Raw genomic sequence first — 144,179 nt, forward strand, 5'->3', positions numbered from 1 at the left:
CGCCAAATCATCTACATTGGTTACTCATTTGCCTGTTGCTCTTGACAACCACGGCTTTGGTCGGAGCAAGCGCAGTTACCTTGGCCCTGATGCCAGTGTCGCAGCCGCGTAAAAAGCCCCACAAAATTTGCAAAATGGAAACAGAAATTAACTGCAAACTAATAGGATCTGCTATTACTTCGTAACTGATCGACAGGTGTCTGACATTTTAGATTTTTTGTTTGTTTTGAAGTTGGGCCTTTTGCTTATAAAATTTCAATAAAAGTAAGACAAGTCGTTGCACATACCATATGCCAGTCTGGACAAAATTCGCATTTATTGTGTTTTATCCTCGTTTCAACTTCGCAGAAAATCAGGCACTTTTATTTGCATTTCACCTCCTGATGCCAAAACAGCTCATATTGTCACTTCCTTTTCGGTGGTTCGACGCCAAGCTTCTTGGCAACGTCGTCCTGGAAGAAGGTGGAAAATTTTTACTGTCCATGCCTGACGCATTGAAAATTCTCGCTTCACAGCTAATCAGTACGTCAGCTAAGCCACAGTAGCTTTCTCTGTAGCTATATCAAGCAACGTTGCTGCTTAGTGAACCTAGCCCACCTGCGCACTCTTGGCAGACTTTGAACTATTATGGGCATCAAATTTTCGATTGAAAATTATATTCTTTGTCATGACACATAAGAAGTAAGCACAGATGTATCACGAAGTGGTATTCAACTAGGACGGCTGCATAATTTAAAATCCAGTTTCATCTCTTAAATTTACTGCCTTTGTTTTGGTGTCAACAGCCAAGAAACGGCTGTGACTCAGAAGAGCCAGACAGATCCCGTGAGGAACGAAAAAAACTGTTATAACCGCTGCTGCGTCGTTTAAACTCACTTCAACGTTAACACCATCTTGCCTCAAGCGCCGAATGGCCAACAAAGGAAAAAGGAGCAGTTATACTGGATATTCATTCACCCCATGACCTTAGCTTACGTTTCTTTACAAAGTAGCAAATATTCAACAGAAATTACTTGCCGATACTTTTTTGAGTATGTATAGAGACGAAATATCCTTGCTATGTCTTCCCGCTGCCGACTTGCTGCTCCGAAGGACCTGGTAGGGTGCCCACCTGCCGGTGCACTTTAGGGCTAGCTGTGCGCGCCCGCGCAGCAAGCGCGCAGTTCACCAGATCCAAGCTAGCACGTCTGCGCTGTCATATAGCCTAAAACACTCTTATGCCTACCCATTTCCCCGGAGCATGAACCGCCGTTTCGTTGCGTCAGCAACTGTTACTCATGGCAGCCTGTCTCCCGCCACTGTCATCAGGGCTCTCGCTTACTACTCCCATCTCTGTTTCCCCACTATGCGGCCGCCTTATGATGATGGCGATGGTATACGAGCCGTAAAGAGCGAATGCCTTTCGTCTAGCATTTGTGAACGCTATGAGAGTGTAAAATTTGGCTGAGACCAGGGCGCCAGAAATGCAGCCTGGTGAACGCGGCAGAGGCACAGCCTAGAGAGATCAAACTGACATTCAGGGCGTGTTCACTGAGGCCCTACAATACTCTCTGGAGCGAGCATCGTACTGCCCCAACAGAAGCCATGAAATTGAGCACATAAAGACAGAAAAAGGGCAACAACGTTTGGCACACAAAAGCAGAATGGATTCAATACATTTTAGAAGACTGACACACAATGAAGAAAGTTTCCCCATGCTGAACTTAAGCAGGCTTCCAGTGCAAATCTCGCTCTCCAAATTACGCAACTGTGCATACCATAATTGCGCCAGGTACGCTTCTTTCTCTCCGCTTTAATTCGTGTTCACGCAAACAGATGACACCGTCTTCATGGTTACAAGTACAATGTGGGCTTCGTCAAAATGTTTTTTCATCACCTTCATAACACAGTAGGGACGCTAAACAGCACCGCGCTGTATGTAATTTCTTCCGGGGGGAGGGGGGACGTGTATGGGAGGATTCGTGTGATTTGACGGGCACCAGCTATGGGTCCCGTGCCAATATTCTATGATATGTAATATCTGGAAGTTGCAAATTACAGTACATGGTGAGACCACCATGTTCGCATATTGCGTTCTCAAGCCAATTAAAACGGCGAAAACCTCAAGATGAGTTAGTTAATATGAAAAGGTTCTGTTACTATTTTAGGGTTCGAGGAAACACAGCCTTAAACTAAGATTACTAAAGGAAACCTCATCTGCAATTCGCCCCATGGGGCCACCACTAGAATGCTGCTCATTTGAATTGTCTCGCATACCGCAAACTGTATCTGGTTGACGTGATAGCGGATGCCCCCTTCGGCATCACATTTGGCCATGTGCCGCCTCTCTGGATCACCGGGCACCTGGACTGGAACTCCTGGATTTGCCTGCGAGCAGGGATACAGAGCGCGAGTTCATACAGGGTTTTCTCAATACAATGTCTGACTTCTTCGTAATACAGGTGTAGATTCAAAGTCACAAAGCGGATTGAATACTGTACGTGCAACCGGTTAAAGTCCAACACGATACTGCATAATATTGTTCACTTTCCTCTGATTATAGCACTGCAATAAAAAAAACAGTTGGAGTAACGGAGCTTCTTTCCAAGCAACAGAGATTACGCGTTTTCGGTTTCTGCGACGACGGACATAACACAGCTAATCGGTGTGGGCCTGAAAGAAAATTCATATTAATAAGGCATTGGAAAGTTTGGATGGTACGACGACCGGTGTGAACCTGTCGCAATAGAACAAGTCTGGCAGAGCATTTTGTTTTGAGACGTCTCCTCATCAAGACTTATCCGGGATGAGAATTGAGGTGTAGACCTGCAGGTGAGTGTAGCAATATGTAATTAGGCACCCCATCATAGCGAAGGTTTAGCTGACTGTTCGAAAGGGTGCTTCCTATGTAAGACTTGAGTACGCCCGTTACGCCTGGAACTTACACACAATATAAGTAAAAGATGAACTGAAATCAGTTGAAAATGCACATCTGTATACCATAATCGTTTAATCTCTGAAGACAAGTTCCTGTCTTGAAATTCTTGCAGCTCCCCGCCGAATCACCAGCCTCTGTTGTCTCCGCAAGATTTCTCATAGTTCTAATTCAGACATCTTGCATTGCTCATCTGACCCACATATCTCACCGCAGTGCACGTCTAATTCAGATTTCTTAGCCTATGTCTCGTGTTACAACTCTTTCCGGTTCCTTTTTTTCCCGTGCTGTCGTGGACTGGAATGCCCTACCCATCGACACTACCGCCATTATCTTCCCATCTGGATTTTTAGATTCTTCAATCGCTTAAAACTTAAGGCAATTACTTAGATTTGTTATTGATTAATATACAATATTTACCCACCCTTTTTTTGATACCCCTTGGAAGGGGCCATTGAGGCGAATAAAATGAAATTAAGTGAAGAGACCTGGGGCCGTTGGTGTGAGGCGCCAATGGCCTCACATGCTTTACGGCTAGCTTCGCAACAATACGTTGCTGTGCCGGGCAGCCTTAAAACATTTTAACCCCTCCTATGGAGGCAGCTGCCCGCACTGTACAGCAGTTTCTTCAGACACCTATCACATGGTGTGGGCCTGCCCCTCCAACCCGGCTATTCCCCCCTTCCCCAACCCAACTCGAGAGCACTGGGAGGCGATTCTGCTCGCCTGCCACGGCTTACAGGCCCAACAAGCGTTCAGGCGCTCTCGGGCGGCAGCGACCAACACGGGGGTCCCAAACTAGGGATCTCCACCTAGTGCTTGTAAGGATCGGTCCCTTACGGGCTGATCCAAGCTTACCTCCTGTACCTTTGCAGCCCCAGTAAATGTCTTCACCACCACCACCCGAAGGCGTTGCGGAAGTGTCGTACGTTCAATTTATGGTGACGTTAGCTTAATGTACTATCGGTAGTTACCCACGGTGCGAACCCCCCGAAAAAGCTAAACAGATATGAAACGCAATTGCTGCTTATCGACCTTTTGTTGAGATTATCGGGTGTCAAGTTTAGGGGGTTGGAAAAAACAGCGCTGAGACGAAGGACAAAGAAAAGAGGACTACAGGACCGGCGCTGACTATGAACTGAAAACTTTATTAGAAACAATACGCAATAAATAAAAGAAACGAAGAAAAACAAAAAAAGGTTGCCAGATTAAGCATGACCTGAGGTTTGTCCCTTGTGCTGAAGGGGTTGTGTATCAAGTGCCGTTCACGTGCAGGAAGATCTAGATAGGTCAAACAGGAAGGTGCTTGAACACCCGCTTAAGAGACCACAACACTTCTTTAAAAGGGGCTCCGTCGTCAAACTTGGCCTTGCATTACAGGAACTGTTCCCAGAATAACCAGCCTGATTCTTCTGAAAAATCATGTACCACCATTTTTAATGAAACTAGGATCCTGTACAAGCACAAAGATAAACTAACAAGGGAAATCAGTGAAGCCTTTCATATCCAAAAAAACAGTGACTCGTGCGTGAGCATCCCCTCTATAACAGTTCATGACTGTGAACTAAAATATCTTGATCCAGGTGATTGATGTATCTTTGTAGCTTTTGGTGTTGCCATGAGCTCTTGATTGTCGATGGAGTATTTATTGCGTGTTGTTTGTAATAAAGCTTTCAGTTGATAGCCAGCGCCGGTCCTGTAGTCCTCTTTTCTTTGTCCTTCGTCTTAGCGCTGTTTTTTCCAAGCAACATGTACCAACTAGCTCAACTCTCCATTTTATTGAAGTTTAGGGAAGCGGCTCTAACACAAATGCGGCCCTTACGCATTTGTAGACGGTGCGTGTGTGTGTGCACGTTGCTGTACAGGTGCGGCCAGAATAATACGGAGCACAAGAAGGGTCGCGGAGCAGCGGAAACGTGCTTATGCGCGCCGCCTATCAGTGGCGACAGAAACTACCTTAATTTGGACGCGGCGAGATGGCGCCGGTAGCACGGACCCACTTTTTCCGCAGGCCTGTCAACATCACAGCATACAGCATGCAATCCCTTGCTCTATGATCGACTGATACTCTGCTGACAGCGCCATGCGCTTCGTTGCCCCGTTTCTCGCATCGAGGAGCGGCGCGCGCGGTAAACGGGCGCAAGACGGCCGTTTTGGCATTACGTGTTATCTCGGGCCTTCAGTCCGCGCGGCCACCGCAAAGGCCGATTCACACGACGGACCGTTCGCCCGCGGCCCGCGCACTACGTGTGCATACGTCAGCACTTTGAGGGGCGCGCTGTCGGCCGCCATCCATCCATGCATCTAGCGCGCCGCGCGCAAAGTGCTGACGTATGCACACGTACTGCGCGGGCCGCGGACGAACGGTCCGTCGTGTGAATCGGCCTTTTGCAGTTTACTCGACGGCGCGCGACACCGACGCTGAAGTGAGCACGCCTGGATGAAGGTAGCACCTGGCGGTGTTGCCCGAACCAGCTCAGCATCTTTCGAACAGTGATAACGGCAGGGTTGCAGCAAAAGGGGGGGGGGGGGGGGGGGTTCGGCGGCAGGCACTCTCGCTGCGCGAGGATAGCCAGGGGTGTCTTTGTTGTGCTGATAGGTGGCGCTTAGATGCAGTTTCTGCTAGCTTGGCCGCCTTTCGCGTGCTCCGTATTATTCTGGCCGCACCTGTACGTCTATACCTGTGTACGAGGGCAGAGGCCTCATCAAGCAAACACGCCTTTTATCTCTACTACCCGAAGGGAGTTGTCGATTATTGCAAATAAAAGCTGTCAAACATACATAAACACATGCATATACAGTTACCCTGAAGGATTTCTTGTATAGAATTCGTCTCCGAGAGCCAAAGGTAGTTGGGCTTGCAGCTACTATCAAATTGATCATTACAGATTAATTGATTGATCAGTTTTTATTTCAACATTTTAATGCATACCGCGCGAGATGACAAGAAGAGTGTGAATATGGAAATGTGACAATATTTACTACCAGAACCAGTAAAGAAGCAAACTTTTTTGGTTGCTGCGATGGTGGCGCCATCCCTTATTACTCAATGAATGCACCGTTTCCCAGAGGTCATGGGGCATAGTTTTCCGTGTTTCATTTCATCGGAAACTTCACAGTTGAAAAGGGCAAATCAGGCTACTTTGTATGCACCGGGTAGACACCAGTTAAATGTTGCGAGTGTAGTACTTCGATAAAAAAACAAACAATTTCAAAATAATGCTGTCTAACGTCTACGACTAAGCAAAACACAGGGGTCTCCTTTTTCTGAGCACTTACTTATCTCGCCGACGCGAGCGAACCCGATGCAGTTTTATACCGGTTGAAAACAACACTTTGATAACTGTTAACACTGACTGCCCCGCAGACTGGCAAATATCGGTGTTCCATTGGTAGATCTCTCTGTAAGGAGGTGCTCCTTTTGCAAAGATTGTTTTATGTGAAAATGTGTAGCTAGAGATGCATTAGATTTGCCGTAAAATAAGCAGTGGCAACAACATTACAATTCTGCCTTAAACGAAGTTAGTTCAAGCTGAAAAGAAATTAAGAAAATTTAGTTAGTGACTATAATAGCCTGCTGTCATAACAAGAACACGTACTCTTTAAAGAACACTTGAGAAGTTCAGCGTAGTATTCTACGAGGCAGGCTGCCCCCGAGGAATACACAGAAGACTATCACAAGGTTCCCACCGCAAAACGCGAATCCCAAGTTCCTGTCGTCCTCCAAGGTGAATACGTAGCAGGACTATCCGAAACCATTACCGTGATGAAGTGCTAAAGACAACTATCTGGGCAGGAATACGCTGGGATAGTAATACTTATTGCCTCCGCAACGGAAACAAACAGCGCCAGCGCTAGACTATCGTAAACTTAAAGCGCGATGTAAACGTGCCAACCGCACTCCGGTACCAATAATAATCTGTTCATTTGGAGTCTTTTTACATGTAGTTACGAAGTGTAGTAATGGGTGATATCATGCATGTCCTAATTCTTTGAGCACTGCACGTCTTAAAGCAGCAGGCGACCTTCATTTCAGAATCGGCAAAACACCGAACTCGCTTCGGGACAAGCTCCAACTGCTACCGGATATTACAATAAACATAACCAATTACCAAACGTCATTGCATATAGCTCAGAACCACTCAATATTCCGCATTTTCGAGAGGAATAATTTGCAAGCGTTGTTTTTAACAAGCCGATTTGCTTGTACTATCATTTTTTTTTCTTATTTGCCTCAGTGGATCTCAGTAGCTTTGGCTTCCTAAAGTAACTGCATGTCGCGTCACTTACCGGTTCCTGGGATCGCGCCATGTTCATGAGGCCCTGCATTCTGTCTTCAAAGCCAGGAGCAAATGCAGCTGGGTTGATTGCAACAAAGCATTGTCCCTGTAAAGGTAAAAGAGTTGAGCACTTTTTATTCTTTTAATCGTCTATCCTGCATAGTTCTGAACATCTGCAATAAGGGATGCCAATGGGGATGCAAATGCAGTAGAGGATGAAAATGTAATGTGCTTCAATCTAAGACACAAGGGAGCTTGTATAAATTACAATAAATGCTTTAAATGAAAACACATCAAACCAGGGCCCCTTAGATAAAGTAGTAGCGTGCAGAGTGAAGAACTATGCGACAAGCGTGCAGTTCATGCAATCATTCAGAGATGTGTGCCAAAACGACGACACATTTAACACGTCTTCTGGTAATATAGACTAAAAAATACAGTCCTAATGCAAAGCTGAGGAATTATGGCAAGGATTCTCAGAATTTTTTGCCTCGGAGAGCCCGAACAGCTTTCAAAAGGTGACAAGAAACGTCATAAGATTCAGATTGCCTCGCTTCGTGCTCGGCACGCATGGCAAAAAAAAAAAGATCATGCAGACACAGCACACCAAGAAATGTCCTCATTCAATTACAAGCCCAGATCTCTTGGACATTATTTTAAATTTTTTAGGCCACTGTGGAATATTGTAAGACACTCTGATGGAAGTGGTCCAACCTTGCGATGTGGGGCGGTCCTGCGCTCGCATCGATTCGTCAACACTGCCATAGAAAACTAATAGGGCGTGCTTTTGACAATAAATAGCAGAAGACAAAAAGCGTCCCAAGGAGTGATCTGCTGATATATTGGTTTTTATGGTGGAGTCTTGCAATATGTGAAAAAATTGTGTTCATAAAGAAACTTCCATTGAAAAAAAGAACTTATCCAGAATTTTTGCAAGACCGTACAGTGAAACATTCTTCATAGAAGAATTACTTTACAATTAGCCCCACAATCAAGTCAGTAAAGGAGAGGTTGAGTTGAGACATTGATAGACTAAGATGACTAGGGAACCCCTAAAAGCACTTCAAGGGGCCCCAGGTTTCAACCGAACACTGTTTTAGAACTCTTGGCTCACGGTATACTTCATGGCTCCAGCTGTGTGTACGCGAGCTCTCGCTTCTAGAAAACAAGAAAAATGATAAAAAATTGAATGCCTAAACGTTCAGAATAGTTCTTCAGAAAAGAAGGGGGTGTTCGAACAACTGAGCGTCGCCACTTCTCTGTTCTATGGGCACAGCGTAACCATCCCGAGCGCGACCTCTGCCCAACCACAAACTTATTTTCTATTTAGATATTCCCAAATTCAGAGGTACGCTACCTCAATGACTGTGCATTAAGTAATAACGCTGCGTAAAGTCGAGCACTGGCGGTGAATTTAAAGGGATACAGACGCGATGTTTTTGAGCGTCCGCTTTTTTTTTTCCTGAAAGCGGGTTGCGGGCCTAGTAATCATGAAAATTTGTTCAAACAGCCAATGTGGAGCCTATACAATTATGTACGAACGATTTTATGAAGCAGCATTGGTCTCGATTTAGCGCCAGCGCTGCAGCGCTTGCTTCAAGATGCCATAGTCAACGGGCTATAGCGTTCGTGACGATGTAGCTCAGAAAATTGACATGTGAAGTCTGTTAAGCATGAAATGCTTTTAGCTCCCGTTGTCGGCAGTGTGGTGACGTCACGCCGAGACCATCCGGGCTCTGAAACGAGAACATCCGGGCACCGTACGAGACTTAACGAGATTTGTTGTTGTTGTGACTGAGAGAAGGATGAAAAGGAAATTGCACGGGCCTGCTACTGGCTCGAGCCAAGCCACCACCGCTGCCTCGTGCAGATAGAGGAGAGTCAAAAGATCAGAGGAAAGAGAAAAGGAAAGAAAAGACGCGCGTCGCAGCAACAAACGAGATTTGTTGTTGTTGTTGTGACTGAGAGAAGGATGAAGAGGAAATTGCACGGGCCTGCTACTGGCTCGAGCCAAGCCACCACCGCTGCCGCGTGCAGATAGAGGAGAGTTAAAAGATCAGAGGAAAGAGAAAAAGGAAAGAAAAGACGCGCGTCCAGCAACAACTGCGTCCGCCGGAGCGGACGCTACTCAAAAAGAAGCGGCCGAAGCCGCGCTCGCCGAAGCGAGAGACTCTCTAAGCCCTCCTACGCGACCAGCATGCAAGCGCCGGTTGGTCTCCAAACGAGTCACAAAAAATAACTGCTGCCAGTGCCTTCTCAATGTTTATCAAGATATCAGTCGAGCTGTCGTTCGATAATGCACGGAATTATAATTTCCGATTTCTAATAACCGTGCAAAAAGCACATACATGCCACAATATTTAAGCATGAAATGCTTTACGGTGCGGTTCGGGTGTCCACCGCGATGACAGAGAATTACTGCTCCATTTCCTGTCCTCAAAAAACGTTGCGTTCAAAGGGCAAGGCATCGCGCCGGACGGGTGGTGGCGTTCCTACCTTCGTGTAAGGTGCGGCTCGGGTGTCCACCGAGATTGCAGAGAATTACTGCGTAATTTCCTTTCCTCAAAAAGCGTCGCGTTCAAAGGACGAGGCAACACAGATGGGCGCTGCCCGCACTGTGGAGAGATCTGCGATATCTTTCACAAGGTGTGGGCATGTACTCAGAATCCTCACCTTCCCCCCTCCCCTACCCCCACCCGAGAGGCATGGGAGACTGCCCTCCTCAACTGCTCCACACTGGAGTCCCAAAGGGCTCTGGTCAAGCAGGCGCGAGACGGGGCCTCGTCATGCGGTGTCCCGGACTAAGACCTTCGCAGCGCTAAATTTTCGACCCCCAACAAAGGCACACCTCAAGGGTCCGTCATCTCGCCACTACTTTTCAACGTGGCCATGATCGGCCTCGCGAGACAACTCGAGAAGATCGAAGGCATACAGCACGCAATATACGCTGACGACGTCACGGTCTGGGTTACCACTGGGTCGCTCGGCCAGAAAGAAGAACGACTGCAAGCAGCGGCTACCTGCGTGGAAGAATATGTCAGTGCACGAGGCCTCGCCTGCTCCAGCGAAAAATCAGAACTCCTGCGAGTCCACAAAGGGAAACACAAGGAAGGGTCCCTCAATGTCTCCCTCGAAGGACAGCTAATTCCCGAACGAGACAAGATACGAGTCTTGGGAATGTGGCTGCAGAGCGACCAGCGATGCGGCCATACGCTCGGCCTTCTCAAGCAATCGACCACTCAGGTCGCCAGAATGATCACGCGCGTGTCGCAGAAGCGGAGCGGCATGCGAGAGGGGGATACCCTGCGCCTGGTTCAGAGCCTGGTGGTCAGTCGCGTGGGTTACGCCCTCGCGTACTTCAGCCTCAACAAAGGAGAAGTGGATAGTGCAGATACCGTACTCCGCAAAGCTTACAAGACTGCCCTGCATCTACCAATGACCACCTCCAACGAAAAACTACTGGCTCTTCGAATTCACAACACCTTTGAAGAGATCAAAGAAGCCCAACTGGTCACGCAGTTAGCTAGGCTCCAGCAGACTCCTACGGGGCGCTCGCTCCTTAGGCGACTGGGGCTAGGCCGAACTGCGGAATTCGAGAATCGTACTGCGAGCATACCGGACGCAATTCGCCAGACGCTAAAGGTTCGCTCCCTTCCCCGGAACATGGACCCCAACTTGCATGCGGCCCGTAGGGCAGCCCGGGCGAGGTATGTACAACAAAATCTAGCTACAAAATCCACAACGGTATACACGGACGCGGCTCCGTATACAGGAAGCTCACATAACAGCACAGTGGCGGTAGTTATTGATTCGAACTTAAAGGAATTAGCTAGCGCCTCAGTGAGGGATTGCACGGTAACCGAAGGGGAGGAGCTGGCCGTAGCTCTAGCGGCGGTAGCCGGTTATCGAAGCAACATGTCCCTTACCATCCTTACAGATTCGAGAGAAGCGTGCCGTAACTACATGAACGGCCGCATAGGTCGCGCCGCGCTCCGGCTCCTCCAGAGCGCGACCCCACCAAAAGTCACACACAGCATTTACTGGGTGCCAGGACACACCGACATAGCCGGGAACGAACGCGCCGACGAGGTAGCTCGAGGGTATACGAGCCGAGCTTTCTCCCAATCGGACGATCTACCCGACCGAGTCAGCCCTACGTACGCAGACATTCTCAACTACTATAAGGGGGTACGGATCCGCTATCCGCCGCCTCATCCTGATCTAAATCAACTAGAGGCAGTGTATTGGCGAAGATTGCAGACAGGAACATTCCCAAACCTGCATATCCTTAGCAAGATTTACCCGACGCAATATCGGGACACTTGCCCGTGGTGTGGTAGCAAACCATCGTTGTACCACATCACGTGGGAATGCAGTAAAAACGACAACTTTCGCAAAGACCCGAGTGCAGAACAGTGGGAGAGCCGGCTCTCCAGCGGCGATCTGGGTGGCCAACAAGGTCTTATCCAGCACGCCCAACGAGCAGCGAAGCTCAGCGGAGCCCTGGAATAGGGGCACCGACCCTGTGAGAAGAAGGAAGATGGACCTCTTCTTTCTCGTCTGCTACTAGCACCTTTCTAGAGCAATTAAAGTCTTTCCTACCTACCTACCTACCGACCATGCAGCAGGGTTATTTTTTGTTTTAACCCTCAAGCTCTCTTTGATTAAAGTTTTTCACCACCACCACCACGCCGAACGGGTGGTGGCGTTCCGCGGACTGCCTGGCAGCGCTACAACACGCTGTCGCGTTCCACTCCTAAAGGCGAAGCTTAAGCGTTATTAATTACCAGTTTATTATTATTTAGTCATTAATCAGTTATTACACACTAATCAGTAATTTGTCATTACTTCGTCATGAATTATGTGTGACGTAATCCAGTGGTAACATCACCAGTGTCACATACGCAAAGTGGTGCTGAAAACGTTTTCGCCTCTACGCACTTCGGACAGTTTCGAACGCGCTGCATACACATTCTTGTCAGACCTGCGTCTCGTCGTGTCCGCGCGCGCTTCGCATTATGCCCGTAAACATTTCATTCTTACTCTACTCTCGGTTACGGGAGAGGTAGAGTTTTTTTCTACTCAGCGCTTCTGTTGTCTTTGTAAATAGTGGTGCCGGGTCAAGTAATCACCATCCTCTACGCAAACTTCAGACAGACAATAAATTTTGGCCTCGAGCTCCTATTTCGTCGGCAGGATCACATAATTACCTCGTTTGAAGCCATAAAGCGATGCCGTTGCTACCGTTCCTTTGCTTGCATAGACCTATTTCTCTTGTTGACGTATTTATCGTAGTGCCCAAAAATTCCTGTTAGCTGCCTAGGGGACGCGTCCACTGTTCTTAAATGCAGTTTCCGTTTCTTCCCATGCTAGCAACGGTCGTCGCCGTTTAACGCCATCCACTGCTCCCGCCTCTAATAGACCTGTGCGGTCGATCGCGATACACAGTGTGTAATATTCAATATCGGCTGCTCCTTTTTCTAGTGCTTCCTTAGCAAACAACTCCTTGAAAAATTGCTTGAAGATAATACTACATTATTAAGCGTTTCCCGCTCGAGAAGGAGGTTCCTCCCAGGAATGTGCCTATGAAAACAACTGCACTTTTCCGCTACTATTGTTTACGTAGTTATGTGCGCAGACAGTGTACTTGTTGCTCTGACATGAAATTCAAGGTAATCTTTGTTTGATTCGGCTAATAATTTTAATCGGCTCGTCAACAAATGTGTGCGTAGCAAATGCTCGCATCAGTTTAGATTTTCTAAGCTGTCCATAAGCGACGCGAATTGCTGCGGCCCGCTCCACTTGCACTGCTCGCCGACCACATCACTTATCGTTGCATCGGCGCGCATCTAGTATGTACATATGCATCCTCTCTGTAAAGCACTGTCGATTCCACATTACTGCTCCCAAAACTGCATTCAAAGACCCGTTTCATTGGCTATACTTTCTAAATTCCCTCTCTACAATCGCCGAAATCGCAAACACACCTTATGGAGTCGCTAGGTCTAGCCGTCGCGGAAGGGAGCGAGCCTCGACTGAAACTTAACAATCTGGTAAATGTTTATTGCTGACTGGGATACACCGGTTTTTTTTCTTATTTGTTGTACGGATAAACTACAGAGGAGAGCTGCTTTTCGGGTTTTTGTCTCATCAGCGGAAAGCCGGTCGCCAGCAGATCAGGCGACGTCTCCTCGGGAGACAGCCGATCGGTTTCGTCGGCGGCGTTAGCTGAAAGCCTTTCACACTTTGGAGATACGGTGCCGTCAGTCGTGCTGTCGTTATTGTAGGTTTAGTAGGACCACCTCTAGTAGTAGTAGTCTGACAGACCGGTGCATCGGGGACGGGTTGTGCCGACCAGCCGACCGATCGCCAACTTGGGCATCGCCGGCATGCAACGAAGTTTACAGGCGGATTAAGTGACGTGCCCACCCGGTCGGAGCCAGGAAGCGCGTGAGCAGTGGCGGTGCGTGGTAGAAGGTATAGTGGCGGTACATGTTGTGCTAAAAGTCTCCAATAGCAGGCGGAGGCTTAATTCCTGATTATCACCTGCCGGGGTGGCACAGTGGTTCTGGTGCTTTGCTGCTGACATGAAAGGGGGACGTTCGATTGCGGCGGACACATTTCGATGTAGACAAAATGCTAGAGGCCCACGTACTCTGCGATGTCAGGGCACAGTAAAAAACTGCAGATAATTGAAATTATACGGAGCCCCCCACTATGAAGCCCCACGTAGCCTTAGTGACTTTGGAACGTTAAACCAAATAAAACCATTTAACCATATCAATTCGATTTTAGAGGAGCCTTTCCTTGCTACGTTTTGTGCGCCCAGCAAAGCCTAGTCTCGTGTCGTGAGGCATTCTTAAAGGCAGACCACACAAGATGGAAGGTGAGGAAGCACACTGGTTGTGGAATGCAGAAAGGCACCAAAAAATAGGCCTCAGCACAGGCACCGCTCAGGTTGTTGAGAAAACTGGGAAAATGTCTCCTGCTTCCCTGGCCCCATAGAAGTAGCTAAACACGTTCCATGACCGAGAATCAGTGAAGTTTCAAAGCAGTTGATCTAAGATGTAGTTAGGACTAAAAGCTCACATCCACCACAGCTCCGCAAAACCAAGCACGGCTCACTCACTGCGAGCTTCAGTCCAGAGTGCATGGTGACGAGCCCATGCAAGGTAGAAAAAAGAATTGAACTTACTTTTGTGCACACATCGACGAATTTTTCTCCTAATTGATAACTGTCCCTCCGATTCTATGACTATTTGTCGCTATAAAACAACCTTCAGGATAAAACAGTGGGTTTTATTTAACACTACTCTTAGTATAAATGGCTCAATTCACAGTTAAACTCCAATGTTAACTTCATTGCGAAATCTCGCCAGTTCAAAAATTTTGAAGCACCAGTAAAAGCGGCATAAGGCCATTAGCTGAACCATTTAAGAAATTGAGCTTTAATACAAACCAGGTCTGCTGGGTCTGTCACATTCAACCAAGACCGAATGTTGTTGCCATACTGGGCACCACTCAGCACTCCACAAAATAGATCAACCATCATGGCCAAGCCGTAGCCCTTGTATCCACCTGTAATGTGGCAAGATAAACACAGTGACGATGGCTAATGACACAATATGAAGTCATCACTGCAAGAATAGAAATTATTAGCAGGGAAAATGCAGGTCAAATGGCACACGCTTTCTCTGCAGCCATAGAAAATGATCACTCATTGATAAGTCACCCCGCACGGCGGGTCGGCTGCTATCGTTTTCGACTGCTTATTCCAACGGCGCGGCTTTGATCCTGGCCGTGTCTCCTTGTTTTGATGGAGGCGAAATACAATAACGTCCTCATGCTGCACATTGTCAGCGCACAATAAACAACACTAGGTGCCCCAAATTATTCCCGAGCACTTAACTACGGAATACATCGAAGCCTATGTGTAGTTTTAGAACATAAAGCCACACATTAAACAACTCACATTTGTCATTAGTCCGTTTAAGCTCAATTAAGGGCAAAGAACACTCTCACCACCTCCAAATAACCTTGTCCTCTGCCGCTGTGGCTGCTCTATACCTCAAATATTCTTATTATATACCTCTGCCCTTGACTGCCTGTCGCGGCTATTACATGTGACATCACTTGGAATACCCACCGTTGCCCTTAGGCAACCTGCCTTACCTAATCTACACATCACATGCCCTGCCCATTCCTTCCTGATCTACCCGCCGCGGTGGCTCAGTGGATTGGGCGGTCGGCTGCTCACCCAAAAGACGCGGGTTCGAACCCGGTCGCGGAGGCCGAATTTCAATGGATGCGGAATTCCAGACACCCGGATACTGTGCGATGTCGGTGCAGGTTAAAGAAACGCAGTTGTTTCATATTTCCGGAGCCCCTCACTACGGCGTCTACCATAGCCTTTGTCACTTTGGCACGTTAAATCCCAACAAACCAGGCCAAACCTTCCTGATATGAAGCAGAACATCACTATCAAACAATATCTTCACACTGCAATCCTTTCCAAGGTCCATTTTTTCTTGGCCTCAGCCAGAAAACATTAAGCAACAATATATTTCACTTTGAAGATCGCCCTGCCCCGATGATTAAGCTTCGACGTTTGGCTGCTGACTCCAAATTTGCTTGATCTAGTAGAAGCCAACGCGTCCATGTATCGATGGAGACGAAATGCGAAAACGCCCGTGTGCAGTGCGGTGCCCGCGCAGGTTAAAGAGCCCCAGGTGTTTTAAATTACTTCCGAGTCTTATACTATGGTGTACTTCATAAGCCCTTGTCAATCGATTCGTAATTTGGCTGCAAATATTAGCACATCAAAAATCTCAGTTAACCCTTAAATAAAAGTTTTCTTTTTGCAAACCAGCTCACAGCGTCACAATACTTCCTCTGTGCAAATGCTACCAATATCGGGTGTTCACATCTGGCAGAAAACACAATTGTTCCAAGTAACTGGGCGACCTATTTGTATTCTGGCCCACTTTGCTCAACTGATGATGGCAACTAATGCTGTACCATTTCAACCAGGCCAAAAAGGCAACATAGGCAACCAGCCCAAAAATATTTTTAAGCATGTAGGAATTGGTTCCAGGTCCAGTTCAAAGGCCAACTCCGGCTTAATTTCTACATACTCGGACTTCTATGAAGTCCACGTGGTACGTTCCTCGCTATTTTCTGGGCTTGTTCGCTGAATTTCAAATCGGAGCTGTGTTTTGTTGCTGCGCAAAAGAATAAAAAAAACTTCTGATTTCGCGGCCTAAATCTGGAAGATTTCTATGGGCAGCCTTGCGTGCGTGATGGCACTGCACGCTGGGTCGCTGATACTTTCTCTGGGTTTGCTGAAGGACAAAGTTTCGAGCTGGCTTTTGGTCATTTCAGAGCAGTACTGGCCCTAGGACGCGCACACCATCAGTTTTATGACAGTATTCCTGATTCTATAGGACGGCCGGTGGTAACGTCATGTTTTGGTCGAGATGTAGTGTCGGTCTCTGATTCCTGTTTTTTTCTTTTTTTTTAACACTTCTACATGTAAAATGATCTCTTGGGCCGGAGCGACTGACCCTAAGAAATGACTATCAAATAAAAACGTTCAAGAAAACCCCGAGCTGGCCTTTAACTGTTAGCCTACGCTAAAGTGAGGTCCTCAAAACTTAATGATGTTTGCAAATCCGCTGACAGCGCCTGCCCTGAGGAACTGTTGAACAAATAGTTTATATCGCAATGATATTCCTTTTTTCTTGCCACCTGCACGCGGTGGTATTTGTATACGTTTTCTCTTAAAACCCCTTCCCCCCACCCCCAGTAATGTACAAAGATTGCGAGGGGGGGGGGGTATTTTTATAACTAAATAAATAAAACTATTCTGAAATTTGTACTCCATTTAAGTGGCATTATTCAAAATAGAATCAAACGATAGCACATGCGTTCACAAGGTTGGAAGAACCGATGAAAGATACAAGGGTTTTTCTTTGATACGATAAATATTAACACGTTTTGTATCACATAGATGCAAACAAACATCCTCTTCTCATTCAGTATGCACTAAAAGGTCCAAATTGCCATTCTTTGCACTCCATAACATTCATTGCCGCATAGGAAGCAAGCCTGCCTGGCCTTGATGAATTATTTACGATCAATTTTCGTGCACAGATTAATTCTATATGAACTTGCGATTAGAATGTTGTTCGAAATTTCTTGGAAAAAACGATTCACAATAAATAAAAAAACAGCCATGAGGCTAAAGTTTTGCTGCATTTCTAGAGTTTAGTGGCCAGAGGTTTTTAGACCTCCGTGGAGTTTAGTGGAGATTAGTGGAAATTAGTGGCGTGGCAGAATCGGTGACGATGCGGTGCTTGGCTACCGGCGTACGTCCGACCTTGGAGCTCATGTTTAAAATCCTAGTTGCAGCGATGACAGAAGGTGCTTCTGATGAGGTGACAACCCCACGTTAATTTTAACCTTCTGAAGGGCGTTACGTGGTGCGGCATCGTCGCGATGATTCATCTCTACGGGGCACAGATTCGGCAACCCATTCACGTCGTGGAGGAAGGCGGCGGCAGGTCTTTGGCGAGGTGCTTAATTTCATTGGTGGGGTTTGTCAGTAAAACTGTCGCACAGCCGTCATAAGTTCGACAAGGCCGCGCGCGATAGCCGCTCCCTTCTCAAGCAACACCGAAGGGTGACTGTCCGCAATACCTTCGTTTTCGTGAAATGAGTCGTTCCTGACTAACACCAGCACACTGGACCGTGGTGGCAGCATTACGGCGTCTTCGACAATACGCAGAGCGTTGACTCCTTGGTCTTCTGTGTCACTGTGCGCCACGGCTTGCTTCGTCGAAAATGTGACTCGCGCCTCGTGTTAGTCGGCACAATATTATACACTGCTATCTAGCAATGTTTAAGCTGACATATATCCTACCATGCATCATTTCAATATATTTCTAAAAAGCAGGAAATGCGATATTTAATTTTATACAGTGCAGTGATTTCTGCAAGATTTTCATATGACAGTCCATAAATCTACTGTGTACTCATAGAATCTATGGGTGAAACGAAATAATTGATTGAACCTACTCTTTTAACATTGGAACCATATTGCCAATGAATGATACATTTGCATTAGAGTGGTAAGTTAAGGCCAGTGAGACCAGCCTTTGTACTGCAATGAAATCAACTCCGATGATATTGATAACGGTTTTACAACTGTGCTACTCCAGGCAATGACAGCGGTTGTGCCGCTAAAAGGAGATTAAAGCTGCGGAATGTAGTGCACCGCTCTTTGCCTTGTGTTAATCGTTCTGATGCCAACTTAACAGTAACTTACTCGTCTCAATTGTTCCACCCAGTGGTAGTAAGGCGCCATCACTGAGGACTTCTTCAGGCTTGTTGGTCACCTGCAAGAACCGGAGCCACACAATGAACCCTGCCATGAATTTCTCAACCAGCTTCAAGTTTTCTTTTCATGGCCAAGAAGAAAAAAGCACGTTTGGAACCAGGTGCGAACATGAGAGCTTCAACTCGCGTGTATGTGACTGCAATTGCACTTTCGAACTGTTTCACAATTCTTTTTAACAGGTATATTTTTATTTGGTTAACAAGTTTCTTTCACCTGGAACGGTATGTGCAGAATGCGTTTTCGCATCTTAAATGATTGAGGATGAAAACACAAAAAAACATTAGAGATCACTGCGGCGATCCGCATTGGAGGAATGCGAGAACACTGACGTCTCTTCTATATTTTACGCCTCCCACACAGCGAGATATAAGCATCATTCGACTCATAGGCAAGGAACGCACGCACTCGACGACAGCAAGCTAACGACTGACGCAAACCGGAAGCGCCCGAAGCGGAACGACGCTCACGAACTTCCTGGAAGGTTCTTCCATCGCGCCATCGCTCACCCCGTACCGCCGCCGCCCTCTTCTCTGACCTCACAGTGACCCCATTTCAACTAGTCTGCATGACGTGACGTGTTTGTATTGAAATCACGTTGGTTCGCCGCCACCGCATTTGTAGCCGCTACCTCTCTAATTACTCCACATCAGGCAAAGCTTTTTTGATTAATTAATGTTAATTAATCCCTTTATAATCTATTTCATACCTTCATCCTGCTTGGTTGCCTATTTTCCCACAATTTCGACCTCCAAGGCTGTTTTGACGTTCACCCACTATATCCACGTCCGGGACCATTTCTTCGTCTAATCGGCTTTTTCGACTTTAATTTGATATCTAATTACTCAAAATCAACCGAATTTGACGCGCAGCAACCTTTTGTGATCCTCTATTACGTACAATTATTTTTTTTCAACTCCTAACTATTTCTCGAACGACGCAAGGGCAGCGGACATGCTTTGTGTGCACTTTCTGTGGACACGAAACCGTGAACATAGCCATTCGCATTAATAAATGGTGAGCTCCAGAACTACGTGCAGCCGGTTTTATAGATCGTTACCAGAGCTTCCTTGTTCACCTAGCATCCAACAAGGCAGAATCGCTCTGCGCGTGAGCAGAAAAAAATACAGGATAGCTCAAGCGCCTAGCTGCGTTTGCCACAACCGTAGATGTTTCATGTTTCATATGAAGGGACTGAAAAAATAGCGAACAATCAAACACATGCGGCCGGTAACTGGATATTGTAGTAGACAATTCAATAAATTTTTCGAAGCAAGAAGATATTCGAATCTCGGTTTCTGTAAAATCAATCAGTGACTTTAATTTCGCTATGTACCTTGAAATTCTATCAGAAGAATGAACAAATCTTCACAAGCTACAATTTCAGCGTCTCTACATCACGCAAGAAAGACATCAACTCACCTCTCCACTGCCGTTGATTGCCCAGCCAGACGGAATCTGTTCTCCTTTCCGGTGCTGAAGCTCAACCTGCAGAGAGAAGCGTGAGCAGTTAAAGTGCCTTATCATGAAGTAGAAACATGAGGCATGAAAAATGCACGACGTAAATATAAATTTAACCGCATACATCATTCGTGCACCTTAGCCTCGAAACAGTCTTTTATTCTACTTTTACAGACCATGAGAGCAGCTAATGTACAACAGCTTAACAACAATAGGCCGTGCTCAATAGTCTGCTAAGGTTTGCTGCGCTAGTAGAGCCTGATTCAGTGCACCTCCTGGACGATGACACCGCAAAGAATTTCATCGGCCTACTTTTATGGCATCATGGTCGAATGCCTCACACCTGCCACAGCTAACAAGAAGCTTAACGTGGCAAACCGCAACGTGGTTACAATAGGTTGATATCAATAGTTGGAGTCATAATCTGCGGGGCCTCTTTCGGAAGCTTCGTTCTTGAGCTGTATCAGACTAACTTTTAGCTGGTAAGAAAAATTCAGTGAAAGTTTACAGAACTTGCCACAGTGAGAGGCAGCGTGCTGCCTTGACGAAACTGCAGCAAACCCTATTGCTCTCAGCATATGCCTAGGATAGCAGTAAGGGCAGCATAGTGTAGCTTTACGAAACAAAAACTAAAAAAGATGTAAGAATGGCTGTGGCCATCATGATAGCACGCTTTAGTTTGTGTGCTACACGTAACATGCAATGGTTATCACGTACTACCACAAGTCTTAAAATTTAGTTTCACTCAGCTGAAAACCATTTTCAACATTTAACAATGTGTCTTGCAAAGCACATTATGACTGTAGGAAAGACACAGAATGTAGGCCCTTATCAGGACTCATTGATGAGTGCTAAAGCATATGAAGTTGTGTGGTAAACAATCTGCGCAAGCGTTTTGCTATAAAATATTTTTGTATATATTTTCCGAAATCCGCATCACAGTGGTGGTTTCCAGAAATGCAACTTATAGTACGAAGCTGCACACATGCAATCAAAATTCCCTAATGTGAATTCCTAATAATGCTAAATATATGAAACTCACAACTGCATTTCTTTTGTTGTAAAGGTAATTATTTTGTGGATAACAAGAAATCTCACCACATATATTAATCTGGCACACCAATCTGTAGATTATTTCTGAGTGCAGAGAAACGTTTTGAATTAATACACTCCACAGACGCCGCACACTGCGCTTGAATAATAAATCCAAGCGAGCATTTTACTTACCTTGCCAAGTGCCACAGCAGAGGTTGCCATGTCAAGGACGAATGAATCACCGTCCTTTCCAGGAGCAGCCACACTGATTGGGTTTGTCCCCAGAAATTTCTGAAAACCGAAGTGAACAGTTCCATAACTTCATGTTGAACACCTTCCAGCAATTCGTAGAGAAGATGAAAATTGCTTTGGCGTAGCCATAGGACTACCTTCTGCAATTTAGGACTAATTATTTCAGTTTTGATCCACTTCATAGATAGTAGATTTTTAGAATTTTAATTTTTTTTCATTTACTTACCCTAGAGACCCAAGCGCATATTACAGGGGGGGGGGGGGCAGGGGCATCACGCAAGAAAAGCAATGACCAATATGCAGCAGTAGTGTTTGTTGGGGTTCAACGTCCCGAAGCAACTTAGGCTATGAGGGACGCCGTACTGAAGGGCTTCGGAAATTTCGACCACCTGGGGTTCTTTAATGTGCACTGACATCGCACAGCACACGGGCCTCTAGAATTTCGCCTTCAAGAAATGCAGCCGCCGCGGCTGGGATCGAACCCGCGTCTTTCGGGTCAGCAGCCGAGCGCCGTAACCACTGAGCCACCGCGGCGGGGCACAGCAGTACTGTAATGGCACTTGAAGAGCATGCTCGTATACATCAAAACGAGATGTTTAAGAAGTTAACAATAAGAACATTATGAATACAATTTACGAATACAATTATGATGGTTTATTGGGGTTTAACGTCCCAAAGCAACTTAGGCTATGAGGAACGCGAATAAAGTTATGTATGTAAATTGTATTTATGAATAAAATTTACAATGGCACGTCTAAGTAGCGATGTGGAGTAGGTTGTAGGGTTTAAGCACAATTTATGAATAGAGGTTAGACAGGTTGTCTTATGCCTACTTTCCAACGGTGGGAGGTTAAAACTCTTCTTTATTACAGTGATGCTTGAGTAACGCGAGTACTGAAGTGAGGTCTACTTGCGCTATTTTGCAGACTCTCTAATTTGTTACTAAGGTACAGTTGGTAAAGACACTAAATGAATGACGCATATTCATGCTCAGGCCCAAACAGCGTGGTATATAAGCAATTAGTCGTGCATTTCAGCTTTGCAAAGTGAGCGGCGAATAAAACCTAGTTTTATGTGTGTTAGAAGGTGACTGATGTGAGTACTACACGAAAGATTCGAGGTCAGATACACTCTTAACTATTTGAAAGATTGCGCAGACTATTTCAGTGTTGGTGATGGTGTAGGTGTTCGACAAAACGCAACGGCAGGTGTTTCAATGCATTTATTTAGTTTGTGTTAGTACTGGTTTGCCGTTCACATTTTCCTGAAGAACAGCGTGAACTTGGACTAGGACTGAAGGTAGACACACAGACGGGCGCTTCAGTCCTCGTCCAAATTCGCGCTGTTCTTCAGGAAAATGTCATACCAACTCTGCCAAGCATCCGTTTTAATGCCATTCAGAGCACCACCTGTCTAATTTATACAAATAATTCTGTAACATAACACGGCCAGTAACATGAGATTTTCCACTGTAAACGACACAGCCATCGGTGAATAATCTGATTGATGATGTGATGCTGCAAGTAATATCTATTATGTACTATAAAAATAAAGTTGGTTCAAGGAGGAATTTTCACGAACATCATACTTTACAGACTGAAAAGAAGATTTAACGCCCTTAGTACTGGCTGATTAAAATCTGCTGTGAAGGTGCTCTTCTACCAATCTAATAACTTTATTATTTATGCTATTGCTGTTCATTTTATATAAAGGGAGATTATAGGGCACGCGATCAAAGGCCTTGGCACAATCAATAAAAACGGCATCAGTTTGGATTAACTGTTCTATAGTTCGGTGAAGGTCTGTAAGTTAAAACAGCTTCGGTTCACAAAAATGCCGTCGCTGGAATCTATGCTGGGTCGGAAAGAACATAAGATTTTCAGCGATATGTGTCATTATGTGAGATGAAATGGCATGTTCTAATAATTAACGAACAATTGTTGTCAAAAATATGCGCCTATAGTTACGTCATGGGAGAGAGACAGTAGGGAGATATTTTCTTGACACTTACAAAGTGAACGAGGGGAGAGGAAAGCCTCGGGATGCTTGCCAAAATCTATACAAGGGGGCGAAGTCAAGCCCCCTTGTCAAAACATTGGCGAGCACCCTGAGGCCTTCCCCTCCCTTGTTCCATTTGTGAGTGTATAGTTAGTCATGCTATGTACATTCCCTCCTTTGAATATGGGTAAAACATGAGCAAGGCTCCAATCAAAAGGAATGTAAATAAATATATAAATGTCAGCCGTGTGAAACGATTTCTGAAAGATGTGTGCCTGGATGCGTGATATGTAGGCTTTTCTGGTTTTTAGGAGTTTTTATTAATGATTTCTTCTGGTCCTTAGCTCGAAAAAGTAGGCAAATATTCAATAGTCCTCTCTATACTGTCGTAATGTGCTTTTATATAGGGCGTTGCGCAATCAGTGCTAGATACAGGTCCAGCAATAGACACAGGCTTTTCTCCTTCAAAAATGCTGCAGAACAATTGGAATTATCGCGCATATCAACTGGGTCTGTTCGGTACCATTTGCAGAAACCAACTGCGGGAGCTTTTGGTGCTGGAGAAATTACTTACGAATAATTTCAGGGTTCTTTTTAAGAATTTCAGCATGACAAAATAAAAAAAATGATTTGTCTTTAAATTTTTGCTTGCATGACTTCACAATGTTCGGGTACGCGGTTCAGTCTACGTGCTCTTCAGTGCGCTTCAGCGCGCATGGCTTTTGCATAAAACCGTTTCTTTTTGTTTAGCAACCATTTAATATCCCTTCTGAACAATTTGTTCCCTAACGTTGAAAGCCATCTTTTAGGTGCGCATTTCTCCTGCATTTTTTCAAGAGATTACAGAGAGTACCAAGTTGCGGAAACACTGCGATCAGAATACGCTGAGTTGAGTTGAATTGAGTTTAATGGCGCATAAGCAACTAAGGCTATCATGCGCCAGCTCAGGGTATAAAAAATTGTTTTATATAGATGTTATACAAAAGTCTAAATGAACGGCGGTGTAAAGGGCCTAAAAAGTTAATTCATGCAACCTAGTAAAAACGCAACACAAAATTTTAGAAGTGACTTATGGTAAAAGCTTTAAAGAGGGTCGGTAACCTCAGCAGCCATCCTTGGCTGGGCAAGGATCTAGAGATCCCCACCCGATGGAATAGGGACCTCAGCCGTCTTCTCACGACGGAGAAGGCGGATGAGGTGTGTCAATAAATTGTAAAGCACGGGGTAGGAATTCAGAGTTTTTCAAGCACATTGGCATCTTTTAAAAAGTTAAAAACGCTTGACTTATCAATAAGAGCTTCTTCACCTAAAATCAATGACGGACGAAAAGGGATGTGTTGGTTGTAAAACGGGGTAAAAAAACTTGTTTCTCAATGTTTCAAGTTCTCTGCACGAGATTAAGATGTAAGTTACTGTGAGTTCATCTCCGCATTTTTCACAGGTAGGTTTGTCTTGTTTTGTTAGTAGAAAGTTGTGGGTAAGGTGTGTGTGTCCAATACGTAAACGACATAAAGTAACTTCAATAAAGCGTTCGTGATGTGTGCATGATTTCAATTCTCCTAATATTGGTTCTATTAAGTGTAGCTTGTTATTTATCTGCCTATTCCAGGTGCTCTGCCATTTGTTCCTCAGTCTGCTCTGAACTAGCTTCATACAATCATTATGTGGCATGCTTATTTTCTGTATTTCCTTGTTGCGGGCTTGAGCAGCGCATGCGTCCGCTCTCTCATTACCATCGATTCCAACATGGCTTGGAACCCAACATAATTTTATGTTATGCCCTTGTGTTACGATCCTTGTTATGTTATGTAAGACCTTACCTATTGATGGCATGACTGCATTTCTGGACTGTAGTGCTTTCAGTACACTGAGGGAGTCTGAGTAGATAATACTGTTTTCGGTGTTCTTGCTTATTATTTTCTCCGTAGCAAGAAACACAGCATAACACTCGGCTGTAAAAACTGATGCACACTGAGGAAGCCTTACTATTTTTTCCCAGTTCCCTTCCACTACTGCACTTCCAACATAACCTGTAGTTTTCGATCCGTCTGTGTAGAACTCGGTGTAGCGTATTCGATCGTCGTATTCGATCAGAATACGCAGACTCGTATGAATATCAGTAGCTCTCGAGGTCATTTTTAATTCTGTTTAGGTCTGGTTTAGCAAAATAATAAATTAACATTTTTGGATGCAAATAACTTTGGAGCACCTGACTGGAACATGTACTGAACGATAAGGTGGTCACTGATACTGTTACGGTGCATAGTCTCGAGGCGAAGACGGCGTTGTTTCGACCCTCGGCTGTTGACGACAACGAGGACGTTGCAGCTAGTGCTTGGGGTGATTGATTTGGTCTGCCTTCTGAGTGCGGCCTGTAGCGCCTGCTGCGGAGCTAACCTCCGTAATACTACAATGAGGCACATTTACAGCAGAACATTTGAGCTCGATTGTAAAAACTAAATCAAGATTGGCATAAGCCGTTGTAAGGGAAGAAACAAGGGTTGTCAGTTGAAATAAATCAATTTATTTATGTTTCTATTTTATAAATAATCTATTTTATTTGCTGAAAATAATCAGGAAATTAAACAGATGACCATTTGGTGCATGAAAGTTAGTCTCCAGCGAGGACAATTGGGGAGTTGACGTACTTGTTCTGACAGGCTTAAAACGTTGGTTAACTCGATAGTGAAGTCAGTGGAATAATCCGGCTGCCTGTAACATGCACCGATAACTACTGTAATGTTTAGCAAAAAGCAAGAAATGCACAAAATTTCAAGTGCGCTGTCCACAGCAATAAATCTTTTGTATATGTGTTTCGACACAGCAATCATGACACCATCATCCCTTTGATGTGCTCTGTCTTTAAGAAAAAAAATAAGCTCAAAATCTGAAGTTCTTAACTGTCAGTTTCTGGAGTCTCTGAAGTCGGTCACCTTCCGGAGTCGGGACGTTTCTGTCCCGACGATGGCGTCAGCACCGCAAGTACAGATTTGGGCAAGCTGGTGTTGCTTATTGATAATGCATGTTAAACTTGCTGATATAGAGAAAACGGAGTTGTTTTAGTAGCCTGTTGCTGAGCTGTAGTTGCCACAGTTCACAGCATTGGGGAGCCCATAAACCGACCATGCCACTCACCCCACCATATCGCCACTGTTCCTTCAAGAAATTGAGTTTGTCAAATGCCTTGCTTTTTCGGTTGGATCATGGTTTTTGTGGCCAAAATTTTGTAGTTTTTCTGGTCAGGTTTGATCGGACGTGAATCTTCTTCTTCAATAAAAATCCTAGGGTCCGTAACGTCTTTGAGCTTAGATGCATTATCAAGAATCGTGCGTTTTGTTTTGTAGTTCAGGAATTGAAAATATATAAAGCTCTGGTCCTCATCTCGAGCACCGATGCGATGTGCACACTCACTGTCACAAATCTGCACATCATAATACGCACTGAATATTCATGATTATGCTGTGCTCTCCTTTACATAGTAGCATAGTGCGAGCTTTCCACGCAGAGACATATATTTGCGGCAAACACATCGAGGTAATCATTCACAAATTATTATAACCACTTTGTTGGTTTCAGACAGCAAGGCAGTATTGCAGTCAATGCTGACAGATTCATTTTACATTCAATAACAGAAGGTCACCAAGAAATCTGAAAATCAACAGCAGCTTCAGAAAGTTTATCTATAGCGAAGCCAGAATAAATCCAACCCGCAAGGAATCAGAAAAAACTTCCCTATATTGATATTTCTCCATAAAAACAATGGCAGTAGATGACCATATCTGTAGCGTAGAAGAAATACATTGCACCTGCTTCTCGCAGATAGGTGCTGCCCGCTAGCGTGCTAACAGGGCAACGATCGCCAGGCGTTGGTAAACCTAACCTGCTTCACAACGCGGTCACAGCGGACGTTTCTTTAGAACTACCCACTGCCAATCATAAAATGTGTAGACCTATTACAAGTACATTTTAAATAGAATAATCTCACATTAAATTTGGTGTAGAGTTCGTTTCCGCGAAGCCTTCCGAAGCACGTCAGGCAGAGAACGATGCTAGACTTTGGTTGGTGAAGTTGGCTTACCGCATGACAATGACGAGGTGTACAAAATGAATACAAGAGACCTAAGCACACCCCACTTTCACTTCTGCGCACGATTTGAAGCGCTAGCGCTAACAGCAAGTGGACAAGGCAGCGTAGCTGACCTGTCTCCGAGCGTAAAATGTGATCAAAGAGTCTTTAGGGGAAGAATCACAAGCAGGTGCGCGGCGCGCAGTTAGGTATATGGAAGGACTAGAGAAATTGAAGTTAGATATACTGCACGACCGTCCTATACTTTTCCACATTATTTTCAACGGGATTTTCAGTCTTTGCTAAAAATCCAGTAACTGGAAATATCCCGCGTTTGATATTTTCGTGCTCGGCTGTGTATCGCATGCCTTTGTAGTTTCTGAGCTTGGCAGACGATAACAGAGGCAACAAAAGCAAAAAACGATGTTATCATCAATCGTTTGCACGATGCTGTTGTTAAATTCAGAACAAGTACATATAAAGCTACACACAAGTGCAGAGAAAGGTATTAAATGCAGCAGAATGCTTCCTGCCCAATTACACCTTTTAAGAAACAGCAGTGCCCTTGGTTACTAACTGCATGAATCGCACGAATAGCCAGGCAAGCAATTTATTCTTGAAAAGGTCACTTTCCATAAACACCTAGCTAAAGAAACTATGGGGCACAACATGAGTGGTCTGAAAGAGAGAAAACAAGTATGATGGTAAGGAAAGACCAAGGACCGCACCTTCTTTCCGCCAGATGGAGCCACCAATGGGGACGCATTTGTGTAAGACATGCCCTGAAAAAGAGACAATAGCAGTTGGAGCCATAGAACTCAGTTCTAATATTCAGACAGCTCTGTTGAACCAAAACTGCGATATGGAAAGTGACTGCAAGCATCAATGTACACTGACTGACTAGGAAACAAAAGGAATTGTTTATTACAACCAAAATCTAGAATGAAAGGTATTGGAAATCAGAAAAAGCAGAGATATGGGCATCTTCAAGAAAAAGGAAGAAGGGAAGATGAAAATGTTCCTCACAATCATGCCTCTTGAAGCAGCCATCATACTGTAGAAGCCAGCAATGCCATAGTGATTTGAACCTGCGGTGGTTAAAAAAAACTTTGTACAAAAATGTCTTCACAAGGAATAATATTGCCCTCTCCATGCCAGACACGGTCGAAAATAATATTAAAATACGCACAGCCAACTTCAATAGGTTGGTTGGTTGGTTTATGGGGTTTAACGTCCCAAAGCGACTAAGGCTATGAGAGACGCCGTAGTGAAGGGCTCCGGAAATTTCGACCACCTGGGGTTCTTTAACATGCACTGACATCGCACAGTACACGGGCCTCTAGAATTTCTCCTCCAAAGAAATTCTAGCCGCCGTGGCCGGGATCGAACCCCCGTCTTTTGGGTCAGCAGCCGAGCACCATAGCCACTTAGCCACCGCGGCGGCCCAACTTCAATAGAGAAAATTACTGAATCACTATGGGCCAAAGTAGCTCCCCGCATTTGCTATGAAGCACAGTGCAGTCAAGGGCTACATATTTATTTAATACATGTGGTGCTTTAGAAAATGCAGTCAAATCTGCACAAAGAGAGTTTTTCACTCTGCATTTATAACTCTCCAGCTTTCACGGTCAGTGTGTTTGCAGGTTACTTCGTATGCTGGAGCTATAGAGAGGAAAACCTTAACAAGATAGCAATAAATGCATATGTAACATTAAAGCTCAGAGCAATGACACATACAGCATAATTAAATCAGACGCATAGGGAGTGAATTTGTGAGGTTTGCTTCTCTTCTCTTGATGACTACAGTGCTGTATACACAGGAATTATGCAGTACCTGGAAAAGATTTACCAGGTGGTAGTTCCGACCATTCATTACAGCGCTGCTGTTTGCCTAGTGATTCAGCTTGCACGAGCTGTAGTATCAGACGTCATAGACTGGCACAGTGGAGAGCCACAAGTCACACACACTCGCAGAACACTGATGCATTCGCAGCTCCATGTCTGCTTTGATTCTAACAAATACCCCAAGTCACATCCGCTTGGAGAACACCACGGAGCGGCGAATGTGTCAATGATCTGCGACTGCGGGCGACTTGTGGGCGTTCTTGTGCACCGGCCTCTGACATATGATGCGACAGCTCTCTAAAACTTACTTGAAGAGAAAACACTGCTGCAATATATTAGCTCAAAGCACCACTGGGCACCTTTTTTTTCGGTATTATCATTCCTGGGGATCTGAGAACTGTTCGCAGCAGAAAAACGAGCAGAATCTGAAAAGGTATATCATTTACTGTTTCAGAAGAGTAATCATGAACGTATATCCTGGAACAGTGATTTAATCTGTCACCATTAAAAATGTACACTCTTTACGCAATTTTCATCCAATCCCCAATTTGATCTTTACCGTTTCTTCTACAAATACGTGTTTTGTGTTCAAAGAAGCAAACGCACTTAAACCAAGTTACTCTTTATCGCTCTTCTCTTTAAAAGCAAGTAAGAATCTCATAGCGACGGAGAAGAAACTTTGCCAAATTTTGTTCCCTTTAATCCAATAAACTCACCGTAAAATACAGTCATCAAGGCGCTACTAGTACATCGCCACTTGATACGTGTATATATAATTCAAGTCTTCTCATATTAATTAAAATTAGCACTTGGACCTAGTGGTTAAAGCATGCAAAAAATGCAATTCTTGGACGCCAAGGAATTACTGAGGACACTGAAGCACGCGGCAGAGGGGGCAACCGATCTGATTTCAACTTGAAAATTTAGGGTTTCTTAAACGTGAGCGCAGCCTCAGCACTGTTGTTTCTGCTTTCTGCTTCCATCAAAACATGCATCAACATGAGAATGTTCGTACTCCACCCCGTTTTTACGCCGCGTGCACGGCACACTCTGCAGTCGGTCAGCTATATTCAGCACACACGCCGACAGCTGCAAAGCATGCTTCTTATTAGGTCAAAAACGGTTTTCCGCTATAGTTCAAAGGCAGCTCTCAGCAGCCGAAAAGCGGATAAAAACAGTACCCCACATAGTTATAGGCCAGGGCATCTGAGGTTATGGTGGTCCAAAAGAGCAAATTACTTTTATAATAGTTTTCTTAATGCGCTAGCACTGCGAAGCCATAAATTTGAAACATGGTTTACAAAGTTTCCAGCTGGCTAAAAAGATAGCCTGTATGTGCACCGCCTGGTGAAAGCATCCGAAGAGCAGTCAGAAGCTACTGCACATGATCCTGGATCAACTAACGGCAGAGATTTGAGATATTTGACAGTGTCTTTCTGGCCATGCGTTTGTGTGTGCCGCCTGCCGAGTCGGTCCGCTTACAGTGTAGCTACCATGTTGGTAGCAGCGCCAAACTGTAATGTTTCTGCATTGTTGTCTAATTTCGACTGTAATGTTGAACTGACACATTTTTCCTAAATGTTTTTTCGTTTTCATTCACTGTTCGCGCTCATTCCACCGAAATGTGTACCTGCACCTTGGTTTTAGCCTGTCTTCCTTGTTACCACTACAAGATTTAGTGAAGATAATAGTAAGTAACACTTTCAAAGAGACGACCTCTAGAAAGGGTAAACAGCATATTCCCATTAGCACCATTCGATGTCACGGCAAGTATCAAGCATATAAACTCTTTGGCAGCTTCTTCAGTTAAGGCATGAAGTTATTAATGACTGGAAAGCAACCTTGCTGAAATTACCTCATGTAATACCTTCACCTTAAAACACACAGATTACATATCACATAAGAAACCCCGAGACAGATTCGGCAGTTACAGATTGCAATTAGCAAACACTAGAGAGCAACTTTGGAATAGATTGCACCATGAGACAGCCTTTACCCTATCACGCACAGATTACAAGAGCCTAGCTGTTAATGCAGTTGGACAATGTAGATACCATTGCATGCGTAGAAAATTCCATGCCTGATGAACCTGTCATGATATGTAACTAGCACCGACTGAAAGTGAAATTCCACATTGCTCTACCTGATAGCCCCAGTTCCCCCGCTAGGACATGCAGATATCACGAATATTTTGATAAGCTAGTGCACTCGTTAACTGTTGAAGCTGCGAAAGAATATGACTATCACACACTACATGGAATGCAAGAGTACAGCTTTTTACCTCGTGCAACAACCCATCCGATGCCAGCCTGCTGTGCCTTGCGCATGGCCAGTTCCATGCAGAACTTGCCGACGACGGGACCGAGAACATTCTTGCCGTCAACAAGGGCTGTGGCTGCCAGCTCATTGACAATCACGGGCGAACCAGAGGGCTCGCAGACACCCTTCTGAATATCTGTCACGTACATTTCTGTACAAAAGGAGAAAATTGAGAGAATAGATTGGACTGCGTTCTGTAAAATAAAACACATTAGTGCAAATGACATCACAATGGAAGCTGTTGACAGGAAAGGGAACATTTCGGCAAACGTATATTACATGTCTGCCGTGCACGCTGCATTCACTCGAAAATAGGTTTGGTTATGGGGTTTAACGTGCCAAAGCGACTCGGGCTATGAGAGACGCTGCATTGAAGGGCTCCGGAAATTTCTACCTCCTGGGGTTCTTTAACGTGCTCTGACATCGCACTGTGCACGGGCCTCTAGAATTTCTCCTCCAAAGAAATTCAACCGCCGCGGCCGGGATCGAACCCGCGTGTTTCGGGTCAGCAGCCGAGCACCATAACCACTGAGCCACCGCGGCGGCCACTCGAAAATACTACCGTTCAATTAGTGGCAAGGTTGACATAAAAGGCAGTCCTCAAACAGCAGAATCAATGTGCCGCGCAATTTAGGAGATGTCCTAACATCGTGATTGCTCACTCACGGTGTTAGGTGGCTCTGGCGGATGCCTGAGGCGGGCGGGGCGGGAGGGGGGGGGGGGGACGTCGTCAGCTGCAGTGTGGGGTTCTCTTGCACATGCCACTATGTTTGAGGGCTCCTTTTGCAGGGAATGCTGTCTCGGCCGTCTAGTCTGAACGATGGTACTAGTGTGGAAACCTAGCGCCAGCGCCAGCATGTCAGAATGCGCCAGACGCTTGCGAGATTCGGGGAAACGCCTAGGGGATACAGCGCCTTTTAGCGGGTGTGCCCGGCTTCACAACACACATTTACAGATAGCTTCGAAATAACGCAGCATACTTTCTCACATTCTTCTTCAAAGATCTAGCCAACTGTTAACGAGTTGCTGCCTCCATGAGTACTGTGCAAAAAAAATATTTCCGAAAGTTTTGCTTCCATGTTTCAATGAGCCGCACTCCCATTCCTTGCCCCCAGCCGCGATTCAGCCTCACGCGCACTTAATGCGCTGTTTTAAAAAATACATCGCCTTCGAAATGGCGTTTAATACAATAAGAATCTGTTCTAGAATGAACCTGGTTGCACTTCACAAGTGGACGACGCTAGAGGGACATCGTGAAATCAAAGAATTGCTTTGAAAACTTTTGCCGCCATATATTTCTCTGGGCGCTAAACGCATATTTCAGCCAAACTTTTACTGTAGTCGCCCTAGCTGACAACATCAGCGCCACCGCATCTTGGTTACGTCACAAATCTATCTTGGTCTATATCCACACGTCGTCAACAAAGCAACAATGGCTGGAGTGTTGTTCACTGAGTGTGAAAATGGTTCATCATCATCATCTGCCTCACTACACCCGCTGCAGGGCAAAGGCCTCTAACATGTCTCGCCAATTAACCGTGTCTTTCGACAGTTGCGGCCCCCTATCCCCTCAAACTTCGCAATCTCATCCGCAAACCTAACTTTCTGCCGCCGCCTGCTGCGCTTGCCTTCCATTGGAATCCACTCCATTGCCGTCAAGGACCAACAGTTATCTTGCCTTCGCATTACATGCCATGCCCAAGCATATTTGTTCCTCTTGATTTCGACTAGGATGTCATTAACCCGCGTTTGTTCCCTCACCCACTCCACCCTCTTCCGATTTCTTAAAGTTACACTCACTATTTTTCTTTCTATAGCTCGCTGCCTTGTCCTTAACTTAAGCTCAACCTGCCCTATTAGCCTTTATGTTTCTGCCCCGTAGGTGAGTACCGGTAAGATACAGCTGTTGTATACTTTTCTCTTGAGGGATATTGGTAAACTGCCATTCATGATCTGAGTGAACGTGCCATATGCACTCCACCCCATTCTTTTCCTTCTAGTTATTTAACATTCATGATCCGGATGAGCGGTCAGTACCTGCCCTAAGTAGATATATTCCCTTCGTACTTCCAGCCCCTCGCTACTAGTTGTGAAATGCTGTTCCCTTGCTAGGATGTTGAACATTAGTTTGGTTTTCTGCATGTTAATTTCTAGACCCACCGTCCGGCTCTACCTGTCTAAATGATTAATCATGCGGTTCATGACCTGAACGACTTAGAGTGGCAATGTGATCAGCGAATAGCAGATTACTTAAGTTTTCTCCAGTAACTCTTATCCCCAATTGTTCCCAAATCAGGCCTCAGAATGCCTCCAGTAAACAGGCGGTGAAGAGCACTGGCGAGATCATGTCTCCCTGCCTTACTCTCTTCGGTACTGGAATTTTATTCCTGACTTTATGGAGTTCATTTGCCAATTATCAACAGCAAAGAACCTTTGCTGCTGTTCGCTTCCAGACTATTGAAAAGTTCATTCATTTTCAGTGCAAAAATGCAGTTTGAGGGCGACACTTAAGGATTAAATTACTTTTAGCAAAATTTCTATTACGCTTATTCTAGGTACAGAAATCGATCGAGTTTTTCTCACCACATGCGCCACGTGTTTGACATAAGGTTGTACAAAGCTGTGCAAGAACCAAACCAAAGGAGTACTCTTGGCTGTGATCTGTTATAAATGCTCTTGACGTAATCGCCATTATTTTTTCAATTTATTAACTCAACATATGCACTACTGTAGGTATCTCACTATTTTTAACTAGAAAATGGGGCAGCACAAAAAGAAAATTTAGTTTAATTGTATGTCGCGGCTAAGTCCTATCCAGTCAGTGCTTGTCGAAGTCCGACCTATTTCACAATAATTCTTTGTAGGTTTGGTATCATGGATACGACGGTGTGTTTCTGTCTGCTATTGGTCGCAACAGGCTGAATTCCATTCGACGTGATTGCATGTATAGTGCGGGCTACTCTACGGCGTGGCTTTACCCACTGATTAAACCATATGAACAAAGTAATCGGACTGCGGCGATTCGCCTTCAATGCGCACAACTCGAGCGCGCCCCCAGAGAACATTTTTTTTCAGCTACGTCCACTACAACCACCGTTCTTATCGGTTGTCTGCTGGTTGGCACATGTCGCTGTGTTGCAGTGTGCGAACTGCAAAATTTCTCTGGGCTATTTTCATGCTAACATGAGGCTATGGGATTTGTTGCTGTGTGCCAGTCTGTTTCATGAACTCAGGAACTTTCCTTGCGGAGACGCGTTTGCTTTTGTCGAAATTGAGTGCGCACAGCTTCTCTCCTAGCGAGTACCGACGGCAGAGTGGATGCCGTTAGTCTCGCGTAAACAACGAAAATGTGAGGCTGATTAGGACATCTTTCGCGAGAAAAGAAATCGACCGGGCTGGGCGCTTGGCTAGTCTTCCCTATACAATGCCATTTTTCAGCCTGAAGTGAATCGCTACGCCATGCACTTGTGTGAAGCAGCTCCTCGCCTCGACACAATCGCTGGGCTGGTCATTGATGGTGTACCGGCGTAGGCCTCATATTGTGTAGGGATGCCTTTTAGTCTCCACTCATGGTCCAGCTACCTAGATCAGCTGTGACAGACTAAAATTGACAATGATGAACAATCCTTTAATCTATTTTGCAGTAAAGAAGAGCTAGCGCAACATTTCTTGCGGACTACCACACATTACGAATGTGAAAGAAGCCAACAGCCACAGAAACCAAGGGGCACAGGGGATTTTTTTTTTAATTAATTTATTTATATTGTGGAGTTGATCAATTTAGAATATTACTGAATATGTTATCGCTTAAAGCGAATTGATTAGAAAAGCAGAAGAAAAAACAACCACTGCCGCCGGTGGGATCTTGTGGGATCTTGGTGGGGGTTGTTTTTCTTCTGCTTTTCTAATCAATTCGCTTTAAGCGATAACATATTCAGTAATATTCTAAATTGATCAACTCCACAAAATAAATAAATTAATTTAAAAAAAAAAATCCCCTGTGCCCCTTGGTTTCTGTGGCTGTTGGCTTCTTTCATATTTATAACGAGCCCCTTAATTCCCCTTCCCTTGTTTGCTTAATTGCTTAGCGAGGGTCTCAGTTCTGGCAGCCTTGACGCCATAGGAAGCATAAGAGGGTTCTCACGCAGCTTCCACCCTCCCCGTTCGATGACGTTCTACGTCACACCTGCGGTAACTCAGGACTTTCTACGTCCGCCGCTTATGAACGTGGGCGGCGCTGATGAACACTCTCAAAGTTAGGTTACTTGTAAACATAAATACCCCCGAAAGCAGAAGATTTGACAGCCGTCGCCGTAGCTCAGAGGTAGAGCACCGGACGCGTAATTCGGAGGTCGTGGGTTCGGATCCCACCGGCGGCAGTGGTTGTTTTTTCTTCTGCTTTTCTAATCAATTCGCTTTAAGCGATAACATATTCAGTAATATTCTAAATTGATCAACTCCACAAAATAAATAAATTAATTAAAAAAAATCCCCTGTGCCCCTTGGTTTCTGTGGCTGTTGGCTTTTTTCATATTTATAACGAGCCCCTTAATTCCCCTTCCCTTGTTTGCTTAATTGCTTAGCGAGGGTCTCGGTTCTGGCAGCCTTGACGCCATAGGAAGCATAAGAGGGTTCTCACGCAGCTTCCACCCTCCCCGTTCGATGACGTTCTACGTCACACCTGCGGTAACTCAGGACGTTCTACGTCCGCCGCTTATGAACGTGGGCGGCGCTGATGAACACTCTCAAAGTTAGGTTACTTGTAAACATAAATACCCCCGAAAGCAGAAGATTTGACAGCCGTCGCCGTAGCTCACAGGTAGAGCACCGGACGCGTAATTCGGAGGTCGTGGGTTCGGATCCCACCGGCGGCAGTGGTTGTTTTTTCTTCTGCTTTTCTAATCAATTCGCTTTAAGCGATAACATATTCAGTAATATTCTAAATTGATCAACTCCACAAAATAAATAAATTAATTAAAAAAAAATAAAAAAAATAAAAAAATCCTCTGTGCCCCTTGGTTTCTGTGGCTGTTGGCTTCTTTCATATTTATAACGAGCCCCTTAATTCCCCTTCCCTTGTTTGCTTAATTGCTTAGCGAGGGTCTCGGTTCTGGCAGCCTTGACGCCATAGGAAGCATAAGAGGGTTCTCACGCAGCTTCCACCCTCCCCGTTCGATGACGTTCTACGTCACACCTGCGGTAACTCAGGACGTTCTACGTCCGCCGCTTATGAACGTGGGCGGCGCTGATGAACACTCTCAAAGTTAGGTTACTTGTAAACATAAATGCCCCCGAAAGCAGAAGATTTGACAGCCGTCGCCGTAGCTCAGAGGTAGAGCACCGGACGCGTAATTCGGAGGTCGTGGGTTCGGATCCCACCGGCGGCAGTGGTTGTTTTTTCTTCTGCTTTTCTAATCAATTCGCTTTAAGCGATAACATATTCAGTAATATTCTAAATTGATCAACTCCACAAAATAAATAAATTAATTAAAAAAAATCCCCTGTGCCCCTTGGTTTCTGCGGCTGTTGGCTTCTTTCATATTTATAACGAGCCCCTTAATTCCCCTTCCCTTGTTTGCTTAATTGCTTAGCGAGGGTCTCGGTTCTGGCAGCCTTGACGCCATAGGAAGCATAAGAGGGTTCTCACGCAGCTTCCGCCCTCCCCGTTCGATGACGTTCTACGTCACACCTGCGGTAACTCAGGACGTTCTACGTCCGCCGCTTATGAACGTGGGCGGCGCTGATGAACACTCTCAAAGTTAGGTTACTTGTAAACATAAATACCCCCGAAAGCAGAAGATTTGACAGCCGTCGCCGTAGCTCAGAGGTAGAGCACCGGACGCGGAATTCGGAGGTCGTGGGTTCGGATCCCACCGGCGGCAGTGGTTGTTTTTTCTTCTGCTTTTCTAATCAATTCGCTTTAAGCGATAACATATTCAGTAATATTCTAAATTGATCAACTCCACAAAATAAATAAATTAATTAAAAAAAAAAATCCCCTGTGCCCCTTGGTTTCTGTGGCTGTTGGCTTCTTTCATATTTATAACGAGCCCCTTAATTCCCCTTCCCGTGTTTGCTTAATTGCTTAGCGAGGGTCTCGGTTCTGGCAGCCTTGACGCCATAGGAAGCATAAGAGGGTTCTCACGCAGCTTCCACCCTCCCCGTTCGATGACGTTCTACGTCACACCTGCGGTAACTCAGGACTTTCAACGTCCGCCGCTTATGAACGTGGGCGGCGCTGATGAACACTCTCAAAGTTAGGTTACTTGTAAACATAAATACCCCCGAAAGCAGAAGATTTGACAGCCGTCGCCGTAGCTCAGAGGTAGAGCACCGGACGCGTAATTCGGAGGTCGTGGGTTCGGATCCCACCGGCGGCAGTGGTTGTTTTTTCTTCTGCTTTTCTGATCAATTCGCTTTAAGCGATAACATATTCAGTAATATTCTAAATTGATCAACTCCACAAAGTAAATAAATTAATTAAAAAAAAAATCCCCTGTGCCCCTTGGTTTCTGTGGCTGTTGGCTTTTTTCATATTTATAACGAGCCCCTTAATTCCCCTTCCCTTGTTTGCTTAATTGCTTAGCGAGGGTCTCGGTTCTGGCAGCCTTGACGCCATAGGAAGCATAAGAGGGTTCTCACGCAGCTTCCACCCTCCCCGTTCGATGACGTTCTACGTCACACCTGCGGTAACTCAGGACGTTCTACGTCCGCCGCTTATGAACGTGGGCGGCGCTGATGAACACTCTCAAAGTTAGGTTACTTGTAAACATAAATACCCCCGAAAGCAGAAGATTTGACAGCCGTCGCCGTAGCTCACAGGTAGAGCACCGGACGCGTAATTCGGAGGTCGTGGGTTCGGATCCCACCGGCGGCAGTGGTTGTTTTTTCTTCTGCTTTTCTGATCAATTCGCTTTAAGCGATAACATATTCAGTAATATTCTAAATTGATCAACTCCACAAAATAAATAAATTAATTTAAAAAAAAATCCCCTGTGCCCCTTGGTTTCTGTGGCTGTTGGCTTTTTTCATATTTATAACGAGCCCCTTAATTCCCCTTCCCTTGTTTGCTTAATTGCTTAGCGAGGGTCTCGGTTCTGGCAGCCTTGACGCCATAGGAAGCATAAGAGGGTTCTCACGCAGCTTCCACCCTCCCCGTTCGATGACGTTCTACGTCACACCTGCGGTAACTCAGGACGTTCTACGTCCGCCGCTTATGAACGTGGGCGGCGCTGATGAACACTCTCAAAGTTAGGTTACTTGTAAACATAAATACCCCCGAAAGCAGAAGATTTGACAGCCGTCGCCGTAGCTCAGAGGTAGAGCACCGGACGCGTAATTCGGAGGTCGTGGGTTCGGATCCCACCGGCGGCAGTGGTTTTTTTTTTTTCTTCTGCTTTTCTAATCAATTCGCTTTAAGCGATAACATATTCAGTAATATTTATAAATTGATCAACTCCACAAAATAAATAAATTAATTAAAAAAAAATCCCCTGTGCCCCTTGGTTTCTGTGGCTGTTGGCTTTTTTCATATTTATAACGAGCCCCTTAATTCCCCTTCCCTTGTTTGCTTAACACATTACGAATGGGTGTTTGCAGGTTGCAGGATGAGACGCGTGTTGTTCCGGGTACGGGAGCTCGATCCTCATATGTGTGCCATCTCTCAGAGGTTGGTGCAGAGTAGCAGGCAGTGCAAACGCTGGTGATAGCTTTTCTAAATCACGACTAGGCCGCGGTGAGAGATTCAGTCTCTTTTGCGAAGTGCGAACGGCAGGTGCCGGCGAATGCGCATCTCTGCTGGCATACGTCGCGTCGCCTCCCACCGACTTCGCATGCTGCGAGGTGCGTGTGACAGCGGGGCTCGCCACACACAGCAGAGCGTGAAGCCGCAGAACTTCGTCATTTTAAGGCGGAAGCCTTTAATGCCTCATCGTTGTAAGCAGGGGTTGTCGTCAGAAATGTCACGCTTTTCAATTGGTCGAAACGGTCGTGACGTCACAGTGTGCGAATTTCAAATGGGGCCAATTGTACTTTGCCTACTAACCATGCAATCAATTAAAGGCATCGTATAGTGCTGCTCCAAGTAAGTGGTACTGAGTCTAGTTAATTGCTTACCTAACCAATTAGCCTAATTAACATTTCTACTCAGAGCAGATAAATAAATAAAACTGAGTAGGAAATAGGTCGAGCTCGGGAATCGAACCCCGGTCTCCGGAGTGCGAGACAAGCACGCTACCACTCCGCCATGGCAGCTCGATGGTTTGGAATGAACAAAGGCGCGTCTAGTGAATACGGTGTCTTCGTTCACTCCTATCTTCCTCCCTTCCCGTTGGGGCGAGGTTTAGGTGTGTCCACCGAGATATGCGAGACAGATCATTTCCTTTCCTCAAAAAAAAATTTACCGACGAGCAAGGCGTAGAGCCGAACGGGCGATGGCGTCCTATGGACTCCCTCACATCAGTGACACATCAGTGACACAAGCAGCAACACCGCGCTTAAGGCTTTCGCCTCACCGCACTTTACATCAACAAAGTGCTCCCTGAATTTTTTGGAAGTGCGGAGATGTAAGAATGGGAAACACTTACTCTGAGCTCCTCGAAAATCTCAAATATAACGTTAATTGCACTCGGTTCGAGGGGATCTGCCAGTTGCAAGAATAATAACGCGCATGACAGGCATACCAGAACCGCGAGTTTAGGCATATGCGCCTACAGCGACGTACTCCGTATCTTTAATGAGAATCAATTGGGTAAGCCGTTCGTAAATTGATAAACCCCCACGATGTACATCACGTTTTTTCTAAGGTGTGTGCACAGCAGAGTTCTGAACACTTTCTTTGCACCTGAAAGGAAGGCCGTGAAAGTGCAGAAAGGAACGAGATTTGTCCGCCCCCTCGCGCGCGCCGTTAGCGATTGCGACTGACTAGACAAATCGCGTCTGCAACGGCATTGTTTGCAGAACCACGCGATGAAGCAGGGGCATTCATATTGCATATCACGGGCTGGAGCGAGCTGCGGGCATTTGTTTTAAAGCAATATTTTCGAAACGTGCAACAACTGCTTTCCGCAACCGGCCGAAATATAAGCTATACCCGCGTGAACCCTTCAACACATCATGCCTGGCCCTGTTTTATTATAAAAAACGAAAGAGACAAGCATGCCTTACGCAATCGATTCAACCCATGGCTGAAGTGGCCCCTGTAGTCGCCAGCGACGAGGACTTCAGCGAGTGATTGGGCGTGCTCCTGGTCCGTGCCGACCTTGCGCATACAGCGAATGATGAAGGCCTCCATCTCCTGCTTGGGCACCACGATCCCCGCGTCTTGCTGCGCCATTGAAGTAGCCGCCATTCTCAAAGAATAAGCTCTGAACGACGCTGGGAGCGACCGGTGCAGCACCACAAATCCACGTACTACAAGAGGCGGTCGCGACGCTCTCAACAGGCGCCCCAATAACCACACCGGCGGCGAGGCTGACGACATCTGCAGCCACCCCTCGGCGCGCACGAGTCTCGCAGCAAACGCGCACACACTCTCGCCTAATCGGCACACTCTCTTTTCTCTCCCGCGAAGCAGCTGTTCATGCACATACCAGAGCGAGCAGCAAAGCAACGACAGGAAAAGGTAACGTTACGCCTTCTTTGTTATTTTTTTCGCATTGTTCCCTTCCACGCCGGTTTGACGACGTTCTCTCCCAGCCGACGCTGGTTGCACTCTCCACTCAAAGAGCGTACTTTCTGCGATCTCTCCAGCAGCGCAGCACTCAAGGCTCATATCTTCCTGATAAGGGTTAACACGATGGGCGGAATGGGGTCGATCCGTCCGCTTATCATCCAGCCCCAGATTTCGACGCCTAAGTCAGCGATACATTTCGCGTCGGCGCTCGCAGCAAATGCGCTTGGAGCCAAAAAGTTAATGCAGTCTGTCTGCAGCGACATACAGCACGCGAGTCAGCAATAAAAGGCAGATAAAAAACGACTCCGCGTGGTAGTGTCCTCGGCTAAATGCATGCCGCGACTGCTCCAGCTCGCACAAAGATGTTGCAACACCTTGTTTTTTTTTTAAATTTTTCACTGCTCTTTCTATTTACATCTTAAATGTTTGTTTATACTGTTCTGCACGCTGCTTACATGAGACGGTACCTGCACAGAAGGTGGATTACCCACACGACACTGCCTGTGAAAATACAGGATGTTGTTGGGAAACTTAGCTCCGAAGTTAAAGTGGCCCTCTAGAATGGCAGCGTGAATCTGTTTCTTAGAAATGATCAATATACACACGGAAACTTGTAATTAGCCTTTCGAAGACACATGTAGTGTGGTTCATAGTTGTGTGGAGAAGTCATGTGAAAATTTTTACCGCGAGAGAACAATATCGCGTGCGATGCAAGCGGCCCAGGATAGAAGGAATGCTGCTTTGATACACGCGATGAGATAGGACGCCTAATACACAAAAATTCAAAAGCAAGATGGCCCTAAAGTGCAGAGTCAAATGCAAAAGGAAAGTGAGACATCCCGACAAGGCAAAACGAAATTCAGGCAAATACTGTGGCAGGGTTTTATGGATGCACACGCGCGCACACAAAAAAAAAATCTAAATTCCAGCGGGCCAATAATAGAAATAAATAGTATAGCTGAGTGCTACGTGTGTTCTTCGTGCATAAAATCAGGCATTTTGATGAAAAATATTGCTGACATTGAAAAGAAATATCACAAATCTGTGTTTTTCTTACTTTAACTTCGCTGGGCTGCTCGCAAGGCGAACATGAGGTAAAACACGGGAACATTTAAGGTCAGTCGACGCATGGGGTGGCTGCTAGAGGAGCAAATGATATTTCCTTGCATTTCAATAAGCGTGCGGGAAATCCTTGATTCCTGAAATGCTTTAAACACCCAGTAGTAGTATGTAAAGGTAAAGGGGAGATAACTAATCGCGCAGGTGGGGCAACTTTTTTATTCTTAGTAGAGCAGAAGTTGGTGTGACGACCCCACATAATGCGCAGGTCCACACGGGACGGAGAGGCAAGAAGACACCGTATGGCTCAGTTTAAACAAAATGATGTATCCAATAATTACACATTGTACATCAGAGGCTGGGGCGTCCGAGCTTACGTGGCGACGCCTTCATGGGGGCGATGGAGGGGCTCCGGAGTTGCGATCCGTCGGTGGCTGGCAGAAACCGCGCGCCGTCCGGCTTCGGCGCTCAAGGACCCTTTTTTGTGAACGATGTTGTCCTGAGCGTCTTTTCGTCCGCACTCGCCAGCTATATGTGCTCCGCCGGCCACGCCCGATCTCCTCTCTTCCAGGCTGGATTGTTTCCTTCTTCCTCCTTTCCACGGCGGCGCCTGCGGCACCCCCGACCTCCCTCGTTGGAATGTCGTTTGTCTCCCGCCGGCAGCTTTCTTCTCTTGTCGGGTTGTCAGCCTCCCCTGCCGACCTGCCTCGTTGGGATGTCGTTTGTCTACCGTCGGCAGCTTTCTTCTCTTGTCGGGTTGTCAGCCTCTCCTGTGTCCTTGTACGGCCAGGCAGATAATTGGGCTGGCTTTCCCTCCCGCCGGCGTCTTTGTACCATTGTACCCCTTCAGTGGCTTTGCCGCCGCTGGGGGCTCCGTCTAGTCTACGCGGCGCCGCCGAACGCGGACCGTTTAAGGGGAGACAAGGGAGTAGGACGGTTGAGCACAGAGAAGATTCCGCCGAAGATATGGGCCCTGGTAGCTCACGCACGGAACGTCACATTGGTCCAGTTGGTGTAGCGACATATTCAAGTAAACTTTGTGCAGAATAACAGAAGACAGAGAGAGAAACACGTGCACAAACACGAGCGCGAACTTGCAACTGTATTATCGGAAACGATATAGCGCCTTAAGAAGCAGAAAAGGCGCAATCGTACAATATCCAGTGCAACACGTGTGGGAGCACATTCGTCTTCGTACAAAAGCTAGCGCAAAACACGACACACACAAGAAAGGTAGACAGGACAACGCGCTACTGACAACTGATCCTTTATTGGAAAGAAACACGTAATATTACGTGTTTCTTTCCAATAAAGGATCAGTTGTCAGTAGCGCGTTGTCCTGTCTACCTTTCTTGTGTTTGTCTTGTTTTGCGCTAGCTTTTGTACGAAGAATAATGCACCAACTAGCCCAGCAACAAGTGTTAGTTGAGCACATTGGTACAGCCAATATAGCATCACTGATAGGCACAACACAATGCATGCTCAGCGGAAATCCCCAGAAAGCAGGAACAAGAAAGCGGGTTGTCGGTCGCGAAGAAAATCAAGTTCTTTTTTGAGAAGGGCTACGGATGCCTTACTGACGGAGCCTTCCGTATAGATATCTCGGGGGTCGCCACAATTTCCCGGGCCAGCCTAGCGAAAGCTCTCCCGATAACCACCGTAGAACGGTGGAGATGGCGGCAGTGCTGTTCCTTCTTCTTATTCATGTCTATGTAGTGTTGGCATATAAGGCAATGCAATGACAGGTTCGAGCCGTCATTTGAGCCCAGTGAATTGGCATGCTCTCTGAGCCTGTCATTTAGACAACGCCCTGTCTGGCCTATGTACAGAGACCCACAGCTGAGAGGAACCTTATACACCACACCAACAGTGCAGGGCACAAACTGAGTTTGGTGTTTCGTGACACATTTGTTCTTCTTTGCTCTTTTACCCTGCCACCTGCTGGTCATGGCGCACAGGCGGGACAATGTCGAAGGGGCTGGCTACATTCCGCGTTTTCGATCGTAGGCCTGTCGGGACGTTCACAATGTACGATGTGTTGTGCTAACCTGGTCGGTGGGAATTAACGAAAACCCCGAAAGACTGCGAGGTGAGTCAAGTACGCTATCGTAGGCAACAGTTACTGACAGTTACTGAGGTGGCAATGTAACCTAGAACTCCACCTTGCATTACGATTATATTGGGACCTGCGATACAGGCAGCTGACCTGACTTGTTTACCTTGCCTGTCAAGCGCCAGCAACGAAGTAACGCAAGCAGCGGAAACGCCGGACCTCCTTTACATACCGCCTTTGTGCACGTAAGCCTGGTGCGTGAAGCCCTTTATCCTTTCGGTCTGATGCACTGTTTTCCAGGCGCATTGTCCACATGACATGCATCAGCACGCGACGCAACATCACGACTTGAAAGGGGTACTTACTTGCGCGAAAGACGGGACAAAAACAAGGAAACACAAACGACTTGTACAAGGCGCATTTCAAGCTATGAACCAACTCGCCCAGATTAGAGGTTTAATTGAAGATCACGACGTCGTCGATCACCCTGCCGTGGCCGCTGGCTACGTTGCGGGTTGGGTCGATGGTCACGTGTTACTCTTTCCGTACAGGCGCGGACGGTTTCAACCTCGACAAAGAAAACAACGGGAAGTTTGCGCTACTGTTCTAAGTTAGAGCCACGTGCTCTTATCGTGGGGGTCATTCCTCGGTGTTGCTGTTTTCACTGTGAGGGCTTTCAGAGCTAGTTTGAGCACGTTTCCCTCCCCTATTCTACACCCTACTAGGAAGGCTCCACTTTCCTTTCATTCCTGTTCTGGCTCATCCCTCCACGACGTGCTAGTGGGACTCCTGAACATTACTGAACGGCTCTCATTGCCGTGCCTCGTGGTATTAGTGACCGTACGCCATGCGAATGCACTTCGCTCTTCTATGGTGCCGTGCCGTGAAGGCGAACCGCGCGATCATTCGGACTTCTCAAGGAGGATCACCAAGCTCACTTACTATGCTGTACGCTAGCAAGAAAAAAACGAAATATGACTCTTATTTCGCTCAGCAAAGAAAGCATGAATCTCCCACCGTTCACGCCGTGCCACCTCGAAGACAGCGAAAAGCATCTAGCCGACGACGCGACGTTAAGGGGAATGGCTTAGGTCGCTTTCTCTAGTCAGCGATTATAACAGTTGCTAGACCACCAAGCTGTTCGTCAGTAATCCAAAAAGAAATGTTTTAAAAGTGTCTGCTGTACCGATGGAGGTATGATTTTGAACTTTTGAAGCTTGGCACATGAGGAAAAAGATGGAATAAATACCTTACATGCGAAACTGGCTGTCATGACGCCTTTAAGTTTACTGCAAACACTTTACAGGACAACTGTATCTATGACGATGCAACGATATAGAGGAACCTCCCGTGAGGAATTTTGGAAAACGGCTGTGCGCTTATCGGACAAAGCCAGAGGGAGAACATACACGACTCAAAGGCGACAAAGCGCAAGAAAGCGCGAGCTAGTCGCATCATTGTCTTTTTGAAAGATCATGATGCAACTAGTTCGTCAAAAAGTGCTACCTGTGAGAAACTTCAGCGTGGACTGTCAGAAACCTCCTTGCAGGTGGCATGATGTCACACGCGGCCGCCAGCGCTGCAGGCGCCGTAGCTGCCAGGGTTTCTACCATGCTTGCACCAGAGCGTAACAAGTGGCAGCTTCGTCGCAGTACTGTGCATAGGCGTCGCAAATGTACAAACGCATTTGTTGGGCTGGGAACATTAGGCAGAGGCTGAGAGAGATAATGCGGTCCTTGAGGAAAACGAAAGTTGCTTTGCGCACGCAACTGTTCGTCGAGCTATGTGGTAATACCGCAACAGCGCCGCAGCGGGCGGTATATTCCTTAGAAATCTGATTGCGAGGAGAGAAGGATATGGTGCTTACCGCAGTACTATCATCGACAGATGCGGGCATAAGTAAATGGAATACACTTTGCCGTTCAAAATGCAATCCCGGTTTTGTTATTAGGAATGCAGAAACATTGTAGTCAGTGAGAAACCGCACTCGTGCGCACTAACAGCCTGCACATGCCACAGTTGCCAGTTTAAATTTGTCAACTCGTGAAAAATGTTCGACAGGCGATACTGCGCTCTCTTTACTTTTGTCCGCACCATTAAACTGCGGCCAGTGCCTACTGTTCCCAGAGAAACAATAACGTTGATGGAGTTTTCTTTTGGGTGTAGGAAAAAATGTCCCCGGAAAAAACGTCCACTGAAAATACGTCCCTGGAAAAGAAGACCCCAAAGAAAACGTCCCCCAGGAAGCGCCCTCTAGGAAAAAATGTCCCACGTGAAAAGTTGCAAGCGCCATTTGCACAAGAGTCGCTTTAGGCCAACTCCCTCACTTGATTCGAGTGAGTGATTGAAAAACATTTAATGCTCCAAAAATCAGGTTTTAGCGGTGGGCCGATGTCTTCATGTCTTCGGCCTCTTCACAAGGTCGGCGCCCCTATTCCAGGGCACCGCTGAGTCTTGCTGCTTCGCAGCACGAAACGCGCGCTCAATTGCGCGGGCCGATGGCGCGAGCGGAGCTGCGCAGAAAAGTAAACAAGAGCGCGCCCGTATAATGTGGCGCCGAGCTCGTTTCCAGCTTCAAAAAATGTCACGTGATGGCCTCTGCTCTAAATTTTCCTTCCTCCATGACCTTAGTTATCTGAACTCTAGGCCTAACAAAATATGTGCCGACTGGTTAATGTCACGTTCGATACTGCGACTGGACGTCGCCTAAGCGGCGCAGCAGAACTTGTGTCCGTAGAGCTAAAGGGAGTTATTGTACTCCCTATATATTGTGTCTCCGATGCCAGGGCTTTCCGACGCCGTAAGCAGTTGAGAGTGCAATGCTACCATGTAAAAAAAAAATTACTCGTAAAACTTTTTGTGCTGTATTTCTCCGAGCCACAGCTGGATATTCGTTTATTTTATTGAGGAGCTCTAAATTGATAAACAAAAAAATCGTGGGCAAAACTCAGTACACAGTCCTTTAAGTTTGCAGTTAATTACATGTGCATATTAAAAGGTGTGCTTTTTTGCTGTTCTATTTTCAGAATACGTGCTTGAAAATTGTTAGAGTAAGTAAAATGAAGTTTATGGAAGATTGTGAGTTTGGAGATGTCACTACATCGATGTAGTACATCATAATACTGGCGAACTGCACTGAATTTAAACATGTTTCCAGACCGGTGTATACTGCGTGGCTAAATTGCTAGGAGGTCTACTTCGTGTTGGCTTAAGAAGGTTCCTTCTTGCATAACTAAAAACCAGGGAGCCTCATATTGCTTTTTTGGTATTCTTTGTCAAGCACGGACATCCTGGCACATTTATGCTGTTTTACAGCGGATGCTGCATGAACTGTAGTGTCCTAGTAATGTCTTGAAAGCTGCTTGCAAGCAGAAGCAGCTTTTCCACCAGTCTTCTCTTTTTACTCAATGCTATGGCCTAGTAATCACGGCACACTGGAGATAACGATTGTTAGATAAATTACTACAACTGGCTCGTATGTACTGTGCCACAATTAGGTACCAAGATACATTTTGATCAGAATTCAACTGCACAGCCACTGGCTCACAGTTATCGGGAATCCTCCTAACTCATTTTGACAGTTTTACAGGAAAGTTTAAATTCTCAATAACATGAATACAGTCTACTTTGAAACCATTTTCGTGTTAGTTCTAGAGAAAGCTGTCTGAATTAATAATCAATTATTGTAAGGCTTTTTAATTCGAAACTGTTCAGGTGAGGCCAATGCAGAAACTTTTTTCAGTGCATTTTTAGTAACCTAAAAAGCGGCAAATTGTTTCTGACAGATTTAACAGATGCTTGTTAAGTTGCGTGACTGTGCTATCTCATGAAATTTACCTCTTTACGGCAGTGTTGCTAAAAGTTGTGCACAAAAATATAGGGTATGCGGTCGAAGGTTTGCATTCTAGTTTTACATAACCAAAGTTACAAGTGTTTATTTCTGCTGCTTCAGCATGAACATTGACACTACGAAAGTATAGTTGAAGAACGTCTACTCGTCAGTCATTTCGAGGGAAGTAGAGAAAGCTGGTGATGGTTCTACGACTGAAAGAGATTCTCTCGTCATGATTTCAAGGCAAGTAAAGTAAGCTTAAAAAGACCCTGTGTCTGAAGTACTTCGATTGCTATAAGTCTTCCTTCATTTGTTGCTCATTGCACTATCACCATATTATTTCAGAGCACTAGTTGCACCACATCTAAATTAAATTACATCACAAAGCAAATAAGAATTTTTTATAAACTCATTATATATACATCACAAATCAAACATACTTTGGAGAAGAGGGAAACACCATCTCTTAATAAGAATATGGGTGGCAAATAAAAAACAGCAGTGCATCACAAACTCATGTAAGAAGTCATCCCATATATATGATGAATGTGGTGTCAAAAGTCATGTATTTAAATGCGAAGCTCATCACACATTTTTGTAAGGGCGGCGCCGGCGGCAATGCAAAGAGGGTGGAGCCTCAACTGCCGTCTCGAATGAAGTTCCTGCTAGGGCGGCAGTGCAAGGGGGAGACAATAGATAGCCCGCACCGTTTGTTGCCCAAAGGGCCACAGCCGATCCGGGTATATCGAAATATAGCTTATACCTAACAATCAATACATCCCCTCAAAGCCATGCAAAAGCAGGGCAGTATTGTCCGCGTTTATCAAAATCGCGTTCATCGCCAGATTCGATATAACGAACGCCGCGCCGCCCCCCGGAATGTGGCCTTTCTAACGGCCCCTTCCCGCACTTTTCAGGCGCTGAGGCATGGTGGTAGCTCGGTCTAAGACACCTGCTGGCAGCGCTAGTGCTGCATAACCACGATACGCGGTGAACGTAGGGAGTGCTTTACGGTGGCCTTCGGTCTCTTGTGCTCATTTTCTGCATCAGACTGCTGTCAAGCGGTGAAGCCAACATAAATAAAGCCTAGCACCAGCTCTTACTTGGCGTGCTTCGCTCGCTTCGCTGCAAGCGGCGTTTGTGGAAACCAGGTGTACCCTAATTTTAAGGCGAGAGCCTTTAATGCCTCATCGTTGTCGCCAGACGGTTGTCAGCAGAAGGTTCTCAGAAGAGGTGTGACGCTTTTTCTTGTCAGACCAGAAGAAAAGTCTCTGTGCAAAATGGGATTCGAACCACCATCCTTCCATTCCGCAGTCGAGCCTGCTAATGTGCGCGCTACTTCCTGCCAACGCATATCTATTTCGCCTTGTCTAGGACGCTGGAGAGTGTTTTCAAAAAGGCGTCGAATCAAACGGATGCCTCCCAAACGCCCTCCAGTGCCTCCAGCATTTAAGATTCACAAACAATTGGCACAAAGGGCCCCCCTGAAGTTCTTTTATTAAGATATTTTATTGACAGCATACTGATAATACGGTTATGGTAGGAAACGGCTAGTTCCAAAGCACCATCCGCAGCGGTTTCGATGCAGAACGGCTGGGTTAGGGCGAGGAACGCTCCGCGAGCATTCCTCTGCCATCACCCCGGCTAGCGGCACGACGCAATACCTTAGTGCATTGTAATATTGATTGTAGGTTAGAAATTACCTTACTTATTTCCATTTTTATACCATATGCCGCAGCTAAAACCTAAACGTGGAGCGTCCTAGCTCAGTGTAACAAGCTCAGGGATTTTGAGCGTCACACGGCCTATTTTCAGTATTTTGCGTTCACGACAGGGAAATATTTAGAAAGGCTTTATCACCTAACATTTTATACATTGCCTTCAGGAATAAAGTGTAATCTGAGGCGTTGCAAATCGTCCCGAAAAAAAAATTGGTTGTGGTTTGACCAAGGGACATTCCGAGTAGAATTGCGGAAGCAAAGGCGCGGCAATCCCAGCGGCGGCGGCGGCATCTCAGGGGGCACTTTGAGTGTAAAGTGCGTACAGGCGAAAGCGCAACACTTTACCACAACACTTTGACTGCCTCTGTGGAACTGGAGACGTCATCACTGGATGAAGTCACACATAATTGAGTACTAATTGCTGAGTAATGTGAAATTACTAATTAATGACTAATTACTGATTAATGAGTGCATACTATTTAACGGCTAATCAGTGACGCTTAAGCTTCGCCTTTAGGAGTGGAACGCGACAGTGTGTTGTAGCGCTGCCAGGGAGCCCAGGGAGCGCCACCACCCGTTCGGCGCGATGCCTTGCCCTTTGAACGCGACGCTTTTTTAGGAAAGGAAACAGCGCACTAATTCTCTGTCATCTCGGTGGACACACGAACCGCACCGTACAGAAAAAGAGAAAGTGGGAGTGAAAGAAGAAAGTGAAAGAGGGGCCGTAATGAAGAAAATGAAAATTGCATTTGAGGAAAGGAAACGGGGTTTCCCATCATATGTGAGGGAGTAACTGCCTCACATATCTGGGTGGACACCCGTCATCCGTTTGTAGAGGAAGGGATGAAGTCGGAGTGAAAGAAGAAAAAGAAAGTGGCTCCGTGATAAAGAAAATGAAAATTGTATTTGAGGAAAAGAAATTATGCAGTAACTGTCTCACACTCGCTCCTCGCGCATGCGCAGTTGAGGCTCTCCGGGGCTCCGCGAAATCGCTCACACCTAGCGTAGCGTTGCTTCCGCAACAAAAGAGCTCACTGTAAATTTTCTCCCAGGGACCATGTACATACCTTTATTTTCCCCACTTAACGAAAAATACCACGCAGCAGCAGCATGTGAATATCTCTCCCAGTGCACACGCAAAACTTTGTTTGGTAGAGCTTGATGCAAACATTTCGGGTGGCTGTTCTTATAGGCGCGCTATAACTTCCGCACTCACGTTTTATTTCGTACACTGCGATTTTAAAGGTTTGAGAATTGCTCGTTAGGTTTTCAGGTGGAAAAATACTCCTTACTGGGCCATGTGAACCTCAGCAGCCTTCAGGTGTTTTCACTCACCTATTATACTCAATAAATTAAAATATTTTTCAGTTTTACCTGGCATGCCTGCTCTATTTTTTTATTGCTGTGTCGAACTATTTCATCGTTCTATTCGAGTTCGATATATCGGCGTTCGACTGCAGCAGGCACCATCCCAGCGGAGCAGCCCTGGATCAATGATCACTGAGGAGATTAGCAAGCAAAGCCGGTTCTCGCTATTGTTTTAACCAATCCGGAACTTAGGTTCACCATTTTTCCTTGTGGGTCCTAGGGTGCATTTTGTTTAGTATATGCACCGTAGGACCAGAAAAAAAAATGGTTAACCTAAGTTCCGGCTTGGCTAAAACAATAGCGAGAACCGGTATTGCTTGCTAATCTCTACATACTAAACAAAATGCACCCTACGATATACGCGAACAAATGTCCCTGGTGCTACGAAAAACCTACTCTATACCACATCACATGGGCCTGCCAAAACATAGACGTGGTCCCCAAAATACAAAACTCGAGTGCGGACAATGGGAGACTGTGCTGTCCAGCGACCGCTGTGAAGACCAACGAGGTCTGGTACAGCGAGTTCAACGGGCGGCAGTGGCCAGGGAAGCCCTGGACTGAGGGCAACCGACCATTGTTTAGAGGCGGACGACTTCGACAGAGAAGGCTTCTGGGGATAGAACCAAGAAGTCGCTGAAGATGCCCCCAAACCGCAGGAAAAAGCATTCGTGAAAATAAACTTTTCCACTCCTTCTGCGGGTCCTGAAATTTCCGAGTTTTCTGAAAGTTTCCGCTGGTGGTTCCGCTTCATGTTCAGAATGATGCTGGCCGTATATTATGTACAATATTTGCCCGAATTTACCGAGAATTAGAGCAACAACTACTCCTTCCTTAACGCTGTGCAGGTCTCTGCTGCACAACATCTCCAGCTCATGCTTGTGAGGCCAATATTGGTTAGCACCGCACAGTTTCAAAATATGTGTTGACATGTGAGGCTAACCATGAAGACTCCCATGGCAATCAGCCAAAAATTGTCATCAGTAATTCTACAACCAAAACTGAAATCAACTGTAAACTTAATGGATCTGTTATGGCTACTGAATTGATGGACATTATTCCGGAAATTTTGTTTTATTTTTGCTCAATTTGACCTTTTTCCTTTTGATGGATAAAGAACGGCAAGGTAAGGCTTTCCGCACACCGCGTAATGGCATAACCAAAATGCAAGTCATTCAGTTCTTTTTATTTTTCCTTACATTTTCCACAAAATGATGCATCATTATTCACAATTCTTCTCGTGACACCAGCACTGCTCTTGTTGTCACTTCCTTCTCGGTGGTTCGACGCCAAGCTTTTGGGCAACTTCGTCCTAGAAGAAGGCGGAAAATTTGTATTGCATGTATCTAAATGACGGAATTGACTCTGCATAACAGATGACTGCGTAAGATAAGCATCAGTCTGTCGCTATAATTACGTACGTCAATCACTGCCGCTTCCCATGTCCACCCATCCGCTGTTGACAAATTTTAACGATCTATAGACAGCAATTTGTTCACTGTGTATTTTTTTCTTTGTAATAATGCCTGAGACAATATACATGGATCGCCATGTAGTACGCGCCAACGAAAGCTAAATAATTTAAAAGCAAATTTCTCCTCTAACTGGTTCCGCCATCAACAGCCGAGCGATGATAACGTTTATTATAGGTCACTTCAGGCTTGAAAAAAGGGCGAGATAATCGCGGCCCTGTGGTTTTACTTAACTACAACGCTTAAGCGAGCCAGCAGCACGTGACGTATACTGAAGTTTGAAAACATAGATCGCCCGGCTGCTGAAGCCGAAACATATGGCAGGAAAAAATCATTTACAAATCATTCAGCGGTCGTAAGGAATACCACGTGATGGCGAAATTATAGCACTGTTTTGCGCATCATTGCAAATAATAAAACATGGAACCAAAATTTTTATGTTTATACTTCTTAAAGGCATCTGAAAGGGCTCTCAATAAAGGTACGGTATTTCTAGGGACGACGTTGAAGGGATAGAACACTGACCCTTAAGGACCCATTTTTTTTTCGGACCAATAGAAAGCTTACAATCTAATGTGCTGTTTATGTCCAACATTCTCACTGAAAAACTTTGAAAAATAAAAAGTTGTAAGACATTGTCATAGAAATACTGAAGGTAATGGTTCATTGTTCTGATGTGTAGCAAAATATTTATTTTAAAGTGTTTCCATCGATCGTATCACACAGTTTAGACTGCCATACAAAACCAATGGCGAACGTTTCGGCGAAAGCAAAAATGTTAAATGTTAATATAAAAAAATGCAACACTGCCGTCGGCTGATCTGGAGATATATTTATTGTCATAGAGAAATCTTACATTACATGAAAAATTTTTCTTTATAAACGGTTTCTAGCTCAAAAATACTTCTGTCCAGAATTGCTGGGTATGTTCCGCAACGGCTTTGTAATAAACGCCGTAGGAAATTTTTACCGAGAATTTTTAAACCACGCATGAGCCCGTTTCATGTATCAGAATGCTGTAAAACATGATAAACGAGCGAGATGGCGAGTGCACGTCGGCAAAAGCGCTGTAGCAAAAATTAATATAAATCTCATCAGCCAGAAAGTAATAAGGTATCTTTAGTATATGGAGTAGCGTCCATTTTCATTTCCAACGCAAAGCTGTTACACCTCGGTGATTTACACCTCGTGGACTAAAGTTTTAGTAGACCGTGGTTGCCGCTACATCCAAGAAATTCAAAACACCGTGGCGTCATCTAGTTACAAGGGCTAACAGCGCACTGTCGACAAATTAAAGGGAGCGTTGCTTTTCGTTGAATGGCGCAGTGGGCAGAGCGTAAAAAAACAATAAAACAAGACCTCTCCTGAAAGAACGAGTACTGTAAAGATAAAACAAATAAGCTATAATTTACCGAGGTGTGTTCACTTGGTGGACTTCTGAGATAATGGCGGGTTTCGCCGCAATATGGCATTTATGCCTTTTCCAATGCCACATTAAAATTATAAATCTTCACTTCTCTGATATTGCACTGCTCAGTTCTCACTGTTTAAGGCATGATATAATCTCCAAACAAGTTTTCTTCAGTGCTCGGTCATTTTAATCCTACAGCAAGAATGTTCTTAATGAGTTTAGTAGAACGTGAGTTGTCTGCAGAAAAATTTGAATTTCAGTGTATTTGTGCCTTTTCATCCTCTTCCTTCACTTTGTGTACGCTCAAAGATCGGTTCCCCTCTGACGGATCCACCAACTCAGCCCCACCGCCGGCTGCAGACGCGCGCGGGAATTCCCCTGCCGGCGGAGGTTTCTGACCAGCCGGACTACGGAGCGACGCAGCCCTGGCAGCTGTGTGACGCTTGAAAGAACATAACCAATAGCCATCCCTGACCTTAAATACGCACGAGCTTAAGATGGAGGAGGGCGCCATCATGAAAAAAAAAATCGCCACAAATCACGTTCCGACTTTTGCGCGCAAGAGTGGGTTCCTTCTCCTGCGTGTAGGAATGTATTATGTGGCTCAGTTGTTCTCGACGACACAGCATAGTGATTGAGCGAGTTTATGTTCTCTCCTCAGAATGTGTTTCAGAACCCTTTGAAAGGAAGCATAGGCACGAAATTCTGCGGTTCAGTCTTGGCATAACCGTGCGCGGGTTGGTAGAACGATTGAACCCGGGATGATATGCTACGGTTTGCTTTAAATTATCTACTGGGCAGCACTCTTCGCGTAGATTTTACGGCTTCGTGCGTTGTGACAACATCGGTGACGTCAATCGCTGCTCATTCATCTACTGGGAGTCAACAATGCGCCTTAAATCTAGTGCGCTTGCAACGGACGATCTAGCAGAGAAGGCGTCACTAATATAAATGTCATTTAGCAAAGTCAGGCCGGTGATTGACTTGTCATTGCCCTCATCAACTCGCTGACTGTAGGGCCAGGTGGGGCGCTTACCTGCCACTGCGCCTCGCGACCACCTATATACGCATGCAGAGTAAGCACGCATCTGGTCAGGTGCACGCACATCTGCCTGCTGCTAATGCGCGCTGTACCCTATAGTAATCCACTATCTCTCAAACTGCTTCTCTAGTAGCATGCAGTGCCGGGCCGCTCCTGCGGACGGTCGCCGCTATCCATGGCAGTAGCCCGGCTCCCGCGAGTGTGCTCGGCGTTGGCGCTGACTCCCCTTACCCCGCTTTTCGCGCCATGCCGGCGCCTCTATTATGACGGGTTTGGTAAAGTTGCGATAAGGAATCCCTGTCTTCTAGAAATTGAAAATATTACGCCCGTGCAACCTAAGGCTCAGATGTTCGCGGTACCCCAAACGCAACCTGCTGAATGTGACTGCAAGCAAAAGTAAAAAAAAGGGCAGACCGAGGTCCGGGACCTGTTTGCGGTAGCCCTGCACGCCTTCTGAAGGGAGCATCGCTATCGGCTGAGAAAATTCTTAATATTGAGTAGATAGAGGTACAGAAACTACGCCAACAATAGGTGGATATATAAATTAAAGTTAATCCGTTAGATTAAGAAAACAGAAAATCTACATAAAGACAAGGTTTCCCTCCCCGCTCCATCTCCACCGCTTTAAATCTAAGCATGGTTTCCATTTCCAGTTTCACTCTACTAACGACGTGGCTGTGCGCAGCCATCTCAGACAGTCCATCTGGATATTTAGAGGAAGTGCGCAAGTTGCGGTTGTATGTTCGTTTCGACTCTGTCTCACGCGAAAGAAGGACCCCATTTTCATGAATGCTACTACATTGTGTCTTTGCTCAGAGGTTTGGTCAGTATGGTTATAGCGTAGTAGTGATTTGGTCAGCTCGGAGCACGGAAGAATATTATGATAGTGATCAGCAGAAAACTTCATGCGGTCTTCTGGTACAGGAAATATACATTCGGCTTAACGGGCGCCATCTTGGCGTGCAGCGATTAGCTTCAGCGGTCCAGGTAGGAGCAGGCGGCGATAAACCGAATAGTGATGCTTTCTGCCTTTGTCCATGTTGCATGTACACAAAAATGGAGTCCACTTTGGCTTGAGAGCGAAGCCCTCATAACAAGAAATATGAAGGTTGCTCTGCGCCATGATTTCCACGGAACGCTGAAGCGGTGACCCCAGCTCGCTGGACTAGCACAACATCGATACTGTCGGTGGTCGTAAATGGCAAATGCCCAAGCAGAGTACACAGAGATCATTCAGAGCGGTCAAGTGGATAGTGGTATAGCCACCAGCTCTATCGAAGTTTCCTGCTTCTTGGCGGCTTATTTCATGACGCGCGTCGCCATTTCGTTCACAGGTTTTCAACAAAATAAAACTCTAAAAAATCTGGACATGCCTACAATGGTTGCGGAAGTTAGCAATAACTTGGAAAATATAAAATCATGCTGCCCCAGCACATTAATGCATGGCATATGATTTACAAATTACACTGCATGGTGACACCGTCCGTATTTGCATATTGCTTCCTCAAGCCAATTAGATTCCCCGACACCTCAATATGACTGCTACAACACACTGTACAACAAAAAAAAAAAACACATGCCAGCTTTGTGCTTCACAGGTCTTTCAAGAGACGGACCATCTGTTCAACAAACTTCAATCGTAAATTTAACATACTACATGAAACCGTCTCTGTACTTCGTCATATCAAGCTGCAACTGGGATGCTGCTCGCTTGAATTTTGTCACATACCGCAAACTGTATCTGGTTTACGTGATAGCGGATGCCACCTTCGGCATCACATTTGGCCATATGCCGCCTCTCTGGGTCACCAGGCACCTGGACTGGAACTCCTGGATTTGCCTGCGAGCGGGGATACAGAGCGGGAGTTCACGTAGTGTTTAACTCTTTCGCTACCGCGGAAAAATGGACGATTTGGAGTGTACTGAAAGAAAATTTTTTTTCACAAGAACTAACACAGCCAGCACATATTGCAATATATGAAATTGTAGCTTATTAGTTACACTTCTGAATGAAACAAACAGATGAGTTGTGTGCACAAAAGTAAATGAACATTTATTTGTGAAATTTGCTAAAAACATAAAAAAAGTATATAGGAAAAACAAAAATTACCGGCTGCACTAAGCCAGAACTTCATTAGAGAAAAACTGGAATATACAAACTGTTGCACATGTTTATAGCTGTCATTATTCACAGTTACAGCTATGAGAAAAATTACTTCACTTTCCATGGCCTGTCAAGTCTGGGGTCATGACTGTGGTGCCACTGCGAAGAGCAATCAGGGGTGGAGATGTGCAGCAGAGGTAGACTGACAGGTGCTTCACATAAGGTTTTATTTTTGCTCCTCCCTTGTTCTCTGATAGCAGAGCTTGCAGTTTCTTCTTTTTTTTTCTTTTTTTTTCGTTTGGTGTTGAATGGATTCTATGGGCGGATTGGGGGCGTGGACTTCATTTCCCTCATCATAGCCGAAGATTTCTTGAATGAGCTGCTCCCTGAAAGCCAGCTGATAAAATTTGGCGTTTTAGGCAAGCTCTAAAACATCAGTATCGATGAAATAAGTTTTATCGACGTGGTTCAAAAGCCAGGACACTTTCCAAGTCTTGCCAATAGATGCTGCCGCCACTGAATCATCCGGGTCCGTTACGTGAAAAAACAAAAAAATAAAAAGCGAAAAACCAATTTTGAGAAATGAATTTGCTCAGGATGAACTGGCGGGCTAGTTGGTTACACATCTCAAACATTTTTCCGAGTATTGTTGCAGTTGCAGTACGGCGCTTTGTGGTGTGTGTCTTCTTTCAGTCCTCGTTTCATTCTCGTGCGCTCGGAAAAATGTTTGAGAAATGATTTTTGGTGGCAGAGGGCCAGAATAGATTATTCTGGTATTTCAGTAGAGATATAGTCATGGCAGGTCAACAATTCCAATGTATATGATGATTCCAATGAACATCAGCATCTCCAACTGATTCACTTCTTCCCATGAGCCGTCCCGCCGAGCATATGTTTGCTTGCTCAAAATCTTCATCCATGCATACTTATTAGTGTTTCCGCACACGGTTTTCATCATTTCCGCCGTGAAGAGCACCAAAAAAAAAGTCGAGAGGTCGAGCGAATCTCCGAGCGCCGCTCCGCAGCAATGTGCCGATATGGACACCTAGCTGTCGTCTTGGTTGAAAAACGCGAGGCGACCTTGAGCATTTGGCAAACTGTGTTCGCCATACGTTGTGAAGACACTGAAGCTCAAAAATAGACCACTGTCGTCAATTACAAACCGTATGCACCGCAGAAAACGCACAGCGAATGAAAACAGAACTTACATGCAAGTGTGCGTTGATGTTCCAGGCTCCCGAGGCGAAGTCTCGCTCTCGAAACCGAAATCCGACGTTTGTACATTGTTGCCCGACTAATAACCGCTGCTTTCGTCTCAAAAAACGAAACCGAAACCGGCCGAGGGGCTCGGTGCCAGCTTTCGCTTTCGAGGAGCGCGCGGCGATGCGGACGCCATTTTCTCCGGCTGACGCTGCTGCGGCCGTTCAAAGTTTTATTTTTCACGGCGCCCCCTCATGTCAAAACACTGAAACCAAGGTTGCAATCGAAAGAGCAGTTGTTGAGCTCGCTAACTAGATGGCGGAGCACGTCCGCGACGCTCCAAAATGAGCTTTTTTGCGCGGGCGATTTAAATCGATCATATGCGAACGATGGCCTATGGCGCGGTAGCAAAAGAGTTAAGCATTGCAACATCTTACTTCTGCGTAATACGCTAGAAATTTTCACGCCACAAAATTAATAGAATTGTGCATGTGCAACGATTTAAAGTGCGGTATTATGCTGCAAGAAAGTATTCCTTTCCCTGTGCTTTTCAATATTAAGAATCAATAAATAATGCTGGCAGTACGATACGATCTTCATCGATTATACAGGGCTTCCCAAAAGAAACGTACTAGTCACTAGCAATACATTCGCTTACGGGCCGCTGTTTCATTCTGGGTAATACGATGGAATGCCGTCCTTACTCGAAAGTGGCATTTTTCTCTTCAGTTTTTCTGATTAGACGGGAACTCAGCTTATGAGCATCTTGTTTGTGACAGTATGCACATTAAGAAGAAGTAGTGTGTTCTTGCCAAATATTGTACAAAAATCCCGCACGAAAAATACCAATGATACTGTAATGAAGCCCACATTAAAAGTACCAATGATACTCCACCTACCCACAAGAAAACTAGAATAGTAGAGCACATTACTGGAAGACGTCACCTCGCCACTTCTGTCAGATGAAAATTAAGGCGGATATGAGTGTGTGGGTAGCAGCGTGTCGAACCGGAATCTAACATGAACGCGGAACATGGAGCGAACACGTACTTTTGCCCGGAACGGGAACCAAACCAAACCCATACACTTTTTGCCCTCTTGGAACAGAAGGGGAGGGGGATGGGGAAGCCAGGCTAGGGAAGGCTAAGTCGGTAGCCAATGGATCGCAACCTTTGCCGACCATTCCGCTTGCCTGGCTTGTTTACCGTAGTCAACACTTTTTAATGCCTTCCCCCACTCTTGTGGTGAGGGGTCTAATCGCATAAGCTTTTTTGGGGGCGGATTACGGTCGCATCTCCACAGGATGAGCACCTGTCTTGTTTTAGGTGCTGCACAGTATTTGCATTTAAACATACTATCATCCTTGAGGATAGCTGCTAGTCTCCTAGGACCTGCATGCTCAGTCCGTTGCGTAGAGGTGGGTAGATTCATCTCTTTTCCTTTGCCGACAGAGCGATCCAGTAGCTCGATGTCATTTCGTCTGGAACCGTTGGATGAGACTGCGCTTCCACCCGGTTTTAACTGCTTGGGCTGCGAGATGGGCAGCTTCGTTGCGAGTGCTTCCGTCGTGGCTAGGGATACGAAGACACTTGATACGCGTTTCTGGTTCCTTTACTTTATTTTGCAGCGATCCATCCATTTTGGCGGGAGCTCCGTAGAAAGCGGCTCCTAGACGCGCCATCTGCCGTAGTCCGCCTGTACCTCCACGCTTCTTTTTCTTCACGCCAGATGACGCTGAAAACTTTGAGGAGCTAAAGTCACTTTATGAGGAGCTAAAGCCCCTAAAAAAACTAAAGTAGCGACAAGACGCCCTCCCTGTTCTCTCCTCCTCCCCCGCGCGCCGGGCGAAAGACTTGTTTTCTTTGTGATTTCATGTGACTGTGGTGGCGACCTCTAGCACGCTTCGAATGAACTAACGACCATTTTCAATTGGTTGCGCTGGATGCCCGTAATTGCCGAGTTCTCTATGTCTCCGCATTAACCGTGCGTTCCGCTGCATAAATACATCGGTGACTTAGGAGAAACATTTGCATGCTTCACTGAATCGTCTAAAGGCAAAAATGAGCACGCATAGATGGATTGTTTTGGTAGAGCCGCACGCGCACCGTGTCCGGGTGCGCCGGGCTGTATGCGGTGTGCCAAGTGTGACATCGAGAGTGGGGCGTGCATTGAGCGTGACCGTGAATCACGAGGCTTTAGACTGAATTTGCGGTGATCTGTTTTGGTGAAGAGGAGTATGCAAACAGAATGACCGTCCCCGCCGAAACGCTGGATGCACAGGTTTGACATTCGAAAAGACACCTGCAAGTGAAGGCATTCTAAATGCCCGTAGTTCATCCGCTCTTCTAGTGGCTTTCGGTTTTGGTCTGCTGCAGTGTATCGCGGACCAGGTAAGACACTTGAGGGAGTGCTCGAAATACGGTATGAAGGCCACGCTACGTGTGTACGTACTTATCTGTGCCTCCCCTAATGTTCTCTCGCGTGCATGAACTGTAACGATATAGACTCCAGCATTAAAATTTTCTTTGGAATAGTTACTTAGTAAGGAGAAAACCTACCTCGCAAATATCCTTCGCCTGCCAGCAATGGGATAATAAAGTTCTACGTAAATGTTTCATTTAGTAAGAAGCAAAACCTTCCTTGGTTTTACATCTGTCCGATAATCTTCCACATTCGTATAGTCGCTATTAGAGCACTGCATAGGCCTTAATTATTCACGCGTCCCGAGCCCGTCAACCTTTTTCGTTACCCGCCCCAGCACGGCCCGATTTTTTCGATATAGGCCCGAACCCGGCCCGGCCCGCGAGGTAGACATGACCGGCTCAGGCTCGGAAACAACCCGAGTACTAAATGCACATCGGTAAAGCCAAAGTCTTTTGTTACACGGATCTCATTAAAAAAAAAAAGTGGCTACAAAACTTTTAAAAACGGAGATAATGGAGGCCTCACTATGGGCAACGTTAACAAAAAAAAAACGTTTTAGCGTTAGTGATAATATGATAATGATAATAACCCCATGATAATATTATATTAAACTCGCGGGCTGTAGAAATTGTTGAGCAGTATAAATGCCTTGGGGTCATATTTTCTGCCAGTATGTCATGGGATTATCATGTCAATTATATCTTGAAAAATATAGCTCAAATCACTGGTGTTATACGCCGTCTAAAATACATACTTCCCACAAAAACTAAGATGCTGGTATACAATTCAATATTCAACTCTCATTTAAACTATTGCCAGTTGGTGTGGGGCACTACAACATTCACTAACCTTAAACGTATTCATTTAATGCAAAAAAGATACCTCCGAAATGCATATAATTTACCGTTCCGACATCCAAGTGCAGCTTTCTTTTGTCATTCCAGAGTTATTAAAGCACATAATCTTTATAAATATCGCCTCAGTGTTACTTTTAAAACAGAAATCAAGAAGAATTTTACAAATCTTAAAAATTTAGCAGAACTAAGGAAAAAAGAATCAGTCTATCCAACAAGACGTGGCAAGGAATGGACAGTGCCAACACCTCGACTAAATCTTGGTAGGGAATGCCTTCAGTACACACTTCCATCTCTTCTAAATAGGTATATCCACATTAACCTCTATTTGTTTTCCTTTTCACGTCGTGAACTACATAATTTGTTTTTGAATAACATTGTTTAAGTTTCATTATGTGTACATATTGCTGTTTCGTGTATTCTCCGGTGCTTCCTTGATGTGCTTGTTTTTTAAAATTTTGTTAACTCTTGTATTGCCTCCCTGTCAATAATTAGGATTGTAGACTCGTCAAGCTGCCCAAGGGCAGCTTTTTTCTACGATTCCTCCATCTGTAGTGCTAGATGGGAAATAAACTTTGATTTGATTTGATTTGATTTTAAAAAAGGTTATCACAGATTTGCTCGCATTCGTAGCCTCCTAGTTAGGCGTCAAGGGGAAGCGAGAACGCAGAAGTGATGTTACAAAGTATGTGACATGAAACGCGCTACCAACTTACGATGGGTACTATCACGCATACGCACAGCTACTGGTAATATTTAAAGAGTAAACGCAAGCCAGCGCACGCTAGCTGGTGTTTCCACCAGCGGTGCCTACGGTGCCTTGACAATGCATATCGGCGCGATAATTCTCTTTTTGTCTTTTTCTGTAATGTATGTACGAGGTCTGTTAGAAAAGTATATGACCTTTGGTCGAAGAAAAAAACAAGGCATAACTGGAGCGTTGGAAACCTAATTACCTTCAAAGTAATCTCCTTGGGACTCAACACACTTCTCCCAGATGTGCTGATACTGTTGGAAGTATTCCGAACTGGCCTTTTTCGGAATGGAGTTTAGCTCAGCTGTCGTTGCAGCCATAATGTCCTCTCTTGTCTGAAATCGCGCTCCTTTCAATGACCTCTTGATTTTTGGAAACAACCAGAAGTCGCAGGGGGCCATATCAAGAGAGTAAGAAGCCTGTTGAACTACAGGGGTCTGGTTTTTCGCCAAAAAAATCTTAATCAAGTGCGAAGAATGTTCAGGAGCACTGTCGAGATGGATGCGCCAATTTCCTGTTGACCACAACTCCGGTCTCTTGCGCCGCACAGCATCACGTAGGCGACGAAGGACATCCCTGTTGTACTCTTCGGTCATTGTTTGACCCTGGGGCGTGCGTACTCGTGGTTTGCCACACAGCGAGAGTCCAAGAAAGCAGTCAGCATCACTTTGACGTTGCTGAGCATTTGGCAGGCCTTCTTTGGTCTTGGGGACGTGGAATGCTTCTACTGTGACGACTGGGATTTGGTTTCCTGGTCGTACCCGTACACCCAAGGCTCGTCACCAGTGATTATGGTGTTGATGAAGTCGGGGTCACTGGTTATGGAATCCAGCGTGTCCTGTGAGACTTCAACACAAAGCTGCTTTTGCTCCACCGTGAGCAGCTTCGGCGCGAATTTCGCCGCAACTCTCTTCATGGCCAAATATTTGGTGATAATGGAATGTGAAGAAAAACTGCTGATGTCCACCTCTTCCGAAATTTCTCGGATAGTCACACGATGGTCCCGCATCACCAGAGCGTTCACTTCGGCAATGACCTGGCCATTTCGGCATGTTGATGGCCGACCGGAGCGTGGCTCGCTCTCCACCGATGTGCGGCCATCTTTAAACCAGTTGTACTATTGCTTAATTTGTGTGCTGCTCTAAGCATCATCACCGAAAACCGTGTAAATATTCCGAATGGTTTCCACTTGGCTGTCGCCCCGTTTCTGGCAAAATTTGATGCATTAGCGCTGCTCCTGTCGCACAGCCATTTTGCTTGCACTAAAAAACCGACGAGAGCACTGCGCACTACCTCACTCAAACGCTGCCTCACAGCGACTGACGCTATCGGCAGGCGGGAAAAAATTCGTGAATGCGCACGACAGTTCAAGGTCTGCTGGTTCAAGCGCGCTTGTTTCATATCCATCAGGTATTCGCAAAAAAAATATAAGGTCGGATACTTTTCTAACAGACCTCGTATATATGTAATAATCACGCACGCACGCGCGCGACTGCAGAATGTAACGCGTGCGCTTCACCATGTCAGAGCGCAGTTTGCGTGCGTGCAATCACGATGCGCTCAACGCAAGCGCCCGTATGTCGAGCTTACTGCGGCCATACGCTCGATCGCGAAACAACCACTGCACAGCGTAGCTTGAAAAAAAGAAAGGAAACTCGGCAGCTATTGAAAGCACGTCACTTAGCTCGCAAAGTCTGGTCGATGGCGTTGCGTTAAAATTCGTCCCGCCAATTCTGTGTAACCAAACCTTCCTCCGGCCCGCCTCGGTTATCGGTGTTGGGATTTTATTTATTTTATTTATAAATACGGCTGTCTTTGAGGAGAGACATAGCAGGAGTGGGTGAATACATGAGTAAAAACAAATAACATGGGTAGCATAGAAATAGATAACACAGAAATATTAAAAACAGATCAACGGGTCAAATTGTTAGGCAACTGAACAACAAACTCTTCAATTGGCAATGAACGAAGTGAGCCGTCCAATCCGTTTCAAATTTCAACGGTTAGAGGGAAAAAAGAAAATTTAAAACAATCCATATGTGGTTTGAAGGGAACAATGTTTAATGGGTGGTTCCGTCGGGTTGCACGTGCGCTTGATGACACAAATGTGAAGGGTGCCTGAATGCCAGATGATGTGTGAACGATCTTGTGCAGCATAATGATGCGTTCACGTGTGCGCCTATGTTCTAATGTTTGTAAAGATAAACTGTGCATATGGGAAGAAGGTGAAAACTTGCGATCATACCGGCTGAAGATGAATCTTATTGCTTTTTTTTTAACTGATTCTAAACGGTCAATGTCGCGCGCGTAATGAGGGGACCAGACAATTGAGGCGTACTCCAGGATGGGTCGAACTAGTGATTTGTAAGCAGTTAATTTACATTCCTTCATGGCATTTTTTAAGGTTCGTTTGAGATAACCAAGTTTGCGAAGTGCTTTCCCAGATATGTTATTTATGTGAGCATTCCATTTTAAGTTATGCGAAAATATAACGCCCAGGTATCTGAACTCGCTGACGTGGGTCAAGCAGTTACCGTTGTTACTGTAAGAGAAATGCAGCGGATTCTTTTTGTTACCAAAGGTCATTGCAACTGTTTTGGTGAAATTAATTTTCATTTGCCATGCATTACTCCATCCACAGAACAATGAAAACACTTTGTTTAGTTCCTGTTGATCATCGGCGTTAGCAACGTTGCGGAAAAGCACACAGTCATCGGCATATAGGCGTAACTTCACTGCGGTGTCGTTAGTAACATTCGCTACATCATTAATAAAAATTATAAAGAGTAGAGGCCCAAGCACCGACCCTTGGGGCACACCTGAAGTTACAGTGACTGACGATGACTGTGCATGGTTAAAAGTGACGAACTGGGATCTTAAGTGTAAGTAGTCGGTTATTCAGTCCAGTAACTTATTGCCGGTAAACATGGTGCGTAGTTTACGAAGAAGCTTATTATGGCAGACCGTGTCAAATGCTTTGGAGTAATCTATAAATATTGCATCGATTTGATCACGTTTATTTAAAGCGGAAGCGATGTCGTGAGTAAATTCAATGAGCTGAGTGACAGTGGAAAAACCAGATCGAAAACCGTGCTGACAGTGTGACAGTAGATTATGACAAGTTAAGAACTGAACAAGGTGCTTGTGAATAATGTGCTCAAGAAGCTTGCAGCAAGTGGAAATTAGGGAGATCGGTCGGTAATTACTAATTCGTTGTTTATCGCCAGATTTAAACACCGCGATGACATTGGCAATTTTCCAAGCCCGGGGAACGGAGGATGTGTCCAGTGATTTGTTGAAAATCACTGTAAGGTAACGGGCACTCCATTCCGAGTACCTCTTTAAAAACATGTTAGGTATGGCGTCTGGTCCCGCACTTTTAGTTGTGTCAATTTTTACTAACAGATTGTGAACCCCAGGGTAACTTACTTCGAGGTTGGGTAACTGGTGTTCCGAGCTATGAATGAAGGGAGGATTGGTACCATCATCAAGATGAAAGACAGAGTGAAAGTAGCTATTGAAGGCTTCAGAAATGGTTACGGGATCAGTGCAAGGCTGCGCGTTGATAATGAAAGATACAGAGTCATGGGAAGAGGGTAATATTGTTTTCCAAAATTTCGATGGGTTCTCTTTCATGAATGTTGACAGTGTTGTGTTGAAGTAAAAGTGTTTAGCTTGTGTCATTTTTGCCTTTAGCTCCGACTTGAGTGAAAGTAGTAGTGAATCGCGGCTTTCGTTTCCTGGCCGGCTGCGCTTGCGCAAGCGCTTGATGCGTCTTATGAGATGAATTATATCTCTTGTGTACCACGGTTGCTTTGGGTTATGTTTCACACATTTTGTGGGGACGAAATGAAGCACACAGCTATGTACCAAATTATAAAACTGCTCAAACAAAGCATCAACACCACACGTTTCACTGTCTGTCACGAAATCTCCGAAAGACGACGCTAGCAGTTCAGTAATAGCGCGGTCGTTGGCACGGGTAAAATCTTTAACAATATTGAAATTCGGCTTATGGGGCTCACAAACCACATTAAATTGCATGAAAACACACTTGTGATCTGACAGTCCGTCGACTACATCGCACTGAAATCCGTATTGCAGCAACTGTTCATTAACAAAAACAAGGTCAAGAACAGAGTTTACTCGAGTTGGACATTCAACGACTTGTGTTAAATCATATGATATAGCCATATTAATTAGGGATTCACAAACAACCTTCTCACGACCTGTTGAAATTAACAACTTCCAATCGATACAAGGAGCATTGAAATCACCTGTAATGGTCATTTTATACTTGTGGAGCCTGTGTTCCGCTATGTATTCTGTAATGTGCGAGAAAATATTTTCCGAACCGGGCGCACGGTACACAGCACCCACGACTGTCACGAAACCAGAAATGTTAAGCCGGCACCAAACAGACTCAGTATTCGGAAGTGCTGGCAATACAAAAATTTCAATGCCTTTTCTAACGAACAGAGCTACGCCCCCTCCTCTAGCAAACTGCCTGTCGTTTCTGATCACCGAGTAATCTGGAGGCAAAAATTCTACATCTGATATGGAGTTGTCCAACCATGTTTCTGTTACGCAAATAACTGACGGAGTCTAACATTCTACAAGCCAATTGAAATCTTCAATATTATTAAGCAAGCTTCTAGCATTTAAGTTCAAAAGAGTCAGTTTCTGCTTTTCTTTCTGCTCATTTCTACCTTTCTGCTCATTAACGAGTCACTCTGTGTCCCTAGGCACTGCAGCACGTGCAGCCTTGACAAGCCTTTTGGAAACATCATACCAAGTGTAACGAACACTGTCGACTATCAGGGAATCGTATTGCAACCTATACTTATCTGCTTCTTTGCGGATATCAACCGAGTTGTCCCAGAGAGCCTTCCTAATGTGCCGTACACGCGCAGAAAAGTCTTCGCTAATGTGCGTATCAGATCCTTTTAGTTTTCTGGCGTTTTTAAAAATGGAAAGCTTGGTTCTAAAGTCTAGCAGTTTAAAAATAACAGGTCTCGTCTTTTCAGTTGTTTGCTTGCCAAGCCTGTGACAGCGTTCAATACCTTCACATTGGATTCCAAGTTTGGAATACAGTAACTCCGATACAGAAGCCAATAGCCCCTCAGAAGTTTCATTTGATGGTTCCTTCAAGCCATAGATGATTAAGTTATTCCTACGGGATCGGTTTTCCAGGCCATCATTTTTGCGGTCAAGTTTGGTAATGACATCTTTAAGATTCTCAACAGTTATCTCAAGATCATGAACACGCTGAAGAGCGTCGTTAGCAGTTGAAGCCAACGCCTCTATGTGCGTAATACGCTGTTCAAAGGTAGCCGTTCTAGAGTTGAGCGCGGAAAGCTCTGCGCTGATTCGTGCTTGTCCAGCTAGCAGCTCCGTTAGCATTTCCTCTGACTTTGGACCTGGATTTGTCTCGACATCGCCGGACAGTTGCAACAAAATTCTTAACGAATGCAGTAGGCAAGAAAAAATACACACAAAGTGCTGAGGGTCTGGCAGCAGCAATAAGAAACGATCATCGCTCCTATAACATTTGAAAGCGTATTTGTGGCCTACCTGCAAAATGAAGCACACGTGTTTGCAAGAACCGTTCGCCATGCCGCTGCCAGACCCACTGAAGAGGATTGGCCGGTGTGTTGCTTTTATATCCCGTCGGGTCCGTGTCGATGACGTTCCGGGGTTGTGCCATGCGTGGTCGAGACAAGCGAGATCGACGGAAGATGAGGTTATGGTTGCATTGCCATCTATCGGTTGACAGCAGGAACTGAATGGAGGGCCCGTGAGCGTGCATTTTCCATGAAGGAAGCTTGAAGAAGAAGCATTGCTCAGGAAGTATGGTCCAGCGATGCTTGCGGCTATCTGCAAAATGAAGCACACGTGTTTGCAAGAACCGTTCGCCATGCCGCTGGCAGACCCACTGAAGAGGATTGGCCGGTGTGTTGCTTTTATATACCGTCGGGTCCGTGTCGATGACGTTCCGGGGTTGGGCCATGCGTGGTCGAGACAAGCGAGATCGACGGAAGATGAGGTTATGGTTGCATTGCCATCTATCGGTTGACAGCAGGAACTGAATGGAGGGCCCGTGAGCGTGCATTTTCCATGAAGGAAGCCTGAAGAAGAAGCATTGCTCAGGAAGTATGGTCCAGCGATGCTTGCGGCTATCTGCAAAATGAAGCACACGTGTTTGCAAGAACCGTTCGCCATGCCGCTGCCAGAACCGCTTTACACCGTCGTGACGGTTCTTGCACCCGAAGGCGCAGCTGCTCGTCATGCCGCAAAGATAGACGGCTTGAAGTTAGGTGACTGACACACGTTCCGAGCAAAACAAAAGCCGCTGTTCTTCACACCAAGCAAAAGCGCGGTGTCCGGAACGACGCCTGCCGAACCTACGGTGACCGGTTGGAGCGGACAATATGGCGTCTGCGGCCGCGAAAAGCGCGGGTTTAAAGGACTTTTGCGCGCGAAACCATCGTCCAAGGGGAAGAGGCGACGGGCGCAGGAGATGGAGAGGCGGCGCTCTGCAAAGGTTGTCGTTACTTTAAAAATTTCCAGGGGCTTTACGAGGAGCGAGAGAGTTCGCGAACTTTGGAAAGCAGTACGGCAGTACACGTACCAAGCCACGCAAGCTGGAAACGCTGCCATGCCTCTGCGCGTCAACGCGAGCATAGCAGGAAGGAGACAGCACGAAGTCGGTCGCACAGCTGTCAGCAGCGAAATTAGGGTAGCCGTGGAGGCAATTTAAGGGAACCTGTGATGGTCCGCATTTCATTCCCGAGAGGTAAACAGAAAAAAAATTGCCTATGATTATGTTAATTCCTAATGCGAAATTTGAGCGCAACTCATCAGCTGTTTCAGCTTTTCGATAGATTGAGGCAAAGAATTCTAGCAAGACGTGTATGTGCAATTGCAGACAAATTGTTATTTTGCAGCTCGATCTGCAGCAACGGCAGACGAAGAAGTTCCACCGGGTCCAGCGGTTGGATAATAAGCTATATATATATATATATATATATATATATATATATATATATATATATATATATATATATATATATATATATATATATATATATATATGGACAAGCGGTTCACAGTGGTGAACCGTGGTGGCTATGCGTTTCGGCTCGGACGGTGCACGTATCGAGATCCGCTGCCACCGATCCGGCACTCTGATTGACGCCGCACAGGGGTTGCATTGGAGGAGGAGCGAAGATAGCCATTAAGTTATCGGGAGGTCGCTGGAGGCAGCGCGTGGGCGATTAGGAACGTTGCGCGGCTAAGAGATAGCAGCGGCTTACTGATGCCGCTGACGCTGCTAGCGAGTCAAGTGAACGTGAATCTGCATTTCGTCTTGGGACGCACGCACGGCGATCCGCTTACGCCGAGTCGGCGCTTCGGCAACCAGAGAACACAGTGCGCTCCACGGAGGAAGAGAGACGGAAAGGGGGGGGGGTACACGCAGTGGCGAACGGCAGCGGCTATGCGTTTCGGTTTGGGCGTGCGGGAGAAATGGCGCCAGGAGCGCGCTGACCTAGCTGCGAAGCTGGTTACGTGGGATAAAAGCGACGCCGCGAACCGCAGGAATGGGCGGCAATTAGCTGCGCTCTAGTACCGAAGACACTTTGGAAATTCTAAAGTGTTCTTGGCGAAAGCCCTGTGGTCAACCCACTGCCGCTTCCCCGAACCGCTTGGCGCGGAATCACTGGGCCGCTTCGGAGCCATGCGTCTCACTCACTCGACGGAAACGGGTTAAGGAGCGGCGTTGCAGCTGCCACAGCCGACGCCGATTGGGCTTATGCCGCACGAGGCGGACTAATGGTTGCTTGGCGGGGGAAATTATCACTCATCCGTCAAGGCGACTGTTTGGTCTAAGACCCTTTTCTCAAGCATTTCACCCTAGAAGAGCCGAGCACCAGGCCAGGGGAAATCTTGTACCCATTAAAGAAACCGGTGGGTACCCGGCGGCACTGGGGATAGAACCCAGCACCTCCCGAATGCGAGGCCGACGCCGGCAGCCGACGCACCCTGGTGTATCGCCGATGCTTTCACCCAGCGCCCTTAGTGCAAGCCCCTCTGTGTCGAACTAGGAGGCAATCATTGCAAAGCTTTGAACACCTCGTGTTCATTTCGGATCGATTCTCCCTGCCGCATAGTGAGGGAGCCACCTTCCCAGGAGCGCTTCGCGTTCAGACATGTGGCTCCGCATACAACGTCAATGCTGTACCCGTAACGCAAGGTCGGCTTCAGCAATGGAAGACAACAAAGCGACAGAGGCCTGTCACATCCCGATATAGTTGACACACCAGCTTCCTCACTTCTTGGTGGAACTAAAGCAACATTCAGGCTGGCACAGATCAAATGTGACCGTCCGTTCGAACGAAGAGTCACATTGTTACGTGGCGGCCAGCCGAAGAATGAGGCGTTATGAATGATGGACAAGAGATGATATAATGGCCGCTGGCCTAGCACGAGCATTGCGTCCCGCGCCACTGCCAGCATCGTCTTCTTCGCAACATTACCCAGGGCCACCGAGTGATCGCCCCGATCGTAAATAGAAGACATCGACGAAGGCATGCGCAATCCGGCGATGGCTTCCAGGGCAGAAAAGGAGTGGCAAGGTAGTGAAGTGCTGGCCGCCACAGTGGATGAGACGATAGGCGAATGAGTCCCGGTCCACGAAGCATCCGGGCCGTAGGGTGCCAGGAGCTGACGGCCGAGGTCCTTGGAAGTACCGAACGGCAGGGGTAGTGGGGCGGTGTCCTCACGTGTGGCCAGGGTCTTGGGTCGGTGGGGTAATTCTGGTCGCGGCAACGTTGTCAGTTCGTAGTGTCCTGTGGTCCGGGCGAGGGATAGGGATGGGGTGAGAGGCGAGGTCGGTTCAAGTCGGACGGACTGGGGCACGGCCGGGCGGGGCGGACTAGGTACTCACGGCTGAAGTCCACGGCAGGCGCAGGATGCCGAAGCTTCGGGACCAGGATGGCGATGAAGGAACCCCCGCACCTCACGCCAAATGTTGTGTGGCGGCCAGCCGAAGAATGAGGCGTGATGAACGATGGACAAGAGATGATTTAAGGGTGGCTGGCCTATACGTGAGCGCTCCATCGCGCGCCACTGCCAGCTTGTGTTCTTCGTAACAATATCAACATCATCGTCACAGGAGGAAGTAGAAGAGCGAAGAGACAAGCAAGGAAGCCACCTGCGCTCCGCGACCTCGCTTGCACGCATGGAGGAAGGAAGGAATTCGTTATGCTTGCACGGAAAAAATTGCGGTGCTGCCCCAGTAGGCTCAAGAGTTCCGCTCCAATTTCACATTAGGGAATGCCGTAATCGCCGATGAATTTTTTTAGACAATGTAAAAGGTTTCACCACACAGGTTTTGCCACCGAGAGCTGCTCTTGTCAGTGCGAAAATGGCACCTTACCTACGAGCGCAAAACAAAGTGAACAAACAGTGGTTTAAGTAGCGGGGAGGGGGCGGGGGGATTAGCCTGCTAGCCAACGTTTCGAAAAGACGCCTTGTCTTTATGAAGCCCTGCTAGCAAAACATTTGCTAAGCACACTGCGTCTCCACCATCAACCCTTGTTTGTTTTGCTTCTTTTACTGTCAAGAAACCGAAATTCCTGCCATCTCTCCACCATAGACCATACCTACGGGATAACAAATACAAAATAGTACGGCGGCGTCTACGCAACAAACATCATGCTTCCATAATACACATTTGTTAATCATAAAATATTTCCGACCAGACCGATGTTATACATTGGGTTTACCTATTTGCTTAAAATGTTTGTCCAATTCTTAAAACTTCTGCAGCTCAGAAGCACCGTGTGCGGACAGCCTTATTTTTTTGTGCCCTGAGTTACACATACGTGCCACATAGGTGCAGCGATTGAAGACTATTGTGCAAATTTTACTTTCGAGCGGATTCATTGTCTCGTACAGCAGCTACAAAGTAATGGCTGTAGAAAGCAGGTTGTTTTTTTTACAGAATCGAATCCAGTGATGGTTGAGGCGATGTAAATTAGATCAGAAGGGCAGGCTTGAGGCCTATGTAACAATCTTTACAGTTAAAAAATTTACAAGATTAAGTCCATTATGATAGGCGCTGCCTAGTTCCAAAGAACCGCCCGCTGTGGCTTCGACGCGAGGCAAGTTAGGCCTAGCAGCACCAAGCGAGCGCTAGGCTGCCAGCGCGCCGGCGCGCGGTATGTTGATGCAAGGAGTGCGTCATTAGCCTGATTGCAATGGGTCCTTACTTCCGGATTACAGAGAAGCTTATCTAGTCGTCATTTCTTATATATAGAAATCTAGAAATACTTCCTGATCCCCTTCGAGATCAAAAAAAAAAATCTGACTTTGATTCTCTTTGCACGCTCAAGTTTTGCCTCGCCAAAGGCCTGAATTCATGTTGTATGGACGCGATTAATTCCAGCGGTGGGACGGCGTCAACCTGCGCGACAACCTTCCTGACTTACTGACACCCTTTCACCTCCCTTTCTGTCTTGGGCGCTCGTTCCTGGCTCAGCTAGTGATGCTCACTCGAGGACAACCCATCAGAAACTCCTCAGAGAGGACTAAACTATCGAAATCAGTTTCTAAAGATCCGAAAATGCGGTTTCCCTCGGCGCTGTGGCCGCCAAAATTTCGGCTATTTCGATGAGTTACGTCCACTGAAAAAGTTGGCTTGCCTGCAAGCTTCTCGATAGTGCATGTATTTTGGCGACATGTAGGCAAAATTTGTTGGGCCACAGCGCCGAGGTCAACCGCGTTATCGAAATTTTAAAATTGATATGGATATTACTTACGGTGGGTTACACGCCTCTCAATAATTAAGGACCGTAATATTAATAGTTAACAAAAGTCAACTATTTCATATTAGTTAACTAGCCTACAAATTAAGACACTTTCGCTGCATTCTGATATGTGTCACCGCTGAAAAAAGTTGTCTTCTTACTGCAAAACCCTCTTTTGAAAAACTGTGTGAAATCTTAGGTGAAACATCCTATGCCTGCTTATGCAGTCACTAAAATGCACATTAATCGATTTTAGGTATTTATGTGCCTGACAGACAATTACATCACTTCCTGTCCCCCTACTCGCATAACTTATTTGCAGTGGTGTACTTTACGTACTTTTCAGCACCTAAATTTAAAAATCTGCAAAGGATAATTTTGATCATCCTGTAATTCCGGCAATACATAGCCTGGCTCAGCTTTTTTCGGAATCGTTTTTTTACATAAAGTCGCTGCACATAAGGCAACGTAACTGAATAAGAGGAAAGTTTTGTTCAAATTTTAAATATTCAGTTAAATTTTAGCTTACTTCGATTTGCGCCCTCGACAAATCTGGTTCATCTGGTTCATGGGAGCTAAAACTGCCATTTAGAGGGCTGAAATAAGTAAATTGGTGGCTTCTACGAATAAATGCACCGCAGCTGGCAATATCAGTGCGCCATTAGTCATTCTGTATGTAAAAAATGTGGTGTGTTTGAAGTGTGTTTTCATTATACTGGAGACCGGGGATGCATTAGTTTTCCTGTAGAAAAAGGGAATGGCCGCGACAGTTCATGTTTGCCATACCGCCAGCCAGTTAAAGCTGACAAACAGTTATGAAAATTTAACCTGTGACTATCGTTACTTTCTGACTGAAAGGGCCGACGCACCCAACAACGAACTCTACAGAGCTGAGCCTAAAAATCTACATGCCAGGGAACACCAGAAAACGTGCTCACCGCCACCACAACGTTCATAGTACAAAAAGCAGGAAACTGAGTTTCGGACATGTTTCAAGGTGCTGAAGTAAACGACGTTGCTGCACCATCCGACACCGATGCCCGAAGGAAGTCTGAAAAACAACTATCACGGCTGAATTGCGTAGCTAAAGCAAACTTTTTCGCTGCAGGAGAAATAAATTGCAGCAGGAATAGACGAGATGAACTTTAAAAGCACAAAATGAACGCTATGCACACTAAGGGAAAACTATCTGTTGATTTAGAGTTATTTTAGATAAAATTGAGAAGCGTACTAAGTTAATTGATATCAGTCATAATTCCGCCAGCACTGCACGCCTTAGAGTGGCAGGCGACACTGACGTCCAAAGCGTCACAACAGCGGACTCCCTTCAGCGGCAAGCTCCATTTCTTGTCGGGGATTACACTGGAGACAAGAAGGCTACAGTAAGTCTTTCCTTATAGCTGAAGACTGCTGAAAAATTTCAGAATTTGCTGAACAGAAATAAAGCGGCAACGTTGTTTATAAAAAGCGCGTTTGATTGAACTATTATTATTTTGTTCATTTGCCTTACTAAAGCTCAGTGGCTTCCTCTTCATTTTGTATCTGCATGTCGCGTCACTTACAGGCTCCTGAGACCGCGCCATGCTCATCAGATCCTGCATTCTGTCTTCAAAGTCAGGAGCAAATGCAGCTGGGTTGATTGCAACAAAGCATTGTCCCTGTAAAGGTAAAAAAAAATCTGTTGAACACTTTTTATTCTTCAAATCGTCATCCCTGCATAATTCAAAGCATCTGTAATGCGGCAAGACATGTCATCGCACAATGCATCTTGCTTCAATTTCTGTCTTTGGGCCGCGAAACAATTTCTGCAAGTCGAAATAACCACTCATTATGAAGACACATGCCAAACCAGGATTTCTCAGAGCAATAAGAGGGATGGAAAACCGAAGTACTCTGTAATAAGCTTGCTAGCAATACAATCCTTAAAAGCCGTATGGAACAGTGATGATGAGATTAGAACTTTGCTTGCAAAATAGATGAAAAAATAACCCACTTTTAAAACAGGTGGGTAACTGTGGCAGGGGTTCTCAGTGCTTTTAGCCTCAGGCAACCGCAGCAGCTTTCAAGAGGTGCTTTAAAAGCGCCGAATGTCCTAGACTACACCACTCCAAGCTTACATGAGACGAAGTGAACAAGGGTTACGGTGGTGCCTCATTCCGCTGGCCAACATTACAACAAGAAGATCACTCACTTGTCAAGTCCGCTTCTCGAAATGTGGGTTAGCGTACTAATGCTGCCCCTCGACCCTTGTTCACTATTTTGGGTTATCAATAATTCTCATCTCCCTTCCCTCAAGGTACTGCGGAGTTCTTCTAGCTCGATATTAATTCAAAATAAATGTCCATATACAATTAAGAATGAGTGGGTGCGCAATGAAACATCCTGCCATGAAGAATCAGTGTGGTTAGACCCACTATAAACGAGTAAAGAGAATGTGGGGCTAAGGCATGCATAGGTTTAGGTGTTCTAGAAACCATAAATTTACTTCAAGGAAGAACAGGTTTGAGAACTCTTGCAACATGGCATACTACATGGGCCAAGCAATGCAGGTACTTGCTGGGAGCTCTCGCTGACAGGAAAAAAAAATGAAGAGCTCATGGCTAAATGATTAGAATAACTTTTGAAAACGATTGCTCTTCTACTTGACTGACTGTGCATTCAGTGGGAAACGCTCATAATCGTAAGCAGTGGTAGCGTTTTTAAGCTGCAGGTGAACTTTCCTATGTCTGTGGTGCCAGCCGTTGCTTTCCCTGTGCCTCATGTCACCGATGTCTGCTTCGCCTATCAGTGCCCTGGGAGGCACATGTCCTCTAAAATGCTTATATGTAGCTTAGCTGCAATAGGTCTTTCAGTTTACAGTCCCCTGCGAAGACAGAATGACACTGATCAGCGGCATATCTGACCGCTACAGGTTACGCAGACAATATGAAGGTCGTAAAAACGTGCGCAGCGATGAAACAAAAATGAACAGACACTTAAGACAGCATACGTGTGGGAATGTGAAAGCATTACTGTCTCCCGGCACACTGGCTCCCACCAACATATACACACGCACGTACGAAAGTATGGGAAGGCACACAATTCAAAGTGCATATGTCGGTTCGAATCCCTGTCGCAAGCTCGCCTCCAACTTGACGAGCACATGTAAGGTATATGAAACGAGAAATCGTATGAGAGCACCCGGAACGCCGTACGCCAAGCGACACAATTTTGATATGAATGATAGGATACGAACTGGCGCCACTGTAGATCGGCCAGTGACAAGTAAATATAAACGCGTGACATGTATAGGATTGTCCGAGGTGGCGGTGCTCGGCCTTCTGTGCCCGTCATGAGGCCGCTTAATGACGTAAACTTTCTATCGTGTCGTCGGTAGAATTTTCGGTACTATCTGCGAACACACCGCCGACGGCTTTTATCGTAATAGGACTAGTAATGTTGCTGCACTGGGAAAGTTGCACGAGTACCGCTGCTGTAAATTCGTGCAAACCAGCGACGGTGATGAAAAAGACCTGCAGCAAGCGTACTTGTTAACAGATTTAGTGTGCGTGTATACAGTGCGTTGGCCTTCGCTCAAAAGAGGTCTTGTGACCAAAAAGGTAGCTGAAGTGAAAAGAAGTGGCCCACCACGAGCTGATTCCTAACATTTTGGACCTAGCGGAATGGCTTCGTGACTGCGGGTGTGTTGCTGAACTAAAGGGCAGGGGACCAATCCTATTTGCGGCGGCTGTGTTTCGATGGAAAGTAAATTAACAAACGCCCGTATGCTTTGTATTAACAGCGCACGTTGATGAACCCGAGGAAGTCGAAATTATTTAAAGGCTCCCAGTGCGGCATCCTGCATAGCCCCATGTACAGCTTTGGGACATTCATTACAAAATAACAATTTTCTTTTCGACATGGCCACTAAACCTGGGCATGGCCAGGCTACTTGCTCACCTCAATCTAGGCAGTGTTACTAGCCCTTCTTTGTTTAACGAGCAGCAACTGGAAACGCATGGTAGATCCAACTTACTTGAGCTTGAGTAACTGAATTTATTTATGTTATTTATTTTTTTGAAAATACTGCAGCCCCATTCTAGGGGCTATAGCAGGAGTGGGTACATAAAATGTGGACCAATTCCACGCCTACAACGGTACATAAAAAGTGCAACGGATATTCACAGAAGACGATGAGAAGGAAGTGCCTGACTGGTGTGCGCGCGCTATTGTTCGGTGCCTCCTGTGTTGTTCGCTCTGCGCTCCGGTCGCCCTTGCTTGTGACTAGCCTTTCGGGCAACGTAACATCTTTGGTGGAGGTGCTGGGTATCGTTCCCAGTACCACGGAGCTCCGAAGCGGTCGTCAAACCGGTGCTACTACCATCATGGCCCCACCCAGCGAGTCGCCGACCACTTCTGCTGCTCCTTTCGTGGTCATGGCTTCGTCCCATGACCCCGGTACATTTTCGGGAAACGACGGCACCGATGTCGACGACTGGTTAAGCCTCTACGAAAGAGTAAGCGCATATAACCGGTGGGGTCAAACGTTAATGCTTGCTAACGTAATTTTCTATCTGAATGGAACGGCGAGGGTGTGGTTTGAAACCAACGAAGAAGAACTTACCAGTTGGGATATATTCAAAGAGAAATTGCGAGCACTCTTCGGAAGACCTGACGATAAGCAGATCACTGCGAAAAAACAGCTTGCTTCTCGTGCGCAGTCGTCGACGGAAAGTTACGTGGCCTATATACAGGACGTATTGGCACTATGCCACAAAGTCGATGCCACCATGAACGAGTCCGACAAGGTGGACCACGTGCTGAAAGGCATTGCTAACGATGCCTTTCATCTGCTCGTTTGCAAAGACTGCACAACTGTTGACAGCATTATCAAGGAGTGCCGTCGCTTCGAACAAGTCAAAAGCCGTCGCATTTCTCAGCAGTTTTCCCGACTCCCAAACACAGCCGCTACATCTTCTTGCCAGGACCAACGACTTCAAACTCAGGTGCCCTCAGAGTCTCCTCCTGTCACCGACACTGTGACAAGAATTGTTCGCCGTGAACTCGAAGCCCTAGCCCCTGTGGTAACATCATCGACCACACCTAATGACACACTGCCTTCCGTGTCGCTTATTCAGGCTGTCGTGCGGCAAGAACTCGCCCATCTCAACCTCCCTCCGGCTTTGTGCGCAATCGGAAACTCGTCCCCTCAGCCACCACCTCCAGTCCCTTTCCGTCCCACCTATTATTCACCACGGCGTTACCGCGATCCGAATGAGTGGCGCACGGCAGACGACCGCCCAATCTGTTTTCAATGCTCTCGGGTCGGCCACATTGCCCGCCACTGCCGCAGCCCCTGGTCGTCACCCCCGCGAGACACCTCCTACTACCGTCCAAACTACACACGCCGCTTTTCACCCCGCCGCCCATCCGAGACGTCTGAGGCCGCCGATCAACCTCCACGACAGTCCTCCCGTTCGCCTTCGCCGCTGGCCCGCCGCTCACGCTCACCGCAGTCGCCTCGTGTTTCGACTGCTGCGTCCTACCGCCCCTCTCATCGGGAAAACTAAGTGATGCAGCTCCCGGAGGTGACGCTGCATCAACGACCCGGACCTCAAACCCTCTACTGACGACTCGACCCAATCTGCTAGACGTTACAGTTGACGACGTGTTCCTGTGCAAGCCCTTATTGACACCGGTGCCCATATTTCCGTGATGAGTGCTGCCCTCCGCCGTCGCCTACGCAAAGTCCTTACGCCTGCAACGTCCTGTGTGCGCGTCGCGGATGGTGCTATGCCTGCTGTCGAGGGACTGTGCACCGCTCGCGTGACAATCGGTGACCACAGTACGCCGGTTCAGTTCACCGTCCTTACCACATGCGCCCATGACCTCATTCTCGGTTTAGACTTTTTGTCGGATCATTCTGCCCTCATTGACTGCTCGCAGGGTGTCCTTCATCTTGAACTTCCCCAACTCAATCCTGACCCCATCGACTCGTCGCTCCGGTTGACCTGCCCCGACTATGCCCACCTGCCCCCTCAAGCCTTATCTTTCGTTTCCCTCACACCTTCTCGCCCTGTTCCCGATGGTGACTACATCGTTGCGCCAGTCCTTGACCTCGCACTGACCCGCAGTGTTGTCCTGCCCCATACCATCGCCACCGTCACAGCCAACAACCTGTGTCTACCTTTCTTGAACTTCGGCTTCTCCTCACAGCTGCTTCCAGCCGGCATGTGCGTCGCTACGTTGTCCCCACTCGCCCAGTGCCATGTGGCTCCATTAGATGCCTCTCCTAATCGCGACCCACCAGACCCACCGCGGTCCACTCCGCTGTCCTCGGACGCATTCACGACCATGATGCCCACCGATCTCCGCCCCGCCCAAACTTCTCAGCTTCGTGACCTTCTCCAGTCGTTCTCCGACATTTTTGACGTCTACAACACCTCACTGGGCCAAACTCTCGCTGTGACGCACCGCATTGACACCGGCGATGCCCCTCCCATTCGCCGCAGGCCCTACCGTGTCTCCCACGCCGAGCGCAAGGTCATAAACAGCGAGGTCTCAAAAATGCTTTCCAAGAACATAATCGACCCATCCCACAGTCCCTGGGCCTCTCCAGTGGTACTAGTGAAGAAAAAGGACGGCTCATGGCGGTTTTGCATAGATTATCGACATCTCAATAAGATCACTAAAAAAGACGTCTACCCCCTGCCGCGTATTGACGACGCCCTTGACTGCCTACACGGAGCCAAATTCTTCTCCTCCATAGATCTTCGTTCCGGCTACTGGCAAATTGCCGTCGATGAGAAGGACCGTGAGAAAACCGCTTTTGTGACCCCTGATGGGCTATATCAGTTCAAAGTAATGCCTTTTGGCCTATGCAACGCGCCAGCCACATTTGAGCGCATGATGGACGCCCTTTTGCAGGGATTTAAGTGGACCACTTGTCTGTGTTATCTGGACGACGTCGTTGTATTTTCGCCTACATTTTCATCCCACCTAGAAGACCTTTCCCAGATTCTTTCCCTCTTTCGTCGTGCCGGCCTACAGCTTAACTCCTCGAAGTGCCGTTTCGCGAGACGTCAGATCACTATTTTGGGCCATATCGTTGATTTCCAGGGGGTTCACCCTGATCCCGATAAGATCCGGGCCGTGAAAGACTTTCCCCTTCCCCGATCTTGCCACGACGTCCGAAGCTTCTTGGGGCTCTGCTCGTACTTCCGTCGATTCATCCAGGGCTTCGCCGACCTCGCCCGTCCCCTTACCGACCTATTGAAGAAAGACGCCACCTTCGTCTGGGGACCTGACCAAAAACGAGCCTTCTCCACTTTGATCGCCAAGCTGACCACCACACCAGTTTTGGCGCACTTTGATGTTGCGGCCCCCACCGAAGTCCGTACTGACGCCAGTGGCTACGGCATCGGCGCTGTGCTCTCTCAGCTACAATCCGGTCAGGACCGTGTCATCGCCTACGCCAGCCGCCTTCTTTCTGCGCCCGAGCGCAATTACTCCATAAAAGAACGTGAGTGCTTAGCCCTTGTCTGGGCAGTTGGCAAATTCCGTCCTTATTTATACGGTATGTTACCTTCGCATACAACTCCTCCCGCCATGATACAGCCGGTTACTCCCCTTTTTACCTTTTATACGGCCGCGAGCCCCAATTGCCTTTGGACACGCTGCTGCCTACTCCTGCTGCTCCGTCCTCTGAATACGCCCAAGACGCCACTGCCCGTGCTGACTACGCCCGTCAACTTGCACGCTCCCGACTTCTCGCCTCGCAGGCCTCCCAGCAGGAGTTCTACAACCGCCGTCACCGCACAGTCTCTTTCTCTCCTGGCTCCCTCGTCTTGCTTTGGTCCCCATCTCGCCGCGTCGGCCTCTCCGAAAAACTTCTGTCCCGTTATGTTGGCCCGTACCGTGTCCTGCGCCAGGTAACTGCTGTCACTTACGAGATCGCTCCAGCCTTCCAGCCCGCTTCCTCCCGCCACCTTCAACGTGATATCGTCCACGTCTCTCGCCTGAAACCCTACCTCTCGCCCTGCCGCTCGACGTCATCCAGTACACCGTGACGGTGTTTTTCCGGACGGGGGGCCATGCAACGGATATTCACAGAAGACGATGAGAAGGAAGTGCCTGACTGGTGTGCGCGCTATTGTTCGGTGCCTCCTGTGTTGTTCGCTCTGCGCTCCGGTCGCCCTTGCTTGTGACTAGCCTTTCGGGCAACGTAACACAAGCATTACAAATATAAACGATGAGAACAGAAACATACAATGCTACGACTCAATTGCTGACGCAAAATCAGAGATTGATAATGCACGAATGTTACCATCCAAAGAGTTTCAACTCTCCACAGTGCGCGGAAAAAAGCTGTATTTGAAAACGTTAGTGCGGGCAAACAAAGGTTGGATATTAAGATCGTCATGGCTCCTGGTTCCAGATGGTTTTGAAAAAGAGATATGCTTACCCTCTGAGAGGCAATTAGCAGAATGGACTATTGAGCGAAGAAGTTTTAAGGGCTCAGCTTTTCGGCTGCATGCGAGCGGGTTTAAGTTTAGGGAAGACATCGCAGATGAAGGTGAAAAATGAAAGTCGTAGCGGCGGAAAATAAATCTTATAGCTTTACGTTGCACATATTCTATTTGATCGATTTCACATTGCTTGTATGGATTCCAAACATTAGACGCGTATTCAAGCATAGGACGAATTAGAGTTTTCTACATGAGCAATTTGGTTTCTTTAGGAGCATCCTGTACTGTGCGCCGCAAGTAACCTACCTGTTTAAGAGCTTTAGCTGTGGTGTAATCGATCTGTTTTGACCGTGTCATATTGTGAGAAAAAACGACACCAAGATATTTATATTCATGTACCATTTGCAGTGATGCATATTCGTAATTAGAAGCTGATAGGCGGTTGGTGAAAGACATGACAACTGTTTTGCTGAAATTGACGTTCATCCGCCACGTATTGCACCAATCACGGAATATACCAAGAGACTCATTCAGAAGGAGGTGATCATTAACAGAGTTGATAGTGTGGTACAGTACGCAATCATCGGCGTATAGACGGATCTTTGAGGTTATATTGTCAGATAGATCATTAATGTAGAGCAAAAATAGCAAATGGCCAAGGAGAGAGCCTAAGGGAACACCTGAGGTTACATCGGCTAAGGAAGAATCGACGGAATTGAAACGGACAGACTGGGAGCGGTGTGAGAGGAAATCGGCAATCCAATCAACGAGTTCAGAGTTATTGAGAATTACTTTTAGTTTGCATAACAATTTAGAGTGAAGGACCGTGTCGAAAGCTTTTGAGAAATCGATGAATATGGCATCGATTTGGTTACCGGCGTCTATGCTGAGAAGAATGTCATGGGAAAATTCAGTTAACTGAGTCACTGTACTAAACTCCTTACGGAACCCGTGTTGAACTCTAGACAGAATATTATTTGCTTCAATAAATTCTATAATGTGTTTATAAATAATGTGCTCTAGGATCTTACATGAGTGTGCAGTTAAAGAGATCGGCCCATAGTTAGAAAGCAGTTGTTTATTGCCGGATTTATAGAGAGGGAGTGCGTTGGCGAGTTTCGATGAGGAAGGGACAATGCCAGTAGAAAGATTTTTGAAAAATAATTGAGAGATATTGAGATGACCAAAGGGAATAACGTGCTAGGAAGGTGTTTGAGATACAGTCCGGTCCAGCGCATTTTTTTGGTGTCAAGGCACAAGATAAGATTTAAAATGCCCGGAGTGCTAACCGTGATAACTGAGACAGAATGATCATGATTAGGAAGACTGAAAGATGGAATCATGTTATTATCACGTGAAAAAACAGAATGAAAGTAGACATTAAATGCATCAGATATTTGAACAGGGTCTGTCACAATTTCTTCATTAATAACGAATGAGGTGGAGGAAGTGTTGGAGGGTAGAACAGAGCGCCAAAATTTACGAGGGTTATCTCTTAGCAGCCCTTGGAGCTGAACGCGGAAATAGAAATCTTTAGCAGAGTGCATTTTAATCCTAAGTTCATTTTTGACACCTTGAAATCGAGCAACAACATCAGGGTTATTGTTACGTGTCATGCGCCTCAGGCGGGCCACACGACGTGACATCTGCAAAACATCGCGATTAATCCAAGGAAGAGTTGGATTTCTTTTCTTTGTTTTGACGGGAACAAACAGTTTAATGCACAGTCTAACAATTTTTTCAAAATATTCAACGAGGTCATTAACGTCGACGTCACGACTGAGCGCGCAGAAGGCGTCGAAGCATTAAGCCAGTTTGTCAATTATGGAGTTGTCGTCTGCGTGATGGAAATCCGGAAATGACGTGAAGGTGTACTGTGGGTTACTAGAGAAGCGGGACAGGGTAAGGAGAACTGCTTCATGGTCAGAGATACCAACGACAATCGTACACTGAAACCTGGCGTCTATTAGGTTGGGGCTTAAAAAGATTATGCCTAGCAGTGAATTCAGCCTGGTGGGAAGCGTAACTATTTGAGTGAGTCCAAGAGAGAGCGATAGATCCATCAACTCTTTTGCTAAGGAAGGGTCACGGCCAGAATAACACATCGATGGCCAGTGAATACCAAGCACGTTGAAATCACCCATGAAGATGATGTTTGATACTTAAAGGCTATGTATGAACTGACCAACAGAGTGCAAAACATCAGCAGAGGTTCCGGGGGGTCGGTAAAAAACGGCAATAATAACAGTCTGTTTTCGAAATAAAGCTTGCACCAAATTGACTCAGTGTTGCAAGGAGCAGGTATTATAGAAAATCTAAGATATGAACGCAAAAGTAAAGCTACACCACCGCTTTGCCCTCATGCCTGTCGGCACGGATAGCAAGGTAACCAGGTGGGGTAAATTGAGAGTCGTATATGGTTTGGTTTATGGGGTTTAACGTCCCAAAGCGACTAAGGCTATGAGAGACGCCGTAGTGGAGGGCTACGGAGTCGTATATGTCAGGGTGTAGCGAGGTTTCAGTGATGTAAATAATGTGAGGGTCATGGGAGGACACAAGCGCGAGAAGATCAGGGAGTTTGTTTGAGATACTTCTAGCACTAAGATTTAGGGCAACGGGACTGGGTGGCGAGCTAGGTGAACGTCAACGGGGTAACGGGGGAAGCTCAGTAGATTCGATAGCTTCGTGACATGGTAACGAATGAAGCTCAGAAGATTCGGTAGCACCGTGATGGCGGTCCCGTTTCAAGCTACTCCAAGCTTCATCCCATGTGTACCTGACACCATCAATGAAAGCGTGATTGTACCGAAGCTTCACTTTTGAACCACCATCACGAAGTGAGGAAGATGCATTCAATTAGTGGTGGAAGACTAAACTTGTCTGGGAGAATCGCGTGAAATGGGACTTCCGTGGTGACTTAGAGTCCGTGTGTATCGCATCTCGCTCAGGCTTGCCATGTCGAGCCAAGTAAGTGCCAGTTCAACTTTCAACCATCTATGGAGTAATTAGTCCGGCGCCTAGCTTTGTATGCTAGGTGCACCATCTGTAGCCATATTACGGCACAATGTGCTGCATTTTTATTTCAAACCTCTTCTCAAAGCGTTAAACTGCGACAAAGTCGAGATGTCAGATTCTTAAGCATCTGGATAATGCCTGATAAAGTGGAAACACGGGAAAGTTGGTCTTGGCACGTAGAATACATTTTATCAGCGCTACAAACACGCAGGACGAACGCTGACTTCAAATGGTGGTTTATTGGCGCAAACAAAATATATAGACAACAAGGTTCTAATACACCAGATCACAAGCGCATACCCCACACATTCGCATCCGCGTTTAACAAGTTTAACAAGTCAGCAGTTTTTTCCTATGTACACTGCTGACTTGTTAACTGCTGACTTGCTAAACGTGCTAAACGCGGATGCTAATATGCGGGGAATGCGCTTGTGATCTGGGATATCAGAACCTTGTTGTCTATATATTTTATTTGTGTCAATAAACCATCATTTGAAGTCAGCGTTCTTACTGCGTGTTCTCCTTCTTCGTTATGTGTTTGTTGCGCTGAAAATGGTTTGTTTGGTTTGGTTTTATGGGGTTTAACGGCCCAAAGCGACTAAGGCTTCCATGAATAAGCATTCCATGAATAATGCCCATGGAGGTCACCTGCAGCTGTACGGTAATTACTTAGCAAAATTGAACATTCATGATGTGAAGTGTTTGTGATATCTGCTGTTGGTATCATGGCGAAATTCATTGTGTAGATCTTCTACTGAGGCAGATTGAGAGTTTTGTTTTCTGAGGTTGACGAGGTTATCGGATAATTACAGTAGGAGAGAAAACTAAAAAATAAAACAGCACTACAATTGTACCAAAGGTGCAGTAATTGAAGCCACAGGCAAAAGCAATGCACGTTGAATCTTCTTTAGGCATTGCCAGTGGAATCTGCTGCGTACCAACTTCTTACAGGCTCGCGCTCGTGCAAGGTTGACCGAAATTTGTAGATAGCAGTTTTAACTATAAGTAAGTACCTTGCTTATCGTCTGGATGCATATATATATTTTATCTGTTGCTCTTGACTCCGCGCTGTTTCAGTGTTTCTATCCTCTGGCCTCGGGCAAGACGGAGTGCTAAGCTTTCTACAGATTCGTTTATCATAGCGTGTACCGCCACAGGCGCCCCTTAGCGCATACCGAGATCGTTTAATGCGTCTGGTGCCGGCTACCTTCGCGCATGCCTGATATGTCGCGGCCAGTAAGTGCGTGCCTAATAGTGGCGTGCGGTGCGCGGCAAGCTGTGTTAATAGACTCAAACAGTAGACACAAGAAAAATCTGGGGTGCAGGAGTCTTTTGCCTTGCTGTGTTCTTTGTGGATGGCCAACTCTAAAATTGTGTCTTATGTCCTGAGGCTGAATGAAGCCAGCTCACATGAAATGGCAGGTAATATATGGGTCCCTGTCAAATAAAATCAAATCTTTATTTTCCTTGGAATAAGGATGGGGCAGTCGCAAAAAGCTGCTCGAAGTGGCGACCGCCCCTACATCTTGGCAGCAGTTGGCATCACATCATGCATAGTTCTCATACATTTGAAAACGATAACTGAAATGATAACTGCTGCAGTGTAATTAAGCAGGAAAGAAACGACGAACAGTAACATACATGAAAGCAAAAAGAAAAAAGAAAAAATGGAAATACAAAAAATACTTGCAAAATATATCAAGACAGAAATTCACGCAGGCTTCTGCGTATTTTGAACACAGGTGAATTTTAAACAGTAAGATAAAGCGGGAGGTTCTTTTACAAAACATTATTTCACAAGAAAGAGCGTCCTCAAGCATTTTTTGGGAAGGCGACAGACATCTATTCCAGAGTTATTAAACTTGTTTAGCAGCATTGGGAGATTATATCGTAATGACTGCAAGGCGTAATTATTTTTCGGCGTTGGAGTGTACCATTTGTTTGTCAATCGAGTTGCATACGTACTTGGGTTGGGGCTCAATTGTGATAAGTCTGTATAAAATGTATTTGTGTTCTTAATTGCTCTGCAGTAGGTCTGGAGTAATCTGTATTGGTATAAATGACTTGCTTTAATTATTTTATATTGGTCGAATAGAGGTCATAAAGACATCTCAATTTTTTCTGAAGCTTTAGAACTGTGCAACTCTGTCTGCAGAATGCGAAAAGGTCCACAGGAGAAAGGTGTGAGAAAAGGTACGGCTCAGGCCATTAAGCAGGCAGGCAGAATGTCTGCTGTTGCCAACGCCCCCTTGAAGGAGCTTAGTAAGTCCCTCCACTGCTCGCCATTTAGGTTTCAAAGCCTTTGATCAACGTACAGTCAGAACTCAAAGCACGTGTCTATAACAACCTACAAAGGTAACCCACAAATCCTTCATTGCAAGCACCTTTCCTCAGTGTATGGTGGCGAGGTTATCCAGATAAAGAAGGGAATTTGTCTTTCTTTTTTGTACAGATGGGTAAACTCTTCAGATAAACGAGAACTGCCCCTGTCCTGCTGTGGCAATTCGTTACTGTGGAACAATTATAAGCAGCGAAAAATGGGCAGAGTGTGCATACGCTGATCTCATATTTAAAATATACTGTTAACAGACTTCTTGATAAACCCCTCAAGTTTAACTTTTAGGCGCTGCTCTAAATGCGGCTGAACCTCATCATATGAACCTTGATAAAAATATAGAAGGAATACGAACCAGGTTTGCTGGGTCCGTCACACTCAGCCAGGGCCGAATGTTGGCGCCATATTGGGCACCACTCAGCACTCCACAAAACAGATCAACCATCATAGCCAGACCATAGCCCTTGTAGCCGCCTGCAATTCGGCACATTAAGCACAAAGTAATGATGGCGAATGACACAATTAGAATTTATTATTGCGACAATAATTCATTTACTGTTAAGGCAAACACTGCACGGTTTCACTGCTCAGCGAGGAGATCATTATTTCTTCATTAGCCGCCCTGCGCGGTGGCCGAGTGGCTTTGGAGTTCGGCTGCTGACCATAAAGTCGAGGACCCGATTCCGGCCGCGGCTAGCATATTTCAATGTAACTGAAACGCAGAAGTGCCCATGTGCTGCACGAAATCATCATCATCCGATCAGCCTGACTACTTCCACTGTATGACAAAGGCCTCTCCTATGTACGCCAAATAATTTTCCCATGCCAGCCCCGGCCAGCTTATCACCGCAAACTTATCACCATCCAACCACCTAACTTTATGCCGCCTCTTACTCATGCCGTCAGTTGGAACCTAGTAATCTATCTTTTACGACTATCCGTTGTCTTGCGTACGCACTACATGCCCTGTCCAAGCTTATTTATTCTTGACTGAGACTAAGATTTAATTAACCTCCGAAAATTACGCACGAAATGAGTGCCAATTGATGAACGTCGGCGGAAATGCTTTACGGAAATGCTTTTTCGAAGCTAAACAGCTCTTTTTTTTTGTATCTGCGACCAATGTAGCGCAGGGGCAGGGAGCAGTGTCAAGCCACCACACAGCGGGGTTTTTCCGCGTTCTCTTCAGGCATGTGATATATATGTCTAAAATAAAAACCCTTGAAACCTTGAAACTGCGTTTCTTTATTACAAATAGAACAAAAATAGAGTCAAGATTTTGCAGACATAGAAGAGGCGATGAAGGCTACAGTGTGTTTTCTATGGTGGTGCGAAAATGAGCAATTTCTGTTTTGCGAAAACTTAATAAGATAAGACTACATATCCTCTTGCCTTTTCATACCCAATCCGTCTCAAAACGAAAACTCGTTTTACTGGCATGCCATTCACCGATGCTGAAGGAATTGCCTTGACTGGCTTTCCTAAATCATTTACGCCCACCTGTCTTGCACAGATTCACTTTGATAGCTTTTTTATGGCTAAAAAGATTTTGTTACGATTCTTCAAGCAGCGCTTCAGTTTACATTATACTCTGCTATCTATCACTTCGCCGAGTCGTACACTATATTGCGTGATTGCATTTTTTTTCATGATTAAAAATGAAAAGCTCAGCTTGTATTCATACAGTGTAGGTCTTGTGCAAATTGTTGCTCATATAACAGCGTATAAATGTACATGGTGCTCTTTCATTCTATGGGTGTTGAGAAAAACAAGCATTTTGTGGACCTGCTCTTTAAAAAGACTATATCACCATATAGAGCAATTAATTAATAACTAAAAAATACGTGGAAGACAGGTTTAATTGTGAGGTAAACAGTAAAGTTAGTTATATTGTTAGTTATATTGATTTTAATGGCGCAAAAGCAACTGAGGCTATGATGCGCCAAACACAAGGTAAACAGTAAAGATAGGATTGATCAGTTGTCTCTAAGCGGGCCTCCACCCCAGAAAAATGGGAGGAGGCACTTAAGCTTCGCCTTAGAGTATCATGGGATGCCTTCAGTGGGTCAATGCCCCTATATGCGGTATTTGTTATTTTGGACGTTACATTCTTGGACCGCTAGGAGGCTTCATACCACTCCTGGCGCAGACGCGCCGTGGCTAAGCGATGTGGCGCTGCCTGAGATGTCAGGAGATTACACCGGTAGGGATGTGCGACCCAGGTTGCTCGACCCGAGCAAACTCTTGCGACCAGTCATTAATTAACTGGCACCTGCAATGGTGGTCACTCTTTTCACATCCGACGAACAGGTTAAAGTGGCACCACAAGGTCACGCGACCTAGTTGGTCCCCCTGGGTTGTTTTACGGGAGTTTTTCTCTCACAGCGAAGACGACGGCGAGGCTGTTTTTTGTAGGAGTGGAGCCTTAACCCTATCGCGGTCAAACGTACACAATTACCTCATCATAGCGAGAATATGCGTAAGAACCCTACGAAGTGAATCGGTTATGCTCTGCAAGAGCATGATAACTGAAGGTGATTTGGAGCGGAGTTTGTTCTTCAATGAACTCGAGTCAGATGATAATGATACCATAAAAATCTCTGCCTCTCCCGTAACCGAGAGTAGAGTAAGCCTGAAATGTTTACGGGCCTAATGTCATCTCGGTGGACACCCGAACCGCACCGTAAAGGAAGGGAGGAACGCCACCACCCGTTCAGCGCGATGCCTTGTCATTTGAACGCAAGTTTTTTTGAGGAAAGGAAATGGCGCAGTAATTCTCTGCCATCTCGGTGGACACCCGAACCGCACCGTAAAGGAAGGGAGGAACGCCACCACCCGTTCGGCACGATGCCTTGCCCTTTGAACGCAGCGCTTCTCCCCCGGATCACGTACGACAACGAAGTGCAACATGCAATTTATGTGGTTTTTGCACGCGTTATTAGAAATCGGAAATTATAATTCCGTGCGTTATCAAACCCACAGTTCCACTGATATCTTGATAAACATTGAGAAGGCACTGGCAGCAGTTATTTTTTGTCTCGTTTGGAGACCAACCAGCGCTTGCATGCCGGTCGCGTAGGAGGGCTTACGGAGTCTCGTTAAATCTCGCTAAGTCTCGTACGGTGCCCGGATGTTCTCGTTTCAGAGCCCGGATGACTGGAATTCAGTGCCCGGATGAGTGGATTTCAGTGCCCGGATGACTGGATTTCAGTTCCCGGATGACTGGATTTCAGTTCCCGGATGACGAATTCAGTGCCCGGATGACTGGATTTCAGTGCCCGGATGACTGGAATTCAGTGCCCGGATAACTGGAATTCAGTGCCCGGATGAGTGGATTTCAGTGCCCGGATGAGTGGATCTCGGTCTCGGCGTGACGTCACCACACTGCCGACAACGGGGGCTAAAAGCATTTCATGCTTAATAGCGCTACTCCAGGCTGCTGCACATGTTATATCACTGCAAGAAGTATCACTGCGCAAGAGAATGCTCCACTCTTTCCCTTGGGAGCATCTTATTAAGGAAAAATGAAGTATAGCTCACTTGTCTCAATTGTTCCACCCAGTGGAAGTAAGGCGCCATCACTGAGGACTTCTTCAGGTTTGTTTGTCACCTGAAAGAACAAGCACAACGTAATGCGCCCTGATATCATTTCTGAGCTTACTTCAGAACCTTTCTCTGCCGTCAGCAACAAGAAATATTTGACGAAACAAGCTACAAACAGAGGAGCTTCAATTTGCTTTGACAACCCGAGAAATTCATCAGTGACTGCATTTACACAGCATTACTTAGACCTCCCGCCAAAACAAAGTCAAACTATTTGACCAAGAGGATGCTTGAACGTGTCTTCGTCAAGCAAGAGTGAACTCACCTCCCCACTGCCGTTGATCGCCCAGTTGTACGGAATCTGCTCCCCTTTTCGATGCTGAAGTTCAACCTGCAGCAAAAAAAGTGATGGTTGATTTGCGTAGTTACATGAAATGAGAATTAGGTGCGCTAGCAGTGCGGTTTTGCCTTCTGTTACGGTTACAAATCCAGTTTTCATGGACGGCAGTTGTTCGGATAGCGGCAGTAGGCGAATGTCATATATGCGGAATCACTCGTCCTCTTCATTCATAGATCCCTTGTAGTCATCCTCCTAGGGATCTATTAAATGAACTGCCGCCTAACACGGTGGGCAGGGTGCTAGGTACACGGCTACCACCCTGTGGGCATGTCAATAGCCTGCCACAAAATTGGGTTCAGACAAACAAACCGACGAACAAACAACGGCTAAATGCGGGATATGGCCACTATAAGTGCTGGCGCACTAAAAGTGTCGTCAGTTGCAGTGGGCCGCCGCGGTGGCTCAGCGGTTATGGTGCTCGGCTGCTGACCCGAAAGACGCGGGTTCGATCCCGGCCGTGGCGTCTGGAATTTCTTTGGAGGAGAAATTCTAGAGGCCCGTGTACTGTGCGATGTCAGTGCACGTTAAAGAACCCCAGGTGGTCGAAATTTCCGGAGCCCTCCACTACGGCGTCTCTCATAGCCTTAGTCGCTTTGGGACGTTAAACTCCATAAACCAACCAGTTGCAGTGGCTCACGATAGAGGGTAGATGTGAAATCTGTAGTAATTAAGTATAAATACACGCTGGGTTGTCTGTTAACTGCGCACTACAAAGCACGTCCACTTCGGCGTTATGACAGGGTAAACGCAGACACATGCGGCAAGAAACAGGGTTAGCAGAAATACACCTGGACATATTATTCCTGTTTCATCGCCTCAGATTGCTCGTTTGTTGTCCCTTTGCAGGCCACGAGACCAGCACTTGAGCAGTGGCTAAACAGAAGCCCGCTTTGTTCAAACGTATGCCAAGGTGTGATGGGTTCATGTAATCAGGTTAAACTCAACGAAATCCTGGACAATGCATCGCAAAAGAGGAGCCCAATGAATGTCACCAGCTTGCACTCATAAAAAAGAGGTCACATGCCTCACATCGGCCATGGTTGCTAGAAGTGGGAACATGGCTAACCGCAGCGTCATCGCGTTGTTGGTGTGATACTCGGCGTGGCGTCGTTCGGGAGCTTCTTTCTTGAGAATAATCTAACATTCTGCTGGCTGTAAAGCTCACGTAAACGGGCGCAGAACTTGCCTCTATAGGAGGCACTATGCTTCCTTGGCTACTGTGCACACGTGCCCTATTGCTCTAAACATATGCCCAGGCTATTAACCAAGCCATAGCAACAACACAGCTTTAAGAAAAAAAATAGAGATGGAAGTCCGAAATATTCTGGCCATCATGAAAGCATACTGGTTTCAGTGTCACATATAAGATGAATAGTTATCGTTCCAGCCAAAAATAGCTTAAAAGTGAGGTTGAGTGAGCTCAAACTCAAGTAAAATAGTCAAACAATATGCACCATTAAAAAAAGTTATAGCAACCAGGAGAGCTATAACATCTAAAGTTGAGTAGCCTGTAATATCTACACGATTCTGCTATAAAATAGCTGTTATATATATTGTCGAAAAACCATATCACGGTTCCTCTTTACAGAAGTGAAAATTATAGTACAAACCTGGACATTTAATAATCATTTTCTTATACATACTTTCAATAGTTCTAAATACATACCGCTCACAAGTACTTTCGTCCTACACATATCATTTAGAGATGTTACTCAGGGACGCAATTCGGCAGATTATATCTCAAAAGCAGATTCATTTTTTAAACTAATAACTACAACGACACGGCCCCAAGAAACGGAGGCGAGGGGAACGCCTGCGTGACGCTGTAAAAAGGGAGAACGGCACATTTGAGGACGTCGTAGTCGCCCACGGCAGCTGGTGGAAGAGCAAGGCTGGGGGAAACGCCGAGTGGTAGGGCTTCATGTCGGACAACCTGCACAGCCGTTGATTCGGGGGCGCCACGGTAAAAGGTCGCTTCCCTCTGGTACAACCAGATGGCTGGATGCGGTTCCTAGAACGCCGGAAGTACTACTAATGGCAGGCGAGTTCCACCTTTAGGGTCCAGAGCGATGGCATGGTTTACATGGGGGAAGCAGGGAGCTACGAAGAGCAGGAAGTTGGGAGCCAGCTGCGCTGTGCCAGTTATGGGTACTCGTGGGCTATCCGAAGTCACCAGATATGCGCCGTGGCGGCGGCCGCATTTATTCCGCTCGACCGTTGGCATCGGCAAGGCGATGCCTATCAGCTGATGAGTGATGCGTCTGAGCTGTTAAGAGTTTTCCAGAGCTAAGTGTTCGAAGGTCGCGCTCGCCAGCACAGGGGGCGCGGTGCCGCGATGATGACGGTCGCAGCAAATTCAACGCGTCAGCATATGTCTTCTCTAACAAATATAAACGGGCACTTAACTTGCCTTTCCATATGCGACAGCAGAGGTGGCCATGTCAAGGACGAACGAGTCACCGTCCTTTCCAGGAGCAGCGACACTGATTGGGTTTGTCCCCAGGAATTTCTGTGAACCGAAACACACAATTCGTTGTATCCATGACGAACACCTTCCAACAATTGGCAAATATTTTCCCGCTTTTTAGCTTTAGAAATAAGTTTAAGACGCGTATCTTAGCGCTACATTCCAGTGGAGGTTTACAGAAATTCCTTTTACTTGCAATAATAGAAGTTCCCAAAGAATTTTGTGCATATTAAAAAAATCGTGGAGAAGTTCATCTACTGTCAAGGCTGGATATTTTCAACTCGAAGGAAATTGTAAATTAGACCTTAGTTGCTTTCTGCAAGGCCATCGGCAGCGCAGCGACCGGAGCACGCCAGGTGAGGACCGACGCTAGAAGTTCATTAGGTTGGCTTAAAAGCATGAAAGTTATGTGGCATGGAAAAGGAATAGAAGAGACCAAAGGCCACGCTCAACCACACAGAACTTTCACTTCTTCGAGTGCATTCAAAGCGAAAGCGCAGCCAGAATGTTCGAAGGAGCGCGTAGCCGACCCTTCTCCGCTCGCAGACAGTGATGGAAGAGTGTCTTTATGAGATACACCATTTGCAGAGCTCGGCATGAAGTTCAATATATATAATGAGGAGAGAAATTGGAGTTCGGAATAGTGCACGACTTTCTTATGTTTTTACTCAGGATTTTCAGGGGCGTAATATGAGTTTCCTATAAAACCGATAATTCAAAAGATGCGGTTTCAATACTACCGTGTTCGACTGCATAAAGCAGGCATATTTGCTTCAGTTCCTGAGCCAAGAAGAAGATTATAATGGCAACATAAACACGAAATCGTGTTTTCATTACTCGTTGGGAAGCTACTGTTGTTTAATTCTGAATGACAAAAAGTTACACGTACAAGCGGACAAAGATATTCCCAGGAATGTAACCGAAGCCTTCCTGGACTGCTTATTCCTTTTAAGAGATAGCATCCCATGACTTTACCAACTGCATGAATCGCACGCATAGCCAGGAGAGCAATTAGTGCTTGAAAAGGCCAGCTTACATGAGACATGTAGCTAAAGATATTGCAGCTTAGAAACTGTGTTGTCTGAAAAGAGTCAACAAAAATCGTGCAAGATGAAAGAACAAGAATACGACCTTCTTTCCGCCAGATGGAGCCACCATTGGCGACCCATTTGTGTAGGACATGCCCTGAAATAGAGACAACGTAGAAACGCAATCGTACGAATTAGCCATTATATCTAGGTATTTATGTAGAACTGAATCTGCGGCATAGAAAATCACTCCAAACATCAAGATACACTGATTCTCACAATGAACAATATAAAAACGAATTGCTGTTCATGCAATCTTGACTGCAAAGATTTAGAAAACTAGCGCATCAAGAATTAATTGCAATATCTACCAAAAAGGGGCCACAAAACTTGAAAATGTTCCTTACAATCAAGCCTTTTGACGCAGCCATCATACTGTAGAAGCCGGCAATTCCATAGTGATTCGAACCTGCGGTAGTGAAACGAATTTTCTGAAGAAAAACTCGGTGCAAGGAGTAATATTCTTCTCATCTGTGGACATACCCTCTAAGAAGTAGAATATAAAAACCGAAAGCAAATCTGAAAACCTAAATAGCGAAAAGTATTATCTACATTTTGTTGGCCAAATCTATTCTCTGCATGGACCATAACAGGTGTCATAATGAAAGCCTACAATTTCTTCACTACATGTGGTGGTTTACAATGAGCACTCAAATCTAAGCACGAGAAAAAGCTTTCTACTCTGCCTCCAAAAAAAGGCTACTATCACGGTCACTGTTGCAGCAGGTTACATGATATGTATTCGAACTTGAAAGAGGAAAGGCTGTATCGACAAGGCAGCTTTAAAGTGAATGTGTCTCTTTGAAACAAAGCAAAATGGCCCGTGGAAGGCGCAAAGTAGAAAAATTCGCCCCCCAAAGGGGTAAGACTGATGATGGCACCCTAAATTACTCATCTTATTTTATCTTGCTTTTCTTTAAAAAAGGGGCACTCGGCACGTCAGCACTGTTGATGCATCCATGTACCGTGCAAAGGTGCGCGGGTGCAAGGGCGTTGCAGCTCCATCTAGCTTAACGGTGCACGACTGCTAGTTGACTCTTTAAATAACTTTGCAGCAGATTCAAGTGCGGTTTTTCAATGATTCCAGCAATTTGTACCCTTCATTAAATGACAACTGCAGCTTTCACACGTGCAGCTATGACTGTGATTTGGGCCCCTATAATGTCATAGTTAAATAAATTATTTCAGCCGAAGAGCTAAGCGTCGCTGACAGCAAATGGGGGCTTGCTGAAATGGCATATATAAATATACGCGCCATGAGCGAGTAAGTATAGCGCTCAGCAGTGGTGTCTTCCGTTTTGAACTCTAGTCACCTCAGCAGCTTTGTATGACTCATTCCAGGGACGTTTAAACCTGTTTTATCTACCTCGGGCAAACATATGTGCGGCACATGCTACTATTGCGTTACTGTGCGAGTGGGTTTGATGAATATCGGCTTCCTTTTATTTTGTTAATATATAAAGAAAAACCACACCGTGAACATCATGCAGGCATCGTCAAAGTGACTGCACAACAGACAGCTTCAGGCAAGCCGTGAAAGAGACATATATGTACCATAGATATGGTTAGGAATGCCATAATTCATGTATAAAGTTTGACAGGTCGCCAGCAGCTTTTCGTAGGGATTGTTTAGCCTCCCTCGAAGAGTTCACACAGAAAAAAAATTGACCAGCTTCTTCTAAAGGAATGAAAACACATGAAACTCTAAAGCACCCAGAAAAAGGGAGTAACTATAACGATCAAACCCTCACTGTACGGGTGCGACAACCATACTTTGCATCTTTATTCTTTTTTCTTCGAGGGAGGGGGGGGGGGTGTGAGTGTGCGAGTAATATATCGGGAAATGCACGCTTAAGGGTGCAAATTTTTTTAAGATGTTAAAATTATATGAAAGGTGAAAGGGGATCAAGCTTTCCGTTGTGTCTCTTTTTTGCTCGTAGATGTGTGCAAAGCGTTTTGAATTCTACAAGCGGAAAAGATGTCTTCAAGCTATTAATTGTCGCGCTGAATTCTGCCTGCAGGTTTGGTTTGCACGACAGTTATAGCGGTTGACAGGCCGGTACGCACTCACAGAACACTGATGCATTTCCTTCTCCATCACCTTCTTTAACCCAAGCAACGGCCTCAAGTCACATACTCTTGGAGCAGACGACGAAGTAGTGATTAAAACAATTGTCTGTGATTGCCATGCGATTGCATGCGATTTATGACTTTTCTGTGTATCGTCCGGTGACACCTGGTGCTATAGCTCCCAGAAATTCGAACCCATGGGAAAAAACAGTGCTGCAGTAAGTGTAATCAGAACGTCACTGGTGCACATGCTTTCCACTTTTATCGTTCTTGTGGCTATGAAATCTGCTGTCGGTGGAAAAAATAACCACACATGAAACGTTGGTGTCCATACTCCTTCAGAGCAGTAATAATAAATATATATCCGGGAACAATAGCTTTGTTTGTCACCACTTAAAACTTCAATTGCTTAAAAGCAATTTATCACCAACGCTCCAAGCGATTTTTCCTATTCCTTCTCTAACTGCACATTTTTTTGTTCACAGAAGCAAACCCACATAAACCAAGTTACTCTCGACCGCTCCTCACCTCAAAAACATGCAATCATCTAATAGTGAGGGAGAAGTAGCGTTGTTAAATTTCATTGTTAATGGAAAAAGGCGGCTTAAAATAGCACTAACCACAGCACTGTCATTACATTCCCATTTGCTAAACTAATTTTCGCAGTAGTTTCATGTTGTCAGTGAAACAATAAGTACTCCACTGGCGGCATGTTATTCTGTTGTTTTTCTTCTGCTTTCTGATCAACTTTTAGGCAGTAAAATAGACTATTTCCTCTCATTGATCAACAACACAAATTGAGTAAAAAACATTCCTTTGCGGCTTGGTTTCGGCGCCTGCTGGCTTCCTCCATATGCATGTTAGAAAGAGCCTCTCATTTCCCTTCCCTTATCTGCCGCCGCAGTGGCTCAGTGGTTATGGCCCTCGGCTGCTGATCCGAAAGACGCGGGTTCGATTCCGGCCGCGGCGGTCGAATTCTGATGGAGGCGAAATTCTAGGGGCCCGTGTACTGTGCGAAGTCAGTGCACGTTAAGGAACCCCAGGTGGTCGATATTTCCGGAGCCCTTCACTACGGCTTCTCTCATAGCCAGAATCGCTTTTGGACGGTAAACCCACGAAAAAAAGCCAACCAAACCTTCCCTTATCTTCTCACTGGCACCAAATGGTCCCTTCAATGCGCAAGATCTCAAAACGATACTCAGCCGCCGCTGTTGCTCAGTGGTTATGGCAGTCGGCTACTGGCCCGAGAGACGAGGGTTCGTTCCTGGCCGCGGCGATCGCATTCTGATGGAGGCGAAATGTTAGCGGGTCGTGTACTGTGGGATATCAGTGCACGTTAAGGATCCCCAGGTGGTAGAAATTTCCGGAGTCCACTACGGCGTCCCTAATAGCCTGAGTCGCGTTGAGACTTTAGATCCCCGTAAATTATAAATCAAAACGAGACTGTTAACTTGGTTATTAGGGGCCAAGACAATGCTGCGGATAGTGGGGCCCACCCTAGCACCAGGGAACCGAAGTTCAACTGCCTAACCAGAGGGTTCCAAAAATCACAAAAATTTCAGCACGTGCATGTTTTTGTATTTGCTTACATATCAGAATGTTCCACTGTGACCACTATCAGACCCACAAACCTGAGCACAGCAGCTAAATCTCATATACACTGAGCGTCAAATGTGGGTCATGAAGGGAAAAGAATGTGAAACTGTCCTTTCAAAGTATAAACTTTTCAATCATCGGAATGACAAACTCCGTAAACATATTCCCGATCCAGTGGTTTGATGTAGCTATATATTACTGGTTCTCATTCATATTTGATAGTGTATCTTCTGTTACATCACAAGAAAACATGGAGGCAATTGTACCCGGTCTCTCTTCGATTCTCTATATTTTATAGTGTAAACTGGTTTTTGAGGAAAGGAAATGGCGCAGTATCTGTCTCGCACATCTCGGCGGACACCTGAACTGCGCCGTGAGAGAAGGGAGGAAGGTGCGGGTGAGAGAAGAAAGAGAGAAAAAGGTGCCGTAGTGGAGGTCTCCGGAATAATGTCGACCACCTGGGGATCTGACACTGAGATCTGCACCGACATCGCACAGCACACGGGTGCGTTTTGCGTTCCGCCTTCATCGAAGCGCGGCCGCCGTGGTTGGGTTTGAACCCGGTTACACCGGCTCTAATACACCGTTTTTCGCCAATTCCAAATAGATCACCATTTCAGGACAATGGCAAGTAAAGTAAAATAAATATAAGAAAAACAAACCAGTTGTGAGGACTACAGTGACTTCCATGCATGAGGAAGTAGGGGCATTGTGTGCGTGTGTGTGTGTGTGTGTGTGTGTGTGCGCGTGCGTGCGTGTGTGTGTGTGTGTGTGTGTGTGTGCGTGTGTGTAAGAAGGGGGTGAAGATCGGATGGATCCGGTAGAACATAAACGTAATTCGGTTGACACACGGTAGAAAAACAACTTTATTCTTACGTTTCGACCAGGGTCTCGCCTTCGTCAGAGGGCCTGACGAATGCCAGACCCTAGTCAAAACGTTAGAATAAAGTTGTTTTTCTACCGCGTGTCGTCTGAATTACGTCTATATATATATATCTTTTTTGCCGGTAATATAAAAAAATTTTGACACCGCATCCTGCATTCCTGCCACGTGCACAGGAGATCCTGTGTTCGAGGAGCTATATCAGGCGCACATGCCAGGTGCTGCGAATCGTATTTTTTATAAGGACAAAAAGAGGATTGTGCGCACGTGTAAATGTAGCTCAAAGCTCCCGAAAAGCAAATAAAGAGAAGGAGAAACGTATAGTAATACAGGCTAGCACCTCTGGGGTGAATTCTGCTGCAATACAGGCTGCAATGCCTTTGTTTGCAATTTACTCTTCTAAAGAATATCTTTCTGCGCTAGCAACCCGAAGCCGTAACTGGGAAATACTCTCCCTTTTAAAACTTCCACCTTATTAAAGAGACTACAGTTCCGTCATGCATAGCAACATGGCCGGGTGCCTGCCCAATTTAGCTTACTTGTTGACTTAATGAAATATAAACTTCTCCCCAAGGTCATCAACATACAAAGGTATGCGCTTATGTAAACCTTTGTCTACGCAAAGTCAGATTAAAAAGTGACATTAACTAATCGGCCAAAAGAAAGCCAAAGCAATGCTATTTCTCATTGCATTATGCCGTTCCTATGCGCCATGGTGAATTACATTCAGGCCTGGTTCAAATTTCAGCGTTTTAACAATGCCGCACATGCGGTGGCAATCCCTCGAATGCAGCCAGAGATGAATAAAAACCATATTTCTGAAGATATCTTAAAAGGTTCAATGTCGCTCCCAGCACTACGCAGTCTTACACTTTTTATCGAAATTTCGTTTTAGGTCGATAATCCTCCGATCACTTTCATAAGTTTCAAATCGCTCAAACTTATTAAACCATAAATTTAAGATTATTGAGGAGCTTCCGGACAAACACCACCAATATTGTTGTGTGATCGTCAAGAAGTGATCGAGTTCTGCTACAAATTGCACACTCTAAAGCACTTTCTTGGCCGTTTTACAAATCATCCCATCAAAGAGCAATAATATACACAATATACGCTCATCTTCACGCTGTATTTCGAGACACGCAGCGAACCCCAACACAGGCTGCTACAGGGGTGTACAACACACATAGCAACACAGTGACAACAAACAGTAGTCCCATATACAGAGCTGAATAGAAGACCAATTCTAAAACCGTGACTACTTCACATGAACGAAAATTTGTCTTCTGTCTACAATACGAAAATTTCAGGATAAGGAAGAGAGGATGGACTTTATGCAGGAGTATGCGAATAATGAATATTCAATGGGAGCTAATGCAGAGGAAGTTCGTTTTTCCATAATAGAGGTCTGACACAGCTGCGCTCGCTTACGGCATCCGGTTTTCTGCTGCTAAACCCTCAGCCACCGATCAAATTCTAGCCAAGCCAGCCTTATTTTGAAGGAGGCCTAAAGCAAAACGACGCTTAATATTGCGGCACATTAATGAATCCAAGGAGATGTAAATGAATCGGAACATGTTCACTAAAGTGTCCCACATAGTCCATGTGCAACTTTGGGGAACTTAAGCCCCGCGCAAAAGGCTGTACATATAACAAAGGCGAAAACAGGTTGGGGATTGCAAAATCATGCAGTGCTGCCGCAGGCATGTGCATTACTAATAATTAAACAAAAGTATGGTTTCTTAAATATTTTGGCAATATAGAGTCACGTGAACACGATGTAAGGGCATGGCAATATATGAACACAATCTTTTGCGCAGTGTATTCCATCAATTATTAACGCATCATATAGACCAGACAGAATTCTTTATGTAGACAAATACATAAAAAGCCTAAAACAGGTGTTTTTTAAGCATTCGATGCCGTTTCTCTGTCATCAATTACGTCGTTGACCACCTATTATTCATTATTTAATCATTCATTCTTTGATAAATTGTATATTCATTCGTTAGTTAGCCTAATCTTTTCTTTTTGAAGTTTACAGATACAGTTAGGAATCTGTGAAGACAAGGTATATCCTCCCACAGACTTCACACGGATGAGGGAACGCATGGCCTGGACTGCCGTCAGCGCCACGAAGCGATAGTCAGCGGGTGCGAGGTAATGCACTCGGTATGCTTACGATTGCTGACGATAGCTGGTGCGAACCGCGGCAGCTTAGCGAGCAATTTCTCGTTCCCGCGATAAGAAAGCTGCAAATAGCGTTCCCGGGGTCGTGCAGGCCGCGTAGACGATCAGGAAGCGCAGAAACGCCCCCGTGACGAACCCGCTCTCCACGCGGCGATCAGGCAGAAGCGAAAGAGCAGTCAAAGCGAGTTGCGCACCAGCTATCGCCACGAACCGTAAACATACCGAGAGCATTGTCCCGCCCCGATGACTGTCGCTTCGTGGCGCTGACGGCAGTCCGGTTCACGCGTTTCGTCATTTGTGTTAAGTCTGTGGGCGGCTGTACAAGGTTATCCGCTCTTATTACGAACACGACGCAGCGTGGCCGCTCCCTGCTTAAAAACATTTGGAGCAGCCGTGCATCGAAGCGAAGCGATGCAGTAGCGCAAGGGCTTATAGGCGGAGCTTTGTGTCGTCTCCTAGAGCCCTCTAGAGCACAGAAGCGGACCTTCATGACATCGCAAGCAGGGCTCCCTGCCAGGCTGGAGTAAACCACAACCCACAACGGCCCAACGTTACAAGACTACCTAGTTTAATAACGCTGCAACGGCCTGCATACCAGCGTTGCCTGCGCTGCTTCGCTTCGATGCACGGCCGCTGCGCAGCATGGTCATGCTGCGCCGTGCTTGTACTAAGAGTAGATGCACAACTCCCGTACGACTTCTGTATACGCAGAATTTGTGCGAGGCGTGATAGATGGCTTATTTAGTTTCCTGAGAGGAAAAATACAGCCAATTATGGCATAGTGTCAGATATGCGACTTCAATGTTTTGGCACGTGGCTTTTCTAATGACTACAACCATCCCACTTTTCGCAGGGAAACACTCAAATTGTTGTCAGCATTTTCAAACTTCAGATTAGTTTTGCACTGTTCTGGTTTGGTTTATGGGGTTTAACTTCCCAAAGCGACTGAGGCTATGAGAGACGCCGTAGTGAAGGGCTCCGGAAATTTCGACCACCTGGGGTTCTTTAACGTGCACTGACATCGCACAGTACACGGGCCTCTAGAATTTCTCCTCCAAAGAAATTCCAGCCGCCGTGGCCGGGATCGAACCCACGTCTTTCGGGTCAGCAGCCGAGCACCATAACCGCTGAGCCACCGCGGCGGCTTTGCACTGTTCCAAGCTGCTTGATAGTCTGCCCGCGTCAAGGCAAGAAGTAAAAATACATTTATAATTCAAGATGTATGTATATCTGTATTTATATAAATAGTTTCACACTAATAAAATAAAACGCGCAGAACATAATTGCGAACTACAATACCTGCAGCGTTCTGAACTATAATGTTTCTTGTAATGCTACGTTCTTTGAAAAGTATTTTTCATTTTCATACGCCTTTCCCTCCCACCTGTAACGTCTATCCGTATATTGCTGCAGCCTGTATTCGATGTTATCATACTAATATTAATTAGAGACAGGAGGGTACACTTTGCAAACAGGCGACCTCGCACTGGCAGGTATAAGCGGAAATTCCTTTTATACCAGTCAACTGTCACTACAAATTCAAAGCCTAAAAGTTGCGTAGCACCTTTAACAGTCACGGAATGCAGTTATCATAAACTGAAAAGCGACATTAAACTGCATTATCTCATGTGGTAACCCGTACTCTAGAACAGATGGAATGCACAGAACATGACAAATACCGTGACAGATTAAGCAGTTACGGAATGCAAGTGCCAAAGCCTGCGAAGATAGATTCCAGCGGTTTACTTAAGCGACAACCCTTACCATAGCACAAACATTGCAAGTGCGGCATACCATTAGTGTTGGGCATTATGGCTACCATCACATACATAGAAAATTCCACGCCTGATGAATCTTAACTAGCGCGGACAGAAAACTAAGTTCCACATTGCTCTACCCAATAACACACGCGATAGGAAAAAAAAGACTTCACAAATATTTTCTTCAGCTGAGTGTAATTCTTAGCTCTTACAGTTTTCACGGGATGCAAAAGGAGAGCAGCTCGTTACCTCGTGCAACAACCCATCCGATGCCAGCTTGCTGCGCCTTCTGCATGGCCAGCTCCACGCAGAACTTGCCGACGACGGGACCGAGAACATTCTTGCCGTCAACAAGGGCTGTGGCCGCCAGCTCATTGACAATAACGGGCGAACCAGAGGGCTCGCAGACGCCCTTCTGAATGTCTGTCACGTACATTTCTGTACAAAACAAGAAAATTAAGGCAGCTGATTGGGGCTTTTTCTAAATAGAACCCAGTATTGCAGACATCTTCAAAATGAAAGCTGTTACTTGTATTACTGTAGTCATTTATTAAAGTGACTAAAATTCGAGCATATGCACAAATTTAAGGCACAGGGCAAAATTCTGTTATCGTTGGCTAACTTCGATATCAAATGCATTCTGATTTTGAATAAAACTACCGGGTGTATTTATATTCTAAACAAATGCAAGAAATGCCAGTTGCCACAAATTATCTTACCACAAACAGCAGAAGCCAGATTACAGGGTGTTTCACCTAAGACATTCTGCAATTTTTAAAAATAAGCTATTTGAAATAGATGCGCGCTTTTTCTGGCATAGCATTTTCAGTGGTGTAGTACATCAGAATGCAGCTAAAATGTGCTAACTAGCAGGCTTGTTAACCAATATTTAATAGTTAACTTTCAATCTATTACCGCTGGGCTCCTTAATTATTGAGAGGCATGTAGCCCACCGTAAGTAATACCCATATCAGTTTTAAAATTTCGAAAGCGCGGGTACCCTTGGCGCCGTGGCCCAACAAATTTCGCCTACATCGCGCCAAAATACATGCGGTTTGAGAAGCTTGCAGGCAAAGCAACCCCTCCAGTGAACCTAACTCGTCGAAATAGCTAAAATTTGTTGGGCCACAGCGCCGAGGATAATCGCGTCCCCGAAATTCTAAAAACGGATATGGACATTACTTAAGGTAGACTACATGCCTCTCAATATTTAAGGAACCCAATGGTAATAGTTTAAAAGTTAACTATTCAATATTGGTTAAAAAGCCTGCTAGTTAGCACGTCTTAGGTGCATTATGATGTACTACACCACTGACAATGCTATGCCAGAAAAAGCGCGCATCTAATTCAAATAGCTTATTTTTAAAAATTGGAGAAAGTCTTAGGTGAAACACCCTGTATATTTTTTCCTTGTGTCTAGGGCGTGGATGAAATCTGTTGTTTTTGTTATAGGACTGCAGCCAAAGCTTAGCGGTTTTGCCGTTGATATGTGGAAATAGCCTGAATGCCTTACATATCCTGCGTACTCAAATGCATTTTTGATTAGAGGGAATTATTTTTAACACTTTAACGTTGCCGACATTCGAGGGATCAATTTACGATGTGCTGAACTATCAAAAAGGATGTCCTTGAAACTAATTTCCATTTTATTCTGTCGGCTACATGAACAGGTCACAAAAAACAACCTCACTTGCGCAGTGAGTAGTATCCCTAATTAATGTAAAAGCCTAGAGATCAAGATGTGCCGGGGGGTTCTAGAGCAAACGTATCCCACTTGAAGTTCAATCCAGCCAAGAAAACCCTATAGTAAATATTTTTCATGAAACAAGCAGAGCTTCATCACCTATTTCAGATAGCACATCAACCTGCACAGATGAACATACGCACCTGCAGCAAATGTAAGAAAATTAGGGATTTAGAGCTATAAATTCCACGTTCTTTGCCTGTCAATACGCAGCCTTCACAGCATGTCTAAACAGTTATATGGATGAGCACACGTGCTTGATTATTTTTAACCACTATGCTAAAATTGCCTGAATATTGCATTATGGGGCAGATATAGACAGGGTGAGGTCTGTGTAAACTTAGACACGCGCACAAATGACGACACCATTGTTTCGAGTTATAAGCAACGACTGGTGTTTATTGCCGTAAGGCTGCTCCTTGTCGAGCGAGTATAGGTTACATAGGTTGCCAGATTACAAGTCAGAAAAAGCTAGAATGAACAGTTTCTTTATACTCCCCCCGGAATGAGCTTCAGATCATTCGTGCGTAGTCTCCATGGGGTACAGCAACACAGCAACTAGATCGGTCTTCTTAGGATGGTCCCACTAGGTAGGCGCACCATGCAGGCTCTAGTGTAGCCATCCCGTCCGACGAGCACATCAACCACTTTTCCGGTTTTCCATAGCTGCCTTGGCAGATGAGGCTGGTGAACTAGCACAAGAGTTCCTTTCTTCAAGGCACTAGATGAGCTTGGCACAGCAAAATGAGCGGAGCGAAGACCTGTGAGGTACTCTTTCTGCCACCTGCGCCAGAAGTGATCAGCTAAACTTTGATGATATCGCCAGCGACGAGTTAGTTGACCCGGTGTTGAAGTCGTTGACTCTGTGCCACAGCCCGGGGGCAAGGACGTTAAACGTTTTCCCACGAGAAAATGGGATGGAGTGAGTGGCTCCGGCTCGTGAGCTTCTGCGGACACGTAGGTGAGGGGTCTTGAATTGATCACGGCCTCGATTTCGGTCAAGACTGTAGCGAGCTCCTCGAATGTGCAGAAGCTGTTACCTAAAACCTTCTTCAGAGAAGTCTTCACTGAACGAACCATTCGCTCCCAGAATCCGCCCCACCAGGCGGCTCTCTCAACGATAAACTTCCATTTTATCTGGTGGTCTAAGAAATAAATTCGGATCTCTGTGCCACGCAGCGTTGTCCACAGCCGTTTCAGGTCTCTCGAAGCGCGCTGAAACGTCTTAGCATTGTCCGAAAATATTACTCGACAGACTCCTCTTCTGGAAATGAACCTCTTGAATGCCATCAGAAAATTGGGCGTAGACATGGCAGTCACCAGTTCTAGGTGCACTGCACGGGTGACTGCACATGTGAAGATGGCGATGTATGACTTCTTGTTGCCTTGATCCCTTGTGTTCAACGGCCCGGCGAAATCAATGCCTGTCACCTCGAATGGTGGAGCTTGGGTTACCCTGTCACGAGGTAAAGGGGCAACTGGCTCCGTGGCAGGGCGGCTGTTGAAATGTTTGCAAATCAAGCATTTCTTCAAGATCTTTTTCACCATCTGTCTTCCCCGAACTATCCAAAACTGCTCTCTCAGCTCTGTGAGAGTCTCAAGTGCGCCTGCATGTAGAAGGCGGCGATGGTTGGCGATTATTAAAAGTTCGGTGAAATGATGACCGGCAGGCAGGATTATTGGATGCGTAATGTTGTAGGAGAGGCCAGCATTACCCAAACGTCCCCCAACTCTTAGCACTCCGTCCTCATCGCAGTAAGGTTTCAGATCCCGCAACGGAGAGCTGCAGGGCAAGCGTGATGCGCGACGGACGCACTGCAGCTCTTCACCGAAGGCCTCTCGCTGTACCTGACTTATGAGACAAGTCTGTGCTTGGGCGACCTCTTCCGTAGTCAGATATCCACTACGTTTCTGGTGAGGGTTCCTTGAGTTGTGCAAGAATCGCTGCATCCATGCAACAACACGAACAAGTTTAGAGAGGGAGCTGTGCCGTTCCAGCGGAAAGACAGTTTCCTCTGTTGCTACGTTGTGTACCTGCACCGATCTTCTCTCCTCATCTGCCACGGCCATATCAACGTCATTTTCGTGCCTTGGCCAGGCGATGGGCGTTTCTCTGAGCCAATTAGGTCCATTCCACCAAACGGTGTTTGTCTTGAGGGCTTGTGGACTCACTCCTCGCGTCAGAAAGTCGGCAGGGTTGTCTGCTCCGGGACAGTGATTCCAGGTTTCTGGATCCGTTCGCTGCTGAATTTCCAGCACCCGATTGGCCACAAAAGGCTTCCATTGTTGCGCTGACCCGCGAACCCAATGAAGCGCAATTGTAGAATCACTCCAGAGATGCCATTTGGCAACTGGTAGTTTCAGTGATTGCATCAAGTATTCCTTCAGTCTTGCGCCTATCAGCATTCCCATCAATTCCAACCTGGGAAGAGTGAGCTTCTTAATCGGTGCCACCCGCGATTTGGATAAGATCAGAGTCACGGCTGGGGCCTTGGTTCCCGAGGCACGCAAGTATGCAACTGCCCCGTAAGCCTTCGGACTAGCATCGGCGAAAATGTGAATATCGATGCTGCCGGCATTATGAAGTCCGTCGTATCTTCTGGGTACGGTTACTTCAGTCAAGTGGTGGAGTTGTGAATGCCACTCCTTCCAAGATGACTGTACTTCTTCAGGTAGGGGTGCGTCCCACTCAACTCCCAACTCCCAGAGCTTTTGAAACATCAACTTGGCTGTAACAGTGACTGGGGAGATGAGTCCAAGAGGATCGTATATTCGAGCCGACGCCTGAAGAATAAAGCGTTTTGTGTTGCTGTTTTGGTTCAGGAGGTCCAATACGGCCTCTAACGAAAATCCCAAACAGTCATCGTGCTTGTTCCAGACAAGTCCTAACACTCTCGACACACTTGCTGTCGGACATTCCACCTGGTCCAGGGCACCTCCTATCCCGTCGTCGTCAAACAGTTGGAGCAATTTCTTGGAATTCGAGTTCCATTTGCGGAGTGTCATGCTCGCTAGACTCATAATGTGCAATGCCTCGTGGTACAAGTCTTCTGCTTCTTGTTCAGAGTCTGCTCCAGTGATTAAATCATCCACGTAGAGGTTTTCTGCAATTATTGCCGTTGTCTTGGGATGAACACCTGTTGTCGCCAAGTGGTGACGCAAGGTAGCGGCTAGAAGAAACGGACTGCTCGTCGCTCCAAAGGGCACCCTTGTCATTCTCCAGGTCTCTACGAGCGGCCTTGGGTCTTCTTCTGTCGGCATCTGTTCATACCATAAGAATCTCATTGCATCGCGGTCCTCACGACGGACTGCTATCTGCAGGAAAGCCTTTTCGATATCTGCAGTAATGCCGATGCAATGAATTCTGAAATTTAACAAGATTTTCAGGAGATCAGGGTTCAAGTTAGGACCAGCCTCCAGAACCTGATTTAGAGAGACACCTCCTGGCTCGCTGGATGATGCGTCAAAGACAACCCTGAGCTTGGTGGAAAGGATGTCAGGCTTAAGAACTGCCCGATGCGGCATGTAATAAATTCTGTTTTCTGAGCTGCTGCCTTCCTCTGCTGGGAGTCGTTCGGCAAACCCTTGATGGAGGTACTGACGTATCGCAGCATCATATTCGTGCATCATTTCCTCGTCCCGCCTTAGCTTCTTGGTCAGGTTGTACAAACGCTTCTCTGCAACTGCCTTGTTATCGCCTAGGTTGAGTTTAACCTGCTTCCATGGTAAGGCGACTTCGTAGCGCCTGTCAACAAGCTTGACAGATGAGGCAAATTCTTTGATGATGTCGTTCTCTTCGTTTTGTTGGGCAACAGGCTCAACAATGCCCATGCTCTCGAGCTCCCAAAACGACTTAAGGTCAGCTGAAAGGCACTGGGCCTCGTCACTCATGCTGGCCCGCAGCACAGCCACGGATGAACAGCTAGCGGAGGAACTACTGAAAGGAATAGGACCTTGCAATGTCCAGCCGAATTCCGTCTTCAGTGCCATTAATGAATCTTGCAGTTTTCGCACGTGGCCAGACGCGAGAGTCCAATAATAATCAGAACCAATAAGAATGCCGATGCCTTTTCTCGTCAGATGACCTGGTGGTACGGTTACATCTGCAAGCTCATTTATCTCTGCTTGAACTCCTTCGATGACCTTTTCGGGAAGAGTCAGCTGGTCAGAGCAGATCTCGGGTATCTCTAAAGCTTCGATGGAGTGTTGCTTTCGGTTGTACTGACTTCTCAGCCAAACGCGGACACGCTTCCATTTGTGCTTAATAACGTTTCCGGCTCCTCCAAAGGGGTAAATGGTGATGTCTTCTTCTCCCACAACCTCTAACTGGAGTTGGTGCGAGAGCTCTTCGGTCACAAAACTCCTCTGGCTACCCCCGTCAAACAGGAGACGAGTTAAAGTGCTTCGTTGCGGTCCCTCTGCCCATACTTGGGCAGTTTGGAGCAGCACAGTGGGAGCCCTGTCGCTCTTCTTGCCTGTAGCTGAATGCAGTTCGGTTGCTGAGCTGTTAACTGGTTTCCACGCAGGATCACACATTTGAGTTAAATGCCTTTTGCCACATATCTTGCACTTCACTCCTTTGTTGCGACATTGTTTCGACGTGTGTCCTTTGACAGAGCAGCGGAAGCATCCGCCTGCCTGACGCAATGCCCGTTTCTTTTCTTCCAGAGAAAGCGAGGTCTGGCAGTCTTTGGTCACGTGATCTTTGGCGGCACAAAATGCACAGGGCTCATTCCGCTTCAGATCACTGGCGGAAAAGAGCGATGCCGCTGAAATCTTTGAAACTCTGGACTTTTCATTATCGAATCGTGGTTTTGCATTAACGTTCTTGCTTTCCCGATGACCAACCTGCACCGCCTTCTCCCTGCTCTCAACTTCCTCTTTTAGAAATTCTTGCAGACTTGCAATGCAAAGGATATCCTCTTGCTTTGCTGCTGAACAACGCTTGTGGTAATTCATTACAAGGTCGCTTGGCAGCACTCTTAGCAACCCGGAGGCAAGCATTGCGCCGTAGCTGTCTGTTTTGACGCCAAGCGCCGTGAGAGCGGCTATGTTGCGCTGCATGTGGTCATAGAGTCGACGTAGGTCCCTTACCTCCTGCCCGCTTCGTACCGTCGGGAGGTCCAGCAGTTGGGTGAGGTGCTCCTGGATTAGCACATCTGTGCGTCCGAAGCGCTCCTTCAGGAGCTCGATGGCAGTGTTGTAATTGGCTCCTGTAGCTTGAATCCCGGCCACCGCTGCTGCAGCCCTGCCACTGAGCGCTGACTGCAAATATAAGAACTTCTCGCCGTTGGAAAGGGCATCGTTGCTGTGAATCGCTTGCTGGTACTGCTTCCAGAAGGGCTGCCACTCCGTGGCGGCGCCGCTGAATCGTTGCAGCTCGAGTTTCGGCAATCTGACCTTTGAGCCGGCACCGCTCCGGTTACCGTCGCGAGGCGCCCGTGTAGCATCCGGTCCTGGACTGGCGTTCGCTCGCTGAGCTTCGGCATGTTGGCTGAGTTTTGCAGCGTAGGTGACAATTCTGTCGTTGTACGCGATTGTACGCGTGAAGTTTTCCTCAGCTTCTTCATCAGGCACAAGTGGCTCGATAGCAGCGTCCACCTCGTTGAGCTGTATCTGAAGGGCGCTAAGCCTCGCTGACAGTATGTTGAGAGCCTTTTCGTCAGCGTGCGCCTCTAAAGATGAATCTACCTCAGAAATCAGTTTTGTCACCTGTGATCTCAATGCTCCTCGTTTCTTCTTCAGCCGTTCCATTTCAACCTCGTTGTAGTGTCGGTCGTGGTCGTAGCGCCAAGCTTGGCTTCAGGTGTGGCGTCTCCAGGCCTCGTTTTAGAGCGTCGGGCGTGGCTTTCCTAGGCCTCGTTCCTGGAACCTTCAGTCCAAGGTGGTTTCACCTCCAAGGATCGTTGCGGTGATGGCCCAGAATTCGTTGTCCCGCCGACACTTAATGGCCTTGCTGTTTACGCACCGTTGCAGCGTTTTAGTCCCGGGTTTCGGCACCATAAATTTTTGTAAACTTAGACACGCGCACAAATGACGACACCATTGTTTCGAGTTATAAGCAACGACTGGTGTTTATTGCCGTAAGGCTGCTCCTTGTCGAGCGAGTATAGGTTACATAGGTTGCCAGATTACAAGTCAGAAAAAGCTAGAATGAACAGTTTCTTTAAGGTCCAAGAAAGGCTGAGGCGAAGCGAACACGTCTTCATAATGCATTGTGTACGTGCCGTGTGCATGACTGCAGAAAAAAGAATCACTGTGGGAGCAAGTGAGGTAGGCCGCCTTGCTGGGCGATAAGAGCTTATATTGTCTGATAGCGACAGCCAAGCAAGCTTTTGGGTAGCGTTCTCACTGTACATGCAAGCATACACATTATACTAGAGTATAAAAAAAGGGCGCAACTTTAATTGGCATGGGAAATAGCATGAGTATATTTGTCGTACACGAGGGACTTTCCCCGGGGCAGTATATGAATGCACAGATCCACTAAAAAACACATTACTTGCTCCGTGAGACTGTGCCGTGAAAAATAACTGACTAGATGGCCAGCCCTGCTAGTAGCGAGAAATACACTCGGCAGTCATCGGGATCAAACGAATGGTGTCTGTGAGCCGTCCTGTATTTAAGCCTAGAATATAAGATTCATGATGAAGGGCGTACCCCTGGATGAAAACTTTTATGACAAGTCTTAAATGACACGCAAAAGCGCATACATGATGGTGAGCCTTCACGCACAATCTATGAGACAGACGGACGGCCGTTATCGTGCTCTGTGCTACCCGCCGTACCTTCAATGAGAATCGACTAGGTACGTCCGACCTATTTTAAGAAAAGCTCCTAACCCCATAACTTATTTGCAAGCTGTGAATACAGCAGTTTTTTTTTTTTAGTTTTTCTACGCTGTAAAGGAAGGCTAAAAAGAGCTGGAAACAGCAAGATTTTCGCCGCCACTCGCCCGCGCTGACACCGATTGAGACAGATTGAGCCAATCTGTGTCTTCCAAGGCCTCGTTGGCGTTTGACTCCTTGGTGAAACGCGGGATATTCAAACACCAAATCGCGCTTTCAGGTAACTAGCGCATACTTCGAATTGAAAGCGACATCTTCCATACGTCCAAACTACTGCTTTCCTTAGTCCGTCGTCAACGATATGCCAACGCGTTAACTTCTGGCCGAGTAGATTATTCTTCTTATTCGCTTTCACTGGCTTTTTGATAGAAATAGAAAGACAAGTTATGTCGGTTTCAATCCTAAACCACGCAATACCTGGCGCTGCATTAACATACAAAACAAAAAGTCATCTCTGCCTTACGCAGTCGATTCAGCCCGTGGCTAAAGTGGCCCCTGTAGTCGCCAGCGACGAGGACTTCGGCCAGAGATTGGGCGTGCTCCTGGTCCGTGCCCACCTTGAGCATACAGCGGACGATGAAGGCCTCCATCTCCTGCTTGCACACCACGATCCCCGCGTCTTGCTGCGCCATTGACGTCGCCTCCATTCTCAAGGAACAAGCTCTGACCGACGCTGGGAGCGGCTCGTGCAGCAACAAAAAACCACGCTCTACTAAAAGCGATTGCTGCGCTGTCAACAAGCGCCTGAATAAGAGCGTGGGTGACGACGCTGGCGACATCTGCAGCGCTCTTCGGCGCACACGTGCCGCACAGCTGACGCGTACACTCTGTCACCAAATCGGGGTGCAATCACTCGCTTCCTCCTCTCCGGCGAAGCACCTGTGTAGGCGCATCCTGGAGCGAGCAGCTAAACAAAGACAGTAGAAGGCAATGTTACCCTTTCTTTGTTCCGCTAATCTATCATTGACATTAGTTATTATCTAGACTCTGCTAGCGAGTAGTACAACGTTATAGCTCGAAGGAGTTAAAGGTGAATAGGCATTTTTTTTTTGTGTTTCTTGACTGCGGAATTACCAACATGATATTCACAACAAAAAGCAGTTAAAAATACAAAACAGCGCAGTAAATGCAATACTAATATACAATAACACATGTGGTGCCTAAGTTTTATACAGTATTCAAATTATTTTGTTTCCTTGAGTACCAATTATTTAAGATATTCAATATAGAGCCAATTCTTGCTGATGGTGGACCTCGATGTGCCTTCGGTGTTTGACCAGTATCATTAGTGCACTAATTAATTTTTTAATGACAAGATATAAGGCTAGTAAGGTACCTCAAAGAATATAAAGAAATGACGGCCAAATCTGCCGAGGTCACCCGTGATAGTCAAAAACAAATGAGTCTTCGCATATTCAAGTAGAGCCGCGGCACTAAAACAAAATAAGAACGGAAGTGCGAGCTATAAACTATAAAAAAATGGCCGCAGCCCACCAGTGAAGATATGCGCACAAATCACGACCACCTATTCCATGTTCCAGTAGAGCATCAGTGCTACGCAGCCATCAGCCTGTGTGAAGTGCAGCGCTTGTAACACCAGGCGCTCGCTGCCATCCTGCCGTTCAAACAAGCAGACATTCCTTAACGAGATAGTTTTGCACTCAGTTCGCATTTCCGAACCGCTGTACTCGAGTTTGACTTCACGCCGCTCTTTTAGCTGCCTGCAATTTCACGGACACGTTTTTTGCCACAGGTTTTTCCCTGCAGGACGGGAAAGTGTTTGTGGAGGTATATACGCATGGTCCACCAGCTGCGTCGTTTCCTTAAACACCTTCACATTAAACAACCTAGTTCAAGATGGTGGGCTGAGCACTCAAATGAAGACAAAACTATGGCAGCTGCTCCACAGAGCTTTTGATTTGTAAAACACCAATTAAACCTCGACGCGCTTTTCGCAGCAGCAAGCAAGCAAACGGAAAGCCCACTTGTAGGATGTGCAGTTGTGTAGGTTGCTCGTTCACTGGCCTCTTCAACGTTGCCCAATTTATTTTTTGTGCACCTTTCCTGCGGTTATTAGCACGACCTCGACTTTTTCTTTGGTTTTCTGTCTTTTCGCTGGTAATTCAGGGGTGTCGTTCTCAGGTATAGTGCTGCATCTCGCAGCTAAATACAAGGCCCCTAAAGCACAGGTGCTCTTTCGCCAGAAACACGGTATACGATAAAGCAATAAAAGAAAGATTCACATGCACTACCCACGTCCGCGCAATCTCAAGAGAAAGAAATAAAGCGCAGCATATTTATAAAGCCTTTTAGAAGGCAATGTGCGATGTCGACACAACCACTTTCACTTTGATAATGGTTCCTGTCTCTGGGCAGACAGCTGAAAGCCGGCTCTGAATGGAACCGGTTTAAGCGTCGTATTCTTCGGAGCTAGCTCCCCTTAAGCGTATTGTGGTCTATATCTTTCATACCATCCCAGAAGTTAATTAACTTATGCAGCCATAAAACCAAGAATCTATCAAGGATTCTTGGTCGCGGCCACGCTGAATTCTCATTGGAAAGGTGGCGCCATTCATAAGACCGCCTTATAATTATGTAAGGAATATCTTCAGTGGACCTGGAAGGGCAACCCTGGGCTATATTTTTATCGTTCTGAGCTTATGATTCGTACCGCTTTTCTTGGAGCTCCCTGCCTCCAGCTCTAGAAACCGTTTTGCAAAATACGGAGTGGAAGGCTGGTTTTTAAGCGATAGAAACAGCAAGACGAAATTGATACACTGTGGCTAGGGACGATGCTCCATTTGAAGCTGTGATGACGACCCAGACTGTATTTGGAAAACACTCATACGCATGTTGAACGGCTGGAGTAACTAGTGGAAATTTTGTTTCCCTCATTAAAAGGCCTAGGGGGATCAAATAAAAGCCTCGAAATTTATTCTTCAAGCAATTAAGAGGCATCGAGGTGGGGGTAATGTTCGCGAAGCGCCGAACGAAGTGTTCTCTTTAGAAATTACCTGAAGTGAGCCGGCGGAAATGGTGAATTTGAATTTTATTTGCTCAAGAATGAATTGCGGCATGGCTGCAAAACCCAGTGGAAAACATCAGCTTGCTAATGAAAACCAACAGAAAATGTATCATTAAAAAACGTAAAACTCGCAAAAACATTTTCTTGCGCTTTAACTTCAGTAGTCTTTACCGAAGGCTCACTTATCACGTAAAGGAATGGATTGTTGGTGAATACGGTGTTTACACCTTTAGCGCGGCAGATTTTATAACGAAGTCCTACCCGGAAGTTTCCCGCAAGGAAACATAGACCATGAACATCCGGTCACGTGATGGTCGCTTAACCGAATGTTAACCGGACGCGGCCGTTGCGGTCGTTGTAGTAACGCAAGTTACCACCAAGTCGCTAATAGTTACTGTAGCCCTTAACATAAGAAAAATACAGGCAGCAGCACGACGAAAGCCTTCCAAGTACGTTGGCGGCAGAGCGTAAATCGTTCCAAATATTTTTTTCTCGTCTATTGGGTGTCAAGCAGCCTGCGTTAAATGCCGCAACAACACAAATATTCACCTAATGGCGCCCAGGCAAAAACTTCGGTATTCTTTTTTCCGGGAGGGCCGCCGCGGTGGCTCAGTGGTTATGGTGCTCGACTGTTGACCCAAAAGACGCGGGTTCGATCCCGGCCGCGGCGGCTGAATTTCTTTGGAGGGGAAATTCGAGGCCCGTGTACTGTGCGATGTCAGTGCACGTTAAAGAACCCCAGGTGGTCGAAATTTCAGGAGCCCTTCACTACGGCGTCTCTCATAGCCTTAGTCGCTTTGGGACGTTAAACCCCATAAAACCAAACCAAACATTTTTTCCGGGAGGGGGAGCGGGTGGTTGATAACGGTGCGCATGGCGTTACGGATGCTAGTGCAGCATGAATTCATACCAAGTAACACTTTCTTTTCTCGCCGTCGCTTTTGGTTCGGATTTCACAGGCCATCATGTAGTGATAGCGCGCGGAATCGCTGCTTCTTCACCCGCTGCACATGTATGGTATGAACGAAGCTTAAGGTTTATTGTGTTCGTCTTCTTACTGCGTTTATAGCGAGCCAGCACTTTCAAGCTATCGATGCCCATCGATTATCCGAATGTCATAGCCTTGTGGGTGGGGAAAGAGGGTTAGACAGCGCGTTTACGACACCAGTTCCGGTGTATTTCTCGAGATAGGGGCGTCCTCACTTTGGCGAATGCAGAAGTGTGGTGACAGAACACATCTGCATTCACAGTCATGACACCCACTTGACCGAGTAGGACCGCATATCACGTACCTTTGATGTCTCACACCTTCGTAATCTATTAAGGAGTTGTTATATCTCTCAGTGGCTTAAAGCCAAACTCTGCCTCTCCACCTGATTCCATTGTATGCTCTGGTATAGAGGCCTGTGCAACAAGTGCAGCCAGGTTCCCCTTTGCCAAATTTATCTGCCTTTAGAAACAAGTGAGTAGCTCTTAGAATGGAAAAATGGCGAACGTTGTGCCAGAGCACGAAGCAAGTCGACGCTGCCATTTCTAGAATTACAGACCTATTTTCCTTAATTGAGTTGTCTACAAAGCCTTAGAACCCATAATATATTCCAATATTGTCGATAACTTGTAGGCTAACAATTTTTTTTAATACTCAACATGATTTCAGGGCAAGTTTTTTGAACAAAAAAATAGCAGCGCAAGGAGACGAAGCCTAGACGAGACAACAAGGATGGCGCTGACGTCCAGTTCTCGTCTCCTTGCGCTGCTATTTTTTTGTTCAAGACATGTACCAACACGCCCAATTTTCCAGGTTAGGCAAGTTTTCATGCGTCACTCAACTTTTGCAACTTTCTCACGACATATTTCTTCATTTGACTACGGCATGCAGCTTGACCTTGTCTAATTATATTAAAAAATACTTTAGATACTCTACCTTACTCTCTTCTACTTTTTAAACTTTCATACCTTTGTCTGCGACTCATTTATCAAATTGGTTGCACAGTAATTCAATGGTTCCCAGAAAGATGCAATCAATGGTTCTGAGCCTAACATCATCTGCAACGTCTGGTGTACCTCGAGGATGTGTTTTCTGAGCCTTACTGTTTCTAATTTGCATAAATAACATAGGCTGCTAATCACCTCACTCATCCGGTTGTATGCCTATGATTGCATTATATACAGGAATATAACAAAACAGGCGGATGCTATTCAGCTACACATATAATCGTGTCACCTCATGGTGCCGCAAATAGAAAATGAAACTATATTTTTGAAAATGTAACTATACCCATTTCAGTAGAAATCGCGCACAATTGGAGGAAATTTATCGCTTAGGAGCAGGGAACATAATCCTGGCTGATACCTAGGCTTTTTTTTTTCAAAAGAATATGTAACTGTGAAAGCTGGACTAGCGTCAAGCGATATTTCAGGAAAGCGCCTCGAGATATTAAGGAAGCTTGATATTTTAGTAATGTTCATTGCTTCCTAGCTTATGCTGCAGCAGTATGTGATCCTAATGCCATTATACTGGCTAAAATTTTTAATCTGCTCAAAATAGTGCCGCTCGATTCGTGGCTAACAGGCATGGTGCCAGTGCGACCGCACTGACAGGATCCTGAAACACGCCGCTTCTTAAGCAGGCTGACTTCGCTGAGGGAAACGAGAGAAAAGGCGTGTTTATCGCAATCATTACTTAAAACAACCTACATTGATCTCGGCCAGGAAAGACCACAGTTGAAAAATACGGTAAGTAGCTTGCCGGACATGGGTATACCAGTAGTTGCTTTTTAAGCGTACAATAAACCAATTTAACAGTGTACCAGAATGCGCCGTTAAAGCCGCTGACGACAATTTCCCAGTTCTGCTGATGCAGCACCTATGATCATCAGTGTAAAAATTGTAATCCTGTGTTTCTTTCATTTTTCTTTTATTCTTAGAGGCGTGTACTATACTGCTGGTGCGTTATCTGTGCTCTTACCTTCAGATCATATATTTTTGCTCGAACTTTTTGCTTTTCTTAACTTTCCCTCCTTTTCCATGACAAGTTGCATGCTTTGACGTTTCTTGCTTTGACAATTGTGCCATTGTTTCGGATGATCAGATGTCAGTTTTTTGTAAAAAATCCCTTCTACTGCAATGCCCTCAATGTGCGTGTAATGTAGGTGCATGAATAGAGGTAATGTAATGTAGTTGCATTAATAAATGAATAAGTAAAAATGATCATTACCTATGTGAAGGCCAAATTTATTTACTTTTTATACATACTGCCTCCCTCTCCAGGTTCATCCAAGAGTGGTTTACAAAATCGAATTTTCTGTACAAAGGAAATTAGGCATGACTGAATTTCTATTACAAGGAATAGTGCAAAGCGAGACAAGGATTAGCTTCTCAATAACTAATGTAACTATAGTCTAGAAATGCCGGCAAGGACGGATTTGTGCTTTGGTAATAAAATACCAAGTTCTACTTTATTGTACTGTAAGTTAATGATGGTACCTGGAACTCGAACTAAACTAACTAGCACAGTGCACTTTGATATACCTACCACGTATCTGAATTTTCCTCACATCTATCGTAGGGAAAAAAGGATTCATCTAACAAAGCTGCAATTATCAAATCGGATCGACCCAAACGCAGGCATGCCGCTACGAAGGAAAGCTGTGGAGCTTCCCCAGAAACCTCGTAGATAAGCATAAATTCGTCCTGGTTGTACTCTGCTTTGGGGGATTCCCTTAAACACTGCACCAAAGCGTTCTTTTACGTTTTCATGTTCGCTGTCTCACAGGGTGGAAGAGGGCATTTCTTCAGCTGCGCTTTGGGCAGCATGCTGCAGATGCTTTCTTTTATGGCTTTATGCAGCACATAAACTATGATTTCGCGATAGCTTTGAGCTTTACAAGGAGACAAAGAAATCCGCACAAAACTGAAAAGACGAATCTTTTTATTAGGAACTGGCAGCTGTATCTTTTACAACTTTACGCTTTTATATTACGGGTATTTCGATTAAAATTCCAGACAAACTTCATGCACTATACATCTGCTTCGCAGCCTGTAGGTATATACGGTTTTTCGAGCTTGTTTTAGGGAACGCTGACATTCCATGTGATTTCAATTTTCTGCTACTCTACTTTCTCTTTAATTTTTTGTCCCCTCACCCCCTTCCCCCAATGTAGGGTAGCAAACCGATTATTCTTCGGTTAACCTCCCTGCCTTTCCTCTTATTCCTCCTCCTCCTTCGAGCTTGCTTTCAGGTTAGCCTTCTCAATCATAAAGTTCGTGAGTACTCAGAGGCTATTCCTTGTCACTTTCGGGTCGCAGAAATAAAGCAGCTCTGCGAAAGGTAAAAAGCCTAGAAATATACTCGTGTACTGGCTCCATTTTCTGACTTCTTGTCGACCTAGTTTCCGCACGTTATTGACAGTCCACAATTAGGTAACACTGCGCAGTCTCACACTATATGAGCAGTTAAATGCATTCTTCCTCAACGCTTCATGAAGACACAGCCTTCTGTATACAGCCCATATTGGTGTCAAGGAGCCACTATGCTGATAGCTAAATGAAGTTGAAGTAACAGAACGTTGTTGTGGGAAGCTAGAAGCAAATGGAAAAGCATGCCGCATGGCGCCTGGCAGATTTCTAATGCCTGCAGCTATATACAAGGCTCTGATACCTGAGTAATGTAGAGTTTATAGATTTCACCTCCTTCGAAGACTATCATGCTTGCATATCCATCTCATCAGTACTTCCTACCAGTGCTGTTTTCTACGTCAGCTCCTGTTGTCTTCAGTGACAAAAGACGAAGAAAGATACCTTTTCATACCAAGCAATGCAATCAAAAAGTCAGCACATTTATTTTGAAGGCCATTTTCTATTGTTTGAAGCAAAGAAAATATCATTGTGAGCGTACAAGTTAAGAGCCGCTATGTTGGCCCACGGGCCCGCTAATTTACAGTTATATTCGTGAATTTCTGCGCTCAAATGATATGGGCGACACCGAAACGCACGTTATCAACCGCCCTAGTTTATGCAACATGATGTGGTTGACCGACGCCACTGACGCTGTCATTGGGCTTACCCAACGGACGCTTACTTGTAACAGATGCATCCATCAGCTCTCTAATATTTTGATTTCAGCTAACAGACAGAACCTTTGTACCATCCATATGAGCGACACTGTCGCGTCCTTGGCTTTGGCAGTTCACGCAGACAGTGGCTAGGTCTGGGTGGGGGGAGTTGGCACATCTACTTGGTGGAAAGACATTGCAGTGGTTCAATTCGCTCAAAAAATTCTGCTAGTCGTTTCAGCCGTGTTTTTTTTCTCGTTGGCCGTCAACAGATCTTGATGTATGGTGCCGTATCGCTGACAGAGGGAGGCATTAATACTTGTCCGGAATTCTGCGAAGCACGCGCGCGAATCTGAGATGACCTGCATGTCGCTTGACTTGGGAAACTTCAAGAATGTCTTGCCCAAGGTACGTACACACAAAAAGCAGGCAAGAAAACTTGTTCTATGTCAAGTTCTTTTCAAGAATTTGTGAATGTTTAAGAAGGGAAGTTCAAGCTTGAACGTTAATTGAGAAGAAAAGCCTAGTCTACCGAATGCCCGAAGAAATTGTGAAACCCTGGGTCGAAATGGCACTGTTGGGAGCAAGTGCTGTTACTGATATGAACGCTTTAGTGCGTTGATGGTCCAGCACTTCCACCAGATCTCAGGGAGTGGCGACGGCTGCCAGCCTAGAATGAAGATTGGTTTGGTTTGGTTTATGGGGTTTAACGTCCCAAAGCGACTGAGGCTATGAGTGATGCCGTAGTGAAGGGCACCGGAAATTTCGACCACGTGGGGTTCTTTAACGTGCACTGACATCGCACAGTACACGGGCCTCTAGAATTTCTCCTCGAAAGAAATTCCGCTGCCGCGGCCCGGATCTAACCCGCGTCTTTTGGGTCAGCAGCCGAGCACTAGAACCACTGAGCCACCGCGGCGACCAGAATGAAGATTAGTATGCTTTCGTTTGAGTTCAGAACTGTTTACTCTACTTAACACTCATATCGCTGGCAGTCCTCAAAAAGGACCACTTCTGACGCAGTGGTACAGCGGTTAAGATATTCGCCACTGCCTTGTGATGACAGATGCTGCCACTGGTGGGACTTGTGCTCTTCGCGAGCAAGTTCTCGAGACCAGTAAGGCCACCTCCTGCGGTGCGCAGTTTTCTCACTACCCGGTGGGAAGGTTGTGATGACGCCGTGCAGTTACGGGAACTAGGTGGCCCGCCTGCCTCTTAGGTTGCTTCTGTGGGGAATTTTCGTAGACTTTTCGCTCACGCTCAACGATGCTGATGACGCTGAGGGTGGTGTGAGATTTTTCACGCGAGCTTCTTAACGCTGCTGCTTAAAAATAATGAGGCTACGTGTCGATGGCGAGGGCAAAAGAAGGTATCAAAAGCATGCATAAAACAGATTTGTCCTGGATATAGTTTCTTCTCTTCGGTTATTGCCTGCGATTTTCGTACACGAACTCTTAGATGTGGAAGGCGATGGGCTGGACCAGTACAGCCCCGGTAGTAATTATCAAGACGTTTGGAAGGATTGCTCGTAGTCAAACGTAAGTCTCCGGATCAGGCAGTGCGTGTAAAATTCAATGAAACATCCACGTATTAAAGGAGCTATGCCAGCACATTGTGACCAACTGCTGATAGCTAAAACTAGTAATATAGAATGTCAAACTTATATGCCATGGCACTGCCTACTATGAGGCACCAACGCTTAGGTTCCTAGCACAATGAGGCCGTTTAAACAGCATAGTCGAGCAAAAGGCGCCTGCTGGGCGTCCGACTTACAGGTATTTCAGCATAATTGTTACACGACCTTGGCACGTAACACGTGTGCGTGGGAGTGTCTCATGCTTCATTAAGCTTTTGCTCTGCAGGAAATTCACCAGCGAACACTCCTATTCTTCGCTATTTGCGCAACTGCGTCACAAGCCGCAGTTATGTATGGTTGGAGGGTACATCCTAACCACAACCCCAAATACCAGCGTATAGCGCGGTTTGCTCTCCAGGAGCGCCCTCAACTAGCCGGCTCGAGATACGTCACGGTACTCAAGGTGACAGATGTGAAAATATTGGTGAGAACTGCCTTACGCTTCTCAAAGTGCTTTGTCGTGTCAAAGAAAGCGTTGTAGAAGGTAAGGTGATCGTATTGCTCTCTTTATACTTGGATATTGGCAGCCGATCCACAGGAAAACGAATTAAGGTGCCCAGAGTAGAGGCGCTGTATGCAATCGACCTGCTATGTGAAATAATTTAGTATAGATCCTAAAGGTAAGAAAAGAATAGCCACACAGCTACTGAAAGCTTTGTATCTTGAACTGCTGCGACAGCCTTCAAATGGGCATCCGTTTTCACGTCGGCGCCCGTTGCTGGAATATAAAGAATGGTGCGATATAGCATAAGAGGGCGTATGGAGTTAAAGTTATAAAGCTGCACATTGGCTTAGAAACGCACTAGTAGAGTGGCATCAGAAACAAGACTGGCCCCAAAGCTATGTGTGGACTGCATGAACTCTTAATTAGCTTCTTGAGTTTGGTTCTCTTCATATACAGAAGTATTTTAAGGGGGTGTTCTGTAAACGAGCATTCCTTGACGTCGACATGAAGAAGGTGTATAGCAGGGTTTTGCAGCGTTAAAAATGCCCGCATGTAAAGAGTAACCAGCGCTTAGTCGTAACTGCCTCTTAATACTCTCAGTAAACTATTTTGAAGCTTATTACGACTCTGCGGCCTACATTGCGCAGGTCTCCTCAGAGCATATATATCAGTAAGAAAGGACAGACAAACAGGTTTGTGGACAACAAGACTGCTGCCAGCAATCCTGTACTTTTATCCCTTTGGTCAACCGTCCTGCCTTTACCTACTTGAGTGGCCCCTGGGGGAGACATTGTGGTGAAATCAACATGTACGCCTTCAGAGCAGCCCAGATACAGAGGCACTATAAAACTCTACGTGTTCGCTAACGCTATGCAGTGAAAGCGAAGACCAGATTTTACCTTTTCTGAATTTTGGGTGCAGCCGCCCTGGCTTTGGGAAACTGTGAAAGCCGTGGTTAGCACTGATCCTTTTGTGCGGTAACATCTTTTGCATTCCTCTTCACGGCGCATTTATTATTGGACCATTTCTGGGTTGAACGGCGACGGGGGCATTTTTTGCGCAACCAGATCGCGCCAGTGCAGACAAGGACGAACTGTTTGCTCCTGCCGTTGAACGTTAGGCTCGGTAGTGAAGGATATAAACACGAAAACCGTCACGCTCCCAAGCATCTGGCCGCCTCTTTAAGCGCATGTCCTCTTAGTTGCAGTTGCAAAGAAACGCGTCCACAGAAGACGACTACAACCGCTTGAGGCGTTATTACGATGCAGAACCTCGACCGCCGGTAGAAGGGGATTAAAAAAAATTGTCATGACGATTCCGGCACTCGATAATGCGTACTCACAAAGCGGGTCATTTCTCAGCAAAGATAAATTAGTCAAAGTGGGAGAGCAATTCTTCACAGACTTGTACAGCAAATGGAATAACCAAATGTTATTTATAGGTTACCTTTTGTAGAAGATTAGGAAATCTATCTCGTAAACAAATGCAAGGCAAAAAAAGCCTCACCAGTTAAGCAAATGGGGAACTGGCTGTCGAGGCTGCGGTTACAACAGATCTCACGAAAAAAAGCAGATAGATTATGCTAGAGGAACTTAACACTGTGTGTGTCTAATTTTTAGCACCCTCTGACTTTCCTGACACCTTAATATCGCTAAAGTAACTGTAATCCTTCTCAAAGGTGCTGTCAGAGACTCGCAGAATTATAAATCGACCAGCTTGTGGTACGTTGCTTACAACAGATTACTAAGATATTGGTAATAAAATTTCAGCAGCCTTAGACTTGAGTCACCCAAAAACAGGCTGTCTTTTGGAAAGGCTACTTGAGAACAAAACCCTATTTACACAAACATTCATGTTTAGAGAAATGAGCAGATTATACCCAATGTTCTACCCTAACTTCGCTGCTGTTCGCAGTAGATGTTCACCTAAATTTGCCGAAAATAGGAGCAAAAAATTCTATGTTTAAAAGCTAAATCAGTAGTAAGAAATCTTAACCTTGCCTCTCCTTTTAACTGTCAACAGTGGTCTGAGGGATGGGACATCCAGGTGACCTTCACAACAGCTGTGACAAACTGCTATCGTAGATATGACCCACGCATATGTCGTCCGGTAAATTTTAAGGTAAGTGCTTGAAAGAGATTACGGCTGCCTAAAGACAAAAATAGCCCAAGTGATATTGCTAACTGCAGCGTTATCACTTCTGTGCAGATCGTAACTCTGGCGAACGCAAAGTTCTTGGCAAAATGATGAACAAAATGACGTAGAAACTCTCTCCCGAGATCCTAACGCGCCCTGAAAAAAAGTTCCTTGTTCTTGTGACAAGGCACGCATTCATAAAGAAGAAAGGTGTTTGAACACGACAACTCACACTGTTCTTGAGTAAGGCCCTTTGATACGATAGGTTTACAGCGGTTCAAGATTACATGGCATTAGGAAGGGGGAAAAATTTGTCGCACTATAAAATGACGGAATTTGGTAGTCTCAAAAGAGGGTTTATCGCTTATGTTAAATTTTTCCTTTCGTGCTTGAAATAGCAGGGTTTGGTGAATGCAACTGGCAGAGAATTATTCCAAAAACACAAGATAAGGACTGCTCGCCCTCAATGTGATATGCTGAACCACTTCGGAGAAAACGACGGTCCTAATGTTATCCCTCTTGCGCGCCGGTCAAGAACTGTCACTCGCAAAAAGTTTCTTGAGCCCGTTACCTTGTTTGATTATCTCAGTTTTGGACTTCTACCCTCGTTTTACTGAACACCTTGGTTTCAACCGCAGCAGCACTGTAAGCTGGACGGGCAGTGCGCAAGCGGTCGGCACCGACTCCAAAGCATCTTCGTCCCCGCTATCCCCCAGCTTTTCTACATTTTTATGAATGGGGATGAAAATTTAATGCTGGGCATCGACATCTCGAATTTATTGTGTTCAGTACCAAAAAAAAAGCCGCTTCCTTTCCGGGTACGTCCAAAATGTTTCAAAACTGGGTGCGCTTGCGATGCTCTACATGCTTCCTTGCAGCAGCCAGCTTTAGTTTAACGGAGGCTACCATATAAGAAATGTTTTCTTGATCTTTTTACTCCGAGTATCTGTGCGCTTTTTTGCATTATCTCGTACAGAGCCTGCTGTATGTGACACGTCCTACTAATTTTCCGGGTATAATAATAAGAATAATAATAATAATGCTTTATTTCCACCAAATCAAATACAATTTGATGGAGGAGGGGAGAAAAAAAGCGGCTATCCGCTTGACGGAGTTCTCCTCTCCTGTTCAGACGGCAGTGACAGAAAACGAGGAACTAAATTGAACATCAAGTCATCAAGTCATTAAGAACATAAAACGAACAACTAAATTGAACATCAAGTCATAGATGAACAAAAACGTCAATATAAGCAATGTCTGCAATAAGCAATAATGATTTATTTATTTTGTTCACTTATTTGCTTATTGCATTATTTACTTTTTATTTACAGCTAGATGATGATTTTAGATTTCTTTATACGAATATACTTTTCTGTAAAAACGGCTGCGCTTTACGACACCAATTAAAGAGTTTTCAAGAAACACCTATACATAGACATGCGCCGAAACGCTAGAGCTGCAGTACAGCAAATCCTATTTCCATCATTTCCCAGTTACGTCTACCCTCATCGCCATCAATTACCATTGAAAATTCCTTTCACACGCACAAATTATGGCATCCATTGCTTTGATTGCACTCATCCCCGAACACTATTTCGTGAAGCAACATATAGACGTAATGGCACTGAACAAAAGTGGCATAAATGCATTGATTCTTTAATCGAACCTCAAATAAAGAATGTTTTTGTTTTGACTGTTTCTTTTACATGCTGATTTCCGCTCATGTTTTCATGTACTGTGCCCAGCTTTAGAGTGTAACTTTAAACCGCAGCAATCCTGTCATTGTTGCCTGGGTGGTAGACTTGTCAAGCTGCTACTGAGCACCTTTTTCTGCTGTCCCCTTTTTCACCATGTATTTTTTCTTCCGTTGTAAAAATAACTTGATTGATTGATTCAGTGATTAACTGACGGAAACAGAGATGCCTCTGGGTTCAGTGTTGCTTAAACCCTCCATGCGGTTTTTGCGAAGAAACACCTTCACTATTCTTGAGAAGCCACTTTTCTTCTCTTTCAGACCCAGCACATTTGCACAGTGCGTGTCTATGAACCACCCACGAACCACACTCGGAGGTTGACTGAGTTTAACTGCACGCGCACAAGTCATGATGACGACGGCTACGAAGATGGAGAAACCTGAAATTTGCCAAAATATTCTCTGCTTGATGGATAAGGGGTGCACTGCCAAGTTTTCATTCTGGAGGAAATAAACTAACACTTTAAAGCTCATTGAATGTTTACGAGATGCTGCGCAATGGAAGAGCTCACCCCTCACTATTCCGCTATGCAATTTCACACGTCTTTTTTTTTTCTGCACCAAGCTTCCAGTGCAGTGCACCCATGTGGATCCCTGAGGCGCCTCTTCCGCTGTAACTGCGACTTGGCAGCAGTGACGATAGCTTGACAAGAAACGCCTAACGCACTCCCGTGCCTCCTTCTCCAGGTTACTGTTGGCATACACACAGATACGGAGCTACACAGATACAGAGTCCGCGGCAGTGCTCACGCACTGCTTAAGTCATACCTTGAAAATAGAACTCAGTACGTTGACATAAATGGCAGTAAATCTTCCGTGCTCACTGTATCAACTGGAGTCCCGCAAGGAAGCATACTTGCGCCACTGTTATTCATCATCTATGTCAATGACATTGTTCGATGCACAGACAGCGCTCAGTTTGTCGCGTACGCAGATGATACGACGCTTTTTCTTAAGGGCAAGACAGAAGCAGACATTGAATTGCTATCGAATAAAGCGCTTGGCGATTTACACCAATGGGTTAACGCAAACTGTTTAAGGATAAACCCTTCTAAAACACAAGCAATTTTATATTCACCAAAAGAAAAACATCAGCTGACGTCATTGAATCTACGTCTAGGTACAGATCGCATCCACATAGTCGATACAGTGAAAATACTTGGTGTTCATTTCTCAAAGCACTTAACTTGGAACAAACACGTTGGGTACCTTCAATCGAAAATATCCAGTGCTGTGGTGTTATTGCGAGACGGAGAGAAATTTTGCCTAGCAAGGTTAAAATTATTCTCTATAATTCCCTAGTATTATCTCTTCTTCAGTACTGTATTATTGTCTGGGGCACGACTGGTATGACTGACTTTGAAAAACTACACTTACTTAAAAAAAAAGCAGTTCGGTATATCGCTAATATGTCTTTTTTGCATCACTCGGCCCCCTTTTCGAGAAATATAATGTTCTCCCAGTGTTTTGTCTGTATAACTATAGGTTAATGCTAATATATAAATCTTTTGTGAAAGAAAAAAGTAATTTTTTATTATCTTTAGCCCAACTACAAGAAAACGCCAGACCTCGCCTTACGAGGCACAAGGAAAAATGGCTTGTACCTACACCTCGCACCTCACACCATACGCAATCTTTGAAATATATTACTCCCACATTACTCAATAGTTTACAGTCGTCGAATTTCGATCCAGCATACGAACCTAAACATACCATCACTCTGTTCTGTCGGCGGAAATTATTATGGTTGTCTTAGATATTGCAATGTCAGGCGTTTGCTGTGCTGTAATAATTGTACACATGTCCCCTGTAGAAATTTACTGTCGCTTCAATTTGTTGCATACTGTGTCCAGAATGTCCAAAACATTGTACTTCATCTGTTTTTTTTCTTCGTTTTCTTTTTTTTTCTGTGTCTGAAGCGTTACAAACTGTTGTTTGCCTTGCAATGTTGAATTTGTATTTATTTCTAGCGATTGAACTATACTGCCTTTGTAATATGTATCTGTATTTATTTTCCCTTTGTTATGGTGATGTTGTTTCCGACCCTCTGCAATGCCACCATGTAGGGGGCCGAGGCCCCTGTCAAGCTGTTTTTACAGCTTTTAGTCCCGGCTCCAACCTTTTCGAAAGGAAAGGAAATAAAGAGGAAATGAAAATGAAATGAATGAAAATACGTTAACTTATGTTGAAATGATTCCGTTGTCACCGAGGCTGCCTCTTTGTGAAGTGTACTACTTTTTTGTGTGGTAGAATGTCTAAGGATATCGCTAAATTGAAGGTGGCATTCCGTAACACGGTCCTGAAGGTTAGGTTTGGTTTATGGGGTTTAACGTCCCAAAGCGACTGAGGCTATGAGAGACGCCGTAGTGGAGGGCTCCGGAAATTTCGACCACCTGGGGTTCTTTAACGTGCACTGACATGGCACAGTACACGGGCCTCTAGAATTTCTCCTCCAAAGAAATGCAACTGCCGCGGCCGGCATCGAACCCGCGTCTTTCGGGTCAGCAGCCGACCACCATAACCACTGAGCCACCGCATCGGCGGTCCTGAAGGTTAAGGAAACTCTCAAAAATAACTGAAGACGTTAATAAACTGCAGCGAACGCGGCCTGCGGAATGAAATCTGCGAGGTAAAAAAGGAGCAAAGGGAACTAAGCCATAGTACAGAATATGCACAGAATGATATTGAGGATTTAAAGAAACAGCTTCAAAATAAAGTAAGAAAAAACTCAAAGGTAATGAGCGAAAATTAGCAGCTCAATTACTGTTGATCTGCCTTGAACAAAAGGTCTCGGGAACTTGAGATGCAACTGGTGCAAAATGAATAATACTCTAGAAGCTTCAACACTAAAATCCTAGGTGTTGCACTAAATGAAGATAAAAACGTCTCTGTGATTCTGTCAAACCGAGGAGATGTAGGTAGTAAATTTTCACAGGTTCTTTCACTCTCCTTGCACCAGGGGTGCACCGCCAGAGACGGTTTATCTAACTCGAAGACTGAAGCTCTTCGCACCAGGGGTGCCCGTCAGAGGCGGTCTTGTGTTCAGTTGAGACGCAGGGGTAAGGCGAACACTTCAAATTTTATGTACAGTATTTACAATAGATACAAGTTAAGGCACTAGACACATTAAGCAGCAAAAAGGACAAACCAAACAACAAAAAGGTGGATCTGGCTAATACTAGGGGAGGCCCCTACTCGGCGTGGCCGAAGATGCGTAGCATCTCACCTTAGCGCAGAACCCTGCTTCCCGCTCCGGGGCCCGGTTTTAAAGCCCTAAAGGCCCGGCCCACATTTCGTAGCTTCCAATCATGTCACAATGTTCACATGATTGGTTTATCATGAGCCTGGCCAGCCCTCCAGCTTCCGTAGGGCAAAACGCCCTTTCCACAAATACAAACGCACGGTCGTGCCAGTACGTGCAGAGAACATTCCCTCCACCACAAAATAAAAATAGAACAAACACAAATACACATCCGTGCCAGCACGTGTGCGAATCGGTACCGCGGGTGGGGTGGACACCCGTACTTCCCAGCGCGTTCGCGAGCGGCCGCGTTCCAAGAAAGGAGAGGCTCCGCTTTGAGTGCCCCCAGCCGCGTTCCGATAACCCCCGCGAACGCTACCGATACCTTACACGCCCTTCCCAAGATTCTACAAAGGGCTCAAATGCCACTTTTAGAATGACAGCAATGGAGGGATCGGTGTCGGTAACGAAACCACCCTGTGGGTGACATACCGCAGCTACACAAGCACTGGCATCAAACAAACCAAAAGCAAGAAATGTACATGGGCACCAACACAAAATTACGCAAATTGCACACTCAAATACACGCGGTGACACGCTTGCTGTGCGCCGTAAAACGGAGTCCAAGTTGACAGGCTACTCAGTTCACTTGCATGCACACCCACGTCCTGCTCGCGAACGAGCACACACACATACACAGACGCTCGCAAGTGGGGCGTTAAGTAGCACTCGCACGACGTCCGTAAGTGGCCACGTGAGCCTCCTTAGTCGCACCGAGCGTCCCTGTGTGCGTTCGAGCCACCACGCGTCTCAACACTAAGAACGCCTAAACAGTAACTCACTCATTAGGCTGGTGCCACAACGGGGCGAGAGCTCAAAAGCTGGTACCCTCCAGGATCAAAAACGTCCCGGTCCTTGATGGGTCCAAACTCCTGACTACACGACGCACCTGAGGGCCCGCTCTCTCTGGCGCGCTGGTACGAACCGCGTGCTGCGTAAGGAGCATAGCTCTTCCCCCGTCTAACCATACCAATGCAGCCGGTCTCGCTACACTTGATTTGGCGACCTGCAGCACGGAACGTAATGTTCCACGAACCGACTTTCAACATGAAAGCTGCGCACGTGCGTCCTGGCACTGCGCCTCGCTTAGAGCCATTTGCCCCGTTCCTGCTCGGGCAAACACTGACGTTGCCGTTCTCTGCTGGATAGGCATTTGCCGGCTTCGTGGCATTGTCTAACTCCGAGGCTCCATGAGGTCCCTGACAGTCACTTGACCCGGGCTTGCCTTGCGGCAAGTCGCCACTCATTTCCGGGTCCTCAACTGACCTGGTCGGGCACACACTGGGTGCGTTCAACTGCGCGGCGTTCTGCCCGGTCGGCACAACAGGCCCACCTCCGCTCTTTGCCTCGGATGAAGGGCTCTTGCCACCAGAAACGCTACGGGGCACTTCATGCTCCATACCCGACACAGTGTGCGGTTGCGGCAACGCCAGATTTTCACTGGCTGTTACTAGCTCCGCGTCAGAGGTCACAATCTTAGAGCCTACAGGAATTCCACCGCTGTCCTGTTTGTTATCGGACACCTTGGTCAAGATTGGCCCTAGATCACTAGAATTGGGCTGCTCCTGTTCTTTGCTAGCCGCCCGCGGTGGCGGAAAAGCTGTGGTATTTCCGCGTCCTTCAGGAATCCTGTTTTCACTTCCTGAACCTTTCGCGGCGTTTCCTAAGAAAGATGCGTTCCCGCATACCGGCTGATTGCTTTCAGCGTCCTCACTGCTTTTTCCCTGACCTGTGCATGACAAGCATAATCCTTTGTCTTCCAGCACAGGCTGCCTCACCTCTCGGGACTCGGAGCAGTTCTCCCTGGTTAGTTCACTAGCTTTCCTAGACGCCTTGAGCTCAGCGAGCTCCAGCGCTAGCTGCTGGCGCTTTGCTTCTAATTCATCCAAGACGCACTTAACATCCTGAGGTTTCTCCTCGCACAGCGGCGCCTTTCCTCTATTCACTTTCGCAAGTTCAGCCTGAAAGTACGCTAAGCGCGCCTTCGCTAATTCCACTTGGTACCTCACATCGAGTGAGGGCCGGCATGGATAACTCTCCATACCGCTGTCGGTATCCCTCAACTGTCCTACCGGCTCGAACACAGGGACGTGAACAATGTGACCAAGGAAACTCACGGTTTCGATGCGTCGATCCGCATTGCCAGCTCCTTGGCGTCGGAGTCCACCTCCACTTTCACCGCACGCTGCGATGAGCTGTCGGACGCCGCTGGTCCTGTGCCCGCTGCTGTCGCCTTGCTTCGCGACGCCGGCGACCGTCGAGTTCACGACGCGCTGCTTCCTTGACCGGACGCAGTCCCGCGTCGCTGGACTACTGCCGTGGTCCTTACGTCCTTGCCGCCGTCTCTCCACAGGTCCTGTCTCGAACGCTGACCTGTTGCCTTGTCTTCGCCTTTCTCCCTGCGTTCAATCTTCTTCCTGCGCCGTCTTCCGATGGCCGCAGGATCCTCGTCGACTGCGCCAGTAAATTTTCACAGGTTCTTTCACTCTCCTTGCACCAGGGGTGCACCGCCAGAGACGGTTTATCTAACTCGAAGACTGAAGCTCTTCGCACCAGGGGTGCCCGTCAGAGACGGTCTTGTGTTCAGTTGAGACGCAGGGGTAAGGCGAACACTTCAAATTTTATGTACAGTATTTACAATAGATACAAGTTAAGGCACTAGACACATTAAGCAGCAAAAAGGACAAACCAAACAACAAAAAGGTGGATCTGGCTAATACTAGGGGAGGCCCCTACTCGGCGTGGCCGAAGATGCGTAGCATCTCACCTTAGCGCAGAACCCTGCTTGTTGTTGTTGTTGTTGTTGTGACTGAGAGAAGGATGAAGAGGAAATTGCACGGGCCTGCTACTGGCTCGAGCCAAGCCACCACCGCTCCGGGGCCCGGTTTTAAAGCCCTAAAGGCCCGGCCCACATTTCGTAGCTTCCAATCATGTCACAATGTTCACATGATTGGTTTATCAAGAGCCTGGCCAGCCCTCCAGCTTCCGTAGGGCAAAACGCCCTTTCCACAAATACAAACGCACGGTCGTGCCAGTACGTGCAGAGAACATTCCCTCCACCACAAAATAAAAATAGAACAAACACAAATACACATCCGTGCCAGCACGTGTGCGAATCGGTACCGCGGGTGGGGTGGACACCCGTACTTCCCAGCGCGTTCGCGAGCGGCCGCGTTCCAAGAAAGGAGAGGCTCCGCTTTGAGTGCCCCCAGCCGCGTTCCGATAACCCCCGCGAACGCTACCGATACCTTACATAGGTGAAGAACTTATTGCGGGGTTCGACACCGAAATTTGCCACCGTGTTCCCACTCGCACCGCTGGCAAAGCAAACAATGTAAAAAAATGCGGATGACCAGAAAGGATGGCGGACTCGATAGCACAGATCCAATACACGTGAATGAGCATCTAACTCCTGGAATCAAATGACATTTTGGAGCTGCAATCACTAAGAAAAAGAAATTGTCTGGAAATACGCGTGGACAAGGGACGGCGCTATAGTATACGCAAGAATGGACCCGAAATCATTGGTCTATATCTGCAGGATGATTTGTCAAAAATACGTAGTCGCTGCTTTTGCTAGGCACATGCACCTGTCTGCGATTTTTCGACTATCATGAAAGAGACGCCACTTCTTACACCATTGTGAATTTGGCACGTTTTTATGAAAAATAAAAGTGTGAATTCTTGCAAATCCTGCATCTGAATATGCAGAAATTTCCAGAAATTTCGACCACCTGTGGTTCTTTAACATCCACTGACATCGGTCAGTCCACGGGTAACTAGAATTTCGCCTCCATCGAAATTCCAAAAATTTCAATTCAAATGTTTTGGCAGGCCTTACATATACCTTTGACATAATCATTCTCTCTGATACTTGGTATCACGTCCATACGGATGCATTAGGATTCCGGGATATGACTCATTTTTCTTAATCGCAGCTCGAAACCTGGTGGGAGCATTGCCTTCCTATCAAAAGAAAACTGCTCGTGCCAGGTCTTATCAGGCCACTGTATAAGCGACGCCAGTATCGAGATGATTTCGGTTCGATCTAGCCGACAATCCTTCAGCGTTGTTCACCGCCCACCACAAGGCAATTTGGACGAGTTTTTTTGCACCTTTAGGCATGAGCGCAAACATTCTGAGCAACTAGAGTTTGCAATAATGTTTCAAGCTGCGAGCTTTCAAAATGTTAGTAATAGCACAACAAGCATAACTCCTAAATCGTCATCCACTACAGACCTCTTTCTCATAAATTACAGTGCGCCTTTTACCGTTGGGCGTCTTGCGGCAAATGTCAACGATCATGTCCCCGTTTTTCTGCGCGCTGAGAAACAATCCCATCTAACTCATAATTCGAATTGGGGTCAGCAGTTTATCGCGCAAAATAATCTCAAAACATTTAGTAGTCTCATGTAGCTAGTGTACTGGGAACCTGTTTTCACATGCGCTTACTCCGATACTGCTTATAGCACCTTCTTGCAGATTTTACCGCGACAGCTTTAAGGAGTTCGCGTCAGAGGAAAGCCGGTGTTGGCGCTGTCGGGGCTGCAACATGATAATCTCCAAATAAAAAAAAAAAAAACTTTAGTGATGCGAGGAGTCAAACCCAGGTTATTGAAATTGAGAGGCGAGCACGCGCAGAACGCGTGCGTTGGTTCGAACTTAATAAAAGTAGACTTAGTGAATGCATTATTTTGTGAATTGGCGAAGTATCTTTGTGTACTGATGATTACATGAGAATACCCTGGCAGGACTGCAACACGCTGTCGCGTTCCACTCTTTAAGGCGAAGCTTGAGCGTCCGCAATTTTTTTTTTCCGTTCAACAAAGAATATTTTCCTACCGTTGAAGTAAAAAATCCAAATAACGCTTGCAAACCTGAGATGTCCTTACGGCTTATACGACTTGTGAAAAGCACAGTACATACGCTAAATTTATTAGAACTAAGAATACTGCTCTGTTAGACCGTTTTAAATCATTCCGCAACCGTTCCACTAATGAAATTAGTTCGGCTAGGGTAACTTACTACAATAACCTATTTCATAAGGAACTCGCCTGTAATCCTAAAATAAAAATGGAAACGCATTAGTCTGCTTGTAAATAAAATTATTCATCTAAATATAATTACAACCTTAGCAGCCGAAGGTACCGACTCATCTGTATCGTGCTTGGCTAATGCATTTAATGAATTCTTTATAGCAGTTGGGAGCTGTTCTCAAAGCCCTGGCCTCTGGACGTTTTTGGCGACAGACTTTCAGAATGAGTTTTTCTTGAATCGACTGATGAAATTCAGGCGTACTCAATTCTTAAACATTTTATGGACGCAACAAACTTGTACTCTTGGAATGTCCAGAGCCCATCAGTAAGTTATGTTTCACACGTAATAGTACCATATTTAACGTGCACATATAACATCGCGCTATCTCCTGGCTGCTTTCCTTCCGACAATAAACTTGGTAGGGTGGCCGTAATTTAAAAAAAGAGACAAAAACATTTTAGGCAATTACAGATCAATATCTGTCCTGCCTTTCTTCTTTCACGCGTAATTTTTAGTCGTGCTGATAACTTTCTGCCAATAACACTGTCCGAATAAATGGCTACCAATACGGGTTTACCATGAATAAGTCATTAATGCATGCGCTACTCGGTCAGAAAGAACATATATTTAACAACAAAGCTGGCTCTAGGAAGTTTCATAGATTATAGTAAGGCGTTAAATACGCTTAACCATAATACACTCTTTGTGAAACTCGAGCATTATGGTATACGTCGTCATACCCTTAACCTCTTTAATCATATATGTACTTGAGATCACAATGTGTTGTCTTCAATAACTGCTCTTTGACGCCTTACAAATCGTGTCCCCTAGGGCAGTCTTTTATGTCGTATAGTTTTTAACACATAAGTATATAAATGACATTATCAAGATACGCAAAAGGATGAGATATTTTTGCGGACGACACCCGTTTATGCTACTCTTCCTGGGATATTATACAACTGACCGATACTGCGAACACAGCGCTGGCTATTCTAATTGAATTGTCTTTCTTCAACTCACTGTCAGTAAAGGAACAAAAAACAAACGCTATAATATTCCATCCTATAGGCAAGGTGCAAGGTAGTAACGAATGTACCACCTAAATTTTTCAACAGCACTGCAGTCCAGTATGTATCGCCATTCACATCTCTTGGCATAGTTTTTACACCCAATGTCGTAGGATGCCCGAATAAACAAGGTCTTCATTACACTTTCTAAATTTATAGGTGTTGTCTCTCGCCGTAGTATAATCTCACAAAAAAAAAAACGACCTGTAATACGGATTCTTTTTCTCATATGCAGGGTATTGTCATTTGGTATGGGCAAACACTACTATGACGAATATGCAGAAACTTCTTGTTCTCCAGAAAAAAATGTCACGAGTTAACACACATGCCCGTGAGACTAAAATACAAAATTATTCCAGTCACCAGGTTGTTTCAGTACAGACTTGCTCGTTCCCGTAAAAAAAAAATGCAGCGAAATGATCCCCTCTTGTCTCAAAATGTACAACTTGTGTCACATAAAACAGCTTACACAACAAGATGCAATGCAATATTTGTACCACATAGATGTAGAACGAACTACAATTTCTCTAGGTTGAAATATAACCTGCCTAAACGTTTGGACACGACTCTCTACATGGACCTGAACAAAAAATATCTCCGCACTTCGGCAAAAGGTAATTGATTAGCCCGTATGTGTGACTCAGTTAAAATGCACTTTCTCATTTTTTATTCTTTCCTTTTTCTTGTTTCACAGTGTATTATATTCCTTTGGGGAGTAAAAATTGTAGATCGCTGCGGCGACCCGCATTTTGTTTTTGTTTCCTAACCAATTTAACTGCTGAATGGCCGTAATTTTGTATTCTTTAATTAAAGATAAATTTCTTTACTCTTATTACTACTTCTTGCATCTCAATCAGCTATTTTTGTTGTTCAAATTTGTCGCCGTTGTTGCTTTCCCGTCCACTTACTATATCCTGGTCTAGCCTATTCAACCGTAAAATCGTTTTTGCTGATAGCTTACTACTTAATCTATGTCAAGGAACCTTCTTTGTTCGATTTTCAGGTGTCAAATAAAAAAAAATCCTCAAGTACAATTCAATTCTTTTCAGATTTGACTTCACTTCATTGCCCATTTTTCTGCTATTTTGCCGTCCACAGCTGTTTTCCCGTGTACTAATTTTATCGGCGTCGGCTCCATTTCGATATCTTTTACATATTTTTGGCTTGAAATATTTAACTAACCATCCTATCACCATTTTTTTTTTGCGCAGCATCCTCACATCACCCCCTTTTGACTACAACCACTCGTTTTAATGCTACTTCCTCTGAGAAGGTCACAACTGCTGCGGACACGTTTTGCGGACACGTTTTGGTGACACGTTTTGGGGGCTTGAGGCTCGTCAAACCGCCTCACGGCAGCTTGTACTTGAAGCCCTTGCCCTGATGTAGTACATAATGATGTGAAATAGAAATTATTATCATTATTATTATTATTATTATTGTTATTGTTAACAAATATCAAACCCCTGAGCCATCGTGACGACTTCGAGCTTGGGGTAGATGTGGTTAATTTTCACTCGATACCCCTACTTAAATGTGGTAGAAAACCACGAGACCCCTTTTGACAAACTAGAATGAAGTGAGAAGCAGGAGCTCTTGCTGAAGACTTTTTCAGCACTCTACGAGAAGAAACGGTGAGATACTGCCCCAGTAAAGAATACAAGAGGCAAATGAAACAATAAGCTTTATGAATTATGCAGGCATAAAAATTATTAGGATTTTTCGAGGAGCTGACCCGAAGATAAAAGAATTAAAGGTCGGCTTAATAATTAGAGAGATAAACAAGTCGAATTCTGGAGGCTAGGCTGGAAATCCACCGTGAACCATTAAGGATTTCACCTCCGCAGGATCATAGACTGAAAAGAGTCTTGAGGCACAATGCCGCCTGTGCGAAACACAGACTTAAATATTGGAAGCACGGTCCCTGGATTTCATGGCCAATTAATTCCCTACACTGGGTCACCAGAAGATCAGAAGTGAAAAAGCTCTACAGAAAGCTACCATTCTCATAGCTATCTTAAAAAATAGCGCTCATAGACAGCCGCAAAAAGGGCAGCCAGTTTTTGAAAGGCTGACAACGTCGAATGCTTCACGGACCTCAGGTCATTAGCGACGCCACCGTAATAGTAGTCCAGGCTCTCTCCGACTTCAGTGTGATGTCGAAAAGCATCATCCTGCAATGCCCGTCCCCCTAGCCTTCGAAAGACGCACAAAATTGACGAACGGCGGCATTTAGAGAACTAACGACAACCGCCGTTTGATCATTTATTGCGGACATGCAGCCACATTCTGTAGTACTGTAAAAATCCACTCTTGGTCGTCATGGCTTCTCCTATCACCCGCAAAGACCATGGTCGGGCCAGCGGCGTAAAGAAGTACAGTACTACCTGCTGCCAAGTACGCCTTGAGCAGTGCATCGAGGTCATCATCGCAGTCAGCATTCGGGTTCAGTTCCCTAGGGTGCAAGTACGGGGCAGTCGAATGAGGAAGGTCGCTCATACCCCGTAGGGGAGAACAAAGCAGTAAAGTATGATGGTGGAGTAGTTGTTCCAGAAAAGCGAGTATTCTGACCCGAGAACTATGCATAACAATGTCGCATCCACTGCAGCTTGACAAAGATGCTGCTCAACCTCGATTTGGCAGCCACTCTAGACAAGCGACAATGACGCGCCTAAGCCAAGATCGTCACCATTACCCTAGCTACGTCCACTTCAGGACAAAAAGGTGCCTTTCCAAAAAACCGTCTTCTGTGCCAGGTGTGGCCGCCATATCCCCGCAAATTTCACAACTTCATTCCCCTCACTCGCCTGATTCTCGACGCCCCTCGGTACGCTTGCCCTCTCTTATAATCAACTGCTCTTTACACTTTCTGACAATGTCTATTTTTTCTTGATATCGACCAGTATGTTATAACTCGCCTTTCTTCCTGGCTCCCTCTGTTGTTTTGGTTTTTTTTATCGTTACACGCACCATTTTCTTCTCTGTAGCGCGTGGCGATGTCGTCACTTTTGGCTAATCTTCCTGGTTTCTGCCACGTACGGCAGTAGAGGTAAGATAGACTGGCTATCTAATTCTATTTTCAAGGATACTGGTAGTCTAACATTCATTACGTGAGAGTGTCTGCCATGCAGCACTCTATCTCATTCTTATTAATGCGAACGCCCTTAGTGCCTCATCGTTGTCGACAGAAGGTTGTCAGCAGAAGATTGTCTCCAGAGGTGTCACGCTTATTCTAGTCAAACCAGAAAAAAAATTTTTTTACACGATAGGATTTGAACCACCATCCTTCCGTTCCGCAGCCGAGCGTGCTGATGGCTATGCTACTTCCTGCCAACGCATATGTCGTTCTACTTGTCTAGGACGCTGGAGAGTGTTTGCAGAAGGGCGTCGAATCAATCGGATGCGTCCCAAACGCCCTCCAGTGTCTCCAGAATTTAAGTTCAGAAACAATTGTGTGATTAATAAACATCTTAACCACACATCAGTGTCACAAGCAGCAACACCGCGCTAAAGGCTTTCGCCTCACCGCACTTTATGTCAACAAAGTGCCCCCCACCTGAATTTTTTCTCTCACTTATACAACTCGAGCTCGTGCTGCAAATTTCGGGTCACTATCTGCCTTAAATAGATGTATCCCCATGACACTTCCAATAGGTCGGTGCCAATACTAAGTAAACTGTTGTTCGCTTCCAAGTGAGTTGAACAGTACTGTGGATTTCTTGATTTTAATTGTGCCTTTCACATTTCTTGTATGCCACCAATAAACAAATCACTGTCAAAACTGGCTAGCGCCATACGGTTTGTCAGATCTGTTGCACAAGGAGCGAAATCTTAGCAAAGAAAAACTGCCGCTCGTCAACTCATACGCTCCCTACCAGAAATCACGTAATATGAGCCACGCGACTATCAGTTTTATATCATTTGTTTCCGCATAAAACTTGCACTCTCCCGTCTCGTGCAGAGGTGTGATACTAAATAACCGCTTGTGTGTAAGACATAAGAGATTTTGATACACTCATTCTTTCAACCAAAAATAAAGCAAAATGCGACACACTTTTATATAAAAAAAAATCCGGACGAAGAACGACCAAGACCAAGACCAGGACCAAGGACGGGTGGTAAATTACCTTTTAAAGAGGCAGTAGAATGCCTGAATACGAGCGACACACGCGCCACGGAGAAGACAAAGAGTACAGAGCCTTTAGGAGCCCTTTCTACGCATCCCAAGTTTTTCCCATTTCTAGGAGCTATGTATTCACTTTTACATGTGATGGAAGAACGAATTTCGTGAGCTCCAGTTCTTTCGCTTTGCTGATAAGGAAGAGTTTTATATTACGGGCGTTATTCAGAATCTAATAAAAGGTTAAAAAACCTTTGAATGGCCAAAGCAGAAACAAAATTTTAGAGAGCAATGAAACGGCGAAGCTTTTTTGTCTTGGACCCGCAGCTGCATCCTTGGCCATTTTACACGTTTAAATATCGGTCTTGGTTGACGACAACAATAGATGGATTTGCAGATATTTCAATGTTTCGCTGCGTATACATACATAGGTTTGTCTCTTTATAGCGGTAAGAAATCTTTACATGAGTATTCTTGCTGTTTCTGAGCCTCATCTCGTCGCTCGATAGGTTCATTAAGGACCAGCAAAAACTCTCTTTGTGATCGAAAAAAGAGAACATTTCTGCGAAAGGTAAAAAGCCTAGAAATATTCTTGCACCATCTCTTAGGTCCTCGTCTGGCTGCTTCCCGCCCATAACTGTTGCTTTACGCTTGTATAAAACCAAGTATTCGCAAGTGCCATATGGTCACTAAATATTTTTCATTCTCATCGCTTTGAGGCCGCAGTACTTTCTGCTATACTGAAAATACTGGGTGAGAGAATCATTTTAACAGTTCAGAAAATTTACGGTAACAGAGTTTTGGTTGAGTAAGCTTTCTAGAAGTGAGCTTCAAAGCATGCGGAAAGAAAGCGGGCCGATTTATAGTGCTTACGGCTTTTTAGCAAGTTATGCTATATAAGAATTCTACAGCCATTAATTTCAGCTACTTCGGAGGTTGTAATGCACCCTAATGTATCTCATCAGTGGTTGTTACCAGCATTAAGTTCTACACTAGTCGCTGATGTGTTTATTGAGAAAATGCAATAAAATATATATTTATGCTTAATAATGCGTAAATGTTTTTTGATGGGCGTTTCACTGTAGTTTCAGTTCGTTTTCTTTGAGTTTGCAACCTTAGAGTTCGCCCAATTATTCACAGAGTTTTATGAACTTCAGTCGCCTAGGAATATCGGCAACCCGGCGCCGTACGCTCCAGCCAACAGACTCCGTGGCACATGAAGTGGTTGACCTAAGCCACTTGACGGAAGATTGCCATCGGGTTTGCCAAAATGACATCACCCACAAATCATAGAACTTTCCTGGCATTGTATTGCTGTCAGTAATACGAGACATCCATACTTTCATTTTCATAAAAGATTTTAGTATCACCTATGCTCTTCCTTGACGATCAGTTTGCTAATAGGCGACTGGTTCTGATGGTTCAGCATATGTAAACAGTGGAGTGCTTGTGCGAGAATCGCCTTTGACCATAAATCCGACATAATTCCGTCATTTTAGTTAATGTTTAAGTTTTCAAGTTCCAGGAATATAGAAGCTCGAAGTGTTCTCAACGCGAGCTCCTTTAGCTAACTGCAGTTTATGACAAGCATCCTGAAGGCTTTCATCACATTACATGAATAATCTTTTTCGTACTGCTATGAACACCTCACTGTCGAGCAAATAAAACCTTACAACTTCGACCGAAGATAACAGAACCATGTCGCCGGGTCTTTTCCGATGTTTTTCGTCACGAAGAAGTGCAGCCGCTTGTCCTCATTTGCAAGGCGATTATATGAGTCTGGCTAAGAAACGGAGTTTACGTGGCTCCCCAGCGACACCCTAGAGCGGTCTCCATTAGAAACCTGTGTATCAGAAAGCATCGGAGCTTTTTCTGTGATAGGATATTAGGCAAAGCACCTAACAGCAGGCAGAACTCTGCCTCCGCAAACACCGCAAAGAAACATGCTAGGCTTGCGCCATCAATGTCACCAAAAACTTCGATATATTAATTAAACGACTGTGTCCTCGCGTCAGTTTTTGCCGCGAAGGCACCGCGGCAGCACTGTCAATTCCTTTTTCTCAATGTTGCCGTTCCACAAGGTTTCCTGCCACCCGCGGGAGGTAACTTTTCTGCGCTATAGCGCGCCATGCACTATCTGCTTTAAGAACTCGACTTGCGCTACAATATTAACTGAAAGTAGAACTGGCAGTATCCAAAGTGTCAGTAGAAGAAGCGATACAAAAATGGCTGTCAACTGATCTTTGTTGCAAGCAATGTTACCCTAAGGCACCGAATTACGCAGATCGTCAACCTTACGCCTGCCCCATAGAATCCAACTCGCAGTCGGAAAGAACGGTAGCATATTTTCCTGTACATACGTCGAAATCATCCAAAATTAAAAAAAAATGCATAAAATCACTCTCAGGCTGTTAGAGTTCGCGGCCTACGTAAGAAGCTGTTGGCTTGGTTATAAATTCTCTGGAAAGAAATCAGGTAGGACAACACCTATCTGTTCGTAAGGCCTTATTTGAGGATGATCTGGCATTAGGAATTATTTTCATCTTGTGGGTGGTGTTCTTCGACGTTGGCTTTGTTGAAAGGTTTTCACGTATGGAGCAACGTCTGCTGGTAGACGTTGAATTTGGATAAGTTATTGCTGTGCCCAGCTATGGTGCATGGTCGTACCTTCCACATGAACTGTGCTGTAATTCGCTTGAAAAGCTTACATAATTTCTTGTGAAAGGCTCGACGCTACCACAAAAAGGCGATTCTTACCTTATGCGAAGTTCCGGTTTGGTTTGGTTTGGTTTAATGGGGTTTAAAGTTACAAACTAGCTCACGCTATGAGAGACGGCGTACTAGAGGATCCTAGGCGATTTCGACCACCTGGGGTCCCCTAACGTGCGCTTACATCAGATAATACGCGGGCCTCTATCATTTCGCCTTAATCAAAATGCGACCGCCACGGCCATAATCGAACCCGCGCGTTTAGGGTCAGCATCCAAGCAAGATAGCCACTGAACCACCGCGGCAGGTCCACATCCCAAAGTTCGTCATTCTGCATCTTTGCCCAGAGTGCACTCACTGCAGAACAGAAGCTTTTATTTATATATTTTAAGATACCCTTCACCTGTGTCTGACTGCGGCCACCTTTTTTCGCAAACTTCCTAATCTCACATGATCACCTAACTGTGTACCACCCCCTGCTCTGACTGCCTCCTCTTGCAACCCAGCCCCTTACTCTTAAAGGCCATCGGTTATGTAGATTTTGCATTACATGTCCTCCCCTTGACCATTTCCTTTCATTTGCGCTACGTTTACACGCACTGGCGTTTGATCTCTTACTCACTCTGCTACCTTCACTTCTCTTAATGTTGCACCTATAAATTTTCTTGCCATAACCCGCTGCTTTCTGCTCAAGTTCAAGTTCAATTTTTTTTGCCTCTGTATTTCTGTGTCAGTGCTCGTTCCACGTAAAAGATAGCTGTTATATACTTTTCTCTTGAAGGAAAATGATAAACTGCCATTTGTGATCAGAAATTGCCTGCATAGCTTCTAGATTCTAGCTCTCTTCTTTTAGCAATTCTATTCTCGTGGTCCAAATCAGGCGTCACGAGCTGCTAAAAGTAGACGTGATACCTTACCATATACAGCGCCTGGCTACGGTCGTAAACTCCGGTTCTTTTCCGAGACTGCCGAACAATACTTTAGTTTTCTGCATATTAACTTTTGAACCTAACACTTTTCTTTACCTGTCGAGGTCTTCATCGTGGTTTACAATTCGCCCCTTGAGTCACCTAGCAGGGCGATGTACGCAGCGTACCGCACAATATAAAGATATTCTGCAGTGAAGTATATTCCGAATTCTTCTGAACCCAGGCCTCTGTACACAACTTCCTTTAAATATCTCCTGTAAAGAAATGGTGATTAGTAGTGCAGAGATGCTGCCTCCATGGCCGACGCAATTCTGGAGGCAATTTTATTATTTTCTGTATGGCGGACAATACTGGCTCTGCTTCCCTTGCAGTTGTTTTTCGTTACTTTTATGTTTACCTCTTCTTTGACCCGGTTCAATGGTGCCTAGATTACTGCGGGGGTTTTGAACGACTCAAATGGTTTATGAAATATATTGTGGATTTTCTTTTCGCCTGGTTGCTGTGTTAATGTGGACTATTATCAAGTAACCTTTACTAACATCAGTGCGGTGCTTTGATTGATAAAGTCTAAAGTTGCTCTGATTCTATGAGTTACTACCTCATTAATTAATTGACCGGAAACAGATAGCTAACAGATTGGTCTGAAGTGTAGCAAGTCTTTGATGTGCCCTTTCTTATCAATTAAAGAGAAAGAAACGGTTTTCCAGCTCCAGGACGCTCGAGATCATAAGGCATTCCCTGTACAGGGTCAGCAACAGGGTGGCCATGAGAAGTAGCTAGCCAGGATCAATCATACACAAACCAGCAAAAAAAAAACGCGAAAACAGAAAGTTGAAGTGCACAGGGCAGTGACGGGCTGAAGTTTTATAGAAAATAGCCGACAGCCGTTTGACGATAAACAAACAATGCATGCGTAACAGGGCCCAAAATCTCATGTGGAATGAAACCTAAAACATGCTCAAACTTAACGCAGCAAAGTAACAAACAAAAAATAACAGAGGGTGCTCAAGACTACTTATGTGCTTTGAGCGTGAGAGTAATGTCGTAGCGTGAGCTCTATTGCGAGGTTCATTAACGCTTTCTTCCCTTCTACTGATACACTAGCTGATTAGCATACAAGATTAAGTAAACACATTGCTAGCTTCACCTTCATTCGCCTAGGAGTAACGCGGTTTTGCGGTCTAGGAAATGGCACCAAATACATTTCCTAGGCCACGTTTGTAAAAACCTTAGCCTTA

At 45.7% G+C, this 144,179-nt stretch overlaps 3 protein-coding genes and 1 non-coding gene across 4 annotated transcripts; 1 reads left to right on the top strand and 3 right to left on the bottom strand.

Annotated features, from left to right (window-relative positions):
• Positions 1-291: 291 nt before the first annotated feature.
• LOC149334067 (uncharacterized) lies at positions 292-41,283 on the bottom strand. The gene is made up of 11 exons (XM_089555004.1): positions 40,731-41,283; positions 31,528-31,716; positions 28,428-28,489; positions 28,130-28,183; positions 21,278-21,376; positions 20,012-20,077; positions 18,521-18,590; positions 14,654-14,772; positions 7,205-7,300; positions 2,257-2,367; positions 292-452 (listed from the first exon to the last, which is right to left on the bottom strand). Exons 1-11 carry the CDS (start codon positions 41,044-41,046, stop codon positions 405-407), a joined length of 1,230 nt encoding a protein of 409 aa, XP_089411130.1. The 5' UTR covers positions 41,047-41,283; the 3' UTR covers positions 292-404.
• On the top strand, positions 37,376-37,447 carry TRNAP-CGG (transfer RNA proline (anticodon CGG)). Its single transcript has one exon. It is a non-coding gene; the product is annotated as a tRNA-Pro (tRNA).
• An 11,175-nt stretch (positions 41,284-52,458) lies between the features above and the next one.
• On the bottom strand, positions 52,459-112,508 carry LOC149334069 (uncharacterized). Its single transcript, XM_089555005.1, has 11 exons — positions 112,193-112,508; positions 103,387-103,575; positions 94,986-95,047; positions 94,682-94,735; positions 93,494-93,592; positions 91,009-91,074; positions 90,681-90,750; positions 87,496-87,614; positions 74,906-75,001; positions 56,926-57,036; positions 52,459-52,583 (listed from the first exon to the last, which is right to left on the bottom strand). Exons 1-11 carry the CDS (start codon positions 112,506-112,508, stop codon positions 52,536-52,538), a joined length of 1,230 nt encoding a protein of 409 aa, XP_089411131.1. The 3' UTR covers positions 52,459-52,535.
• LOC149334070 (uncharacterized) lies at positions 67,261-68,451 on the bottom strand. Its single transcript, XM_089555826.1, has one exon. The coding sequence runs from the start codon at positions 68,449-68,451 to the stop codon at positions 67,261-67,263; it is 1,191 nt and encodes a 396-aa protein (XP_089411952.1).
• Positions 112,509-144,179: the final 31,671 nt, after the last annotated feature.

This window comes from Amblyomma mixtum, chromosome 8 (genome assembly GCF_055824585.1).
Source record: "Amblyomma mixtum isolate Tamu chromosome 8, ASM5582458v1, whole genome shotgun sequence".
Lineage (NCBI taxonomy): Eukaryota > Metazoa > Arthropoda > Arachnida > Ixodida > Ixodidae > Amblyomma > Amblyomma mixtum.

Excerpts from the sequence above, each read along its gene's own strand:
- LOC149334070 (XM_089555826.1), bottom strand. The coding sequence starts at position 68,451 with ATGGCGAACGGTTCTTGCAAACACGTGTGCTTCATTTTGCAGATAGCC.
- LOC149334067 (XM_089555004.1), bottom strand. The coding sequence starts at position 41,046 with ATGTCGTCAGCCTCGCCGCCGGTGTGGTTATTGGGGCGCCTGTTGAGA. Across the intron at positions 20,078-21,277 it reads CTGCTGTGGCACTTGGCAAG|GTTGAGCTTCAGCACCGGAA; the intron begins GTAAGTAAAATG and ends TTCTCTCTGCAG. Across the intron at positions 453-2,256 it reads TCAACCAGATACAGTTTGCG|GACGACGTTGCCAAGAAGCT; the intron begins GTATGCGAGACA and ends ACCTTCTTCCAG.
- LOC149334069 (XM_089555005.1), bottom strand. The coding sequence starts at position 112,508 with ATGTCGCCAGCGTCGTCACCCACGCTCTTATTCAGGCGCTTGTTGACA. Across the intron at positions 75,002-87,495 it reads TGACGGACCCAGCAAACCTG|GGACAATGCTTTGTTGCAAT; the intron begins GTTCGTATTCCT and ends TTACCTTTACAG. Across the intron at positions 57,037-74,905 it reads TGGCGCGGTCTCAGGAGCCT|GCAAATCCAGGAGTTCCAGT; the intron begins GTAAGTGACGCG and ends CCCCGCTCGCAG.